The sequence below is a fragment of the Bos taurus genome, chromosome 8, assembly GCF_002263795.3.
Source record: "Bos taurus isolate L1 Dominette 01449 registration number 42190680 breed Hereford chromosome 8, ARS-UCD2.0, whole genome shotgun sequence".
Lineage (NCBI taxonomy): Eukaryota > Metazoa > Chordata > Mammalia > Artiodactyla > Bovidae > Bos > Bos taurus.
Window position 1 is genome coordinate 62,597,072 of NC_037335.1, and position 121,896 is coordinate 62,718,967.

A 121,896-nucleotide genomic window follows, 5' to 3' on the forward strand; every position below is an offset into this window, starting at 1 on the left:
CTTCCTACCCCTCTGGCCGTACTCACCTCTGCCTGCCATTCTCTGCCCTAGTGGTGCCTTTTCCCTATTGTCATCTGTGAAGTGAGTCGCTCAGTCATGTCTGACTCCTTGCGACCCCATGGACTATACAATCCATGGAATTCTCCAGGCCAGAATACTGGAGTGGGTAGCCTACCCCTTCTCCAGCAGATCTTCCCGACCCAGGAATTGAACTGGGGTCTCCTGCATTGCAGGCAGATTCTTTACCAACTGAGCTATCAGGGAAGCTCCATCTGGTCCCTACCAATTTCACCCCAGGGAGGTCTCTCAGACTCTCCTACCAAGTGACTCCTTCCTCACAGCTTCAATCCAGGCACTTGAAAGGCACTCTCCTTTCACATGTCCTTGGTTTCATGCTTTTGTCCATATCCCTCCAGACTGAGCTCCTGGCAGGCAGAGACCACTCAGTCATCTTCAGCATCATACCCGACCTACAGGGCACCTGGAGCAAGGTGAGTGACTGCTCGGTGATGAAGTCGGGGGAAACCCTTTCTTGATTTTGACCAGCTGGGTCTGGAGGCGAATGCTAGTCACAGGAGATCAAGTTAGCTCTGAGGCTGAGGGACAGCTAGAAGGACCTATGCATAACTCTTTCTGCCCCAGTTGCTCCCCGAAAAAGCTCAGTGGGCACCTCAGACATAGGAGGCTGCCTGACCCCTGGTGTCCAGAACCAGAACTGCAGCCCTAGGAAAGAACATAAAACCAAACAAGCATACTTAACTTGTGTGAACTTTCAAGGCAATGGCTCTTGAGTCCCAGATGAGCAAAGAAGCAGGACCTTCAGGCCCCAAGGGAAGCACCAGGGACCTTGGGAGCCTCACTAGCCACCCTCTCTGTCTATCCCATGTGTCCTCTTCACACATGAGACATCCTCGATTGGGCCAGAATGAGGCCCGCCCTCTTTCCAAGTGAGAGCCCCGAGGGTCCAAGAAAGACTAGTCCTGTCCCTGGGCACTGGACTTGGTTTGTGGTGCCTGTGCCTCTCTGACAAGGGGATATATGCCAGAGGAGAGACCTGTCTTGTCCAAGGTCACATAGCGATCCAATGGCAAAGCTCATACTTCAGCCAGGATTAGATTTGGCTATATACAGCAGCAAACCCAAAACAATGGCATAAACAAGGGAGAGAGATTTATATCTTTCTCATCTAAGAGAACCCTAGAGGCAGGCAGTCCGTATTCATCCTGGGCGGCTCTTCATGGAAGGTGATGGGTGATCTGTCCTGCTCCAGTACCGCAGCATGTGATTGTAAAAAATTTTTTCTGGTTAATCATAGACTTGCCTAAGAGTTGTGTGTGTGTGTTGTGGTTTAGTTGCTCAGTCATGTTTGACTCTTTTTCGACCCCACGGACTGTAGCCCCCAAGGTTTCTCTGTTCATGGAATTCTCCAGGCAAGAATACCTGAGTGGGTAGCCATTCCCTTCTCCAGGGGATCTTTACCACCCAGGGATCAAACCCAGGTCTCCTGCATTCCAGGCAGATTCTTTACCATCTCAGTCACCAAGGGAGGTGGCTTCCTAAGATTTTTGGTTGTATATTAAAACGTTGGGAGTTCCCTGGTGGCCTAGTGGTTAGGATTCCAGGATTTCACTGCTGTAGACCCGGTTCAATCCCTGATTGGGGAACCAAGATTCTACTTTCTATCATCAAAATGGTCTAAAGTGGCTGCTGGGGCTCCAGCCTGAACCCGCCACCATTGCTGCATTTCAGATACAGGAGGGCGAAGGCATGAAGGCAAAGGGGACTGGCTCACCCCTGGCAGCTCCATCTGACCACCTGACCTCCCCAGAGTCCCACACTTCTGCTCACATGTCATTGGCCTAAACTTTGGTCACTCTTAGCTGCAAGAGAGAATGGGAACTCTAGTCTTTTAATTTGGTGAATTGCTGCCTATAATCAAACGGTCTCTGTTTTTAAGCAAGGGGAGAATGAAAACTATGGAAACAACCAGCGCTCTCTCCCTACACAGAACTCCAAGATGAAGAGTAGGAGATGGGTTACTTTCGGAGGCACTGAGCATTTGTTCACCTACCACAGCCTGTCTTGTCTTGGTGGTTTTCATTCACAGACAGAACAAAAAGTCTTGGTTCCTAACCAGGATATATGAGTGGGACTCTTGCTTTTAGTTCCCAGAAAGGTTATCAAAATCACACTATTGGCTCGTCTGCTTCACTTATTTAGCTCTTCTTTGGTTTCTTTCATCAGAGTTGTTCAGTTTAGTCGCTCAGTCATGTCCAACTCTTTGCAACCCCATGGACTGCAGCATGCCAGGCCTCCCTGTCCATCACCAACTCCCAGAGTTTACTCAAACTCATGTCCATTGAGCTGGTGATGCCATCCAACCATCTCATCCTCTGTTGTCCCCTTCTCCTCCTGCCTTCAATCTTTCCCAGCATCAGAGTCTTTTCCAAGGAGTCAGTTCTTTGCTTCAGGCGGCCAAAGTATTGGAGTTTCAGCTTCAGCATCAGTCCTTCCAATGAATATTCAGGACTGATTTCCTTTAGGATGGACTGGTTGCAGTCCCTAGCAGGCCAAGGGACTCTCAAGAGTCTTCTCTGACACCACAGTTCAAAAGCATCAATTCTTCAGTGCTCAGCTTTCTTTATAGTCCAACTCTCACATCCATACATGACTACTGGAAAAACCTTAGCTTTGACTAGATGGACCTTTGTTGGCAAAGTAATGTCTCTGCTTTTGAATATGCTATCTAGGTTGGTCATAACTTTTCTTCCAAGGAGTAAGCGTCTTTTAATTTCATGGCTGCAGTCACCATCTGCAGTGATTTTGGAGCCCCCCAAAATAAAGTCTGACACTGTTTCCCCATCTATTTCCCATGAAGTGATGGGACTGGATGCCATGATCTTAGTTTCTGAATGTTGAGCTTTAAGCCAACTTTTTCACTCTCCTCTTTTACTTTCATCAAGAGGCTTTTCAGTTCCTCTTCACTTTCTGCCATAAGGGTGGTGTCATCTGCATTTCTGAGGTTATTGATATTTCTCCCAGCAATCTTGATTCCAGCTTGTGCTTCATTCATCCCAGCGTTTCTCATGATGTACTCTGCATATAAGTTAAATAAGCAGGGTGACAATATACAGCCTTGACATACTCCTTTTCCTATTTGGAACCAGTCTGTTGTTCCATGTCCAGTTCTAACTGTTGCTTCCTGACATGCATACAGATTCTCAAGAGGCAGGTCAGGTGGGTCAGATGGGTATTCCAATCTCTTTAAGAATTTTCCACATTTTGTTGTGATTCACGGAGTCAAAGGCTTTGGCATAGTCAATAAAGCAGAAATAGATGTCTTTCTGGAACTCTCTTGTTTTTCAATGAGCCAACAGATGTTGGCAATTTGATCTCTGGTTCCTCTGCCTTTTCTAAATCCAGCTTGAACATCTGGAAGTTCACGAGTTGTGGTTCTCCTCAAAACTATCTTATATGTATTTCTTAACTCTCTTTTTTCTTTGTAAGTCTTAGATGGCCACAGCAAGGTACTCTGCCTGGCTAATAGCATATACTGTGTGGTTAGTGCTATTTCTTGACCCACTCAATTCAACACATATTTCTTGGGCACCTGCAGCGTCCTAGCTATGAGTAGGTAGAGTAAAGTTGAGGCAGAAGTATCTCTAGCCACCACCCTTGAGAAACCTTCATCATGGAAGAAAAAAATACCACTTGCATAAGTTGTCATCATTACCTGTCCTGAGCCAACAGTTACTATGTCAAAGGCAGTAGTAACCTAGAGGAGGAAGTGATTATCCACACCCAGGGCAGAGTATGAAAGTTTGCCAGAGGAGTTGGTATTTGAACTGGGCATGGCACAGTGAGTAGGAGGTCAACAGGAATAAAGATAGTCCTGCCAGGCAGAAGAAAAAACATAAGCAAATGTTCTCAGACATGGGACTACATGGCCTTTGGATGAGGAGGTTAGAGGAGGGACTGCAGGAAGAGGTATGCAGGGCTGGGTTGTGAAAGTCCCTGAGTGACTACATCGACCTCTATCTGCAGACTGCCTCAGAGGTGAGCCAGTGTGGCATGGTGATCATGTGCAAGTTGGTATTGCCAGTAGAGCCTGGAGATACTGTAAGTGCTAGGCATTCTAAATTTATAACAATCTAGTTTGAATTGAGACTCACATAGCTTCAATAGTATACAAAACTCTGCTCCTTATATAGCTCCTTCTCTCCCCCCTCTCCTTTATGCTGTTGTCACAAATTTTGCCTTTTATATTATGTGCCCAGTAACATAGATTTATAATTATTTCTTGTGTTTGTATTTTAAATTATGTAAGAAAAAAGATTTACAAACCAAAAGTACAAAAATACTGCCTTTTATATTAACCTATGTAATTACCTTTACTGGCAATCTTTATTTTCCCATATGGCTTCAAGCGGGAGAAGGAAATGGCAACCCACTCCAGTATTCTTGCCTGGAGAATCCTGTGGACGGGGAGCCTGGTGGGCTGCTGTCCATGGGGTCACACAGAGTCAGACACGACTGAAGCGACTTAGCATGCATGCACGCGTGGCTTCAAGCTACCGTATTATGTTTATCCTACTACTTAAATGGATATAGACAGCATGTCCTTATGTCCCTTATACAACCCTGAAAAGCAAAATAAGTTTACAAAGTAAATTTATTACTTAATTCAACAAGTACTTATTATTTATGATGTGTTCTGTGTCCCAGGGATTCAGTGTTGTATAAGAAATAGACAAGTTTCTTCCCTCTCCTGATTTGTATTGGGGGTGGGGGAGGAGGAATGGGAGAATCAGTAAACAGGTAACTTTAGATGATACTATGCCCGTGAAAAACAACATGGAAAATGGGCCAGAGATTTACTAGATGTGTGTAGATACGATGATCCTCACAGAGCTGAGGTTGAGCCAGAAAATTGAACTACAGGGGTAATAGTTTGTTTAAACAAACAAACAAAAATCCCGACAAAGCAAGTAAACTGTCTGCATTTTCACTTATTGTTGGCCTAACTTGATTTTGATCTTAGCGAGCCATCGTTTGAGTTACTGTCATTACAACTTGCCTTATTTTCCACCTTGAACAATAAAAAGACCAATTAACCTTCTCAGATACATTGTAAGATCAGGACTGAGAGAGGATGATGACTTGAACTCATCCAGAGCCACGCTTTTCTCAGCTTTAGCATTATGGTTCCAAATAACTCCAAGGAAAGATCTTGACCAAGTAGTTGCTAATTCTGCTATTTAAAACATCCAGCCACTGTCTGACTAAGTTACAAATATCTTTTTAATGGGTCTTGTTTATTTGCAAGGAAATGACCAACTGGAATTTAAAATTTTGTCTGGGTGCTATGTTCAAGAAAGACATCATTTGATTGATTAAAGCTTGCTTAGAAGAGGAAAGTGTGCACATAGCCAAGATAAGACATAGGAAAGTTGTGACAGCATTCTCCAAATATCAGACAAGCCCTGTTCCTTAGGGAGGATTCTACTCTTTAGCCAGTAGGTGGAATTAGGGCCCATGGGTAGACACACTAGAGAGGGGTCTGTGAGATCAACATAGCATTTTAACCTTCAGAACTGCCTGCCCAATTAGGACAGGGCTTACACACAAGGGGAAGTTCCCCACTGACACAGAGGTGGTCCATACAGAGGTGTGACATATTGGAACTAGCCAAGAAGGGCTCGCAGTTGATTGACATGTTGATGTCAACAGGAGTCTGGAGAAAAAGTAGGTCTCAGTTCTCCAGCCTGTTCTCCATTATACCGCCCAAGACCCACCAGGCCTGGAGGTGAACAGAGAGTCTATCTAACTTCCCTAGGAAGGAAAGGGTGCAGAGAAGAAAATCAAAAGAGTGGGTTGGAAACTTTCTGAACTCTATCTGAAAAGAGATACTCTGTGGATAAAGAGTAACAAAGTAAAACTCAAGGCTCTTTCTGAACAATTTTCAGCCCAGAAATTGGTTTCTGGATTTGGTGCAAGCTATTTGCTAACCTATATTATACAGATCTATGGCTCCTTTTAGAGGTTTTGATAGGGGAAAAAGCTTTTTACTCTGTCTTTATGCTTTTTATACAATGTCTTTCATTTGCTTCTTAAATCCCTTATTTAATTCACCAGGTATACAAATAGGTGGCATGGCATTGTAGGAGGATAGACTTGACATTTGTTGAGTAAATATTTATTACAAGCAGATACATGCCAAGTACTGGAACACTGTGGTCACTATGACTAGGTGTGTATATATATATATATGCTTTGTAAATAGAGGTCCCATAATTACAGTGCTATTTACAAGTGGCTTATAGATCAACCTTCAAACACATTTTCAGCAACATGTACTGCACAAAGGGTGGGAAATGCCATGTTAATGCTAATATATTGCACTGCTCTCAGATTAAGTACAACTTTCCTAGAGGAAATCTCCTTTGGGGGTTTACTCTAGCCAGCAGTTTGCTAGCTCCTTTCTTAGCCGATAGCTGGTTCCCAGGACTATAAACTTCTAATTGCAAATATAAAACATCCTATTTTAAGGAAGTTGCTGCTGAGAGTGAGGACCCCAGTTTTAAACGAAAAAGACTTAAGTGTGAGGGGATGAGAAGACAGTTGGGCAGGAGACCACCTCCTGTACTTAGGGTGGGGAGATACGACTTAGTGCAGAGTGAACTCCAGGAAGAACTCCTCTAAGAGTGGTTTTAACTTCCTCAACTGATGGTGAGTGGTAGGGAATGTCAGGTGATTTTGTAGTGGGGACATGCAGAATCCTAAGCAATACATGTGTCCATCCCTGTGTCTGTGGAGTAAATAAAAATGTCTTGTTCAGCTTCTCTTTGGGTGGGATTGGCTGCTGGGGAGTTTCTAAAAGCAGAACCCAACCCTACATGACTCTTTTAAAACAAATATTTTGTAATTGCCTTCTTCTACTCCTCTGAAATGAAATTCACAGATAAAATAATCTAGAAAACCAGTTGTGTAGTGAAACTGTAAAAAAGCTACTTGTGTTTATATGTAAAGCAGAGCTTTTCTCCTCTACAGGAGTGACTGTCAAGACATTCACATGTTGACTAGGACAAAGACAAGGCTAGAGAAAACTTTTCTGATGTGGGGGACTCTTTTGTACACAGCAGGACAATTAGCATCCAGCTGGCCCACTAAATGCCCCTGATCATTGTGACAACCAAAAATAACCCTGTGAAAATCCAAAGTGCCCCTGAAGGGAGAAGTTGCTCCCATGGAGAACCACTGATGAATGGGAATTGACCAAACAGCCCCAAGAGAAGCTCTTTTGCTATTTATTGGGTTAACTTGGCCACTTAAGGGAATCTGCGGCTAGAACAAGACCAAAGGGCTCCTGATTTAACAAAAGATCAAGCCCCAGATGATTTATCCAAAGTCAGATAGCACAGGGACAAAGGTCCTCACTGAATAGTATACTTTTAATCTGAAGCCACACTTTGTGAATACTGTCTGCTTCTTTGATTTCAGGGTCAGCTAACTTGTACTTGAGCACCTCCTATGTGGTTTCTTCTCCCTGCTTCCTCTCTTCTTCCTCCCTAGCACCTAATACAGTATAATCTTTGTACCAACTGGTTTATGGACTGTTACAGAGTCAGTAATGTCGTAGTTAACTGCCTTGCTTACAGTATTTGTTACCCTGCCTTCGTGCCCTACCCCACAACTGGGCCCTTAACCTTTTGCTAACTCATACAGAATTCTAACTGTTGCTTCTTGACCCTCATAGAGGTTTCATCCTTGGAATCATCTTTACATATGGGCCTTGTCCAAGGCCAAGCTGTGTAAACGACCCACAGCTTGAGAAGGGATAGAGGCAACCTCTTAGAGAGCCATGACTCTCCCCTGTTGGTCTATGAATTTTCTCTATACAGTATGGCTTACAGCTTTCATTATCCCCTGTTTTCCAGTATTCGGTATTCGGTGCCTGTGTGGCCTCTACAGCTTTAGCTATCAGTCTCTTCTAGGGATTAGCCTCTTTCAGCTGACTCACCTTGGAGGCCTTTGTGGGCAGATTAGGGAGTTTTGCTTGATCAGCACATCCTTAGCTTTACCAGAGCCGGGATTTTAGCAGAGTTCCTGGAATCTGTCCCTTTTATTTTTTGTTTTGTTTTGTTTCTCCTTACTCAGTTAAAATGAATGCAGTTGTCTAGAAATTTCTCTGCATTTGTTCATGAAGCAATACCTGATGGGAGAGGGAATGATCATAATGTTAATGATTAACCAAAAATAGATCTGTCTAAAGATTCCTTTTGTCATGGATCTATTTTTCCTGACCTTTTATGAAAGCAAAAAGTACCCAGGAGATTGGGTTTCATCCATATACATACCTTTGAACACGTTGTTGTCTAGTTTCAAGAAGGAGTTAAAATTGTTATTACTAAAGATTATTTGCAGTTAAATAACTCAGGGGGGAAAGATGAATAAAATCTAAAGTCTTTTCAAGTTGTTTGTAAGGGAGATGAAACATGGAATCACTTCCTACATCCTTCTCCACAGTGAGCAGGTTTGAGGGATAAATAAGGGGCTCCAAGAGCTCAGCCACAGGAGGCATCATTTTCAGGTTGGGGCCTCAAGGAAGATTTCCTGGGAGAGTAATTACATAAGACACTGAATAATGTCACAGTCAAGTCCCTGGGGCTCATTTCGCGGTACATAAAGTGATAGATACATAGGCTTCAGCATTATGTGAACCAAGAACCTCCAGATGTCCATGCTGGGTTTATAAAAAGAAGAGGAACTAGAGATCAAATTGCCAACATTCACCAGGTTATAAAGAAAGGAAGGGAATTTCAGAAAAACACCTCTCTCTGTTTCATCAACTACGCTAAAGCTTTTGACTGTGGGGATCATGACAAACTGTGGAAAGCTCTTAGAGAGATGGGAATACCAGACCATCTTACCTGTCTCCTGAGAAACCTGTATGAGGGTCAAGAAGCAACAGTTAGAACCCTGTATGGAACAACTGATTGGTTCAAGATTAAGGAAGGAGTATGACAGGGCTGTCTGTTATCACCCTGTTTGTTTAACCTATACGCAGAGCACTTCATGAGAAAGGTCAGGCTGGATAAGTTATAAGCAAGATAAGTGGGAGAAACATCAACAACCTCAGATATGTGGATAGCACTTTATTGGCAGAAAACAAAGAGGAATTCAAGAGCCTCTTGATGAGGGTGAAGGAGGGGAGTCAAAGAGGTGGCTTAAGACTAAATATTAAAAAAAAAAAAAAAACTAAGATCACAGCATCCAACCCCATTAGTTAGTTTCAGTTCAGTCGCACAGTCGTGTCTGACTCTTTGGGACCCAATGAACCACAGCACGCCAGGCCTCCCTGTCCATCACCAACTCCCGGAGTTTACTGCATGGCAAATAGAAGGGGAAAAGGTGGAAGCAGTGACATATTTCCTCTTCTTGGGCTCCAAAATCACTGTGGACAGTAACTGCAGCCATGAAATCAGAAGACAGTTGCTTCCTGGCAGGAAAGTGATGACAAACCTAGACACTGTGCTGAAAATCAGAGACATTACTCTCCTGAAAAAGGTCCATCTAGTCAAGGCTGTGGTCTTCCCAGTGGTCATGTACGGTTGTGAGAGCGGGACTGTAAAGAAGGCAGAACACCAAAGAATTGATATCTTCAAACTGTGGTGCTGGAAAAGACTCCTGAAAGTCCCTTGGACAGCAAGGACATCAAACCAGTCAATTTTAAGGGAGATCAACCCTGAATATTCACTGGAAGGACTGATGCTGAAGCTGAAGCTCCAGTATTTTAGTCATCTGATGCGAACAGATGACTCATTGGAAAAGTCTCTGATTCTGGGAAAGATTGAGGGCAGAGGGAGAAGAGGGCCCCAGAGGATGAGATGGCTGAATGGCATCATTGATGCAATGAACATGAACTTGGGCAAACTCCAGGAGATGATGAAGGAAGAGAGGCCTGGCATGCTGCAGTCCATGGGGTTGCAAAGAGTCCAACACAACTGGGCAACTCAACAACAAAGTAATAGAAAAGAGAGTTTTGGTTTTGGTCTTCTTTTTGGAGACAGTATAGAGGAGAACCAGGTAAGTTCAGACGAGAAGTGAGATGAGGGCAACCAGGGGTATCTGAAGTCACCACTCTCAATTTTGGGCTGTATTGCAAACACCAAAACATCCATCAGGTGAAATAAAAACAAGGTGAGCTATTGGTGTATTCTTGGAACATTGTCACTGTCACTGTCAATTCAGCAAGGGTGCTTGCTGAACTGAGAAAAGGAAGAGATTCAACTCAACCGACAGCTTTAGTTCTGTCTTTTTCTGTTTTTTACAGGTATTTTGGTGTTTGTGTTCAATGTGGTGGCTCTTTCCAAATGAATAGGCTCCCCAAATAGAGATAAAAATGCTTGAAGGGGTTTAGATGAAGGTTTCACACTTGAGATATTTCCACCTTTCTCAGCCCAGGATAAACTGGCAACAAATCCATCTTCCTTCCTCATCCTTGGGCCTCTCACCTGGGCATACCCTTTCCATGATAATCTCTCTTGAAAAATATCTGGATGAGCCTGTCAGGCTGCTGCCTACTGTCCAGCTGTTTTTTTTTTTTTTTTTTAATATAAATTTATTTATTTTAATTGAAGGCTAATTACTTTACAATATTGTATTGGTTTTGCTATAGATCAAGATGAATCCACCACGGGTGTACACATGTTCCCCATCCTGAACCCCCCTCCCACCTCCCTTCCCATACCATCCCTCTGGGTCATCCCAGTTCACCAGCCCCGAGCATCCTGTATCATGCGTCGAACCTGAACTGGCGATTCGTTTCACATATGATCTTATACATGGTTCAATGCCATTCTCCCAAATCATCCCACCCTCGCCCTCTCCCACAGAGTCCAAAAGATTGTTCTATGCATCTGTGTCTCTTTTGCTGTCTCGCATACAGGGTTATCGTTACCATCTTTCTAAATTCCATATATATGCATTAGTATACTGTATTGATGTTTTTCTTTCTGACTTGCTTCACTCTGTATAATAGGCTCCAGTTTCATCCACCTCATTAGAACTGATTCAAATGTATTATTTTAAAGGCTGAGTAATACTCCATTGTGTATATGTGCCACAGCTTTCTTATCCATTTGTCTGCTGATGGACATCTAGGTTGCCTCCATGTCCTGGCTATTATAAACAGTGCTGCAATGTACATTGGGGTACATGTGTCTCTTTCAATTCTGGTTTCCTCAGTGTGTATGCCCAGCAGTGGGATTGCTGGGTCCTATGGCAGTTCTATTTCCAGTTTTTTAAGGAATCTCCACACTGTTCTCCATAGTGGCTGTACTAGTTTGCATTCCCACCAACAGTGTAAGAGGGTTCCCTTTTCTCCACACCCTCTCCAGCATTTATTGCTTATAGACTTTTGGATAGCAGCAATTCTGACTGGCGTGAAACGGTACCTCACTGTGGTTTTGATTTGCATTTCTCTGATAATAAGTGATGTTGAGCATCTTTTCATGTGTTCGTTAGCCATCTGTATGTCTTCTTTGGAGAAATATCTGTTTAGTTCTTTGGCCCATTTTTTGATTGGGTCGTTTATTTTTCTGGAATTGAGCTGCAGGAGTTGCTTGTATATTTTTGAGATTAATTCTTTGTCAGTTGCTTCATTTGCTATTATTTTCTCCCATTCTGAAGGCTGACTTTTCACTTTGCTTATAGTTTCCTTTGTTGTGCAGAAGCTTTTAATTTTAATTAGGTCCCATTTGTTTATTTATGCTTTTATTTCCAATATTCTGGGAGGGGGGTCATAGAGGATCCTGCTGTGATTTATGTCGGAAAGTGTTTTGCCTATGTTCTCCTCTAGGAGTTTTATAGTTTCTTGGCCAGCTGCTTTTGATCCTCCTACTATCCATCTTGCCTACCCTTGAAAGCCACCTGAGCAGATCACTAAGGACCTCTTGACAGCCCTTGGGAAGTGTGTCTGCCTTTCCTGAAAGAGTGACCCAGATGTTCCTGCCCCCAGCTCCTGTCTTCCAAGCTTGAGCTTGAGCTTTTGCTGAGAGAGAATGCCTTTGCAAGAGGCAGAAAATGGATGCCTGAGTCTTGTCCATTCTGAAAATTCTGCTTCACAGCCGCATAACATAGGCTTTCATCTAAGGAAGTTTTTAACACAAGTTCATAGTAGGGCTTCAAGAACTCTGAAACCTCTAAAATCATATGTCAAATTTTGTGTCTATATGTTGCTTTCACATATTGTGACCCCACCCCTCACAAAATGGTAAGAAACTTTGTTTAAAGAGTAATCAATTTGTGTTATCTCTGATGTCCCTTAATTCCCCTGAAATCCAATTATTATATTCAGGGCATGGAGGTTAATGTTTAAATTCCCTGGACCTTGGACCAGTCCCAAAGAAAATTAAAAGAAAACAAAAACACAGCTTCCTAGTCTGCCCTTGCTCTGCCAGCTATCCAAGGACTTCTGAAAACCTCCTGATATGTGTCAGCCAAAAATCTGTAGAATGGACACTTCACCCAAAAACATATCTAAAGGGGCAATAAGCAGATGAAAAGATACTCAGTGTCATTAGATATGCAAGCGTGCTAAATTGCTTCAGTCATGTCCAGCTCTTTGCGACCCTATGGACTGTAGCCTGTCAGGCTTCTCTGTCCATGGGATTCTCCAGGCAGGAATACTGGAGTGGGTTGCCCTGCCTATCTCCAAGGGATCTTCCTGACTGACCCAGGAATTGAACTGGCGTCTCTCATGTCTCCTGCAATGGTGGGCAGATTTTTTTACCACTAGCACCACCTGGGAAGCCCCATCATTAGTTATGGGAAAATGCAAATTAAAATCTCAATGTGATATCTTTATACATCCACTGAAACGGCTAAAATTAAAAAAACTGACAATTCCAAGTATTGGAGAGGATGTGGAATAACTGGAATTCTCATTCAAAGTTAGAAGAAGGGGAGCCCAAAATGATATAGTTACTTTAGAAAACAATTTGACAGTTCTTAAAAAGTCAGACATACACTTATCCTACAACTAGCAATTCTATTCCCAAGTCTTTATGCAGGAAAAGTACATGATCACACAAAGATCTGCATGTAATTGGTACAGCAGTTTTATTTACAGCAGCCACATACTGGAAAGAACACAATTGTATATCAAATGTAAATAGATAAAAACACTATGACACATCTATACATTTGACAACATAAAAAGGAAAAGACTACTGAGATATATTACAACCTGGTGATTCTCAAAAGCATTATGCCAAGGGAAAGAAGCCAAAAGGACTACAAATTGTGATTCTGTTTATATGACATTCTAGAAAAGGCAAAGCTGTAGTGAGAGAAATCATTATCAGTGGCTGCCAGGGCCTGGAGGTAGGAGAAAGAAATTAACTGTAAAGGGGCCACAAGGAATTTTTTTGGAATGATGAACTTGTTTGATAAATGATTGTGGTGGTAGACACATGATGAAATATATTTGTCAAAATTCATCAAACTAATTTAAAGTATTTATTATATGTAAACTATTCATCAACATGGCTGATGAGTTTTTTTTTTTTAACTAGCTGCTGAGCATTTACTTTATATATAGGACAGTTCAAACATGGGAATTCTTTTTTGCAAGGATAAAGGATCTCAGACTTGGGGTCAATGCACATCATTTTATGATTTATTTTACATATTGGACTCTGGAGTTTGTCCTAATTTCCTACTCCAACTGGCACTCTTTCAATTGGGAGCTGCTGTTTTCATCTTTCCCATCTTCAGGGTAGAGCCAGAAGGTGTTATGAGCACTGCAGAGTCCAAATTGTGTCTGGTTGTATATTACATCTATTAAATCCACTGCAGTGTTTGGAGCTGACTGAAGGGGAGAGAAGGAAGAGAGAGAGAGCTGAAATAGACTGAAATACAGCAGCAGGGATAGAAACAGGTGCCAGGGAGAGACATTTCAGCAGACTTTGTCCGGGACTAGATGTAGGAGTATAAAAGAGAGCAAGCATTGTTCAGAGGGGACTTTGAACAGTTCCTCGTTGCCTTTGAGAAGAAGCCCAAACTCCTGATCATAGGCTATCCGGCCTTCCATAATCTACTTTCTATCTCCCTCTTCATTGCCCACTAACCATTTTCACTAAAACAGAAGCTCCTCAAGCACAGGCCTGTGCCTTACAACAAGTAGTCCTCCATAAGCACTTATTACTTAACAGCAGTTGTTCAGTATAAACTGGTTGTATTATAGATATGTACAAATGTCCATTCACCTACTGATGGACATTTGTATTGTTTTCTTTTTTGGCTATTACAAAAAGAATATGTTTGTATGTTATGTATGTATGTTATGAATATTCTTGTCCAAGTCATTGTGTGAACATATGCTTTCATTTTCCTCAGATAAACCCTGGGAATGGAATTGCTGGGTCATACTGGCTCAGTTGGTGAAGAATCTGCCTGCAATGCAGGAGACCTGGTTTTGATCCCTGGGTCGAAAGGAAGATCCCCTAGAGAAGGGAATGGCAACCCACTCCAGTATTTTTGTCTGGAGAATTCCATGGACAGAGGAGCCTGGTGGGTTAACTGTCCATGGGATTACAAAGAGTCAAGACACAACTGAATGAGTAACACTAACACTCTGTTATGTTTAGTAGATCCACACAAGGGAATAAAAAGACATGAACTATTGGTGCACACAACATGGATGAATCTTAACAAGCTTATGCTGAGTGAAAGAAGCTGGATACTGCCCCACTCCACCCTCTGAAAAAGACCCCCACACACAGACTGTATGAGTCCATTCACATAAAATTCTAGCAAAAGCAAACTAATCTATAGCAACAGAAAGCAAACCAGCAGCTGGGAGGGCAAAGGACAGTGAGGCACATAGGTTGACAGTGATAAAAATACATGGGGAAACTCTTTGGGGGTCATGGATATGTTCATTATTGTTATGGAGTGATAGTATCACAGCTGTATACATATATCAAAACATGCCATATATTTTTAAACAAGTGCAGTTTATGTCAATTATTCCTCAATAAAGCTGTGAAAAATACTGTTTGAATAAAGAGCAGGCCCTCTGTAAATGCATATAGAATGAATGTGGAGAAATGTGCAATGTTGGTTTAAGGGACACAAACCAATATGCTCAATAATCGTTGGTAGAATTAATATATAGAAGAAACAAGTGAATAAATAGTAGGTGTTTAATAATTTTATAACGAATGAATGAATTTGACAAATGTTTAAATCAGCCTATTGTGTGCCAGGGATTAGGGAACAAAACAAAGATCCCAGAGCTCAGAGCTTTGTTTTGAAGAGGAGAGTAAAAAAACACACATTAGTGCGCTAGACAGTGCCAAGGAGAGAAAAAGCTGAGAAGGGCCACCAGGACTCTTAGAGAAGGAGACTGACATTTTTGAGAGTGTGGCCACCCTTCTCCCAGGATGACGCCTGAGAAAAGATCTAAAAGAAATGAATGAGCCAGGTGGGTGTCTAGGAGAAAAAAAAGTAACTGCTCTAGAATTGAAGAAAAGAATGAGCAATACTTAAATGAAACTTATAACGAGTGAATGCAATAGCCGGAGCGCGTAAATGCTAATAAGATTGGCTGGGTCCAAGGCCCTCCCGGCCAGTCAGTCCTTGCATGGTCCACGAGGAATGCCCCCCCCACCTCCGCCGTCTCCTTTCTCCGTCGGCCAGTGCGTGGGCACGCGCAAAAACCGCTAGACGGCGTCGGTTTCCCTTCCCACGCGCGGACGCCGGCGTGGGCTGACGCGGTCACGGCGCCCGCGCGTGCGCAGAGCCGAGGCCGGCGGCACTCGGGGAGGGGCGGAGCGGGGCGGGGCCGAGCAGGGCGGGGCGGGGCGGGGTCTTGAGGTGATTTCCCAAGCCGCGGCAGCGCCTCAGGCGGTGCGGGGAAACCGAAAGTGGGCGGCTGCTGCGGCTGTGGCCGTGAAGAAGAGGGCGGCGGGAGCCGGGCCCAGAGGCACTGGGACGGGCCGTGGGCCCTCAGGACGAGGTGAGCGCAGGTCCTGCTGGCTGCGGGAACGACAGGTGCCAGGCGAGGTCTGACGAGGTTTGGGGGGGGCGGGGGGCGCGGCACACCTGTGTTCCTAGCGGGACAGTACCCCGAAGGGGACTCCAGCGGGCTGGGGCCTCTTCCCTGTAGCCGCAGAGGATGCCCCGGTCCCCACTTCAGCAAAGCAAGCTGGGCGCCAGGGGAGTTGGAGTTCCAGAGCGTTGTGTTTTAAATCTCTGACGGGACCGTCTGGCTGTTCACCCCGGAGCCGGCGGACTCTGCCGCTTGGGAAGCTCAGTGCAGAGGGAAATACGGCGCGGTGGGTGTGGACAAGGGGCGGATGGTGCTGACCAGGAAGTGGTTCCCTGCACCGGGGCGACCGGCCTCAGCTGCCCGTCCGGAGCAAGGGATATCCGAGCCCCCTGGCTGTTTGAGCTCGCGTATTTTACACCGTCCACTTTAAGTTCCTCTTAGAGGAACTTAAGACTAGCCTCTGCAGGCCACTTAAGCAATGCAGGACACAAACACTATCCGTTTCTCTTAAACCGTGAGCACCCTGAACCCTGGGTGGGTACAGAGCTTCAAGTTAGGAGGGAAATATGACTCCATAGTGAATATCTCTTAACTTTCACCAAATCCCCCAACAGGATCAGGTTCTCAGTCTTCATTTAATGGGAAGGAACTTGAAGCCCACACAACTGTTCTGCTCCCATTTCCTTGAGGGGGTAGGTACATTGCCATACATAACCAAAGAGACCACTCCCTCCCAAACAATTTCAAAGAACCAGAAAGGGAAATACCTTTATTCGAAACAGCCTTGGCCGAATTCTGAAAGCCAACCTACAAAACAGAAACAATAACACCACTGACCTGGGTCATCCCTCCCTCCCTACCCGCCACCCCTTTCGTGCAGGTGGAAAGACTGCAGAAAAGTGCCCTGCCTAAGTGATATACAACAACTTAATGACAGAAGTGAAACAGACCAACTCCTGGCTGCTTTGATGTGGAGGTGTTGCATACTGCAAATAGCATGGACTTTGCAGATTCACGTTGGAATCTGGGTTTCTCCACGTACAAATTGTATGCTCTTGAACAAATCACACGCCTGTTTTGAGCCCGATTTTCTCTTTTAATCAATTGGAAATATTTAACTTACCCTGCAAGACTTTTCTTAGATAACTACTGCAACTCATTTGCCTCAGAATAACAGCCAAGAAGTGTTAACTCTTTTCCTTCCACCAAACTTCCTATATTTTACATAATTGGATTTCAGTTTTCTTGCATGCAGGGACACATTTTTAAGTTCTCTATATAATATAAAATGGCCCATAGTAGAGATTTTTGCAGTTCCACTCAACTAACCTTCATGGAGCGTCAGTTACATGCACAGTACCAGCTGGGGGAAGGAAATTGCTCTGGGGCCAGTTGGATTAGAACCCACATCTTTTGTGCAGGGCCCTTTGCCGGCCTACAGCCTGTCTGCTAGTTCAACACAGTGAGACTCTGAAGCAGCAGTTGGTGGTGCCTTTGAATTTCAGACCCTGTAGATTGGAAATGAAATGTAATCCCTGCTAATGCCCTTTTAAGTGTATTGGTTGAACATGACTGAATGAACTATTGTATTTTGTACCAAGAGATTTAAACTCCTTGAAGGACCTCTCTTTAAATTCTCTCTCTTTAAATTCTCTGTGCAGTATAATCTAGTTGGGGACTTAATATGAATGTAAGAAAAAAACAGTTTATAGTATTTTAAGTCTTAAGTGCCTACTCTGTGTTTGATCAGTTGCTGTTTGTAAGGTCTAAGATTTGACGTAGAGTGAGCACTTTGCTTCTGGACACTTTCAGGGTCAGCACATAAATACAGAAAGGACAGTTCCTTGGTGCTTGGAGTGCAGTCTAATTTCATATTTATATGAACTGATTTTTCTTTCTTTATGCAAAACCAACTTTCTCCTCCTGTTCCCACCTTTGTGCTTTGAAAAGCTTTGGTCTTTTCACTCTTTCCTCATTGGGCCAATTTTAAAAAAAATTTTGTCTTTCAAATAAACTATTTAAAAGTAATTGTCATTTTTAGCTAAAGGTGTGTGTTAGGATATATGTCAGTTAGAGCTTTTCAATGTGACTCCAACGCAAACTCAGTATTTTAGCTTTGTCCAGAGGAAGCAAACCCATTTTCATTAGATCTTTGGACCCTATTTCAGCACTTGAAGGACTCCAGGGAAGGTTGAGAACCATGGATCTTGCCCATCCTCCTTAGGTTTCTTATGAAAAAAACAACCTGAAGTGACTTCCTCAAAGGGTCATAGCTAATTAGAAGCAGAACTGGGATTAAGGCCCAAACTCCTAACTAAGCCACTTATGATCTCAGAGCTTTTTCTCCAGTATGTAGATTTATGGAGAGCTGTTATTTATTCATACTATGTAATTAGTAATGGATGTATAATTTGGAGGTTGAAATTACAGTAATAAAAAAGAAAACTGCTCTCTGAAGGAAGTATATCACCACCTGAGGGCATTAATTACTATCTTCAAAAAAAAAAAGTTGGTAAAGGAGTAACTCAGGTGGTAACAAATAGAATGTAATTGGAAATAAAAGATAACATGTAAACTGTTACTGGATGAGAAATTGCCTCCAAAGAGTCTTAGACAAAAACCTTCCTTCTTTTAGGCTCAGTTTATTGATGCATAATGAGGGGTTTGGGATAGACTAGATGATGCCTAAAGTCTTTTCAGCACACACATTCTGGATTTTAGGGGCCTGACTCATTGCTAAAGTAGTATCTTCATGGAGAAGGGCAGCCATTTACCAGAAGAATGTGCCCTAAGAAGACACTAAAAATTGAGTAGCTGACTAAAGAAGATAAGAGAGATTGTTTGGTGATTTCAGTTTACCCTAATAATTCTTTAGATTTATTTAAGGGTTGAGTGCCAGTCTTCTACTCAAATTTATGACACCAAAAAATGCAACAAGGTAAATGAATCAAATTGTATAGTTGGAAATAGTTGAGAAAAGAGAAACTGAGAGGAGAAAGCATAGATGGGAGCATGACCAGCTTGGCCAAAGGTCTTTGGGCAGCAGGAGTGAGGAAACTGAAGCTACGGAAAGCAGATCAGATGTGAAATGACTGAGCCAGGGAGGGCCAGCTAATGGTAAAGGCAGGTATCCAGAGGACACCAAAACCTGCTTCTTCAGAATTAGACTCTCCAGGGACCATTTTCAGGTGTATTAGAAAAACTGTGAATTTACAAAATATAATATTGAAAGTGAAAGTTATTTTAGGCTGTTTACATTGTTTAAACCTTGCTTTCCAAAAGATTGTCATTACTTTCGCCTACTCCCTGCTCTACTTGGTGCACATTGTTAGCATTTCAGGGTACTCATGATTAATTATGTAGCAAAATAGAAAAGGAATGATGTAAAAGGATTCAATTTTTACAGCAGTTGAAAAGTATTTTGGATTTGAGTGCCACACTCTTAAATCAGAATGTGACAGATCCCCATTTCATGCCACTTTAACAGCTAGTCACTAAATACGCCTCAGGGTTGCTCTCCATGTTCTCCAAGTCAAATTTACTTTCAGAAGCCAATGCTGTACATTTGGAGCAGCTGTCTGAAAGCAAGCCCTAAGTTTGGGAGCCAGACCTGGATTCTTGTTGTGGTTCTGGCCATAAAAATATGTGAGTCCTGGAATAATCACCTGGTACCTCAGTTTCCTCATTTTTAAACTAAGCAGTTTGGAGATGGTGAGAAGGTGCCCTCAAGCATTCCATGCTTCTCTCAGCTCCCAACTCTGAGGTCAGGCCACCACCCTGTGCTGCCATACAATGGTTCAGGGACATTGTATTGACAGAGCAGTCAAGTGACTTTTGTGTACGAATTAGGTGAGAAATCTTAGAGGAGATCTGGTGGTTTTACTAAGCTTGCCTGGTCAAGTGTGTTAATGAGGCAAGTAAGAAAAACTGGGAAACTTACAATGTTTCAGATTTGATGCTGTATTAAAATGTCTCCAGTATGCCAACGCCTGTATCTGTGCACTCTTAGCCATGTAATGCATATATTCATAGGTAGTTTCCCATACATACCAGGCTTCTAGGAAAATATAACCACCGAATGCCAAGTATTGTGCTAAGCACATATAACTCTATTTTTGACACTTATCATTCAGAAAGAGAGGCAAGGAAAGGAGGAGAAAGGGTGAGAGGAAGGCCATGAAAGTCAAGTGCAGTCTGTTGTGATCATTGTGGCTGGTTTCTTCCTCCTTGACTGAGGTCTTTGCTAGCTGACCTTGGTCAGTTTTTGAGATTAAAGTATTCTGATTAAATAATTCCCCAGATTCACCTCTACTTTACTCTGCTTAAGCAGGGGATTCTTACCCAGCTCAAGCAGCCCCTTTATTATCTAGGGAAACCCTTAAGAATTCTAACCTGAATTTTAAAAGATGACCAACCTTATTTCTCCCAGCCTAGCCTAACTTACCATCATCAGGGCTTGCATAACATTCTCAAAATAAATTGAATTCTCTTAAACTGTAAATTATATTTATCACAACACTTTTAGAGAGTAGAAATAAGGAGGAAGATTGAAAGAACAAAATGGCAGCTTAAGCAGTCTGGGAACCACTTTGGAGGGATTGCTGTTGAGGCTCTGCACTGAGTTGAAATTCCCATGGTAAGCTTTCTTCTACGCTTCTAGTGGATGACATCCAAGATAATAAACTTGATTTTTATAGTTAGAGGAAAGTCTCTTCTGTGTATACTTTTTATAAAAGTTCTTGAGAATAACTGCCATCTTCAGGAAAGCTGAGAAAATGCCATGATAACCAAGGAATTACCAAAATTTAGAGCATTCTACAGCAGTATAGTAGGTTAGAGAGTAACATTACGGTTTTTTGAGCTTTAGTTGTAACATTGTTTTTGTTCAGCGCCTGAACTGATACTGCTAATGTAGGAATTGCAAACTGGACAGACATGAGTCCTGAGAACAGAGACCTGAAGAGTAAGACATCCATCCAAACAAGATGCACAACCACATTCACCTTCCAGCTTTTATTACACTTCTCACCAGCTTTGAAATCCTCAGTCTTATAGTCCAATGGACTGCCCTTCCCTCCAAAAAATTGTTTGCTAATAGAGAATTATAGTATTCCAGAAAATAGCATGCCTAAAAAAGGGGAGGGAGAGAAATGCTTTCGATTTTAGTCATGTGGTCAAGTATTGCTTCCCAGTCTCCTCAAGTGTCAGGCACTTTTTTTAATTAAAAAAAAAAAAACTTCGTGAAACTTCACACATAAGTAGTTGTACTTCTAATATCCATTGGTTGACAAAATATATAACTACCAAAAGCTACTGAAAATTCATAGCTTTTGAACTGAATGAATTGAAACAAATGAATTTTCAATTCATTCACAAAGTTGTGTTTTTGAATCTCAACCATATCTGCATATTGTTTGAGGAATAGGAATACATGTTAGTATGAGACATTTACCAGTGTTCAAGCAATGCATGCTTACACATCAAGGTGTGTGAACTTCTTGCAGTAACTCTATGGCTCAGACCTGAGCCTGCTCACTGAGAACTTGGACTCAGAGTGGAAAGGCCCAGAAATAATCTATGTAATGGATCTCAATCACAGCTTGACATAATTAACTGTCTCAATCAGTTTACAACAGCCATTAAAATTTGAAAATAATTTTTTAATTAAATTGAGGATTATTCCTTTAATTGCCCACATACACTATGCTATTATTTTAGTGAGTAGGAGAGAAAAGGAATGGTGTTAGCTAGATGGAGAATTTTTCATTCATTCACTCAGGATTTACTGAGCTCCGGTTGTGGGCTAGGCACTAGGGATTCAGCAGTGAACAAAACCCATCCAAATCCCTGCTTCCATGAGCTTACATTCAAGTCAGGAAGTTGTTATTCAGTCCCCAAATCATGTCCAACTCTTCACCCACCATGGACTGCAGCATGCCAGTCTTCCCTGTCCCTCACCATCTCCTGAAGTTTGCCCAAGTTCATGTCCATTGAATTGGTGATGTCATCCAACCATCTCATCCTCTGTCATCCCCTTCTCTTCCTTTCCTCAGTCTTTCCCAGCATCGGGGTCTTTTCCAATGAGTCAGCTGTTCACATTAGGTTGCCAAAGTATTGGAGCTTCAGCTTCAGTATCAATCCTTCCAAAGAGTTTTCAGTGTTGATTTCGTTTAAGATTGACTGGTTTGATCTTGCTTTCCGGGGGTCTCTCAAATGTCTAATCCAGTACCATAGTTCAAAAGCATCAATTCTTTGGAGAAGGAAATGCTAACCCACTCCAGTATTCTTGCCTGGAAAATTCCATGGACAGGGGAACCTGACAGGCTACAGTCCATGGGATTGCAAAGAGTCAGACACAACTGAACAACGAACACTTAACACTTCTTTATTGTCTAGCTGTCATATCCGTACATGACTACTGGAAAGACCATACATTTGACTATATGGACCTTGGTCCACAAAGTGGTGTCTTTGGTTTTTAACACACTGTCTAGGTTTGTCATAACTTTCCTGCCAAGAAGCAATCGTCTTCTAATTTAATGGCTGCAGTTACCATCCACAGTGGATTTAGAGCCCAGGAAGAGGAAATCTGCCACTTATTCCACCTTTTCCCTTTTTATTTGCATGCAGTGATGGGACTGGCTTTTTCACTCTCCTCCTTTACCCTCTCAAGAGTCTTTTAGTTCCTCTTCACTTTTTGCCATGCAGTTCAGTTGCTCAGTCATGTCTGACTCTTTGCGACCCCATGAACCGCAGCATGCCAGGCCTCCCTGTCCATCACCAACTCCCGGAGTTTACCCAAACTCATGTCTTTTGAGTCAGTGATGCCATCCAACCATCTCATCCTCTGTTGTCCCCTTCTCCTCTTGCCTTCAATCTTTCCCAACATCAGGGTCTTTTCAAATGAGTCAGCTCTCACATCAGGTGGCGAAAATATTGGAGTTTCAGCTTCACTATCAGTTCTTCCAGTGAACACCCAGGACTGATTTCCTTTAGGATGGACTGGTTGAATCTCCTTGCAGTCCAAGGGACTCTCAAGAGTCTTCTCCAACACCACAGTTCAAAAGCATCAATTCTTTGGCGCTCAGCTTTCTTTATAGTCCAACTCTCACATCCATACATGACCACTGGAAAAACCATAGCCTTAACTAGACAGAGTCTAGTCATAAAGTCAGCCACTGTTTCTAATATTTACCCATCTATTTGCCATGAAGTGATGGGGCCAAATGCCATGATCTTCGTTTTTTGAATGTTGAGCTTTAAGCCAACTTTTCCACTCTCTTCTGTAACTTTCATTAAGAGGCTCTTCACTTTCTGCCCTAAGGATGGTGTCATCTGCATATCTGAGGTTATTGATATTTCTCCCGGCAATCTTGATTCCAGCTTGTGCTTCTTCCAGCCCAGCGTTTCTCATGATGTACTCTGCATATAAGTTAAATAAACAGGGTGACAATATACAGCCTTGACATACTCCTTTTCCTATTTGGAACCAGTCTGTTGTTCCATGTCCAGTTCTAACTGCTGCTTCCTGACCTGCATACAGGTTTCTCAAGAGGCAGGTCAGGTGGTCTGGTATTCCCGTCTCTTTCAGAATTTTCCACAGTTTATTGTGATCCACACAGTCAAAGGCTTTGGCATAGTCAATAAAGCAGAAATAGATGTTTTTCTGGAACTCTCTTGCTTTTTCCATGATCCAACGGATGTTGGCAATTTGATCTCTGGTTCCTCTGCCTTTTCTAAAACCAGCTTGAACATCAGGAAGTTCACAGTTCACGTATTGCTGAAGCCTGGCTTGGAGAATTTTGAGCATTACTTCACTAGCTTGTGAAATGAGTGCAATTGTGCGGTAGTTTGACCATTCTTTGGCATTGCCTGTCTTTGAGATTGGAATGAAAACTGACCTTTTCCATTGCTGTGGCCATTGCTGAGTTTTCCAAATTTGCTGGCATATTGAGTGCAGCACTTTCACAGCATCATCTTTCGGGATTTGAAATAGCTCAGCTGGAATTCCATCACCTTCACTAGCTTTGTTCATAGTGATGTTTCCTAAGGTCCACTTGACTGCACATTCCAGGATGTCTGGCTCTAGGTGAGTGATCACACCATTGTGATTATCTAGGTCATGAAGATCTTTTTTTGCCATTAGAGTGGTATCATCTGAATATCTGAGGTTGTTGATATTTATCCTGGCAATCTTGATTCCAATTTGTAACTCATTCAGCCCAGTATTTCACATGATGTGTTCTGCGTAAAAGTTAAATAAACAGGGTGACAAACAACAGCCCTGTCATACTCCTTTCTCAATCCTGAACCAGTCAGTTGTTGCATACAGGATTCTAACTGTTGCTTCTTGACCCGTTTCTCAGGAGATAGGTTTGTTATGATCCACATAGGCAAAGGCTTTAGTGTAGTCCCACCTTCTCCCCCTTGTCAAGCGTAAGTTCTGTTTTTCAGTACCAGTCAGGGTAAAACGATAGAAAGAATTTGGGCTTTGGCATCAAACAGACCAGGACTAAAATCCTGGCTTCCATATATCCTGTAATATCTTGATTACTTAATATCTCTGAATTTGGTTTTCTCATCTGCAGAATGAGGATACTTTCCTTGTGTAGTTATTATGGATATTAAATTTTCAGAAAATTGAATTTACACAAGAGAAAGAAAAATAGCTTTGCAGAGCAGCTTTATTTACTCTTTTACTGAACTGTAGCTGATTTACAATGTTGTTCTGTGTTGTTTTGCTGTACAGCAAAGTGACTCAGTTATACACATATATACATTCTTTTTTATATATTCTTTTTCATTACTGTTTATCTGAGGAGATTGCATATAGTTCCCTGTGTTATACAGCAGGACCTTATTGTTTATACATTCTAAACGTAATAGTTTGCATCTATTAATGCTAACCCCAAACTCCCAGTTCATTCCTCTCTCACCACTTCTCCCCCTTGGTAACCGTAAGTCTGTTCTGTATGTCTGTGAGTCTGTTTCTGTCTCATAGATTTGTTCATTTGTGCTATATTTTAGATTCCACATATAAGTGGTATCATATGATACTTGTCTTTCTCTTTCTGAGTTACTTCACTTAGTATGATAATTTCTACTTGTATCCATTGTTGCTGCAAATGGCATTATTTCATTGGTTTTTGTGGCTGAGCAGTATTCTGTAATATATACATACTACATCTTCTTTATCTGTTCATCTGTCTATGGATATTAAGGTTATTTCCATGTCTTGGCTATTGTGAATAATGCTGCTCTGAACATAGGGTGTAAGTATCTTTTTGAATTATAGTTTGTCCCAATATATGCCCAGGAATGGGATTGCTGGATCATATGATAACTCTATTTTTAGTTTTCTGAAGAAACTCTGTACTGTTTTGCATAGTGGAAAGCACCTGACCTTTTTAAAATTTTTATTTATTTATTTTTATTGGAGGCTCATTACTTTACAATATTAGAGTGGTTTTTGCCATAGACTGACTTGAATCAGCCATGGGTGTACATGTGTCCCCCATCCCAAAACCCCCTCCCACCTCCCTCCCCATCCTATCCCTCAGGGTTGTCCCAGTGCATTGGCTTTGAGTGCCCAGTTTCATGCATCAAACTTGGATTGGTGGTCTGTTTCACATATGGTAATATATATGTTTCAGTTCTATTCTCTCAAATCATCCCACCCTCGCCTTCTCCCACAGAGTCCAAAAGTCTGTTCTTTATATCTGTGTCTCTTTTGCTATCTGGCATATAGGGTCATCATTACTATCTTTCTAAATTCCATATATATGCATTAATATACTGTATTGGTGTTTTTCTTTCTGACTTACTTCACTCTGTATAATAGGCTCCAGTTTCCTCGACCTCATTAGAACTGATTCAAATGTGTTCTTTTTAATGGCTGAGTGATATTCCATTGTGTATATGTACCTCAGCTTTCTTATCCATTCGTCTGCCGATGGACATCTAGGTTGCTTCCATGTCCTAGCTATTGTAGACAGTGCAAGCAGCTGAACTTTTAATACTCCAAAATTGGGAAAAACCCACATGTCTATCAACATTTGAATGGATGAACAAATTGTGGTATATCCATACAGTGGAATACTACTCATCAATAAAAAGCAACAAACTCCTGGTAACTGTAGTAACATGGATGATACTCAAGAACACTAGTCAGTCCTAATCTGTACTGACAGCAGATCACTGGACAGATTGGAGCCAGGACAGTATATGTGTGATGGGGAGAAAGTTGACTGCAAAAGGGCACAGCTTGAAGGAACTTTTTGGGGGGTTTATTGAGATCTACTTTATGTAAAGTAAAAGTCACCACTTTTGGTTTATAGGTCTACAGGTGGTGGTGGTGTTCAGTTGCTCAGTCAATGTCTGACTCTTTGTGATCTGGTGGACTACAGCATGCCAGGTTTCCCTGTCCTTCACTATCTCCTGGAGTTTGCTCAAACTCATGTCCATTCAGTCAGTGATGCTGTGCAACCATCTCATCCTCTGTCATCCCCTTCTCCTTCCCTTAGTCTTTCCCAGCATCAGGGTCTTTTCCAGTGAGTCAGCTCTTCGTATCAGGTGGCCAAAGTATTGGAGTTTCAGCTTCAACGTCAGTCCTTCCAATGAATATTCATGGTTGATTTCCTTTAGGATTGACTGGTTTGATCTCTTTGCAGTCCAAGGGACTCTCAAGAGTCTTCTCCAACACCACAGTTTGAAAGCATCATTTCTTCTGTGCTCAGCCTTCTTTATGATCCAACTCTCACATCCATAAATGACTACTGGAAAAACCATAGCTTTGACTAGACGGACCTTTGTTGGCAAAGTAGTTTCTCTGCTTTTTAATATGCTGACTCAGTTTGTCATAGCTTTTCTTACAAGGAACAAGTGTCTTTTAATTTCATGGCTGCAGTCACCATCGTCAGTGATTTTGGAGCCCAAGAAAATAAAGTCTGTCATTGTTTCCATTGTTTCCCCATCTATATGCCATGAAGTGATAGGACCAGATGCCATGATCTTAGTTTTTCGAATGTTGAGTTTTAAGCCTGCTTTTTCACTCTCCTCTTTCACTTTCATCAAGAATCTCTTTAGTTCTTCACTTTCTGCCATAAGGGTGGTGTCATCTGGATATCTGAGGTCACTGATATTTTTCCCAGCAGTCTTGATTCCAGCTTATAATTCATCCAGCCTGGCGTTTCAAATGATGTACTCTGCATATAAGTTAAATAAGCAGGGTGACAGTATACAGCCTTGACATAATCCTTTCCTAGTTTGGAACCAGTCCATTGTTCCATGTCCGGTTCTGACTGTTGCTTCTTGACCTAGATACAGGTTTCTCCGGAGGCAGGTATGGTGGTCTGGTAGTCTCATTTCTTTAAGAGTTTTCCACATTTTGTTGTGATTCACACAAAGGCTTCAGTGTAGTCAGTGAAGCAGAAGTAGATGTTTTCCTGAAATTCTCTTGCTTTTTCTATGATCCAATGGATGGATGTTGGCAATTTGATCTCTTGTTCCACTGCTTTTTCTAAATCCAGCTTGTACATCTGGAAGTTCTTGGTTCTCATACTGTTGAAGCCTAGCTTGAAGGATTTTGAGCATTATCTTGGTATAACTAATATCACAGTCAAGATGCAGAATATCTCCATCACCCCCAAAATTGCCTTGTGCCCTAGCAACCCCAAGCCCTTGGCAACCATTGATGAAATTTTTCTGTGCCTGTGATTGTGCCTTTCCAAAATGTTAAATTAATAGAATGATACAATGTATAGCCTTTTTATCTGGATTTTTTCACTTAGCATGCTTGTGAGAGTCATTCATATGGTTTTATGTATCAACAGTCTTCTTTTTATTGTTGGGTATTATTCCATTGTCTCAAAGTATATTTACTTATCTCTTCACCTGTTGATAGACAATTGGATTGTTTAAAGTTTGGGATAATTATGACTAATGCTACTATGACATTGAAGTACAGGTTTTGACCTAAGAGTGGGTTTGCTTGATTATATGATAATTGTATGCTTTACTTCATAAGAAATTGCCAAACTATTTTTCAAAGTACTGTTTTGCATGCCCGCCCCCCAGAAATGTATGAGATGGCTCTGTATTCTCATCAGCACTTCATATTGTTAGTTTTAATAAATTTTATGCTATTGTAATGGATGTATACTAATACCTCATTGTGGATTGAATTTGCATTTTCCTAATGAGTAATGCTGTTGAGCATCTTTTAATATGTTTTTGGCTGTCTATATCTGTACTCTTGTGAAGTATGTATTCAGATGTTTTGCACATTTTTGTATTCTTTTTTTTTATTACTGAATTTTTGTATATTGTTTAAATGTGCTAGTTAAGAGACCTTTACCAGGTGTGTTATGAAAATCTTTTCTCTTAGTTTGTGGCTTGTCTTTTCATTTTCTTAATGGCCTTTAGAAGGGCAGAAACTTAAAATTTTAATAAGATCCAATTTGTCAGTTTTTGTCCTCATGGCTCTAAAAATTCTTTATCTATCCCGCAGTCACAATGACTTATTCCTGTTTTCTCTAGAAATTTTATAGTATTAACCTTGTCATGTAGGACCTAATGATTCACTTTGATTGAATTTTGTTATGAGGTTCATTTTTTTTGTATGTGGATGAATAGTGTTCTAGCACTGTTCATTGAACTTCCTCCATTGAATTTCCTTGCTATCTTTTGTCAAAAGTCAGTTGACCATTTATGTGTGGGTCCATTCTGTTCCATTGATGTGACTGTTCTTTAGTAGTACCCCACTATTTCAACTAATATGCTTTTATGGTAAGTGTTGAAATCAGCCTGACTGCACCAGCTAGGACCTCTAGTATGGTAATGAATAGGAGTGAAGAGAATAGACATTCTTGCCTTGTTCCCATTCTTGAGCAGAAAGTATTCATTTCACTATTACGTATGATGTTAGCTGAAGGTTTTTCACAGGTATTCTTTATCAGGTTAAGGAGGTTCCTGTCTATTCTTATTTTCTGAGAGTTATTTACATAAATGATTTTGAACTTGATCAAAAGTCTTTTCTTCATCTATTGATATTGTGATTTTTCTCCTTTGTTGTTATTGTCCAGTCACTAACTGGTGTCTGACTCTGAGACCTCATGGGCTGCAGCATGCCAGGCTCCTCTGTCCTCCACTGTCTCCTGGAGTTTTCTCAGATTCACGTCATTTGAGTCGGTGATTCCACCTAACCACCTCCACCTCTGGTGCACCTTCTCCTTTTGCCTTTACTGCATTTATAGTCACTTACATTGATTGACTTACAAATGTTGAATCAACCTTGCATTCCTAGAGTAAAACCATAATTAATCATGATGTCTTATTTCTCGTACATATTTTTATATTTGATTTATTAATATTTTGTTACGATTTTTTGCACTTTGTTTCATGAGGGATATTGATCTGTCTGTGCCTTTTCTTGTTATGTCCTTGGTTTTGGTATCAGTATAATGTTGGCCTCATAAAATGAATTCAGAAGTGTTCCATTTTGGAAAAGTTTGTATAGAAGTGGTATTAATTCCTTCTCAAGTGTTTGTTAGAGTTTGCTAGTAAAGCCATCTGGGTTTGAGTTTTCCTTGTGTGAAGGCTTCTAACTACAAATTTAAAATTCTCTAATAGACATAAGGATATTAAGGTTGTCTGTTTCTTCTTGAGTAAACTTTGGAAATTATGTTTTCAGTGAAATTCATCTGTTTCATCTTAGTTACTGGATTTATTGGCATAAATTGTTCATGATATGAACAACTTTTTTATGTCTATTTTTTAAATCTGCATTTATGGCCCCCTCTTTGATCATATTATTTGTAATTTGTGTCTTCTTTTTTTATCCCCTTGATTAATCTACCTGGAAGTTTACCAGCTTTATTGATATTTTCAAAAACTAGTTTTGGCTTCATGATTTTTTTTCTTTACTCTTTTTTTCTATTTCATTACTCATGTGTCAGTGTTGATTTTGCTCTCATCTTTATTAATTCCTTGTGTCTACTTTCTTTTGGTATAATTTGTTCTCTTTTTTCTCAAGGCCTTTTAATTTTTTTAATTAATTTATTTATTTTAATTGGAGGCTCATTACTTTACAATATTAGAGTGGTTTTTGCCATACATTGACATGAATCAGCTATGGGTGTACATGTGTCCCCCATCCCAAACCCCCTTCCCACCTCCATCCCCATCCCATGCCTCAGGGTTGTCCCAGTGCATTGGCTTTGAGTGCCCAGTTTCATGCATCAAACTTGGATTGGTGATCAATATATTTCACATATGGTAATATACATGTTTCAATGCTGTTCTCTCAAATTATCCCACTCTTGCCTTCTCCCACAGAGTCCAAAAGTCTGTTCTTTATATCTGTGTCTCTTTTGCTATCTTGCATATAGGGTCATCATTACTATCTTTCTAAATTCCATATATATGCGTTAATTTATTGTATTGGTGTTTTTCTTTCTGACTTGCTTCACTCTGTTATAATATGCTCCAGTTTCATCCACCTCATTAGAACTGATTCAAATGCATTCTTTTTAATAGCTGAGTAATATTCCATTGTGTATATGTACTACAGCTTTCTTATCCATTCATCTGCCAATGGACATCTAGGTTGCCTCCATGTCCTAGTTATTGTAAACAGTGCTGTGATGAACATTGGGGTACACGTATCTCTTTAAATTCTGGTTTCCTTGGTGTGTATGCCCAGCAGTGGGATTGCTGGGTCATATGGCAGTTCTATTTACAGTTTTTTAAGGAATTTTCACACTGTTCTCCATAGTGGCTGTACTAGTTTGCATTCCCACCAACAGTGTAAGAGGGTTCCTTTTTCTCCACACCCTCTCCAGCATTTATTGTTCGTAGACTTTTTGATAGCAGCCATTCTGACCAGCATGAGATGGTACCTCATTGTGGTTTTGATTTGAATTTCTCTGCAGTTTTAATATGGTACCAACTACTTTACCTTTCAAAGTAGGCTTCTCTTCTCTTCTGTAGCTCTTCTGAAGTAGGATGTGAACCCAATGTCTGTGGGATATCTTGACATTTATTTCTGGAAGTACCTTGCATACTGAGCTGAATGGCCCTGCGGAGATCGGCTTCTTCATCTTCCATGTCAGTTTCTAGGCGACTTAGTGCCAGAGCCCTCTGCAATTCCTCCTCATCCTCATCTAACATTCCTGTCCCATCATTTACTTCTAAGACGCGTTCTAGATCTGTTTTCTGGACTCTCTGTTCTTTAAGTTGTGCTAATTCTTCTCCAGTAAGTTTTGGTCGATGCATCTATTGGACCCTGATCATCTGTAGAAGTTGGTTAGCTTTGCAATCTGGCAGATCACCCTTAACAACAAATACAGAGTAACCTTCCTATTGTAACTGAGCCAAGAAAAGTGCAAGGTATGTGTCTTATATTAATTCTGGACCCGTCAAAAGAGAATTCAAGTTGAACCACTGTTTTCCTAATTTTCTAACTGTAAACCAGTGTTCTTTATAGTTGCATATAAATGATCTTTCATTTATGGGATTAATCCTGAGCCTCTGGTACTCTGGACTGTTAAACAGGATTAGTTCTAAACCCCAAACTTTCAAGGCATTGCTTGTAACTTGAATAGAGAAAAAGCCACTGTCATCCATATTTCCAGAAGGCTGCTGCAAAAATGTGCGATAGTCTTCACTAGTAACTCCTCCTTCTGCCATTCTCATCCTCTCTTCCTCATGTAGCTGATGTGCAATTGAAGATAATTCCACAGGGATGAAGTATTCTCCTTGCAGTAGGTTATTCAAGCAATGTTGAGCACAAAGTGAGCCTTCTTGTTTTTCGTGGAAGATAGACTCCATGTTTATTTGTCTGGAGCCAATGGCCCCCGCGCCGAACCACCAGAGAACCAATCAGAGAAATTTTTGATTTGAATTTCTGTATATTTTCTTTGGAGAAATATCTGTTTAGTTCTTTGGTCCATTTTTTGATTGGGTCATTTATTTTTCTGGTATTGAGCTGCATGAGCTGCTTGCATATTTTTGAGATGAATTCTTCTGTCAATTGCTTTGTTTGCTATTATTTTCTCCAATTCTGAAGGCTGTCTTTTCACCTTGCTTAGAGTTTCCTTCATTGCACAAAAGCTTTTAAGTTTAATTAGGTCCCATTTGTTTATTTTTGCTTTTATTTCCATTACTCTGGGAGGTGGGTCATAGAGGATCCTACTGTGATTTATGTTAGAGAGTGTTTTGCCTGTGCTTTCCTCTGGTTGTAGTTTCTGATCTTACATTTAGATCTTTTATCCATTTTGAGTTTATTTTTGTGTACAATGTTAGTAAGTGTTCTAGTTTTATTCTTTTACAGGTGGTTGACCAGTTTTCCCAGCACCACTTGTTAAAGAGATTGCCTTTTCTCCATTGTATATTCTTGCCTCCTTTGTCAAAGATAAGGTTCCATAGGTGCGTGGATTTATCTCTGGGCTTTCTATTTTGTTCCATTGATCTGTATTTCTGTCTTTGTGTCCCTACCATACTGTCTTGATGACTGTAGCTTTGTAGTATAGTCTGAAATCAGGCAGGTTGATTCCTCCAGTTCCATTCTTCTTTCTCAAGATTGCTTTGGCTATTTGAGGTTTTTTGTATTTCCATATAAATTTTGAAATTATTTGTTCTAGTTCTCTGAAAAACACCATTGGTAGCTTGATTGGGATTGCATTAAATCTATAGATTGCTTTGGGTAGTATACTCATTTTCACTATATTGATTATTCTGATCCATGAACATGGTATATTTCTCCATCTATTTGTGTCATTTTTTATTTCTTTCATCAGTGTTTTTTAGTTTTCTATATATAGGTCTTTTGTTTCTTTAGGTAGACTTATTCTTAAGTATTTTATTCTTTTCATCACAATGGTGAATGGAATTGTTTCCTTAATTTCTCTTTCTGTTTTCTCATGGTTAGTGTATAGGAATGCAAGGGATTTCTGTATGTTAATTTTATATCCTGCAACTTTATTCATTGATTAGCTCTAGTAATTTTCTGGTGGAGTCTTTAGGGTTTTCTATGTAGAGGATTATGTTATCTGCAAACAGTGAGAGTTTTACTTCTTCTTTTCCAATCTGGATTCCTTTTATTTCTTTTTCTGCTCTGATTGCTGTGGCCAGAACTTCCAAACTACTATTCAAACTGTGTTGAATAGTAGTGGTGAGAGTGGGCACTCTTGTCTTGTTCCTGACTTTAGCGGAAATGCTTTCAATTTTTCACCATTGAGGAAAATGTTTGCTGTGGGTTTATCATATATGGCTTTTATTATGTTGATGTATGTTCCTTCCATGTCTGCTTTCTAGAGGGTTTTTTTTTTTTTATCATAAATGGATATTGAATTTTGTCAAAGGCTTTCTCTGCATCTATTTAGATAATCATATGGTTTTTATCTTTTAATTTGTTAATGTGGTATATCACATTGATTGACTTGTGAATATTGAAGAATCCTTGCATCCCTGGTATAAAGCTCACTTGGTCATGATGTATGATCTTTTTAAAATGTTGTTGGATTCTGTTTGCTAGAATTTTGTTGAGGATTTTTGCATCTGTGTTCATCAGTGGTATTGGCCTGTAGTTTTCTTTTTGTGTGGCATCTTTGTCTGGTTTTGGTATTAAGGTGATGGTGGCCTCATAGAATGAGTTTGGCGGTTTACCTTCCTCTGCAATTTTCTGGAAGAGTTTGAGTAGGATACATGTTAGCTCTTCTCTAAATTTTTGGTGGAATTCACCTATGAAGCCATCTGGTCCTGGGCTTTTGTTTGTTGGAATATTTTTGATTACAGTTTCGGTTTCCGTGCTTGTGATAGGTTTGTTAAGATTTTCTGTTTCTTCCTGGTTCAGTTTTGGAAGGTTATACTTTTCTAACAATTTGTCTGTTTCTTCCAAGTTGTCCATTTTATTGTCATATAGTTGCTGATAGTAGTCTCTTATAATCCTTTGTATTTCTATGTTGTCTGTTGTGATTTCTGCATTTCATTTCAAATTTTGTTGATTTGATTCTTCTCCCTTTGTTTCTTGATGAGTCTGGCTAGTAGTTTGTCTGTTTTATTTATCTTCTCAAAGAACCAGCTTTTAGTTTTGTTGATTTTTGCTATAGTTTCCTTTGTTTCTTCTTCATTTATTTCTGCCCTAATTTTTATTATTTCTTTCCTTCTACTAACCCTGGGGTTCTTCATTTCTTCTTTTTCTAGTTGCTTTATGTATAAAGTTAGGTTATTTATTTGATTTTTCTCTTATTCTTGAGGTAAGCTTATATTGCTATGAACCTTCCCCTTAGCACTGCTTTTACTGAATCCCATAGGTTTTGTATTGTTGTGTTTTCATTTGTTTCTATGCATATTTTGATTTCTTTTTTTATTCTGTGATTTGTTGGTTATTCAGAAGTGTGCTGTTTAGCCTCCATGTGTTTATATTTTTAATAGCTTTTTTTCCTGTAGTTGATATCTAATCTTACCACATTGTGATCAGAAAAGATGCTTGAAATGATTTTAATTTTTTTGAATTTACCAAGGCTAGAGTTATGGCCCAGGATGTGATCTATCCTGGAGAATGTTCCGTGTGCACCTGAGAAAAAGGTGAAATTCATTGTTTTGGGGTGAAATGTCCTGTAGATATCAATTAGGTCTAACTGGTCCATTGTATCATTTAAAGTTTGTGATTCCTTGCTAATTTTCTGTTTGGTTGATCTATCCATAGGTGTGAGTGGGGTATTAAAGTCTCCCACTATTATTGTGTTTCTGTTAATTTCCCCTTTCATACTTGTCAGCATTTGCCTTACATGTTGTGCTGCTCCTATGTTGGGTGCATGTATATTTATAATTGTTACATCTTCTTCTTGGATTGATCCTTTGATCATTATGTAGTGTCCTTCTTTGTCTCTTTTCACGGCCTTTATTTCAAAGTCTATTTTATCTGATATGAGTATTGCTACTACGGCTTTCTTTTGGTCCCCGTTTGCATGAAATATCTTTTTCCAGCCCTTCACTTTCAGTCTGTATGTGTTCCTTGGTTTGAGGTGGGTCTCTTGTAGACAGCATATATAGGGGTCTTGTTTTTTTATCCATTCAGAAAGCCTTTGTCCTCTGGTTATGGCATTCAGCCCATTTACATTTAAGGTAATTATTGTTAAGTATGATCCTGTTCCCACTTACTTTGTTGTTTTGGGTTCAAGTTTATAAACCTTTTGTGTGTTTCCTGTCTAGAGAAGATCCTTTAGCATTTGTTGAAGAGCTGGTTTGGTGGTGCTGAATTCTCTCAGCTTTTGCTTGTCTGTAAAGCTTTTAATTTCTCCTTAATATTTGAATGAGATCCTTGCTGGGTATAGTAATCTGGTTGTAGGTTTTCTCTTTCATCACTTTAAGTATGTCCTGCCATTCCCTTCTGGCCTGAAGAGTTTCTATTGAAAGATCAGCTGTTATCCCTATGGAGATCCCCTTGTGTGTTATTTGTTGCTTTTCCCTTGCTGCTTTTAATATTTGCTTTTTATGTTTGATCTTCATTAATTTGACTAATATGTGTCTTGGAGTATTTCGCCTTGGGTTTATACTGTTTGGGACTCTCTGGGTATCTTGGACTTAGGTGGCTATTTCCTTCCCCATTTTAGGGAAGTTTTCAGCTGTTATCTCAAGTATTTTATCATGCCCTTTCTTTTTGTCTTCTTCTTCTGGGACTCCTATGATTCAAATGTTAGGGCATTTAACATTGTCCCAGAGCTCTCTGAGGTTGTCCGCATTTCTTTTAATTCTTTTTTCCTCTCTGCTTCATTCATTTCCACCGTTCTGTCTTCCACCTCACTTATCCTATCTTTTACCTAAGTTATTCACCTGTTGGTTCCCTCCAGAGTACTTTTGATCAGTTATTGCATTATTCATTATTGATTGACTATTTTATTTCTTCTCAGTTCAGTTCAGTCGCTCAGTCACGTCCTACTCTTTGCAACCCCATGAATCACAGCACGCCATGCCTCTTTGTCCATCACCAACTCCCAGAGTTCACTCAACTCATGTCCATCGAGTTGGTGATGCCATCCAGCCATCTCATCCTCTGTCATCCCCTTCTCCTCCTGCCCCCAATCCCTCCCAGCATCAGAGTCTTTTCCAGTGAGTCAGCTCTTCGCATGAGGTGGCCAGAGTATTGGAGTTTTAGCTTTAGCATCAGTCCTTCCAATAAACACCCAGGACTGATCTCCTTTAGAATGGACTGGTTGGATCTCCTTGCAGTCCAAGGGACTCTCAAGAGTCTTCTCCAACACCACAGTTCAAAAGCCTCAATTCTTCGGCACTCAGCTTTCTTCACAGTCCAGCTCTCACATCCACACATGACCACTGGAAAAACCATAGCCTTGACTAGACGGACCTTTGTTGGCCAAGTAATGTATCTGCTTTTCAATATGGTATCTAGGTTGGTCATAACTTTCCTTCCAAGGAGTAAGCGTCTTTTAATTTCATGGCTGCAGTCACCATCTGCAGTGATTTTGGAGCCCCAAAAAATAAAGTCTGTCACTGTTTCCACTGTTTCCCCATCTATTTCCCATGAAGTGATGGGACAAGATGCCATGATCTTAGTTCTCTGAATGTTGAGCTTTAAGCCAACTTTTTCACTCTCTTTCACTTTCATCAAGAGGCTCTTTAGTTCCTCTTCACTTTCTGCCATAAGGGTGGTGTTACATATCTGAGGTTAATGATATTTCTCCCAGCAATCTTGATTCCAGCTTGTGCTTCTTCCAGCCCAGCGTTTCTCATGATGTACTCTGCATATAAGTTAAATAAGCAGGGTGACAATATACAGCCTTGACATACTCCTTTTCCTATTTGGAACCAGTCTGTTGTTTCATGTCCAGTTCTAACTGTTGCTTCCTGACCTGCATACAGGTTTCTCAAGAGGCAGGTCAGGTGGTCTGGTATGTCCATCTCTTTCAGAATTTTCCACAGTTTATTGTGATCCACACAGTCAAAGGCTTTGGCATAGTCAATAAAGCAGAAATAGATGTTTTTCTGGAACTCTCTTGCTTTTTCCATGATCCAGCAGATGTTGGCAATTTGATCTCTGGTTCCTCTGCCTTTTCTAAAACCAGCTTGAACATCCAGAAGTTCATGGTTCACGTATTTCTGAAGCCTGGCTTGGAGAATTTTGAGCATTACTTTACAAGCGTGTGAGATGAGTGCAACTGTGCGGTAGTTTGAGCATTCTTTGGCATTGCCTTTCTTTGGGATTGGAATGAAAACTGACCTTTTCCAGTCCTGTGGCCACTGCTGAGTTTTCCAAATTTGCTGGCATATTGAGTGTAGCACTTTCACAGCATCATCTTTCAGGATTTGAAATAGCTGGAATTCCATCACCTCCACTAGCTTTGTTCATAGTGATGCTTTCTTTTTTTTTTTTTTTATTAGACATTATTTTAATACCATATCAAAACACCTTGACTAATGAAGAAAGCCTTTTCCCCCAGCTTTGAACATTTTTTTAAACATTTTATAAGGTTTTTTTTTGTTTGTTTTGGATTTTAATATATAAATACAGAAACCTATCTTGCCGGAACTGATGTCACGCGTGAACATCAACAGCTAAAATGTTCTCAAACAGAATACCTGAAAACAGGGGCAGCTGTACACATCCTTTTAGTCTTTTGTTTGTCTAAGTTTTTTGGAAAAAAGAAAAGAAAATACACAGGGGTCTAGGAAAAACGTTCAGGCATTTTTGCAGGACACTTGTGATTGTTAAATCCTCTGAACTGACCAGAACGAGGAGGGAAGTGGGAAGGAGAAATGGGAAGAAGGGGGAGAAGGTCCTGATGGGCTTGTTTTTGGCAACAAAGTCAAGATATCAGGGTCCCCAGGGGAGAAAAGTGCAAAATCAAGCCAGAAAAATGGGGGGGGGAATCAAACAAACAAAAAAACCAAGGCAGAGTGGTTGATGGAGAGGCCGCTGGATGCCAGGCATAGGAGGGCTGTGAGCTCGCTCCGCGCCCCTGGGACTTGAGTGGCAAGAACCCGGCTCTGTTCATTTGTCACTGAGTGGGTTCTGGCCAGGCAGCAGACAGCGATCTGTAAACATCACGAGGGAAAACACCAGTCGACACTAGACTTTTTGCTTTTTTTAGTGATGCTTTCTAAGGCCCACTTGACTTCACATTCCAGGTTGTCTGGCTCTAGGTGAATGATCACACCATCGTGATTATCTGGGTCCTGAAGACCTTTTTTGTACAGTTCTTCTGTGTATTCTTGCCACCTCTTCTTCATATCTTCTGCTTCTGTTAGGTCCATACCATTTCTGTCCTTTATCAAGCCCATCTTTGCATGAAATGTTGCCTTGGTATCTCTAATTTTCTTGAAGAGATCTCTAGTCTTTCTCATTCTGTTGTTTTCCTCTATTTCTTTGCCTTGATCGCTGAGGAAGGCTTTCTTATCTCCTTGCTATTCTTTGGAACTCTGCATTCAGATGCTTATATCTTTCCTTTTCTCCTTTGCTTTTCACTTCTCTTCTTTTCACAGCTATTTGTAAGGCCTTCTCAGACAGCCATTTTGCTTTTTTGCATTTCTTTTCCATGGGCATGGTCTTGATCCCTGTCTCCTGTACAGTGTCATGAACCTCCGTCCATAGTTCATCAGGCACTCTTATCAGATCTAGTCCCTTAAATCTATTTCTCAATTCCACTGTATAATCATAAGGAATTTGATTCAGGTCATACCTGAATGGTCTAGTGGTTTTCCCTACTTTCTTCAGTTTAAGTCTGAATTTGGCAATAATTTCTTCTGGTCCTTGTTAAACATTCCTTGCATCTTCTCAATCCTTGTCTCTAGTCTGTTTATCTGTAACTCCATTTTCTTTTCAAGATTTGGGATCATCTTTACTATCGTTATTGTGAATTCTTTGTCAGGTAGACTCCCTATCTCTTCCTCTTTTGTTTGGTTTGGTGGGCATTTATCATGTTCCCTTACCTGCTGAGCATTTCTCTGCCTTTTCATTTTGTTTAAATTGCTGTGTTTGGGGTGGCATATCTGTAGGCTGGAAGTTTGTGGTTCCTCTTTATTATGGAGCTTGCTCCCTGTGGGTGGGGTTGGACTAATGGCTTGTCAAGGTTTCCTGGTTAGGGGAGCTTGCGTCTGTTTTCTGGTGGGTGGAGCTGGATCTCTTTTCTCTGAAGTGCAATGAAGTGTGCAGTAATGAGTTTTTGGGTGTCTGTGGGTTTAGCATGGCTTTGGGAAGCCTGTATTTTAACTCTCAGGCTTGTGTTCCTGCATTGCTGGAGAATTAACGTGGTATGTCTTGCTCTGGAATTTGTTGGCTCTTGGGTGGAGCTTGGTTTCAGTGTAGGTAGGAAGGCTTTTGGATGAGTTCTTGTCTATTAACGTTCTCTGGAATGAGGAGTTCTCTGGTGTTCTCAAGTTTTGGATTTAAGCCTCCCGCCTCTGGCTTTTGGTCTTATTCTTACAGGAACCTCAAAACTTGTCCATCCATACAGCACAGATGAGAAAACATCTAGGTTAACGGTGAAAAAATTCTCCACAGTAAGGGACACCCAAAGAGGTTCACAGAGTTACATGGAGAAGAGACGAAGGAGGAGAGAGGGAGCGTAACCAGGAGGAGAAGAGGGAGTCAGAAGAGGAGAGACCAATCTAGTCAGTAATTATTTCCCTCAGTGTTCTCCACAGCCTGGTACACCCAGAGAGGAGGGAGGAGATAGAGGTGTCCTGGGGAAGAAAACTGAGAGTCAAAAGGGGAAAGAGCAATCTAGCCAGTAAGCACACCCCTAAGTGAAAATAGATACTAAACATTAGATTCTTAAAGGTACAAAATTGATAACAAATACAAAAAAGCAAAGTTTAACAATCTAGAGTAGAGGTTAGACTCTCAAAAATACAATATTAGAAATACAAAACAAAATCAAAAATTATAAAAAATATATATGAAATTTGTTTTAAAAACAGGGTCTTTTTTTTGCAAGGTAATAGTAGGTTATTAAAATGAAAATAAAAGGAGTAATAAAGAACTTAAAAATATTAAAAAATGATAATAGTAAAAATATATCTAGGAATTTCTCTGGAGCTTTTGTGGGCAGTGTGGGGTCAGTTCAGTTTCAGATAGTTCCTTGTTCCAGCTAGTACTTCTTCTCAAGATCTATAGGCCTCTTCCAGTGCTTAGTCAGTGTTAACTACAGGGTTTTAATCTGTTGCACCTGTCACTCCCAGAGCTTTTCCATCTTCTTAGTTTATTTTGGCTTCCTCTGCTTGCAGGTCTCTTCAGTATCTCATTTCCCCCCTGACACAAGGGGGTGAAGGTGGTCACTTACTTAGGCTCACTTGTTCAGTTGTGTTGTGGGGAGGGAGGAACACTGCAAACAGATATCAGTGGCGTGTGTGGGGAGTGCTCGCAGTGTATGGACCACACTGGGTTTGCCCCAGCTCAGGGCAGCGTGTGCTTTCTGGGTCTACACTGCTCAGATCCCAGGTTGCTCTGCAGGGTACTGTCCAATGCGGGCCCTGCATTTCATGCACTTCCCAGGTGTCAGCTGCTCAGGTTCAGGTTCTCGGGTACTCCGCAAGGGCACAGACTTGGTTGGGCATGCGTTTTGTGCCCTTTCCAGGTCCAAGCAGCTCAGGTGACCAGGTGCTTGGCGAGTGCACTGTCCTAGGTGGGCCGTGTGTCTTAGTCACCACCCTGGTCCTGGCCGCTCAGTTGACCGCTCGGTTTCCCAGGTGAGCCGCGAGAACATTGTCTCAGGTGTGCTATGTGTCTCCTCTGGGGAGCCGATCTCAGGCTGTGACCCTCCTGGCAGATGTCAACCGTTTAGGATCCCAGGAAGATGTGGTTAGCAGCTGGGAGCCTGCTCACAGTTCGGTGGAGGATGCCGGTCTCTGGGGCCGAGATTGTCCCTTGTCTTCCGGCTCTGGCTGTCACACACCTGCCTCTCTGCCTCTGGTGGTGGGGTGGGGCCTGTACGCAGCCAGCTAGCTCTCCTTTGGTGTTGGCTCAATCCTTTGTTCTGTGAGCGGGCCAAGCTGCGGGTTAGGTTAGAGCCTTTCGTGGGAAAGTTCTCTTTTTGTTTCTCTCTCTGGCTATCCCACAGTTTGAGTTGCTATCTCAGGTTAGCTCCTTCAGATTATTCTCAGGGCATTCAGGCCCTGTCCTTACCCTAAGCATGCAGCCCATGCCTCCCTGTCCAGCACAGACGTGAGCATCTGGGCTACTTCTCCACTGGGAGTTGTGGTTAGGTGTGTATTCTGTGGGTTTTTTTTTTTTCCCTCCCAGTTATGTTGCCCTCTGAGATTCCAAAACTCCCCACAGACCTGCTGGTTTCCTGCTGTTTGGAAACTTCTCTCCTTCATGACTCTCTCCCCAGGACAGGTCTCGGTCCCTAACTCTTTTGTCTCTCTTTTTATCTTTTATATTTTGTCCTACCTCCTTTCAAAGAGAACAGGCTGCCTTTCTGGGTGCCTGGTGTCCTCCACCAGCGTTCAGAAGTTGTTTTGTGGAAGTTTCTCAGCATTCAGGTGATCTTTTGATGAATTTGTGGGGGAGAAAATGGTCTCCCCATCCTCTTCCTCTGCCATCTTGGGACTGCCCCCTCTCAAGGCCTTTTATGGATACTTCCTTCTCTGCCCATCTCTTAAATGACAGCCTTCCACAGGAGTCCATCCTTAACCTTATTTTTGACTCCTTGAACACCAAATACCACATATATGCTGAAGACCAACAAATCTATAAGCAGCTCAGACTTGTAACCTGAGTTTCTAGTGAATATAACTACATGGCTGCCCTAAAGGCATCCCAACTTCTATATGTCCAAAATTATTTCACTCCCTTCCTCTCCTGCAGACTTGTCTCTTCCCATTACTATCCACCATGCTTCTAAGCTAGAAATTTGGAGGCTTCCCTTATAATTCAGTTAATCAGTTCCTGTTAATCCCACTTCCTGATTAGCTCTGATACTGATTTTTTCTATCAGCATTCCAAGGCCCTATTTTCAGATCTTCCATATCTTCAATTCTTACAACTCACTTATCTTTCGCCTTCTAGTTTATTTTCCTTGATACTAAAGAGTGATCTTAAAATGCAAAGTTGATCATTTTATTCTACTATTTAAAATCCCTCCAAGGGTCTCACGTTAATTTTGGCAAAAATGCAAACATGCTAGCATAATATAGTAAGTAGTCTCTTCTGGGTCTGCCTCTTCTCACTTCTCGCATTTCCATCTTTCAATCCTTAGCTTAGAGTCTTTATTCATTCATGTCCCACCACTCAACTGCCTAGAGTTCTCAGAACCAACCATGTACTTCTCTCACCTCTGTGCCTTTTAAATTTTCTCTTCCCTCTACTTGGGGGTGATACCTTTCCCCATCCCTGACCCCAGCCTCCACACATCCTTTTCTTCCTTGCCTGGCTGATTGCACCTTGTCCTTTAGAACTCCATCAGACCTCCTCTCATCTGGGAGACATTCCTTGATATCTTCCTTTCCCCAGGCTAGTCTTTATGCCTTTCTGACTTCCCTTGTTTTCTCATAGTATTCCATGCTTTTCTGTATCATAACAGTTATTTCCCTGTATTGTAATAGTACATAAAGTATTCAGTAGCAGTTTATGAAATATACAAACAAGTGAAAACTCTGAAAATACATTTGAATTCACAGCCTAATGCATCATTATAGTAACCTTTTACCATGTTCTCATAGGTGAAGATGCTGGAAGCAGATCTGGTTTCAAAAATGCTACGGGCTGTTCTGCAGTCTCATAAGAATGGAATAGCATTACCCCGGCTCCAAGGAGAGTATAGATCCCTAACTGGAGACTGGATCCCTTTCAAGCAATTGGGCTATCCTACACTAGAAGCCTATCTGAGAAGTGTGCCAGCAGTTGTCAGGATAGAGACTAGTAGGTCTGGAGAGGTAAGAAGGTAACTGTGTTTCAAAAGAGGCAAGCCAATTCTTAATTGCCTGTCTGGTACTTCCAGTCTCTTAGTTAGGATGGAAGTCAAAGTAAAAAGCACTAGCCAAGATTAGTGAAGAAGTGAAGTGACGTGAAAGACTCATGTCCAATTCTTTGCGACCCCCATGGACTATACAGTCCATAGAATTCTCTAGGCCAGAATACTGGAGTGGGTAGCCTATCCCTTCCCCAGCAGATCTTCCCAACCCAGGAATTGAACCGGGATCTCCTGCATTGCAGGCGAATTCTTTACCAACTGAGCTATCAGGGAAGCCAAGGTTAGTAGTGATAAAGAATTGCATCCAAAGCACAGCCTAGATTCTCATGTCTTTTATTTTACCCTCAAATTCTTTGTTATAAAAATAGGATTTTAACCATATTAAGTTAAAAATTTTCAAGTTTACTCAGTCTCAGTGTCCACACAAAATAACTGTATTAGAGACCTTAACTGCCTAAATATCATACCACTCATTATAGGCCTGCCACAGCTGTTTGGCCTAGGTTACTAGTGACCTCCTGATTACTGAATCCAATAGATACTTTAAACCTCTGATCATCTGACCTGACCCCTATCTGTTCCTACTGTCTTGATCCTAGTCAAGCCTCTACTTGATCATTCAGCACTTTTGGTTATTACAGGGCTTTCCCTACTGTTCTCCCTGTCTTTAGTCCCTTCTGTCCCTAGCCTGTTCTCACCTTTACTTTAGTAATAGTGATTATCCTACAATTTTAAATCTTCTAGTTCCTCTGGAATCATGTTTTATATGTAACATGGGCAATTGAGTGGTAGCAAGTAAAATTTTTTTATTACATATCCCCTATGACTCAGTAGTTTTGCTTCTTGTTGTCTGCCCAATATACAGTATGAAAGATTGGACAAACTACCACCCAAGACAGAAAGGTGTCCACCCCACCAAAATCAGTATATTTTGGGGGTATGTTTCATATGTAAATATGTAGGACAAGTCTGGGGTATTTCTCACAAAAAATTAGAATAGTTGTTCCTCTGGTGAGGGGGTGGGTCAGAGAGGCATTGGGTAGAGGAGAAAAGGGGCCCAGGGTTAGGAGAGCTGCCTTCCTTGGTGGCTCAGACAGTATAGAATCCACCTGCAATGCAGGAGACCTGGATTTGATCCCTGGATTAGGGGGATCCCCTGGAGGAAGGCACGGCAACCCACCCTAGTATTGTTTCCTGGAGAATCCCATGGACCGAGGAGCTTGGGAGGCTACAGCCCATGGGGTCACAAAGAGTTGGACATGACTGAAGCGACCAAACACAGCACAGCACACAGCAAAGGTTTACCTAATCTGTAATACAGTTTATATAAGGAAAAGGTATAAATTATCAAATATTACATTAATAGTAAAACTTTCTTCAGTGTCCCTGGTTATCCCAGAAAGATTTAAGCCCTCCTTTCTGTCTGCTTGGCCTCTTATAATACATTCAGTATAACGCTTGACATAATGTTTTCTGTTTAGTCTCTTTGCCTCTCTTTCCTTCATAAGTTTCTTATGGATAAGGGATTGGTTTTTTGTTTTGTTTTATTTTGTTGGCCCTGACTTTTGGTGCTTAATAAATATGTGTTGAATGTATAAATGATCAAATGTCTGAATGAATTAGTAATTTAATAGTGTTTCATATAGTTACTGTGCTATAAATTACTCAACTCTTTATTCTTCTTTTTGGGACATTTTTAATGTTTCCAGGTTTTGACTATTACAGTAACCCCTAATGCACATATTTAGGTAGGTAATTTTTCTTCTTTTGAATTGTATTCTTATATTTTCAGGAATAGAAATACCGGACCAAAGATTACGAGCATGTTTTGGCTGTGGAGTAAGGCCTCATTGCTTTCCTGTCTTAATTTCAATTTAAAATTAAAGCCCCACTAGATGGGGCTCTAGAGATCATCTAACCTTAGCAGTCTACATTCTGTTTTCAAATCCTTTTTCAAATATCCTGTATATCCTATCTCTTTTTTTAATATAAAAAGCTGAGCTACTGTATTTTAAGTAGATGCCAGAGGCTCCAGGGCCTTTGCTTGCCCTGTCTTGCCCTCACACCCCTGAGGCACCTCCATGGAATCCTATGACTCCACTGAACAGTTTGAAAACCTCAGATCTAAGCTATTCCCTGTTTTGTAACTGATAGTACTGGGGTTTTTGAAGTAAACTGATTTGCCCTAAGTCACTCAGGTAATCCATTTCATTGGCAAGACTAGAATTTAGTGGTCTCTTGGAGGTAGTACAAATAGCAGTTACAAGTATGTACTTTGAATTCAGAGAGATAGCCTCGCTGCATGGCTTGAGAAGTTTGCTTAACTTTCCTGATCCTGTTTTCCCATGTATAAAATGGGAATAAAATAAATCTCACAGAGTATATGAGATAATATATACAAATCACAGGTTTCTTTTGGTTCATTTGTTAAGCCTATATACCTAGCACATTTTTGATGCTTAATAAAAACATGTTTAAGAAATAAGTGAACTTTTCAGTTTAAGGAAAAATGATTATTCAGTGTGCTGGACTATGCTTGGTTTCTCTTGCAGAAAATATAATTTAGCTCTAACATTATGAAAGAGAGAGACATGAATATTTGCATACAGCTTGATTTGGGACATGTAAACTCACAAAGATACACTTTGAAAAGTCAGCCTCTGGTTACCAGTGAATCTGAGAAATGTTTCTCCTCTCCCTTACCTCTCATAATTAGGTAACCTGCTATGCCGTGGCCTGCACAGAAACTGCAAGAATTGCTCAGCTTGTGGCTCGACAGAGGAGTTCTAAAAGGAAAACTGGTCGGCAAGTTAATTGTCAGATGAGAGTAAAGAAAACCATGCCATTTTTTCTAGAAGGTAAGATCTTTTCACATGCTAAAATTGTAAAGCCAGTTTATGAATACATCGTCATATGAAAATATTGCTTGTATTTATGATAAACACGTATGTTTGTTAACATTCATATGTCAAGGGAGAAATCCTGAAGCTAGTCCATTTGAATTTAAGTGAACATGATAAGCATGACTTATTAAGTGAAGTAACTCAGCATAATTTCCTATGGCAAATTGTGGTTTTGCTCTTTTTTGAGGGGAAAGCCTCATATAGAATGTTGGATGAACCAACTGAGTTAATGTCTTATTTAGGAAATCATATCTTTTACTATAAATCCTCTGTTTTCAGAAAAACATGAATTATATAGTACATAAAGATGTAGGGAACTCAGCCTGTATTTACTGATCATTTATCTCAAGGAGCTTATAAAATAATCATTTCTAAAATTAAATTCTCAAGAAATAGTTTAATGATAGTATAAAAGAGTAGATGCTGAATACCACAATGAGCATTTTAGGCAAAAGCTCAATCCTTGTTGAGAATGGCAGTGGAGAGCTTCATGGCAAGGGGGAGACTTGAAACCAGACCCCTAACTATTGGAAGAATTCAAATTGGTGGAGAAGCAATGGGAGGACTAAGATACCGCTGAGTGTGCTGCATTTGTAAGAATGTGAGGTGACTGCCACCAAGTTAGTTGGTGAGTGGAGGAAAAGTAACAAGCTTGCCTAGCAGATGAAGCCACATTTCGAGAAGCTCATCTGCTAAATATACACCAATCTGCTCTTCCCCTGCTGACCGACCCTCTAATGGCCACCTCCTCATACTCTTACAAACTGTTCTGAGCATAGAGACCAACAGAAAACATCTGGGCAAGGGAGTGACATTATGAAACCAGGGTTTTAGAAAGCTAATTGATTGCATTATGTATGCCTGACTTCATAGGAAAACCAAAAGCAACCCTCAGACAACCAGGATTTTCTTCAGATTTTTCTGTCAGCAAAAAACCTAATTCAACACTATTAAGAAACAAAGGAATCTCTCTTGGAGTTAAATCTGATGCTGAAGTGCTGCCTTACACATTACAAACAACTATTGGAAATGAAGTATTCAAAGATGTTCCGGTGCAGAGTCATATGACCATGTCTACCAACAACAGGTATTTGGGCTTTGTCTAGCTAAAAGGAGAAGGGTAGTGAACCTAGGATAATAAGTCTTAAACATGTGTGTACAGGTGAAGAAGGAAATACTTTGTTCTGTGAACGTACACAGAGATGAGTAGAGAAATGCCTCATTACTAGTTACTCCACTTTTCTTGGCTGCCTAAACATCATTTTCTGAGTATCTCCATTTTGTATTTGTTGTGCGTCATTAGTAGTCTCTGCTTGTAACGTTCATTTTAGAAGATCTCACAAATTGTTCTGAGATGCTACTTCAGCATAACTTAGTTTGGCTGAAGATCTTTCTTCCAATTAATTTTGTAAGTTTTAAATAAAATCTCATTGATTTGTATGCTCTACTGTGTTCCAATAATCATATCCATAATACAGTAACATTACACATCCATGCATCACAATACTGAACTGGAAATAATACCACAGCCTTAAAGTTTTTGTTTGGATGCTGCCATTCATTGGCCAGGTGAAATAACTGAAATTATTTCATCTACTGGGGCTGTGGTATCCTCATTTGCCCAATAAAAATGTTAACTCGGTGATCTCAAAGTTCTTTTCTGGCTCTGAATTTTGTGGTTTCATGAGGTAATTCAGGTGAGCAAACTACAATATATGGACCAAATCTGGCCCATTGACTGTTTTTATAAATCAAGTTTTATTGGAACACAGCTACATTCCTATGTTTATATAGTCTCTGTGGTTGCTTTTATACAACTGCAGAGTTGAGTAGTTGTGCATAGACAGTATGGCCTGCAAAGCCTAAAATATATACTGTTAGACCCGTCACATCAAAAGCTTGCCATCTCCTGGTGTAGATGAGTCAGTGTCACATTCTTCCATCTTATTTGTACCTGTACAAAACAAATTTTTTTGTATCATTTTTCTTTAAATCAATGCTCAAAGATTCCATTTTGTATAAAAGATAGTTCCCCTCCCCCTAAGTTCTCTCCCCCACAGTAGAATATTTAGAAAGAAAGAATATTTTTAAGTAGGCAAAAGGGTACTAGTTTTTTATATTTTAGTATTTTTTAATAAAGCAACCTTTAAATATTTTTCATAATGGTATATATTTAATGTGTTTATGATTAGTTATTATAAATTTTGTTATAAAGTCTAGAAAATTGACTTGAATCTTGACCCAAAGCACAGTTGGTGACTTTGGTGACTGAGGTACCATTGTCTCTGCTGGTTCTAGGCCTAAATTTCAAGATTTTGAATTGAATTTATAAGATGACAGCAAAACCAGGCATCCTGGATTGTGGGCCCAGAGGAGCACTCTCTACCCCATGGTCTGGTATCCTACTTCTCATCTAGTGGCACTGTGTGGCCTAGATAAAAGCCTTCCATTCCTGCAGGTAGCACCAGCAGTGATTGAGTAGAGGACCTTGCCACACCAAGCAGCCCTTACAGAGGGCCCAAGTTAGTGCTGTCTGACCTGCTGCATATCATTTTCCCACCCTCCCACCTAGCAGCACTAGGCCTAGGGAAGTGTGTTCCTCTTCTATGGGCAGCACCTACAGAAATCAAACAGGAACTCCAGCAGTAAACAGGAGCTCCATCAGCAACAGGTGAGTGTACCAGACCAGAATGGTACCATAAGGGCTCTGAAAACTAAATTTTTATTGGAACCACAGCCTACAAAAGTGGGCCAGGAGGTATATGATGAACCTAAACAGAATAACTACCTGCTAAAATCAGACATTTAAATAGGATCCAGAGTCTCCTAATATGTGTTCAGATATCCAGGTTACAATGAAAAAAATCAATCATTATACAAAGAACCAGGGAAATGACAACTTGAATGAGAAAAAAACAATCAACAGACATCAGCATTATCTTGAATCAGAGGATGGAATTATCTGACAATGATTTTAAAGCAGCTGTTGTAAAAATGCTTTAATTTGCAATTGCAAATCTTTTTGGAAAAAAAAAACAACAGAAAATTCACCAAAGAAAGAGAACATACAAAAAAGAACCAAATATTCATGGTGCTTTTCAAGTCTACTATATCTTACTTTTCTGTATATTTTAAAAAATAATTTTATTTGTTTATTTTTGGCTGTGCAGGGTCTTCATTGCTGTGCAGGCTTTTTCTCTAGTTGCAGAGAACAGGGGCTACTCTCTAGTTGTGGTTTGCGGGCTTTTCATTGTAGAAACTTCTCTTGTTGTGGAGCATGGGCTCTAGGACTTACAGGCTTCCTTAGTTGCAGTACATGGACTCAGTAGTTGCTGCTCATGGGAGCTAGAGCACAGATTCAGTAGTTGTGGCACACGGGCTTAGTTGTTCCGTGGCACGTGGAATCTTCCCAGAACAGAGAAGGAAATCTGTGTCTTTTGCTTTGGCAGGCAGATTCTTTTCCCATTGAGCCACAAGGGAAGCCCCTACTTTTCTGCATATTCCTTCTATTAATTTTTGAGAGTTTGATATTGAAACTCCAACTAAAAATCTTAATTTATCTACTTAAAAATAATAGTAATATATAGTGGAATTATATATAACTTTGTTCTGTATTTTCCAAATCTCCTGTAAATGTGTTATCATACTTTCATAATTTAAAAATAAAAAAGAGGGGAAAAAAAGAACCAAATGGAATGACCAAAATAAAAATTCAGTATATGAGCTCAATGGCAGAATGAATATGACAGAGAACAGAATCAAAGAACTTGAAGCTAGAACGTAGAAATTACCCAATCTGGACAACAGAGTAAATAGACTTAAACAAAAGAAAACAAAATAACTAGTTGAGACTGAGAGTTCTGTGGGGGGAAAAAACAATCTAGCAGAGTCTTAGGGACCTGTAGGGAGAATAAGAAGAGATCTAGTATTTGATCCTTAAAACAAAGAGTGAGATTGAAGGTGTATTTGAAGGCATAATAGCTGAAACTTCTCAAATTTGGCTAAGGACATAAATCTGCAGGTTCAGGATGCTTAGGAAATCCCAGAGAGGATGAATTCAAAGAATCCCACACCAATAATGAAACTTATGAAAACTAAAGACAAAGAAAATATCTTATAAATAGCCAGAGAGAAATGATACATCACCCATAGGTGAATACCAGTTTTAATGACAGTGGTTTTTCATTCACAGTCATGGAGAAATCATGAAGGAAAGAAATGGCACATTTTTAGTGGTGAAGGAAAAAACCTGTCAATCAAAATTCTATATCCTCCAGAAATGAAAAGGAAATGAAGAAGATATTCTCAGATGAAATAAAACTAGGAGAATTTGTCATTAGCTGACTTACTCCTAAAGAGGGACTAAAGGAAGTTGTCTCAACAGAACAGAAATAATCTAAAATGGTTTGAAATTTCAGAAAGTACAGGCATAAGCCCTAATATAACAGTAATTACTTTAAATATAAAAACACATAAAAATATGTTCAGCTTCATTAGCTATTAGGAAAGTGTAAATTAAAGCTGCATTGAGATTCAGCTGGCCAGCTGGGGCCATGGGATTTCCATCCTAGAACCATGACCCAGTTTGTCCATAACCTCATAGAGAAGGTCCCAGCACTGCTGTGGCTTACTCAAAGCCTCGATTGGCCACCTTTTGGCACTATGCCAATGTTGATCTGGTTCCTCCAACTCTGCTGAGATCCTTACAGCTATTCAGAGCGGGGGAAAAAATATCAGTAGTGCTCAAACAAGTAGCTTCAAACAGCTCCCAATTAAGGAAACTCTACTGAATGGTGTGGTGACCACTGAGATGTGGATGTGGTTTTATGTTGGTGAGATTGTAGGCAACTGTGACATCATTGGCTATGATGTTTGAAGACCAATCTTTAATATATGATTATATTTGCTTTATTATTTGAGTGTTCTTGGATTATGTGTGAACAGGCTGTTAATTGCAGATGAGATAATAAGATAGTAATAAGATAATGTGTCAAAAAAACCCTATATTGAGACACACCTATCAGAATGGCTGAAATAAAAAATAGTGATACAGTAATAATAGGGGACCTTAATACCCATTGACATCAGTGGACAGGTCATCCAGACAAAATCAGTAAGGTAACAGAGGTCTTAACACAGCAGACCAAATGAGCCTAATAGATATCTTGTTCAGTTGCTAAGTTCTGTCCACCTTTTTGCAATCCCATGGACTGTAGCACGCCAGGCTTCTCTCTCCTCCACTGTCTCCCAGAGTTTGCTCAGATTCATGTCTATTGAGTTAGTGATGCTATCTAACCATCTCATCCTCTGCTGCCCTTTTCTCCTTTTGCCTTCAGTCTTCTGCAGCATCAGGGTCTTTTCCAGTGAGTCAGCTGTTTACATCAGGTGGCCAAAGTATTGGATCTTCAACTTCAACAACAGGCCTGCCAGTGAATATTCAGGGTTGATTTTCTTTAGGATAGACTGATTTGATCTCCTTGCTCTCCAAGGGACTCTCAAGAATTTTCTCTAGCACCACAATTTGAAACCATCGATTCTTCAGTGCTTAGCCTTCTTTATGGTCCAATCTCACATACACAACAACTGGAAAAACCATAGCTTTGACTGTGTGGACCTTTGTTGGCAAAGTGATGTCTCTCCTTTTTAATATGCCATCTAGGTTTGTCATAGTTTTCCTTCCGAAGGGCAAGCATCTTTTCATTTAATAGATATCTATAGGACATTAATCCCAAAGCAGCAGAATACACATTCTTTTCAAGTGCACATAGGACATTCTCCAGGATAGATCATATACTAGGTCACAAAACAAACTTCAACAAATTTAAGAGGAAGAATTTATATCAAGCATTTTTTCTGAGCACAGTGGTATGAAACTAGAAATCAACTACAGAAAGAAAAATGGGAAAAGAACAAACAGTGGCGAGTAAACAGCATGCTACTTAAAAAAAATGGTCAACAGTGAAATCAGAGGAAATCAGAAAATATCTCGAGACAAATGAAAATGGACATATAACTTTCCAAAGTTGGGATGAGTCAAAAACTGTTCTGAGAGGGAAGTTTATAGTGATATAGACTTGATGTCTATATTGATATATCACCAACTCAATGGACATGAGTTTGAGTAAACTCTGGGAGTTGGTGATGGACAGGGAAGACTGGCATGCTGCAGTCCATGGGTTCACAAAGAGTTGGACCTGACTGAATGACTGAACTGAAGTGAGACTTCTCACAAGAAACAATTAAAGAAAACCTCAAAAACCTAACCTATTGCCTAAAAGAATTAGAAAAAGAAGAGCAAACAAAGTCCAAAGTCAGCAGAAAAATGAAATAATAAAGATCAGAGAGGAAATAAAATAGAGATCATAAAAACAATAGAAAAGATCAATGAGACCAAGAGCTGGTTTTTAAAAAAGATTTAAAAATTGATAAACTTTTAGCCAGGCTCACCAAGAAGAAAAGAGGACCCAAGTAAGAATTGAAGAGGAGAAATAACAACTGATACTGCAGAGATACAAAACAATCATAGAGAATATTATGAACAGTTATGTGCCCATGAATTGGACAATCTAGAAGAGATGGACTTCCCTTATGAGGGAAGTCCATAGCTGAGTAATAAAGAATCATCCTGCAGTGCAGGAGACCTGGGTTCAATTCCTGGGTTGGGAATATCCCCTGGAGAAGGAAATGGCAGCCCACTCTGGTATTCTTGCCTGGAGAATCCCATGGACAGAGCAGCCTGGCAGGCTACAGTCCATGGGGTCACAAAAGTCAGATGCCACTTAGCAACTAAACCAGAAGAGATGGACAAATTTCTAGAAACATACAAACAGCCAAGACTGAAACAAACAAGCAGAAAAGACAGTTTGAACAGGCTGGTTACTAGAAGTGAAATTGAATTTGTAATAGAAAAGCTAGAAGTAAAGTCCAGGACTAGATGGCTTCAAAGGGGAGTCCTACCAAATAAGAACTAATATCTGTTCTACTCAAGCTATTCCAAAAAATTGAATAGGAGGGATCATTCCCACATTCATTCCATGGGCTACCATTATCTCAATACCCAAACCAGACAGAGATGCCAGAGAGAAAGAAAATCACAGACCAATATCTTTGATGAATATAGATGCAAAAATCTACAACAAAATATTAGCAAACCAAATCTGACTATATAAAAAGGGTCATATACCATGATCAAGTTGGATTTATTCCAGAGTCATAGGGATGGTTCAACATTTGCAGATCAATGTGATACACCACATTAACAAACGGAAGGCTCAGAATTACATGATCATCACAATAGACCCAGAAAAAACATTTGATAAAATTCTGTATCTACTCAGGATTAAAAGCTGTCATCAAAGTGGGTGTAGAGGGAACTTATCTCAGCATAATAAAGACTGTTTATGACAAATCCACAGCCCAAATCATACTCAGTGGTAAAACCCTTCCCACTAAATTGAAGAACAAGACAAGAATGCCTGCCCACTCTTTCCACTTCTGTTTAACATAATATTGGAAGTCTTAGCCACTGCAGAAAAGAAAAAGAAGTAGAAGGTATCCAAATTGGAAGGGAGGAAGTAAAACTGTCACTTCTTGCAGATAACATGATACTTTATAGAGAAAACCCAAAAGTCTCCACCCCAAAATTACTAGAAATAATAAATGAATTCAGCAAGGTTGCAGCGTACAAAATTAATAGACAGAAATCTGTTATATTTCTATATGCTAATAATGGAATTTCAGAGAATGAGAAAGCAATAGCATTTATAATGACATCAAAAATTAAAATAACTAGGAATAAACCTAGCTAAGGAAGTGAAATATCTATACTCTGAAAACTGTAAAACATTGATGATGAAAGTTGAAGATGATACAAAGATGGACAAAGTGCTCTTAGATTTGAAGAATTAATATTGTTAAACTAGCCGTACTGCCCAAAGCAATCTACAGATTTAATGCAATCCTTATCAAAATACCCAGAACATTTTTCACAGAACTAGAACAAATAATCCTAAAATTCATATTGAACCATAAAAGACTTTGAATTGCTGAAGCAATCTTGAGAAAAAAAGAGCAAAGCTGGAGTATAACCCTCCTAGACTTCAGACAATCCTACAAAGCTACAGTAATGAAAGCAGCATGCTACTGGCACAAAAACAGACACAGATCAATGTAACAGAATAGAGAGCCCAGAAATAAACCCACACCCCTATGATCAGTTAACCTATGACAGAGGAGGCAACTATATACAATGGAGAAAAGATTGGCTCTTTAACAAGTTGTTACTGGGAAAACTGGACAACTACATGTAAAATAAGATATTAGAGCATTCTCTCACACTGTGTACAAAAGTAAACTCAAAATGGTTTAAAGACCTAAATGTTAAGACCTGAAACTATAAAAGTCCTAGAAAAACATTGTATAGCACAGGGAATTATCTTATAGCACAGGGAATTATCTTATTAGCCATTATCTTGTAATAACTTACAATGGAGTATTATCTGCAAAAATATCAAATCACCATTCTGAAAGTAATACAGTTACAAATCAAATATACTTCAATTTAAAAATATAACACTGAATCTGGCAAGCATACAGAGAAAATGGATCACTCATAGCATTGTTTTTGGGAATGTAAAATTGTACAGCCATGTTAGAAGATAGTTGAGGAGAAGTTAGAAGTTAGATAGAGGATAAGTTAGAAATCCTTAAAAAAAAAAAAAAAAGCTAAACAGAAATTCCACTCCTAGACATTTATCCCAGAGATATGAAAACTTTAGTTTACACAAAAACCTGTACACAGGTGTCCTTAGTAACTTTATTCATAATAGACCCAAACTAGAAACAACCCAGGTGTCCTTGAGAAGTTGAAAGATTCAACAAACTTAATACATCCACACTACAGAATATACTTCTCAACGGTATAAAGGGATGAACTATGGACATACGCAACATCAGTGGATCTCAAGGGAATTGTACTGAGTTGAAGGCAATCTCAAAAAGTTACATACTGTATGACTCTATACAACATCCTTGAAATGACAAAATTTTAGAGATAGAGAACAGAGAAGTGATTGCCAAGATCAAGGGTTGGAGAAAGGGGAAGGATGTGGCAATGCAAGAGGGAGCCTTGTAGTGATGGGGTAGTTCTGCATGTTGATTGTAGTGCTGGCTACATGCACCTGTGTGTGTGGTAGAATTATACACACATACATGTAAGTGAAAGTTGAGTATGCTCTGGATTATACCAGTGTCAGCTGCTTGGTTTTGATATTGTACTATGCAAGGTATTGCCATTGGGGGAAATTGGGTGAAGGGTACATGAGGCTTCTATATACATTTTTTTGAAGATTCCCATGAATTTATAAATATTTCTTTTTTGTTTGTTTGTTTTTTAATTTAATTTAATTTTTTTAACTTTACAATATTGTATTGGTTTTGCCATATTTCAAAACAAAAGATTAAAATTGATAGCAAATGCTTTCTATATAGTTTTAGTTTTGAGAATTAATATAGTATATGCTTTTGTTTTTTACGTTTCACTGTAAGAATTTTGAATTCCATATAGTGTAGAATGTCTTCTGGGCTTCCCAGGTGGCTCAGTGGGTGAAGAATCTACCTGCAGTGCAGGAGACACTGGTTTGATCCCTGTGTTGGGAGGATCTCCAGGAGGATCTCCTGGAGGAGGCCATGGCAGCCCACTCCAGTGTTCTTGCCTGGAGAATCCCAGGGTCACAGGAGCCTGGTGGGCTGCAGTCCATAGTGTTGCACAAAGGCAAACATGACTGAAGCGACTGAGCGTGCATGCACAGAATGTCTTCATTCTTGTACAGTGATTTCTAGAACTGCATACCTGCCTTCAGTTGTCTGTCTTTGCATGGATGTATTTCAGACTATTTTAATTAAAGCTATTAAAGTTGTTGTAAAACATCTTCATCAAACCTTTTTTAAAAGAATATAATACAAATTGAAAGTTACCTAAGAGAAATCTAAATACCATCTGGTGGCAGAGGGTATGGGCTGCCTTTCAAACTATAAAATCAAAGAAGTTGCTCTTACCAAAATAGAATAATAGCAAAAGATTTTATTTCTAAACTTATGAAATATTAAGGAGTAATCTTAAGTAGTATAAACTATTATGAGTTTAAACTTTTTAAAGTCACCATATCTTTTGAGAAGCTAATGAAAGCTATGTGATCTTCCCAGAAAAATTAATTGGTACACATATGCATGCATGTTCGTCTACTAATGCAGGAAATATATGGACCCCAGAAGCCCATTCTCAAAAATTATGCTTAAAGAACTCATATCTGCCAGTTAACAAACTGGAAGATTCTAGAAAAATAATGTAACTGATATTCTCTAGCACTGTAGGTATCAATCTAAATTTACTATGGTCCAAAATCACTGCAGATGGTGACTGCAGCCATGAAATTAAAAGACGCTTACTCCTTGGAAGGAAAGTTATGACCAACCTAGATAGCATATTCAAAAGCAGAGACATTACTTTGCCAACAAAGGTCCATGTAGTCGAGGCTATGGTTTTTCCTGTGGTCATGTATGGATGTGACAGTTGGACTGTGAAGAAGGCTGAGCACCGAAGAATTGATGCTTTTGAACTGTGGTGTTGGAGAAGACTCTTGAGAGTCCCTTGGACTGCAAGGAGATCCAACCAGTCCATTCTGAAGGAGATCAGCCCTGGGATTTCTTTGGAAGGAATGATGCTAAAGCTGAAACTCCAGTACTTTGGCCACCTCATGCGAAGAGTTGACTCATTGGAAAAGATTCTGATGCTGGGAGGAATTGGGGGCAGGAGGAGAAGGGGACGACAGAGGATGAGATGGCTGGATGGCATCACTGACTCGATGGACGTGAGCCTGAGTGAACTCCGGGAGTTGGTGATGGACAGGGAGGCCTGGCGTGCTGCGATTCATGGGGTTGCAAAGAGTCGGACACGACTGAGCGACTGAACTGAACTGAACAGTGAAATAGAAAGAGGAGTCAAAAGTGAGGACATATGATTGATTTGTGGTTTCTCTGGGAAATGTTTATTACTAAAGAAATATAATTCACAACCATTGTATTTTGTTAAAATGATGATTATTAAAATGGGATGTTTAAATATATGTATGCATGAAACATAGGTGAATATGGTGCTGAAGATCAGGGTTTCATTAGGCCTAGAATGAGACAAGAAATCACTGTATGTATATCATAGTAAGATCATGGACTTTGAATATAAATAAAGGACTGTTTGGCATTAGCCAATGGGAACCATGATTGTAAAGGTATCTTGCAAGTATTAAGCTAAAGTAAATGAATGTATGTTTCTGAGATCTTGTAGGCTTTAAAAGTCATATACTAAATAATTATAGGCAACATTTTCTAAAATACATTTATTGTTGTGATTACAGAAGTATTAATGTGTATTGTATGGAAAATTTGCAAAGTATAAGCAAGTAAAAGAGAAAAAAATCACCTCTAATCTAAACATAAATGTAAACATTAAAAAATATCTTTCTATATTATTTATAAAAGTTTTAAAAATACAAATTGGGTCATGATGTATATTACTGTTTTTTAACCTGTTTTAAAAGACAATATACTAACATTTTCTGTTGTTAAATACACATCTACAGTATCATTTTTAGTGTCAGGCTAGTTCATAGTCTAGACATTTATTGTTATATATAAATGATTTTCACTATTGCAAGCAATTCTACAATGAACATATATGTAGAATAATCCTTGCCAGTATTCACAACTAGTTATTTAGAATAAATTAGTGGAAGTAGACTCTCTGGGTAAGAGGGTATACACACTAATGCTTTATTAATTTGTACTCTAAACAATGATACCAGATAGAGTTTGCTAGAAACACATGGGAATGATAGTTTACCTGGGCACTTGCCAACACTGGGCATCAGTTTTTTATTTGGTGTTCTAAAATGTAGAAAAAAATGTTCCTGTGCTTTAATTTCTATGTTTTTGATTTTGATTCTTAAGGAGGTTATGTTTTTATATGTTTATTAGCCCATTTGGGGATCTTTTATAACTTACATATTTTGTCATTTGTTGGTTTTTCTTTCTAATTTATAAAAGTGATTTATAAATTACGATGTTGACCTTTTCATCCTGTAATATGTTGGCAATGTTTCCTCAGTTTCTTTCTTTCTTTTTATTTATTTATTTATTAAGGCTGTGCTGGGTCTTCATTGCTGTGCAGGCTTTTTTCTAGTTTCAAGAGTGGAGCTACTCTAGTTGCAGTGCACAGGTTTCTCGTTGCAGTGGCTTCTCTTGGCTCTAGGGCACTCACGCTTCAGTAGTTGTAGCATGTGAGTTCAGTAATTACGGCACATAGGCTCAGTGGTTGCAGCTCCCAGGCTCTAGAACACAGGCTCAGTAGTTGTGGCACACAAACTTACTTGCTCCACAGTGTGTGGAATCTTCCCGGATCAGGGATTGAACCTGTGTCTTCTGCATTGGCAGGCGAACTGTTTACTACTGAGAGCCATCAGGAAAGCCCCTCCCTTGTTTATTTAATTATGATATTTTGGGTATACAAAAACTTTAAAATTTTCTAGTTACATCTATTAATCTCTTCCTTTATGGCTTTTGCCTTTAGGTGTTATGCCTGAAAAAGCATTTCTACCCCCAATTTATGTAGTATGTCTTCTGTTTACTTTTAGAATTTTGATGGTTTTATTTTTTCCATTTAAACCTTTAATTCACCTAGAATTTATTTTATTGTGTAGTGTGAGAGATGACTCAGTGGGTAAAGAATCCACCTGAAATGCAGGAGACGCCGGTTCGATCCCTGGGTTGAGAAGATCCCCTGGAGGAGGAAATGGCAACCTACTCCAGTATTCTTGCCTGAAAAATCCCATGGACAGAGGAGCCTAGGGGGCTACAGTCATGGGGTTACAAAGAACCAGACACAACTGAGCAACTGAGCATGCACATTGAAATTGCGTGAGAGTAGGAATCTTTCCTGTTATGATGTCCTAATATCAGTTATGACATAATACTTTCTTTTCCTGATGGTTTGAAATGCTGTCTCTACCAATACTAAATTGTTATATGATTCAATTTCTGGGCTTTCCGTTTAGAATCATTGACTATACCTATCTCTTCTTTCACAGTGCCAAACTACTCAGGTTATTATAAATTTATAATAAGTGTTCATAACCTTTACTTTCTACTTGCTCCTCTCTGTACCTCCTAATTTGGTTTGTTGCTTTTGTCATGTGCTTTTATTACACCTACTCCCCCTATTACAGCACTTAGTAGACTTTGTTCTTATATATATATATTCAGTCAATGCATTAATTATCTATTATGTAACAGATGACCACAAATTTAGCAGTTTACAGCACATGCTTATTATCCCATAGCTTCTGTGGATTAGGAATCTAAGAACCACTCAGCTAGGTTTCCTGTTTCAGAGTTTCTCATGCAACTGCAATCACACTGTCAGCTGTGGATGGGGTCAGCTGAGACGAATCCCCTTCCAGGCTCACTTACATGGTTGTTGGTACAATCTATTCCTTTTGAGTTTTGCCTTAGATTCATCTGGCTGGCCAAAGACCAACTTCAATTTCGTGCTATGTAGGCCTCCCTAACGCGGCCATTCACCTCATCAGAGCTAGCAAAGAGAGATTATGCTAGCAAAGTGGGAATTAGAATCTTCTGTAGTCTAATTATGTATAATCCCCTCAACCTTAAAGTATCCTATTGATTAGAAGCAAGTTACTCAAAGGGAGGGGATTACACAAGGCTGTGGTGCCAGAGGCAGGAAGCATTGGGAGGCCATTTACTAGCTGCTTGCCATAGTTTTCTCAGCTGTATGTGTAGTCCATGAGACTAATGGTATCTTTCTCTTGTGTATCATTGATCATTACGCTCTGACACAGTGCCTGGCACGTAATAGTAGGTCCTTAAATATTAGTGGGATAATAGTGTGTCTCTAATAAATGGCGTATGTTTAAATGTGGCTTTTTTGGGGAGGGGACAGCCTAAATATTTGTCTTTTAAGAAACAAAGTAATAAGTCTTTTATACTTACTGTTATAGAACTGGTTGGACCTCTGTTATCTTATTGTGTTTGTTTTTCATGGGCCCCTGTGGTTTTCCTTGACTATTTTTCTTTTGCTGTGTTAACTCTTTTCTTTCCTGTGCATTAGACCCACCAAGGCTTGAACCAAAGCAGCCCCTACCATATCCTTGCTGTGCTTTCTTTCATTCTTTGTTCATAACCCCCTGCTTCCTGCTCAAGTCCTCACTGCTGACTCAAAGCAGGCGAAGATTACAGTTTACATTTCTTAGGGTTCTGAATCAAGGGAAAGGATGGCTGTCTCCCTGCCAGTTCTGCATAAGTAGGAATTGGATATGTTTTTGGCATCTTCTGTATTATCCAGATGCATTAATACACGAATGTGATGCTCTTATAATTGCAGAGTATCATATACTAAATAAACGTTTGCTTGTAGCCTACAGTCTAATCATTTCTTTTAGAATATAAGAGATGTGCTTCATTTCTTTTTTTTTTTCCTCCCAGTTATGTTGTCCCCTGAGATTCCAAAACTCCCCACAAACCCGCCTTGTGGAAACCTCTCCTCTTTCATGACTCCTTCCCCGGGCGGGTCTCCATCCCTAAATCTTTTGTCTCTGCTTTTGTCTTTTATATTTTGTCCTGCTGCTGCTGCTACTGCTAAGCCCTTCAGTCATGTCCGACTCTGTGCGACCCCATAGACGGCAGCCCACCAGGCTCCCCGTCCCTGGGATTCTCCAGGCAAGAACACTGGAGTGGGTTGCCATTTCCTTCTCCAATGCATGAAAGTGAAAAGTGAAAGTGAAGTAGCTCAGTCGTGTCCGACTCTTAGCGACCCCATGGACTGCAGCCCACCAGGCTCCTCCGTCCATGGGATTTTCCAGGCAAGAGTACTGGAGTGGGGTGCCATTACCTTTTCCATATTTTGTCCTACCTACTTTAAAGAGATTGGGCTTCCTTTTTGGGTGCCTGGCGTCCTCTGCCAGTGTTGAGAAGTTGTTTTGTGGAAGTTGCTCAACATTCAAATGATCTTTTGATGAATTTGTGGGGGAGAAAGTGGTCTCCCCATCCTGTTCCTCCACCGTCTTGGGACCGCCTCCGATGTGCTTCATTTCAGAGAATTGATCTAATTTTTAGAATATTGCATATTGTTGAAAAGTTGTGAAATAGGTGTACTGTGTCACAATCACCTCTACTCCCATACCCACTGCTGGGAAGTCTTTGATTTATTCAATCATCCTATTCCTTCTTACTGCATTCACTCCTCCTTGCATGTACCAAGCACTGCCTTAGGTACTAGAAACACAAGTAATTAGAAGCTAGAAACACAAATAATTAGTGCCCTAGGCAGTAGAAACTCAGGTAATAGACATTTGGAGTCTAGTGAGACAGGCAGACATGAACACAAATTATTTCTGTTTGTGGGTGGGGGGTGGTATTTCTTTGTCCTTATGTTTAGAAAAATTTTCTACATATTTCCAATACAATTCACACAAAAATTATTTTGGTGAGGGTATGAGGTGGGAAATCTACCTTTCTTTCCTAAGTCATGAATGGAGCATCCCCTCTCTGGTTTGAAATACCACTTTTATCTTGTGCTGAGATATTAATATAATGTAAATTGAGTATTTATAAGCACTCTACTATTTTACTTATCTTGTCCAACTATGTTGTACCTGTATAACACATTTCAGTACCTGGTAATGCAAGTCTTCCATTTTTTAGTTACATTCAAAAATATTCTTTATGTTCAACTGTTTATTCTTCACATAGCTTTCTTTGTTTTGTATTGCTAGTTTCTTAATGCGTCTGTGTGCTCAGTTGTGTCTGACTCTTTGCAACCCCATGAACTGTAGCCCACCAGGCTCCTCTGTGCAATTTTCCAGGCAAGAATACAGCAGTAGGTTGTCATTTCCTTCTCCAGGTTATCTTCCGGACCCAGGGATTGAACCTGAGTCTCCTGCATCTCCTGCATTGCAGGTGGATTCTTTACCCACTGAGCCATTGGGGAAATGTGACTTCCAAGTTTTTTTTAAATTACTAGTTTAAATTCAACCTTTAATATACTTTCCTTCAGTGAATATGAAAGCTGATACAAGGTATCATTTTAATTTTCCCCTTTTGAAATACTTTAGTGACTTATTTTGCTGCTCAATGCCACAGAAACTTTAAATGGAAAGTATAGCGTTTGAAACTTGGTACTGACTTTGCCCTTTGAATTTTAATTTACCTTTGTTTTATACCTTAGGTTTAGCCCAAAGGCATCCCTTCCGCCACGTTTTCAGATGCATCTGTCAAGAACCTGTACTAAGGAAATGAGTGGTATGTTTTCTAAACATTATTTTTATGATACATTATGGCTTCTGGAGCCTCAGAACCCTAAGAAGAGTGTCTAGTGGTGGCTTTTGACATTGGTTCTCACCTTCTCCCACTTGTAATATATCTCTCCTCCTCTCTTTTCTGATTTCTTTAAGTTATGAATTGTAGTGATCTAAAGACAAAGTAATACCTCCAAGGGTATCATTATTGTTCTTACTTGAGGCTTTCCTCGTACCAGACCTGTTCTGTCACTTCCGCTTGTTACCTACAGAGATCCTTGTGTCCCTTGTCACTCTCACTCATTAGAGAGTAAGATTTAAAGCACATAAATAGGGGACTTAACTGAAAAAATAGTTTCAGTTACTCATAAAATACTTTCACATACTTAACACTAAGTGAAAACTGGGCTCATAAACTGTGTGCAGTGACCGTAAGCATCTAAATATGAATATATACAATCCAAAAGGACAATAAAAGACAGAATAAAGTTGAAGAATCTGAAGATCAGAAGTGCACACACTTGTCTTCTCCAACTAAAGTGTAAATCCCTTGCTGTTAGACCCACCGGAGGAATACATGGTTTTCAGAATTAGTACTTATACTGCATGAAATTCATGTAGTTTTAAATGATTTGCTGCTTTACATGTGATTCTTACTGAGTTGAAATCATTTTTTCCATAGGAATGTATCTCCAGTATTTCTCATGAAAATTGATGGAACAGTTTGATTTTTTTCTTTATCAATTATATTTACATATGCATTTTCTGAAAAATGACCACTTGGTAAAGCCACATACCCTTTAGAGGTTGTAAATCCTTTTAAATTAGAATAAGCTTTTTCTGCAGAACCAAGAGGACTTGTTTCAGGAGGATTACGATTCACCCAGGGGCTCGTTGAATAACCTCATACACATAACCTCTTCTAATTGCTGGCAGCCTAGATTACTTCCTTGATTTGTTGAACAAAAGGCACAGAAACTTAAATAACTCCAGTAGCCCCATGGAGCAGGTGCATTTGCAGACTCCAACTACGTGCCAACTGCTGACTCTCTCTTTAAGGGAGGGACTGGCCAGTTCCAAGAAACTCATCTTTTCCTTCTTCCTGGTTCTTTTATATACATTATTTGGGAAGAACTTTATAAATTAACTGTGCCTTTGATAGGAAACATGTGGAAATCCTGGACCTTCTATTGGCTGAGCCAAGCTAAGTCTCAGCAAAGGGCAGTTCTCATGCCAGGTGGGTAAGGCAGAGTCAGCATCCAGCCATCCTCAAGGAATCTCCCTCTCTTCTGTTTCCTAGCATCCTCAGAGGCCAGCATCCCCAAACCAGCCTAAGTGTCTCTACAAGCCAGTTTTTAAAATAAGATAAAGTAAAAAAGTAAAAATTGAATCCCACCAGAAATACTGTATGATTAAGATATGAACATATTTTGTTTATAGATAGTAATTTTTTATATACTCTGGTCTGTATCCCAGTAAAATTTTAAAAAGGTGTGGAATGAATTTCGTAGTTCTTCCAGAAATGTCAGCTATTGTGGACACTTAAATTAAGATATTAACTCAGGTATTCTAAGTTTTAAATAAAAAATAAATGTAAGAGAGCTAGCCAAAGCTCTGTAATATTCACTTACGTAAAATAAATGACTTGTTTTGGGGAAATAAAAGCAAATCATTAATAGTTATCTGTGGGCACCAGATGTTCTATTTATGTTCGTAAACTGAGGCTAGGATGTTTATTACACATGCATCAATTTTTGAACTTTTGCTTAGTGCTGAATTATTTTTTCTTATTAATAAAGGACATATTCATCATGTCTTAAAACCTGGAGAGTTGTTTATTTTTTATAAAGTGTTTCTTTGATCTTACTATTAAGGCATTATCCTTACACTTTGTAAAATACAGCTTTAAATTTAGCATTACACGACTGAGCGACTGAACTGAACTCAACTGATATACTATTATTGTCTAAAGTTTAACCTTTCTTGGTTGCAATTGGAAAATAATTGGTTAAATAATTTCATTATTCATTATGGAGCAAACATCATCCTGATGTTTAAATTAAACTGTGACATATCCTTGCTAAATAAAGGGGCTAGGTTCCCTCTCTGAGTGGCCACTGACCTTCCTGATTATTTCAGGATTAAAACTCAGAATGAAGTTGTTATGGTCCTGCTCTCCTAATCCTGTTCCCTTTGAAGTCCCTTAACCCCCACAAGCCTGAAGTACAACAAAGCCTAAAGACACAAATACTAGATAATAGGGATAATCTGAAATGTTAAGCATTCTGGTTAATTCTATCATTTTTTTAATTTAAAGATAATTTAAATCAGGCTGTTGAAAAACCAAATGTCACGCCTCCTGCCTCTTACACTTATAAAATGGATGAGGTTCAAAACCGCATAAAGGAAATACTAAACAAGCATAGCAATGGCATTTGGATATCTAAGCTTCCACATTTTTACAAAGAATTATATAAAGAAGAACTAAATCAAGGAATTTTACAACAATTTGAACACTGGCCTCATATTTGCACGGTACGTTTCTTCTTATTCTTCCCTCTTGATGCCTCCTCCCTGCCCCACTTTCAGATTTTAAGTTATTAGTCATATCATCTTTTATTTGGGGAGCACGAAGTACTTTACATAATATTGCTTCATTAATCTTTTATCACTAAGATTAACACATATGAGTTCTTATTTATATGAGAAATACATCTAGGTTGAGAGCTGTGTGTGTGTTGTTATTGCTGTGTATTTAATATATGATCATATATATATACACACATAAATATATATACACACCGTTTAGTATTGAACTGTTACCAGTAGATACTGATGGCTTTGTCATTTTAATAATTTGAACTTAACTGCTAATAGAACATTTTTTGTTGGCCTCAAATTTTATATGCTTGTTCCTGAGCATTTTTAAAGACATTCAGCTGAACAGATTTTAGTTATTTTGGCTAATTATTTATAGAATACCTTTAAAAAATTAATGTAGAATTCAGATTTTAAATTTTTAAAAGCTCCTTTGAAGAAAAAAATTGAAAAGTGAACTAACATCAATTTTCATGCCTGTTCCTACTTGAGAGTCTATTATAATAAAATGATGGATCAGAGTAGTTTATCAGAAATCTTAGTTCAGCCAGAGAGAGAGAAAACTAGCTTCCTAAAGGTAAATAACTAATCTTGAGATATTTCTCTTTTTTAATATAATTATTTATTTTTGGCTGCACTGGGTCTTCGTTGCTGCTCGCAGGCTTTTCTCTGGTTGTGGCGATTGGGGTCTGCCCTCTAGTTGCAGTGCACAGGCTTCTCATTGCTATGGCTTCTCTTGTTGGGAGCACGGGCTTTAGGCGCCTGGGCTCAGTAGTTGTGGTACATGTGCTTACCCCACAGCAGTGGAATCTTCCCAGGGCAGGGATCAAACCCACGTCCCCAGTATTGACAGGCAAATTCCCAAACACTAGACCACCAAAGAAGTCCCTCGATGTTTCTTAATGCTATTTACATAGACTATATTCAACAAAATAACTTCTAAATAGTAGCATTAGCTTTACTTGGTGCTTCCAAGCTTATAGAATTAAATATGCATGACAATTATTATTTGACACAGGGCTTTCATTTCTTTAACTTAATACATATTTTGGTTCCCAACGCTGGGTGCAGTATGGGCCACTCCCTCTTATAAGCACCTGGCCTAAAGACAGCATGTATTTTTATAACCACTGCTTCCTCTAGGGCACTAACACCTGCTCCGGTCCCGTGGGCTTTCCAGACAAGGGTTATGTGTCCATCCATCCATCCATCCATCTATCCATCTTGTTTGTTCTTACATCATTCACTCTACAGCTGCAGGTACCAGGCAGTGCCTTAGGTACTGAGACCACCTTAGGGCAATGTAATATGCTGATGAATACACAGTGTAAAGTGAGAAAACAAGAAATACCAAACTCTGGAAATATAGCTATTTCCCTCCCTATAAAGTCAAGAATGATCATAAGAATGTTATCCTTGATTTATGTTGAATATGGGGTTTGTTCTTGTAGTAGGAATTTCTAAGGTCGCTATTCAATTTATTCCATTTTTATTCTTTTCTGGGAAAAATATTCTTACTGGATGAAGGCTGAGCAGCATTGAGGAACCTCTCAGGTTTCCATAATCTAAAGGAGACTTTTGAGGATTTACCAGGCTGCTCCATCTGAAGGTTCAGGGCCTGGAGCTTCTTCTTGAAATGCATATGGTTCTTTTATTTTTTAAATCCATAGATATTCATGAACTTATGTTTTCAGTGAACTTTAAGTCCTCTTATTGTGAAGATACACGTATAACTCACTATTAAGTTTCCGAAAAGAAGTTATCTTTGGAGTAAAAGAACTTTAAACTAACTTCACAGATTCTTCTTAATGTAGTATATTTCTGGTTGATGGTTCCCTAGTAGCTCAGACAGCAAAGAGTCTGCCTGCAGTGCAGGAGACCCGGGGTTTGATCCCTGGGTTGGGAAGATCCTCTGGAGAAGGGGATGGCAACCCACTCCAGTGTTTTTGTCTGGGAAATCCCATGGACAGAGGAACCTGGTGGACTACAGTCCATGGGGTCGCTAAGAGTCGGGCACGACTGAGCGACTTCACTTTCACTTTTCACTTTCATGCATTGGAGAAGGAAATGGCAACCCACTCCATGTTCTTGCCTGGAGAATCCCAGGGACGGGGAGCCTGGTGGGCTGCCGTCTATGGGGTCGCACAGAGTCGGAGACGACTGAAGCGACTTAGCAGCAGCAGACATATAAAGTAGTAAGGATGAGAATTTCTCTCCCAAAGCCATAAATTTAGCTACACAAATACTAGTTAGTATCATGCAGTTTAAAACAAACTAATCAAAAAAGTGAAGAAAGTGTTAGTTGCTCAATAGTGTACTACTCCTTGCAACCCCCATGGACTGTAGCCCACCAGGTTCCTCTGTCCATGGGATTTCCCAGACAAAAACACTGGAGTGGGTTGCCATCCCCTTCTCCAGAGGATCTTCCCAAAAGTCTACAGACCCTCAAAATTTCTTTTGCCAGGATTGCAGGTGACAGAATACCTGTCTCTTTGATGTTAAAACTTTACCTAAAATAGGTGGTTTCCTACTAAATTTCAGGTGCTAAAATAATTTTTAATTTTTTGGTTGCTCAAATGCATCTTTGTTGCATGATTATTTCTGTCTAGGCAATGAGGGTGGAACATGAAGCAGAAATAAAATTTTATCTTTCTTATCTCCATGCTGCTTCTCTCAATTTTAATAGGACTGTTTAGATGTAATCACTATCAGTTGTCAGGTGTGAGAAATTGATTAGTGAATTGTGTCAAGAATGACAAAACTGCCAGTTTTAATGAGACCTATCAGTACTTTTCAAAATGGTCTTTTTAGTAGCCTGATTTTTTTTTAACAGACTGCTGGTAAATAGTTTGAAAATGTTATACCATGGTCAGTTTTAGACAGTTTTAAATAGCTACACCATGATTATTTTCCCTTTCTTCTGACTTCTTGCTTTTCACCTTGCTGGAAAGCAAGAACACTGATAGAATGCCCACGGCTGATTCTACTGCAAATAGGTCAGACAGGTTAGAACACACTACAGTGCAGAAATTTTAGGGTGAGAAAGACTTAGTGATATGTATCTTCATATGGCTTGTTGTGTAACTGAAGAAGAAATCTGAGTGCACTGTATTTCTTTCTTTTTTTTAAAAGTGCTTTCTCTCCCAGTCATATAAAATATTCCATATAAAAGTAGTGAAAAATAAAGTTATAAAATAAATAAATAAATATTGGGTCCAATACTAACAATAAACCAGACACACCTGAGCTTTGCCCTTCTGGAACTTAAGGAACTTTTCCCTGCCCAACAGGGAAAATAAGCAATGAGCAAATAAGGGTAAGCCTGCAACTGTTATGAAGGAGAAATGTAGGGTGCTAAGGAAACATGTAAACAGGAGGGTGCGGCATTGTCAGCCAAGTCAAGAAAAGCTTCCCAGAGGAGGTAGCTGTTACACAAAAATTTCAAATCTTTTGACAATGATTGTTGAATACCAGAGATTTTGTTGAAATCCTACATTTTCTGAAACATGGGTGGCAAGAGAAACCTCTCCATTCCTGCATGACATGGAGTATCTGTCTTCAGTGCCTTGCCTGAAGCTATGTGGAGAGCTAGGGGGTGGGTGGGGACTGCTTTAGAGCCAGACAGGAACAGATGCATTTAGCTGAGAAGACTCTGCTGGTTCTTCAAAGGCCTATCAGAGGAGCACTGGGGGTAGCTTCAAGATAGTGGGAAGCATTCTGAGTTCAGCTAGAAGCACATCAAGCCTTGATCACAGAACATAACATTAGTGAATAATAACATGATATGAATGAGAAAAATACCTAATGATGCTAATTATTCATGCTTTTACAAAAAGGTTTTACTGTTAGTCTGTATTTTATATGTCATTTTTTGTTTGTTAGAAATCACTGAGCTTTAAGTCATTTAGTCCTTCTAATACCTCAGACTTAAAAATTTCTGAAGTTCTGGATTGCAATTTCTGTAATATCAAAGGTGGCAACAGCAGTTGTGCCACTTACATACTTCTGTACGTTCAGGAATTTGTCTCAACTTTAATTATGATAATTAATTACATAAAATAAAGCACCCGTCAGCCCATGCAAAATGAATTGCCTCTTTTTTAAAAGCCTGGATATGTCTGTGTAAAAAATACCTTGAATTCTAAGGAAGTGAACATAAATGAAACAGCAGTGATGTATCCTCAGCTTTAACAGTATTGATACAATCTATATGGCCATTCCAGCAGAAGCAGCACTGAGAAGTAAAGCCAGGACTTGAAAGTACAGCCATAATAGCGAATTGGAATCCAGTATCTTTTCTGACTTTTCATCAGTAAAAAGAAACACACAATGGAGACATTGGAACAGTTTTAAAATTTAAATTCAGTGACCATCTGAGTAGGAGAAAGATAAAATTGCACTGCAGTGAAATCAGAATAGGACACTTGGGGAGTAATGTGATGTTGCTGTTCCAGAACTTGAAACAGAAAACTACCCATAGGCCCAATAATACAATAGAGTTTGGTCTTTGGAGTTTGGTTTTTGCCTTGACCATTTCTTAGTGGTATTACTTTCAGCGTACAGATCAGGGCCTCAGTCTGCTCTAAAATATGACTGTTCTTCCATCTCTTAGAGTTGTTAGAATTAAATTACACAAACTTTATTATAAAAGAGCAGCTGCCAGTACAGTATAGAAACATAGCAGGTATATAGGAAAAGACAGATGTTCTTTTTCCAGGGGCTGCTGCTGCTAAGTTGCTTCAGTCGTATCCAACTCTGTGCCCAGCTTAAATGAAAGCAGGTTAAAACCCACTGGTAAAGCAGAGGCATTACCAGAAAATACTACAAAGGAGCTTCTGTCAATGAAAACAGAGGTAACAAGAAAAAGGACAGAACAAAGCTTAAATTGAAAAATTAGGAGCAGTGGATAAAGAAAATGACATTCTTAGATGAAGTGAATTTCTCCCTTCCTAAAGGAAGGGGGATCCTTTAGGATCCTGCTTCCTGCTCCAGATCCTGCTCCCCCTAGAGTTAATGAGAAGCATATCTAGTACCTGCTTGGCTTAGAATACACAGTGAAAGCCAGAGCTGCCACCCAAGATCATCCCCCAAAGATCTGCACACATTTAACCAGGATAATATTTTCCTGGGGAGACCTGTGAACAAGTGCTGAGCCTCGGGCCATGCTAAAGGAAAACAGCTTGAAATTGATCCAAATACAAATGATTGTAGTCAACATCAGTGTGAAGTCCTTAGTAGGAAAGGGGTGAGAGTGAAAGAGTATTGACCTTGAAATATATAATGTCTATAAAACTACTCACCCTAGGTGGTGGAAAAAGAGTTTTTCTGGGTAGATGGTCTGTGAACAGATAGGGCAGTCTTTTACCTTTTACCTTTCCCTTTGATTAACTCTGTGGAATATACCACAAACACCTGTACTTTCTTAAACAGAAGTGACTAAAAATTAACATTTTCTGAACTATCCTGGGCAGAGTGTGAGCCTCTACAGGGGAGGGTGGCAGAATGGTAGGGGTAGGCTCTACCCCTGTAGAGCCTCTACAGGGGTGGGTGGTCTGGAATGGTAAGTTGGGTATTAACTCATCTCCGTGTATTATACAGTGTGAAGTATAAGCCCCACCCACTGCCCTTAGAGGCTTCAGATCTTAACCTATCAGTTTTTTCTTCACTGGGGACCATTTCCTCATCTCTTTCTCAATTGACCAACCTTTCCAGAACTTCTCAGCTTTAACACAAAAAGCCTGAGCTCTGTAGGAGGTCATCAACCAGTCTGTCTTTCTGTGAACTGGCTAATCATAGGTGCAGGCTTCTTGTCAAGGACTCTTTGATGTTTTAGTTATTGCTAGGTACCCAGGGGTCTTTACTCCCTGCTGAAATTGAATTTTTTAATTGGTTTGCTTTTGAATTACAAGCCATTGCTAATACTTGGGATGCTGGAAGGCAGGTCTCCAGGTGAATGTGATTTATCATCAGTTGAGTTCAGTCGCTCAGTCATGTCTGACTCTTTGCGACCCCATGGAATGCAGCACGCCGGGCTTCCCTGTCCATCACCAACTCCCAGAGCTTGCTCAAACTCATAACCATTGAGTCGGTGATGCCATCCAACCATCTCATCCTCTGTCATCCCCTTCTCCTCCTGCCTTCAGTCTTTCCCAGAATCAGGGTCTCTTCCAGTGAGTCAGTTCTTCGCATCAGATGGCCAAAGTATTGGAGTTTCAGCTTCAGCATCAGTCCTTCCAATGAGTATTCAGGACTGATTTCCTTTAGAATTGACTGGTTTGATCTCCTTGCAGTTCAAGGGACTCTCAAGAGTCTTCTCCAACACCACAGTTCAAAAGCATCAATTCTTCGGCACTCAGCTTTGTTTATAGTCCAACTCTCATATCCATACATGACTACTGGAAAAACCATAGCTTTGACTAGATGGACCTTTGTTGGCAAAGTAATGTCTCTGCTTTTTAGTATGCTGTCTGGGTTGGTCACAGCTTTTCTTCCAAGGAGCAAGTAAGTGCCTTTTGATTTCATGGCTTCAGTCACCATCTGCAGTGATTTTGGAGCCTCGCCTCCCACCCAAAAAAAGTATGTCACTGTTTCCATTTTTTCTCCATCTATTTGCCATGAAGTGGTGGGACTTGATGCCATGATCTTAGTTTTCTGAATGTTGAGTTTTAAGCCAACTTTTTTACTCTCCTCTTTCACTTTCATCAAGAGGCTGTTTAGTTCCTCTTCGTTTTCTGCCGTAAGAGTGGTGTCATCTGCATATCTGAGGTTATTAGTATTTCTCCCAGAAATCTTGATTCCAGCTTATGCTTCATCCAGCCTGGCATTTCACATGATGTTCTCTGCATATAATAAGCAAGGTGACAATATCCAGCCTTGATGTACTCCTTTCCCTATTTGGAACCAGTCTGTTGTTCCATGTCCAGTTCTAACTGTTGCTTCTTGACGTGCATACAGATTTCTCAGGAGGCAGGTAAGTTGGTCTGGTGTTCCTGTCTCTTTAAGAGTTTTCCACAGTTTGTGATGATCCACACAGTCAAAGGCTTTGGCGTAGTCAGTAAAGCAGAAGTAGATGTTTTTCTGGAACTTCTTGCTTTTTCTGTGATCCAAAGGATGTTGGCAATTTGATCTCTGGTTCCCCTGCCTTTTCTAAACCCAGCTTGAACATCTGGAAGTTCTCAGTTCACACACTGTTGAAGCCTGGCTTGGAGAATTTTTTTTAATATATAAATTTATTTATTTTAATTGGAGGTTACTTACTTTACAATATTGTATTGGGAGAATTTTGAGCATTACTTTGCTAGCCTGTGAGATGAGTGCAGTTGTGTGGTAGTTAGAACATTCTTTGGCATTGCCTTTCTTTGGGATTGGAATGAAAACTGACCTTTTCCAGTCCAGTGGCCACTGTTGAGTTTTCCAAATTTGCTGGCATATTGAGTGCAGCACTTTAACAGCATCATCTTTTAGGATTTGAAATAGCTCCTTTTTCCTATTTATTGGATAGTGATTTATCATACTGTCTCAGGTTTGTATTGAGTGGTACCCATATAAAGTGAAATTTAGAACATAATTTAAAATCTTCAACACAAAGAAACCACTACCCAATGGAAACAAAGCTGTGGTTGAATAAGACCCATACAACTGCTTTGAAAACTTTGATTTAAGTGAACAGTACCAACTCTGTTACAGAATCCCAAAGAAAATTCTAATTCCATTTGAAACAGTAAATTTACCTTAGCAACCCATGCTGCAGAGTTAGCAGGTGAATCTTCATAGACTCAAAGGAGTTTGGCTTCAAGAACTTTACAGCACAGGTAAATTAGGAAGAAGTGAAGACTTCTTAGTATTAAGAGATAATTTCTAGGCATATAGGATGAAAGCTTTTGTGTTTTGAATGTGCAGAGCTTCTGAAGAAGTTGAAGTTTTAAATCCTTGGGTCTCATACCTACCAAACCTAATCTGTCAACTCCAAACTTACAGAAACTCAGGGATGTGAGAGAAGTATCTCATTCAAGTTGTGATTCCAAATGAGACAGAAATCAAATAAATACAATGGACTTGTGGAAACAAAATGTTTAAGACATGTTAGATTCTAGAATATTCTAATGATCACCAGAGGAGATCATGTCAGTTCCCAGTAATGGGACTCGTGATATTTGGAGTGGATATCCAAAACCAAAGAAAGAATGTAGGGCCCAAAACAAAGAAAATGTAGAGGAGAATGGCAGGATTATGGTCCTGAGTATTTAGAACAGGAGGCATTTTGAGCCCCTCCTCAGGTATGTACCTGAATCAAGTAGACTAAAGGAACTAGAAGTTGTAAAAGCACCCTCTTGAGAGATCCAGTGGGAATGTTTAGCAGCTGGTTATCACACTAAGGAAATAATAACAGCCGTGTTTCAAGTAGCAGTTGACTTACCTTGGTCATTTGTGAAGGCCAGAAGACAGCTATTCTATTTGTTTACAATAGAACATGTAAATCTGGTAAGATGTACCCAAGCACAGTGAAGAGTGGACACCATACTGTAACCACATTCCCACAATTTCTTGCCTTTGGAGAGATTCTCATAGGCTGGGGACAGGTAATAGGTGTATTTTCTAAGGCAGTTGACTAGCAAATTAAAAAAAGACACATGCTTTGGAGGACAGATGGTGATCACATTGGAATTCCTGAGAAAAACAAATTTTCACTTCTATAAAAAATTTAAGACTTTAAGTTGGAAAAATTATATTTGTCTTAAATTACATATATTTTTAAAAATATGAGTTTCATGATTTTTTTCCTTTGAGTGATCTTTCAGCCATTCCCCAAAGATTGGCTAATGAAGTATGTGGACAGGGAATATTTTCCATGTCACTAAATTATCCATGAATATTTGTCTAACGTGTTGAAGGACCTCTGAATCAACTCCAGTTAAGTGTCAGGTTCAGTTCCTAAAGTCAGGCCTATGTTTAACCTTAGTAAATGCTAATTTGAATTTAGGGAGGCCAAGTCACTAGCCAACAAAGTGGATTTAGGCATATAACCAACCTTCTAGAGATCAAAAAGAAGTCAGTAAGAACTGGAAAGTGCCTGCAATTCAAGGAACTAGTCGTTTTGGGGATTGGCAGTGGTGGGATAGAGTATCTACCTTAAACAATGAAAATAAAACTGCTGAGGAAACAAGTATACCTTCTAGATTAGATGATTCTTTGGCTATTTGTATTTTGGATAAACTCAGGCTTATTGGTCAAAAATCTCTTTGATGGGCTGACTGGCAAAGCTTAATATAAATGCTCCAGATGGAGCCCTGGAAGCTTCCTACTTAAAGGTGATTTTTAAACATTAGTCTTGAATAAAGACCAGAAAAATGTGACTTCTCCTCTTGCCCTGAACAAATTCACATCAAGTGGACCAAATATTCATAACTTCTGTTAAGACAGTAAGCCCTAGTTGGAAGAACTCAGTGTATTGGTCATGTTTAGAGGTCATGCTTAGAGCTTTGACAAAATACATTGTTAGGTAATTGGTTCTGATTACATCTGGAGCACAGATGGGAATGGAAGCTTTGGGACCAAGAGTGAGGAAGGCTAGTAAACAAACATTGAAGTAACTCATATTCCCAGTTAACTCATTGGAAACAAAAGGATCATAAAGCTAAAGACCTATTATCCTCATTTGGATCAGAAGAAGCTATATCAACAGTTGGTCATGGGGCTAGTGAGAGTTAGTTTAGAAATGTAAGATGGGCTATATTCCACTGAAATTAGCCTCTCCATCTGGCGAGAGAGTTCCAGAAAAATATCTACTTCTGCTTTATTGACTACATCAAAGCCTTTGACTGTGTGGATCACAACAAACTGTGGAAAATTCTTCAAGAGAATACCAGACCACCTGACCTGCCTCCTGGGAAATCTGTATGCAGATCAAGAAGCAACAGTTAGAACTGGACATGGAACAACAGACTGGTTCCAAATCAGGAAAGGAGTACGTCAAGGCTGTATATGTCACCCTGCTTATTTAACTTATATGCAGAATACATCATGAGAAATGCTGGACTGGATGAAGCACAAGCTGGAATCAAGATTGCTGGGAGAAATATCAATAACCTCAGATATGCAGATGACACCACCCTTATGGCAGAAAGCAAAGAGGAACTGTAGAGCCTCTTAATGGAAGTGAAAGAGAAGAGTGAAAAAGCTGGCTTAAAACTCAACATTCAAAAAATGAAGATCATGGCATCCAGTCCCATCAGTTCAGTTCAGTCGCTCAGTCGTGTCTGACTGTGTGACCCCATGAATCGCAGCACGCCAGGCCTCCCTGTCCATCACCAACTCCCAGAGTTCATCCAGACTCACGTCCATCGAGTCAGTGATGCCATCCAGCCATCTCATCCTCTGACCCTCCCAGCATCAGAGTCTTTTCCAGTGAGTCAGCTCTTCGCATGAGGTGGCCAAAGTACTGGAGTTTCAGCTTTAGCATCATTCCTTCCAAAGAAATCCCAGGACTGATCTCCTTCAGAATGGACTGGTTGGATCTCCTTGCAGTCCAAGGACTCTCAAGAGTCTTCTCCAACACCACAGTTCAAAAGCATCAATTCTTCAGTACTCAGCCTTCTTCACAGTCCAACTGTCACATCCATACATGACCACAGGAAAAACCATAGCCTTGACTAGACGGACCTTTGTTGGCAAAGTAATGCTTCTATTTTTAATAAGCTGTCTAGGTTGGTCATGACTTTTCTTCCAAGGAGCAAGTGTCTTTTGATTTCATGGCTTCAGTTACCATCTGCAGTGATTTTGGAGTCCAAGAAAATAAAGTCTGTCACTGCAAGGAGATCCAACCAGTCCATCCTAAAGGAGATCAGTCCTGAATACTCACTGTAAGGACTCATGTTGAAGCTGAAACTCCAATACTTTGGCCACCTGATGCGAAGAACTGACTCATTTGAAAAAACCCTGATGCTGGGAAAGATTGAAGGCACAAGGAGAAGGGGATGACAGAGGATGAGGTGGTTGGATGGCATCACCGACTCAATGGACACGAGTTTGAGTAAACTCTGGGAGTTGGTGATGGACAGGGAGGCCTGGCATGCTGCATTCCATGGGGTCCCAAAGAGTCAGACACGACTAAGTGGCTGAACTGAACTGATCCACTTTAGTGAAGTTGTTGCAGAGAGTTGAGAAGACGCTGCTAGGTGAAGACTGGAGAAGGGTTTTAAGATGGACCCAGAAGGCTCAAGTGACTTTGGATAATGGAGGATTGCCATGTCTAACTCTAAAATTATACAAACTGGGATTCTGCATGATAAGTGAATAACTCATATAAAAACAGAATTCTGGTTTATTTTTTGCCTTTTCTCAAAAAGTATGTTTTTCAAACTTTCTCTGGATACCCGATCTGTGTTCATGTATCTTAAGTGTCTTAAAGCACAATGAAGATTGGCATTTTAAGGTACCATATGTTAAAACATGAGTCTCTAGAGAGGTGGGCTAACCATTGAGAGCAAGATGAGGAGTGTCCCAGATATTTGTGTTTCTGGCCTTAACATTAGGGACACATCTAGAGTGTCTAGAGTACCATCTAGAGTGTCTCATAGTGTCAGCAGGAGTCCACCAGTGATGACAGGGAATGCCTACAGATGCTGAACACAGACTATATTACTTCTGCTTTCATTGATGTTTCAAGTTTGTCAGGCATGTACCTTTCCCAAATCTTAAGCACACATGGGCAGAAGAATGAGGAGGAAAACCTAACATTTTACATGTATATTAGCATTCTTAAGATCTCCTCTTAGGTGTTATCTAGAATATAACAAGATTAAAAGGAATCTAATTTAATATTAAATTGACTTATGTCTTTTGACTTACTAAAACTCTTCTCTGGTAATAAGAAGATACCTTCTTTATGCATACATACAATTGACCCTTGAACAACATGGGGGTTAGGGGCACCAACCATATGTACAGTTGAAAACCCTTGTATAGCCTTACATCCCTCCATATCCACACTTGCCACATGTATTAGGCAGCGTTTGCCCCTGAATTTTCACAATGGAGATGCCATTCACACACCATCGAATGCATTTAAATTTATTTTATTTATTTATCTTTGGCTGTGCTAGATCTACACGATTGCTACGGATTGTGTAGTACTCTAATGCATATTTAGTGAAAGAAATCTGCATGTAAGTGGACCTGTGAAGTTCAAACCTGTGTTATTCAGGGGCAAACTGTATTTATGGTCTCTCTTCCTAAGTATTATATAGAAAATTAGTAAATGAAGTCAATGTTATTTACTGACAAGCTACCTACCCAGCATACTTTAATAGTCTGTTCTTTTGGGAGAAGAGGGTATTTCTCATAAGCTTCCATTATCACCTTAGTGGTCTGGGTAGCCTCCTAAGGGCTTAAATTTCAGCTAAGGAATAGGTAAATAGGATCTGACAAAATAGAAAATTTTCAAAGGGCTGTGCATACTAATTTCTGTGTAATCAGAAGTTGAGAAACTTTCTGTTAAGGACCAAGTCGTAAGTATTTTAGGTTTTGCAGGCCATGAGCTATGTGACTGTCACCCACAGTCTGGCACAACTATTTGACTCTGCCATTGGAGTGCAAGAGCAGCCATGTGCACTACATAGAGCCTGGCTGGGTGCCAATAAAACTTTGTTGATGTACACTGAATTTCACTTTCATGTCACAAAGTAATTCTTTTCATTTTTTCCAGCAATTTAAAAATGGAGGGACTTCGCTAGCAGTCCAGTGGTTACAACTCTGTGCTTCCACTGCAGGGGGTGTGGGTTCGATCCCTGTTTGGGGAACTAAGATCCCACATGCCATACAGTGAGGCCAAAATAAATAAATAAATAAAAGAAACACCTTTAAAAAAGTAGAAAAGGCATTCTTAGGTCACAGACTAGGCAAGAACAGGTGGCTTGATGCATTGGGCTGTAGCCTATAGTGTGTGACCCCTGGTCTAGAAGTAGACAGGCTTAGAACTTGGGGAAATGGTACCATGCATGTTTTTCTTCTCCTCCTTCTCTTACATTAGGAGATGCCATCATGCCATGCCTCTCTGGAATGTTGCAAAAAGAATATTAGATACAAATGCTGGGCATTTTTAAGTCTTGTTCATTAGAGGGGCAATACTTTTAGTTCTTTCTAGTGTGGTGGTTGGAAAAAGTATTCCTTACCTCTAGAGTGACCTTTTTCTACAAAATGAAAAGCTGAGGGTTTTCTCAGGATATTGCAGGAAGGAGAGAGCTAGCACTTCATTTTTGCCTGAATATTTCCAGCTTTCTTCCCAGTGGTTTATTCCTGACAGTCCTGATATCTTTCCATGGTTTCATTCCTCCTCATATTCTGTCAATTTTCTAAGCTGTTGCTTTGGATTTGTCAGAGGGAATGAGGTGAGATGTGGTGTACAAGGCAGAAGCACCTGTGGTTTCCTAGGGTTGTTGGAAGTCAGATGCTTCACAGGGAGATCCATATTATTTAATTTCCTTGCCTCTTTCTGAAATGCGGTGGACAATCATGTTCACAAGTAAAGGCAGTGATTGAGAAGAGTAAAATGTACACTTTTGTGTTCTCTTCATTAATTTGAAAAGTGTTTTTCTCAAAGTTAAAATGCATTCATGTGTTTTCACATTGTTTATAGCCATTAAAATATCTGTAATTTGCTTTATTTTAAAATTTCAGGTGGAAAAACCTTGCAGTGGTGGTCAGGATTTACTTCTTTATCCAGCTAAGAGAAAGCAGCTTTTGAGAAGTGAACTAAACACTGAAAAAGTGCCTCCATCCCCACTACCTGCTCCAAAACAAATACCACCACTCAAAGGGTGTCCAGCAGTTATGCCAGGAGACTTTAAAGAGAAAGTTGCAGAGCTGTTGGTGAAATACTCAAGTGGTCTTTGGGCCAGTGCACTCCCGAAAACATTTGAGGACATGTACAAAGTGAAATTACCCGAGGATGCCTTAAAAAATCTTGACTTGCTTTCTGACGTATGCACCGTAGACTACATTTCTGGAAATCCCCAGAAGGCCATTCTCTATGCTAAACTTCCATCGCCCGCTGACAAAATCCTAAAGGATGCAGAGCAAGCACATGGCAATTATGATATCAAGTCTACGGTTGAACAAGAATATTTGCAGATAGAAGAAAACATTGCTGAAAGTACGGACACCTTTATGGAGACTGTGACAATTCCTCCGTTAATCATTCCAACTGAGACATCACCATCAGTCTTGGTGGTTGAACTGAGCAACACAAATGAAGTGGTTATCAGGCAAGTTTATTTTCTAATTCTTTAGAATCCTGGTAAAGATCTCCAGGAGAAGGAAATAGCAACTCACTCCAGTATTCTTGCTTTGGAGAATTCCATGGACAGAGGAGCCTGGCAGGCTACAGTTCATGGGGTTGCAAAGAGGCACACACGGCTGAGCAGCTAACACTTTCACTGTCACTACTCTTGCTACTTGGCTTTTCTTCACATGGGTGCTGGTTGAGGAAAAATAATATATTTTAGTTATAAATAGTTATAATGATTCTTAATATTTGTTAAATGTTCAAAATAACTATTTTGGAAGAAGAGATTTCTAACAGTTTTAAAAATTGGAATGATGATATGGTCTGAACCTGAAAAAAAAATCTATGTCAAAAGCTTAACAGTAACTATATATTAATATGTCAAAAGCAATACCTATCCATAGTAAAAGCAACCACCCACTATGTAGGAAATACTGTTTAATCTGGAATTATGTAGCATTTATGAAAAGTCAGAATAGCCAATCACCACCTTCCTAGTGTAATATCAGATTAGCCCTCTGGTTTCTTGAGCCTTTTGTATTGCCTGGGAGAAGGAATTATTGCTTAAGTGGCTAATGATTATTGAAATTATAAACAGTCCAGTTCCAAGTACTTGATGTGGACTTTGGAGAAAATGTAGACTCAGTTCAGTTCAGTTGCTCAGTTGTATCTGACTCCTTGCAACCCCATGGAATGCAGCACGCCAGGGTTCCCTGTCCATCACCAACTCCAGAGCTTGCTCAAACTCATATCCATTGAGTCGGTGAAAAATATGAACCAACCATCTCATCCTTCTCCTCCCACCTTCAGTCTTTCCCAGCATCAGGGTCTTTTCCAATGAGTCAGTTCTTCACATCAGGTGGCCAAAGTACTGGAGTTTCAGCTTCAGCATCAGTCCTTCCAATGAGTGTTCAGGACTGATCTCCTTTAGGATGGACTGGTTGGATCCCCTTGCTATCCAAGGGACTCTCAAGAGTCTTCTCCAACACCACAGTTCAAAAGCATCAATTCTTCAGTGCTCAGCTTTCTTTATAGTCCAACTCTCAAGTCCATACATGACTACTGGAAAAATCATAGCTTTGACTAGATGGACCTTTGTTGGCAAAGTAATGTCTCTGCTTTTTAATATGCTGTCTAGGTTGGTTATAACTTTTCTTCCAAGGAGCCAAGCGTCTTTTGATTTCATGGCTTCAGTCACCATCTGCAGTGATTTTGGAGTCCAAGAAGATAAAGTCTGTCACTGTTTCCATTGTTTCTCCATCTATTTGCCATGAAGGGATGGGTCTGGATGCCATGATCTTCCTTTTTGAATGTTGAGTTTTAAGCCAGCTTTTTCACTCTCTTCTTTCACTTTCATCAAGAGGCTCTTCAGTTCCTCTTCGCTTTGTGCCATAAGGATAGTGTCACCTGCGTATCTGAGGTTATCGATATTTCTCCCTGCAATCTTGATTTCAACTTATGTTCATAGCTCAGTTGGTAAAGAATCTGCCTGCAATGCAGGAGAGATCCTGGTTTGATCCCTGGGTTGGGAAGATCTGTTGGAGAAGGGAAAGGCTACCCACTCCAGTATTCTGGCCTGGAGAATTCCACAGACTGTGTAGTCCATGGGGTTGCAAAGAGTCGGACATGACTGAGCGACTTGCACTTTTTTATCCAGCCCAGCATTTCGCATGATGTACTCTGCATATAAGTTAAATAAGCAAGGTGACAGCATACAGCTTTGATGTACTCCATTCCCAATTTGGAACAGTCCATTGTTCCATGTCTGATTCTAACTGTTGCTTCTTGACCTGCATACAATTTTCTCAGGAGGCAGGTGAGGTGGTCTGGTATTCTAATCTCTTTAACAATTTTCCACAGTTTGTTGTGATCTACACAGTCAAAGGCTTTAGTGTAGTCAATGAAGCAGAAATGGATGTTCTTCTGGAAATCTGCTTTTTTCTGTGATCCAGTGGATGTTGGCAATTTGATCTCTGGTTCCTCTACCTTTTCTAAATCCAGCTTGAGCATCTGGAAGTTCACGGTTCGTGTACTGTTGAAACCTAGCTTGGAGAATTTTGAGCATTACTTTGCTTCTGTTTGAGATGAGTGCAATTGTGCAGTAGTTTGGATGTTTTTTGGCATTGCCTTTCTTTGGGATTGGAATGAAAACTGACCTTTTCCAGTCCTATGGCCACTGTTGAGTTTTCCAAATTTGCTGGCATATCGAGTGGAACACTTTCACAGTGTCCTCTTTTAGGATTTGAAATAGCTTAGCTGGAATTCCATCACCTCCACTAACTTTGTTCGTAGTGATGCTTCCTAAGGCCCAGTTGACTTTGCACTCAAGGATGTCTGGCTCTAGGTGAGTGATCACACCATCGTGGTTATCTAGGTCATGAAGATCTTTTTTGTATAGTCCTTCTGGGTATTCTTGCCACCTCTTTTTAATATCTTCTGCTTATTTTAAATCCATACCATTTCTGTCCTTTATTGTGCCCATCTTTGCTTGAAATGTTCCATTGGTATCTCTAATTTTCTTGAAAGATTTCTAAGCTTTCCCATTCTATTGTTTTCCTCTATTTCTTTGCATTGATCACCTAGGGAGGCTTTCTTATCTTTCCTTGCTGTTCTTTGGAACTCTGCATTCAGATGGATATATCTCTTCTACTTTGCCTTTTTCTTCTCTTCTTTTCTCTGCTATTTGCAAGGCCTCCTCAGGCAACCATTTTGCCTTTTTGCATTTCTTCTTCTTGGGGATGGTTTTGATCACCGCCTCCTCTATAATGTTATGAATCTCAGTCCCTGGCTCTTTAGGCATTATATCTGTTAGATCTAATCCCTTGAATCTATTTGTCACTTCCACTGTATAATCATAAGAGATTTGATTTAAGTCGTACCTGAATGGTCTAGTGGTTTTCCCTACTTTGTTCAATTTAAGTCTGAATTTTGCAATAAGGAGTTTATGATCTGAGCCACAGTCAGATTCTGGTCTTGTTTTTTATGACTGTACAGAGCTTCTCAATCCAGCTGCAAAGAATATAATCAGTCTGATTTTGGTATTGACCATGTGGTGATGTCCATGTGTAGAATTGTCTCCTGTGTTGTTGGAAGAGGTTGTGTGCTATGACCAGTGCGTTCTCTTAGAAAAATGCTGTTAGCCTTTGCCCTGCTTCATTTTGTTCTCCAAGGCCAAGTTTGCTTGTTACTCCAGGTGACTCTTGACCTCCTACTTTTGCATTCTAGTCCTCTGTCATGAAAAGGACATCTTTTTTTGGTGTTAGTTCTAGCAGGTCTTGTAGGTCTTCATAGAACTGTTCAACTTCTTCAGCATTACTGATTGGGGCATAGACTTAGAATACTGTGATATTGAATGATTTACCTTGGAAATGAACAGAGATCATTCTCTATGTTCCTTGAGCCTTTTGATATCATTGCCTTGGAGAAGGAATTATTGCCTAAGTGGCTAATGATTACTGAAATTATAAAAAAAACAGTCCAGCTCCAGGCACTTGATGTGGACTTTCGGAGAAAATGTATACTATATAGGAAATGAAAGACAGTAATTTTCCCTTTCTGACTTGGGATAAACAATAGGAACCAGTAGAGCTGGATCTCCAGAAGGAACAGCCCAAGGTGTGGCTGTGGATAGACAGACTGGGCAAAGGCTGAAGCAGAACAGGGTCCAGGCTCCTTCAACCAAAATGTCCCTTATGGTGTGGGCTCTCACTCCTCCTCAGGGTCATAGCTGAGCTGGGAAGACCCAAAGAGAGGCCACAAAGAATTGTGGCCAAGTTCTTTAATAAAATATTGCAGCAAAACTATTAAAGCTCTTCTATCTGAACAAACAAAGTCTGATAAAGAAGTGAGAATCAAGTATCTTTGAATGTTAAAACTCAAACATGCTGAAGCTTTGTTGAGGTCTGTTTTATATAGGGGTGGTAAATGTATGGAGCTTTTATTTGAAAGGTGAAGTATGGCCTGAGGATAGAAAGAGCTTGCTGAGGGTTTGGCTTCCCACTGTGGGTCAGTGATAAATTGAGGTAAAGGAAGGATGTTGAGGAGCATATTGCTAACATTTACCGTGTAACATTATAAAGGAAAAAGTCTAAATCTGCTTCCTTGGAAGGATCCTTGGGTTTGTGTTACCAATAGTCATTGGGGCTACTTTCAGAGACCAGTCACCCAGCTCTGGACTGGATCAATCATGTGATTTCTTACATTCTTCCCAAGAGTTGGCAGGAATCTGGATCAGTTCCAAGACTTCAGTAGGAGGGTTCCAGTCTATTCCAGGATGATTAGGTCCAGGGTCCTCTGGTTACCTGAATCTGCTTTTTCAGTATGAATTAGAATCCCAGTGTCAGCATTCTGTGTGTTCAGCAGGGTGGCAGGCAACCAGCAAGCATGGTAGGTGATATCTACCCTCGGTTATTGGTATCCCCCAGCTACCCTGAAGACTTAGCAGATCCAGCAGGCTGAGCCTTCTTCTGTACCCATAGCTTTGCCCAGGCAGGCAATAGACTCTGGAAACTGGTAGGCTTATAACTCTCAAAGTTACACAGACGTGCTGTGGCGGGACCCTTAGGTCAAGTATGGGAATCTGTTGTCACCAAGCTCAGAAATTAACTTTGTATAACCTATATTTGTGGCCCACCTAAGTTGGCCTACGTAATCTGGGGTAATGACCTCATTCTTGCCACCACCCACTATTAAACCAGCTGTAACATTACCTCCCTACCCCGCCCAAGGCATGTACCTAGCATCATTCTCTGCTGGTGGCTGCAGAGAGCAAAAGCTGCCTGTGGAGCCCATGCTGCTTCTCACCACCTTCCTCCTTCCTGGCAGGATCCCATGCTAGGCAAACTACCAAACTACCGCTGGAGCCTAGGCCTCTGCCAGTGGAGCATCCAGGACTCCATTGCTACCAGGAGTCCCCATGAGACTCCAAGTCCCAGGAATTGGGCACTCAGGCAGAGATGAAGATGTCCTAGGAGACCCCAGAGCCAAGAGTGCAGCCAGTACCTTAATATTTGTAGAACTCAATAAACAAATGATAGAGTGTGGAGTGAATAATACGCATGTCATATATGGGTTTAAAACAGCCTTTGCCTTCAAAAGAGGCATTATTCCCATTCTGTGTGGGGCTTTTAAAAGCTTCTTTTCTGCTAGTAACAAATAGGTTGACTCTGGTGTTTTCTGCCCTGCTAGTAGTTACCAAGAATATAGGAAGACACTCCTAAAGGAATAGTTTGTTAAAGCTCTAGTAGGACTGTTTGGGCCCCAAGTAGAAGCTGGAACAGTTCAGAAAGCCCTGTTCTTGTGGCATATCCCCCGTCTCCCTGGCCAGGTGACTCTAGTGCTGGTACAGCATAGCTTAAGACTCAAAAGGCTTCATCCCATGGCTGAGATAGCTCCTGTTATAGGAGCCACACTTGATTTGCCAGGTTTTCCATTCTGGAAGGAGGCCTTTGTTGGAATTGTCTCTGAGGACTTAAAGCCAAGGAAACAACAGCCTATTTATGGCAGAAAGGAAAATAGTGAACTGGAACAAGGTGATTGCAGTTGTCAACAGCGGAAAATTATAGAAGGAGGTAGAAGAGTATCCTGAAAAAAATTTTTCTTTAGCAAGCGTACAATTTGAAGAGACATTTATCTAAAACATGTCATCTCTTTAAGGGTATCAGAACTCAGCATTTTGTTGTGATTTGTTAGTAAGTTGGAGGGAGGGGTTGTCACATGATTTTGTTTATTTTCTAGGGTTTGTTTTTCTCTTGGAGAAGTTAAGTTTCATTGGTTTTTCAGAGCTTGAGGTCCATATGCACCTTAGTTAAGGCAGAACTATTAACTAGATTCTCTTCTAAGTAATCCACACAGATCTCCAGCAGCCCGAGTCAGAATCTCAGGTTGATTCCTACTCATCTGGCCTCCTCTGGTGTCTTCCTTTCTACTTTCTCTCTTCCCTTACCTTGAGTCTTCTCTCAGCCTAGACCTCCTCTAAAACTCCTTGACTGTTCACTGTTACATCCACGAGGTCACTGTGTTGTTGTTGAACATTTGCTCTGCTTTGTGATGTGTTGGACTTTGGTCTTGTTTTATGAGCCGCAGTATTGCATTCTCCTTTTTCAAGATATAAATGTTTACTAAATCCACATTCTCCTCCCTGTTGATGTAAGCAAATCTGAGCCTGGCCCCAAAGATAACAGTAGAAAAACAGAGTAATATTAGTGAATTCCTGTAGCTTTCCTTCTTCCAGTTTGCTTTATCTGTGTTCTTTTCCTTTAATTCAGGTACGTGGGCAAAGACTACTCTGCTGCTCAAGAATTAATGGAAGATGAGATGAAGGAGTACTACAGTAAGAATTCTAAGGTCACCCCAGTCCAGACTGTGCAGATTGGCCAGCTGCTGGCTGTAAATGCTGAAGAGGATGCTTGGTTACGAGCACAGGTCATTTCAATGGAAGAGGGCAAGATAAAGGCAAGTATTATGAAGACAAACACATTATTTGTCAAATGAAAATATTGCTTCTAATATGGTATCCTCTAACTGTATTTAGCTTCCTCTGGTAGTTAAAAAGATAATATATGTATATGTCAAAAATAATAATAATTATCCCTGTCAGCTTTTAAGTCAGTGATAGTTACATTATCTTAGAGTTTTAGTTTAAACAAAGAAAAAAATTCTCCTCCATTGGAATACCATAACCCATGATATAATTAATCAGGAAAAAAAACAAACCTGTATTCCTATTCCTCAGGGTTACCTAATGAATACTGATCAGAGCTCTGGGGGCTTCTTATCAAGGTCAATACTTGGAAATGAGGGAAATCATACAGATTGGAAGAGATGACATTCTCTCCTGTCTTGCACAGCCAGCTGAGGGGAACCCCAAATAAGACTTGACCATGCCCCAAGTCTTGCCCTCATGGTCATCTCGGAAAGGTCAGAGGGCTCTCTCACTAGTCTCTTCCATCAGAGGCTCCAGTACTTCCAGACTTGGCCACATTCATGGTGACCAGCCCCTGCCCTGCTGCCTTTTCCTTCCTTCACCTTATAGACCCAGAATGAGAACTTGCTCATCAAGGCACAGTTTTGTCTAAACTTTGAAAATCAGGGTTAGCACATCTCAGAACGCGTAGCACTGCAGGGGGTGGGCAGTCCAGATGATTAGGACCCCAGTCAGTATGTAGCCCGGTCACTAGTGTGTGTTCAGTGAGAAACCCGAGTGATCTCTGGATGATGGGGAATAACTGTCCTAGATGTTAGCTCAGCCTCAGTCCACTTCCTGACTGTTTCCCTGCCCTTAGGAAGTTCAAAACTTAGCTGCTTGAATGCACAGGGATTGCTTATGAAGAGAAGAACCGTACAAACCCTGATGATATGTTTAGTGTGTTAGGGTTTATAGTAAACACTGCGAACCCTCCACAAGGACATCCCCCCGTCTGAGATCTATAGGGCAAAAATCGCTTGGGCCTCCCTTCCTTCCTTACCTCTGCTTTGGGAATTTAAACTCTGGAGTCAGTTAGACCTGAGTTTGAGTCCCAACTCTGCCACTTCTAGCTGTGTGACCTTGGGACTTCTCTGATTCCTTACCTATAAAATCAGACACTATCATCATGCTGGTATCTGCCTGTTATACTTGTCATTCATTGTTTTCCATTGTCTTAGGGAAAGAGACAAGACTGACAAGGCTTGTCCTCGAGAAGCTTTTATGCCAGTAAAAGAAGACAGATAATGAACAAGTATACAGTAAATGAAAAGGCAGGGGAAAGCAGTGAAGGAAATAACCAGAGTGCTGCAATAGAAAATAACTGAAAGAAGGGATAGCAGGGAGATGTTATCTGGTTTATTTGTTTCAAAGGTTGTTCCAGTGCCTATGTGGGGCATAGGTTGTAGTGCAGGGCAAAGATCAAAAGTAAGACCAGTTAGTTGGCTGTTGTAGTAACCAGCAGTTGCAACCTGAATTAGGGTGGAAACAGTGGAGACAGAGGTAACAAGACAGACTCAGGATGTGTTTGGAGGTGGAACTGACAGGACACTAATTCATTGGATGTGGAAGAGAAGAAAGGAGAAGGTTCAGGATGGCTGATGAATTCAAGGCTTGAGCAGCTGGGTGGATGGTCATGCCATTTATTGAAAAGAATCAATATATAGGAAAATAAAGAATTTTGTAGGACTATTCATGCATTGGAGAAGGAAATGGCAACCCACTCCAGTGTTCTTGCCTGGAGAATCCCAGGGACGGGAGAGCCTGGTGGGCTGCCGTCTATGGGGTTGCACAGAGTCGGACACGACTGAAGCGACTTAGCAGCAGCAGCAGCATTAGGTTTGAGAATAGCTGTCTGATTTCCTGGATGAGCCTGGAGCTCAGGGAGAAGTCAGGACCAGGGGTGGGGACATCGGCATGTAAGTGCCACTTGAAGCCCTGGGACTGGGTCAGGTCACCTAGAGGAAGAATCACTCATAGAGCAGAGAAGAGTACCCAGAACCAGGCTCTGAAACACCTCAGCATTTAGATGGAGGGCATGAGAGGAGCAAAGGAGACTGTGAGAATGGCCAAAGAATGAGGAAAACCAAGACGACCATGTCATGGGAACCAGAACAGGAAAGTGCCTCTTGGAAGACAGAACAGGAAGCAACCGGCTGTGTCATTGCTTCTGAGAGCTGTGGGCTGGTGTTAGGAATAAAAGGAGTAGCTTGGTGTGTTGTAGATAGTAAGCTCTTTAAGACAGCAATAGTTGTGGCAATCCTGGCCTTATCTTGTTCCCATATCCCCGTGAACCAGACAGAGATGAATTTTACCCCTTACTAGGAGAAGGAAATGGCAACCCACTGCAGTACTCTTGCCTGGAGAATCCCAGGGACAGAGGAGCCTCGTGGGCTGCCGTCTATGGGGTCGCACCGAGTCGGACACCACTGAAGCGACTTAGCAGCAGCAGCAGGAGAAACACTAGCTACTCGACAAGTCTTGTTTCTCTTGAATTTTGCTATCCCTGACAGCAAGTATCCATCCCCTCCTTGATTTCCACAGATTTTGGTGAACATGAGAAACAGGAGCTGGCGATCACTCCTCAGGTTGGTGCCAGTTTTACCTGGTCCAGACCCACGTCCCAGAGGTGTCTGCTGGTTATTACTCAGAAGGCACTGTGAGACCTGTGGCCACTTGAGGGAGCCAGAGAGCCGGGAATGCACTGGGGCCCAGCGCGAGGCTAGGGCGCCTGCGTGTGCTAATCCCGGGGCTGGAGGGCAGAGGGCTGTGAGAGTCTAGCCGGACATCCACGGGCAAACGTTTTATGAACTGCAGCTGACGTGCGAACACATGGTATCGTGATTCCAAAGAATAAAGAAAGAAAAGAAAAGCTTCAGAGTTATAGAAACCCTTTGAAGATTTAGAACAGTATTCTTTTGTCTCTTGCTGCTGGGATTACATTCTGAATTGCCCGGGAATCATGATTTCACATATTATGTTCTATTCTCAGAACATGTTGTCTCCATTTTAGGCCTAGGAAGAGCAGAATCCAAGTTGTGGGTGGTGATTACTATTAAAGGAAACAAAAGCTGTGTGGATCCTGAGGTTTTGGGGAAGGAAATGCAGGTGCTAATTTGGGGTTGAAGAAATTGCTGGCTGCAGTGTGGGGACCCTGCCAGGGATTGAGGCCTCAGGGAGCACTGAGTCAAGATGTGAGCTCTAACAGATGATCCTTTTCAACCTGGAATACACAAGCCCCACAGCCCCAGTGATCAGGTGGCCAGGGAAAGACTAGTTGTCTCTCTGTGCTTTTCTTCCTTAGATTCTCTGATGGGGGAGAGTTTTTGTTTTGTATACTTAATACCAGAATCTCAGTACTCAGAAGCTGTGGACTTTATTTTACTGCAGAAAGTAAAACTCTTTGGTATTTCTTTGCCATGCCTTTGCCCTGCTTTGTTTTCTCTTGTTTTTGTAATAACTATCATCTGCTTTAATTAGAGAAGCATGCTAAATTTTCAGCACTTTCCCTCCTATTCCTAGGTGTCATTCTAAATCAAAGCTTAAGGTCTCTAGATTTTATTTTTCTCCAAAAGGAAAAAGGCTTTGGTTATATAGTCCTTTTCAAATAAAGTTTTATTAATACACTAAACATACTTTCCAGGCTCTCAAGTGATCTGTGTTGGTGATGAGAAAGCATCATGCAGGTTTCTGTAAACACAGAACTCTGTCCAGCAGACTTGGAATCTTTTCCTGAGCTGGATGAAAGCCTAACCCAGCTTCCCAGCCCTGAGAAAAAACGGAATTATCTACTTTTACAGTGTAGGATTTCATGTTATCCAGCTGCAACATAATTGCTGTCATAGACACAGTCTCAGTCCCTGAAAACATGACAGCTGAGAGCAGGCCATCGTAAGTGCTGCTTTGAGGGTATAGAATCTGACAAATACCCCAGTGTGTGCCTCCTCTAGAAACAAATAATGGAGGGGTGTAAATCAGAAAAGAAGGAGGTGATGTAGGCATTATGATAGTAGGGCAAGAGTGGAGCAGCCAGGGATGGCAGATCAGATATGTGTGCTGCTGACAAGCTAACAGAAGGCATCGGAGCTCCACAGTCTTCCCTCTGCTCCCTGTTGGTAAAGGAGTAAACTGAAGCCAATTAAATGCATCGTGAGTTTTTTTTTTAAGAAGTAAGGATAAAGAATTTTATTTGAACCTAAACATTGTTTCTGTTATCATTAGGTATGCTATGTTGACTATGGTTTTAGTGAAAATGTTGAAAAGAGCAAAGCATACAGATTGAACCCGAAGTTCTGTTCACTCTCATTCCAAGCTACAAAGTGTAAGCTTGCAGGTAAAAAGAAACTTTTTTAAAAAGCTCTCCACTTTGGTGTGTATTATCATTGTACTTTGGGGTAGTTAAATCCTAAAGCATACTAAGTATTTCCAGGTGTTAAATGTGTTATTTCTTGAAAGGTATAAGTAAATTCATGTTTAATGTTCTCTCCATAGGATATGATCATTATAAAAATGTTATAATGTTTTTATATATTTTTTGTTGCATTATACATAACATATGGGCTTCCTTTGTAGCTCAGTTGGTAAAGAATCTGCCTGCAATGAAGGAGACCCGGGTTCAATTCCTGGGTTGGGAAGATCCCCTGGAGAAGGAAGTGGCAACCCACTCCAGTATTCTTGCCCAGAGAATCCCATGGACAGAGGAGCCTGGCAGGCTATAGTCCATGGGGTCACAAAGGGTCGGACACGACTTAGCGACTAAACCACCATTCAGACCACCACCATACATAACAGATAGCATATTTAGTGTTATTATTCGGAAATCTACTGGACATCTGAGAGGGTTTGGTGGTTGTTGCCCTAACTGCCCTAGCAGCAGCTACTCGAGGCCCTGTATTGTGGGATTTGGTCAGTTTAAATTGTGTCATTCAACCTGCTGTGAAGTGACTCCCAGCTTTCCTACTGAGATAGACTCTGTTCAGTTCAGTTCAGTTCAGTCACTCAGTCGTGTCCGACTCTTTGCGACCCCATGAATCGCAGCATGCCAGGCCTCCCTGTCTATCACCAACTCCCAGAGTTCACTCAGACACGTCCATCGAATCAGTGATGCCATCCAGCCATCTCATCCTCTGTCGTCCCCTTCTCCTCCTGCCCCCAATCCCTCCCAGCATCAGAGTCTTTTCCAGTGAGTCAACTCTTCACATGAGGTGGCCAAAGTAGTGGAGTTTTAGCTTTAGCATCATTCCTTCCAAAGAACACCCAGGACCGATCTCCTTTAGAATGGACTGGTTGGATCTCCTTCCTGTCCAAGGGACTCTCAAGACTGGAAAAGGTCAGTTTTCATTCCAATCCCAAAGAAAGGCAATGCCAAAGAATGCTCAAACTACCACACAATTGCACTCATCTCACACGCTAGGAAAGTAATGCTCAAAATTCTCCAAGCCAGGCTTCAGCAATACGTGAACCATGAACTTCTGGATGTTCAAGCTGGTTTTAGAAAAGGCAGAGGAACCAGAGATCAAATTGCCAACATCCGTTGGATCATGGAAAAAGCAAGAGAGTTCCAGAAAAACATCTATTTCTGCTTTATTGACTATGCCAAAGCCTTTGACTGTGTGGATCACAATAAACTGTGGAAAATTCTGAAAGAGATGGGAATACCAGACCACCTGACCTGCCTCTTGAGAAACCTATGTGCAGGTCAGGAAGCAACAGTTAGAACTGGACATGGAACAACAGACTGGTTCCAAATAGGAAAAGGAGTACATCAAGGCTGTATATTGTCACCCTGCTTACTTAACTTATATGCAGAGTACATCATGAGAAACACTGGTCTGGAAGAAGCACAAGCTGGAGTCAAGATTGCTGGGAGAAATATCAATAACGTCAAATATGCAGAAAGACTCTGTAGGTACTGCTTATTACCATGGAGCACCCTCTCATGCACTCAAGCACAAGCCTGGCTGTAGGTCACGGTCAGTCTCTGGCACTGTCAAGTATTACTGTTTTTTCTTTTTTCCTCCTCGAGGAGGCATAGAGAAATGCATGTGTGTGAGGATAACGTGTCGGGATGGCCTAAAAGTCTGAGAGACAAATGTTAATGTTGTGGAAAGGCATGGAAATATGTGTGCATCATGCAGGATAGCTGGATTTAGATTCAGAAAATGATATAAATTGTTTTCATGAAAATTAGACCTGTGAAGAAATACCTCCTCCCAGCAGGGCTAAGTCTCTGCGTCAGAGGAGCTAGATTCGGCTCTGTCTGTGAGATATATCCTGAGTAACTTTAAAATCTTGTGACAAACTTGTGGAAGTTGGTTTTGAAAAGAACATACCAGGAGTACAGGTAAAGATTTGGGATGCTGAAATGAAAGGTTTAATAGAAGCTTAACTATGGAGAAGGCAGTGGCACCCCACTCCAGTACTCTTGCCTGGAAAATCCTATGGACAGAGGAGCCTGGTAGCCTGAAGTCCATGGGGTCACTAAGAGTCGGACACAACTGAGCGACTTCACTTTCACTTTTCACTGTCACACACTGGAGAAGGAAATGGCAACCCACTCCATTGTTCTTGCCTGGAGAATCCTGGGGACGGGGGAGCCTAGTGGGCTGTCGTCTATGGGGTCGCACAGAGTCAGACACGACTGAAGCGACTTAGCAGCAGCAGCAGCAGCTATGGAAAACAGGATAAGAACAAGAGAAAGGTATGTCATAAGCAATCTGTGAACTTTTGCTTATGGATTTAAAGGGGGAAAACATAGAAATAGACACTGTAGTACCATTGGAGAAGTGATGCCCTAGTTTAATTAGTTTTTTAATAGATTAACTTAAACTCCAGAACTTTGGCCACCTCATGCGAAGAGTTGACTCATTGGAAAAGACTCTGATGCTGGGAGGGATTGGGGGCAGGAGGAGAAGGGGACGACAGAGGATGAGATGGCTGCATGGCATCACTGACTCGATGGACGTGAGTCTCAGTGAATACCGGGAGTTGGTGATGGACAGGGAGGCCTGGCGTGCTTCGATTCATGGGGTCGCAAAGAGTTGGACACGACTGAGCGACTGATCTGATCTGATCTGATATATGATCTATGAAATTACAATTTTCTAAGAATAAAGAATAATTAGACTATGATAAAATTCACCTAATACCCATATTACATTAAACAATATTTAATCTTTCTTTCATAAATCAAAAAGTCCTTTGGTATTCTCAGTGCCATCATGGTGTACTTGAAAATAAAGGGAGAGGGGAGGCTATCTAAATTTTCAATAAATGCATGTTTGTGAAAGAAATAATTGTGTATACTTACTTAGAAACTGAAAAAAAAAACACCAAGGTTATACTTTTAGGAAGAATGTTATAAACCCATGACTATAAGACATAATTGGTTGCTAATTTTTTATATGCATTAGTCTCTTTGTTTTAAATATGTGCTTGTAAATAAAGTGAAGGCTATTTCTCCTAAGGTAGAAATTCAGATTGATCATCAACTTCTCTTCGTGCTGTAAGATTGCCTGCAGCTAGTGTAATCATTCAAAAAGACTTTCACATTATAGTGAATATTTTTAAACCTAAGGCTGGATACTACAAAGAAGTTTGTAAAACAAAGCTTCCCTATAAAGTTTAAGAATTTTGTAGTAGATTCATAATTGTAGTAAGTAGACAGAATGAATTCAATCAGTGTTTCTTAAAATGTTTCTTCTAATTAAATAGAAATTTAAATATTCAATATTTTTCAGGGTTGGAAGTTCTAAGTGATGATCCTGACTTAGTGAAAGTGGTGGAATCTTTAACTTGTGGGAAGATCTTTGCAGTGGAAATACTTGAAAAAACGGACATTCCACTGGTTGTTCTGTATGATACCTCAGGAGAAGATGACATCAACATCAATGCCACCTGCTTAAAGGCCATATGTGACAAGTCACTAGAGGTTCACCTTCAGGTACCGCCATGACCCCTGCTGTCTGTTCACACATATCACAGGAAAGAAATTCACCAGAATAGAATGTGGTACATTTTAGGTTAACATTAGATACAGACAGAATACATATGTATTGAGAAAAAAAGATAGAGGGGAGTTAAAAGTAGGGGGAAATGCCAAACCATAAAGAGTAATTGTTAAGAATTGGATTTTTATTTTATTTCTGAGTTCCTACAAAGAGCATATATTAATTTTATATGAAATTATTTTGCAAATATAAGGGAAGATAATTCAAAAGAAGGGAAAATTAGATCAGTGAAGATGTTCATTGAATTGCTAGCTTTAGCATTTTTAAAATGTGAAGAACATAAATTTCTGCAGGAAAGGACACTTTTAAATAAATTATGGAGCAGCCACTCTAAAGAATAGGATTAGGTGTTAAAAATGATTATTTTAGAAACTTCATAACAACATTGGTAAAGTATTGTTTTAATTATCAATAGAACAACAGTGAATTTCCTTCATACTTCATATTATGATTTGACTAAAAGTGGCTAAAATTAAACCTTTTCTGTTTGTTTAAAGTTACTGAAATTCACGTGGGCCATTGGCAAGGATTAGAAAGTAGACTAATAATGGGATTGATCTTTTGAGAGTTGTTTATTTTCATTTCTGTTAATATTGCAAAAATATTTATATAATAATTCTTTTTCTAAATTAATGGGACTAAGATCTTAGTATCTGGTCCCTTCCATGGCAAATAGATGGGGAAAAAGTGAAAACAGTGACAGACATTATTTTCTTGAGCTCCAAAATCACTGCAAATGGCAACCACAGCCACAATATTAAAGACGCTTGCTCCACGGAAGAAAAGCCGTGACAAAGCTAGTGTTAGTTGCTCAGTCATGTCTGACTCTTTGCGACCTCAAGGACTATAGCCCACCATGCTTCTCTGTCCATGGGATTCTCCAGGCAAGAATACTGGAGTGGGTTGCCATTCCCTTCTCCAGGGGATCTTCCTGACCCAGAGATTGAACCTGGGTCTCCCTCATTGCAGCTAGATACTTTACTGTCTGAGCCACCAGGGTAGTCTCAAATCTAGACAGCATGTTGAAAAACAGACATCGCTTTGCTGACAAAGCTCTGTATAGTCAAAGCTGTGGTATTTTTCAGTAATCATGTACAGATGTGAGAGTTGGACCATAAAGAAGGCTGAAACTGAAAGTGAAAATCGCTCAGTCGTGTCTGACTCTTTGCAACCCCATGGACTATACAGTCCATGGATTTCTCTAGGCCAGAATACTGGAGTGGGTAGCCTTTCCCTTCTCCAGGGGATCTTCCCAACTTAGAGATCAAACCCAGGTCTCCCACATTGCAGGCAGATTCTTTACCAGCTGAGCCACAAGGGAAGCCCAAAGAAGGCTGAGTGCCAAAATATTGATGCTTTTGAATTGTGGTGCCAGAGAGGACTTTCAAGAGTCCGTTGGACAGTAAGGAGTTCAGACCAATCAATCATAAAGGAAATCAACTCTGAATATTCACTGGAAGGACTGATGAAACTCCAATACTTTGGCCACCTGCTGCAAAGAGCTGACTCATTAGAAAAGACCCTGATGCTGGGAAAGATTGTGGGCAGGAGGAGAAGGGGATTACAGGGGATGAGATAGTTGGATGGCATCATTAACTCAATGGACATGAGTTTGAGCAAACTCCAGGAGATGGTGAAGGACAGGGAAGCTTAGCATGCTGCAGTGCATGGGGTCACAAAGAGTCAGATACGACTTAGCAGCTGAACAACAACAAAATTAATGGGGAGAAGATAAACCAGAGTTAAAGATATTCTTAGCCTATTAGGGGAAAGTGGTAATAATATAATATATACAAAATGTCTACTCTGTGCCTGATACAACTGAGAGCAGATACTCCTTTTGAAAGAGAGATAGCCAAACTAGTTTTTCCCATTTGCATTATGAATTTCATTCTATCCTATCTGTCCTCCTGCTTGCTTTGAAAATTGTAAAATGCAGAGAGACTTTCAGTGAACTACCTCTTCGGTAGGTAAGAGCTGCACTCTGTTCTCAAGCATGCTTGGTGTGTCCTTTGTTCCAGGTTGATGCCATGTACACTAATGTCAGAGTGACTAACATTTGCTCCGATGGCACACTCTACTGCCAGGTGCCTTGTAAGGGTCTGAACAAGCTCAACGACCTTCTGCATAAGATAGAGGAATACTTCCACTGTAAGGTATGGCTGAGCAGCATCTGTTTCCAAGATGAGTCCTAGCGTTGCAAACAAGAGGAGTCACTAAATTGTACTCTTGTAGTAAGTTTTGAACAGTTTAAGGTAGAATCTCTAAAATAGAGGGTAAGATCCCCAGACTTCAGAATTTGAAACAGAACCCCTCCCTGGTTTCTGCAGGGTAGAATGAGGATAATAAGAGTGAGTATCCACAGGGCCTGGCTCATAGAAAGTGCTCAATGACGGGTCAAGGTGCAGTTGAGGAGCCTACAGTGCAGCTGCCTGTGACTGTCGTCTTGTGCAGCTGGCTCCTCTGCCTGAACAAAGACAGAACCATGGAATTTACAAGGAGAATAAAACTTACAAGGAATCATTCCCCAAGCTCTTTATGGTCCCTGAGAGAACCTGTACCCTGGTAAATGTGGTTCTACAGTTATACTTATTAATAATCTCTTACCACCTGTAATGCAGGAGACTTGGGTTCGATCCCTGGGTTGGGAAGATCCCCTGGAGAAGGGAAAGGCTACCCACTCCAGTATTCTGGCCTAGAGAATTCCGTGGACTGTATAGTCCATGGGGTCGCAAAGAGTCGGACATGCCTGAGCCACTTTCACTTTCACTCTTAGATTGCCCTTTAATTCTAGTATCATTTTCTCTGAATCAAGATCTATAGAGGTTTTCTTTTAAGTTCCTAAAGGGATTTCCTTACCTCCATTAGGACATTGTAGTCGTAATCCACAATATGCTGTGGTTTCCAAATGACTAAACTCCTGTGCCCTTTCAACTCTGACCCCCTTACTCTGGAAGTGAACGCTTCTCTCTAACCTACAGAGCACCCCAAGGGCCTCACAGCATTTGTACGCAGCATTGTTTCAGCTGTTTGGACGTTTATTTGCTTTACTAGAGTGTAGGCTTCCTGAGGGCAGAGACTGAACCTCCCCAGGTTCTGGTAAGTACCTAATTCATTTAGGTACTGTAGTATGTTATCTAGTGTCTTACATAAAATCAGTATTCCAAAATATTTTCTGAATTGGAATAAACTTGTGTTCAGACTACAGCCTAGAATCAAGACATTAGATCTGTAACTTTACCTCTTTCTCCATTGCAGATGTCTTATAGGTATCCCAGGAGCATTACTTAAGTTTGATTTGCTAATCTATCCTGGAGAAATCTGAGACACCCAGAAGGTGGACTGTAGTTATTCATTTACATGCGTGTGCTTATTATCTATAGTGATGAAAAGCACCCTTGATAGTTCTTAGTGCCCTGGGAACTCAAGTGGAGGGAGACATTGCCTTTGGGGAGAGTAGAAACATTTACCCTGAAGGAAAGAACCAATGGCAGGTCCCCAGCTTCAAGCTACAGAGAGGAGGAGGATGAAGATACTGAACTGCCACTGATATCCACATTTGTGTTGATAACATTTCTTTTGTTTTGGAATTAAATCTTTTCTTTGAATCTGAATGTTAACAGAAGAGAAGAGGAGGCCTAATGGACAGCTAATCTAACCACCTCCCTCTCATCCAGGCTGTTCTTTTTATCAGATTCATCCTCCTCCTTTGTGTTTAACTGATGGTGCCAGAGCCTGGATGAATCATCCTGACCTCCATGCTATCATTTTTAGACGTGTTAACAGGGCTGATTTATGATCCATGTGCAAGGAAGGAGAGTAGAAACATTCACTGTAAAGGAAAGAGTAGACGGCTGCCACCAACAAGCACAGGAGGAAAAAGGCCGGAGCCCTACAAGCCAGTACACATGGCTGTGTCCGCTGCAGTGCAGGCCTCACTGGAAGTCTGACCGTGGACAGGGAGGCAGTCGACCTGCACCACAGCAGTGGTGTGGCAACGTTGCTGTGAGTAATAAGTGTGTCATGTGTTTGTGTTTTGCAGCACATGACTTCTGAGTACTTCGTTTCATTACCCTTCTGTGGGAAAGTCTGCCTCTTCCACTGCAAAGGAAAATGGCTACGAGTAGAGGTAAAATTAGTCACTTGACTGTTTTTTAAATTTAAGATGAACTATTTCAGATGTACAAACAAGATTTTTTTGTTGTTGTTCAAAAAAAAATCACCAGTTTAAGAAATGAAACATAACTATTACAGTTGACCCTGCCTGTCGGCAGCCCTTGTTTTTACTTCCTCCCCTGGGCATACCAGCTGAGTGTGGTGTTTCTCATTCCTCTTCACTGCTTTATACTTTTACTATATTTGTGTCTATACAAACACACTTTTACTATCTGTGTGTTTCAAAATAGAAATAATCAAAATACAGAAATGAATAGTATGTATAATGTTGTTCAGTTGCCCAGTCATATCTGACTCCTTGTAAACCCATGGACTGCAGCATGCCAGCCTCCCTGACCCTCACTATCTCCCAAGTTTGCCCAAGTTCATGTCCATTGCATCAGTGATGCCATCCAGCCATCTCATCCTCTGACGCCCTCATACTTACAGTAATACTTACAGTAAAAACATAAATACTTAAAGTAAAAACGTGAATAAAGTATAACTGAATGAATGTTTTAAAATTTTATATAAATCGTAAAATGTATTTTACGAAAAACAAAAGAAATGCAAAAAAGCAAAATGGCTGTCTGAGGAGGCCTTACAAATAGCTGTGAAAAGAAGAGAAGTGAAAAGCAAAGGAGAAAAGGAAAGACATACCCATTTGAATGCAGAGTTCCAAAGAATAGCAAGGAGGAATAAGAAAGCCTTCCTCGGTGATCAATGCAAAGAAATAGAGGAAAACAATAGAATGGGAAAGACTAGAGATCTCTTCAAGAAAATTAGATATACCAAGGAAACATTTCATGCAAAAATGGGCTCGATAAAGGACAGAAATGGTATGGACCTAACAGAAGCAGAAGATATTAAGAAGAGGTGGTAAGAATACATAGAAGAAGTGTACAAAAAAGACCTTCATGACCCAGATAATCTCGATGGTGTGATCACTCACCTATAGCCAGACATCCTGGAATGTGAAGTCAAGTGGGCCTTAGGAAGCATCACTACAAACAAAGCTAGTGGAGGTGATGGAATTCTAGTTGAGCTATTTCAAATCCTGAAAGATGATGCTGTGAAAGTGCTGCACTCAATATGCCAGCAAATATGGAAAACGCAGCAGTAGCCACAGGACTGGAAAAGGTCAGTTTTCATTCCAATCCCAAAGAAAGGTAATGCCAAAGAATGCTCAAACTACCACACAATTGCACTCATCTCACACGCTAGGAAAGTAATGCTCAAAATTCTCCAAGCCAAGCTTCCGCAGTATGTGAACCATGAACTTCCAGATGTTCAAGCTGGTTTTAGAAAAGGCAGAGGAACCAGAGATCGAATTGCCAACATCTGCTGGATCATGGAAAAAGCAAGAGAGTTCCAGAAAAACATCTATTTCTGCTTTATTGACTATGCCAAAGCCTTTGACTGTGTGGATCACAGTAAACTGTGGAAAATTCTGAAAGAGATGGGAATACCAGACCACCTGACCTGCCTCTTGAGAAACCTATATGCAGGTCAGGAAGCAACTGTTCGAACTGGACATGGAACAACAGACTGGTTCCAAATAGGAAAAGGAGTTCGTCAAGGCTGTATATTGTCTCCCTGCTTACTTAACTTATATGCAGAGTACATCATGAGAAACTCTGGGCTGGAAGAAGCACAAGCTGGAATCAAGATTGCCGGGAGAAATATCAATAACCTCAGATATGCGGATGACACCACCCTTATGGCAGAAAGTTAAGAAGAACTAAAGAGCCTCTTGATGAAAGTGAAAGAGGAGAGTGAAAAAGTTGGCTTAAAGTTCAACATTCAGAAGACGAAGATCATGGCATCCGGTCCCATCACTTCATGGCAAATAGATGGGGAAACAGTGGAAACAGTGACACACTTTATTTTGGGGGACTCAAAAATCACTGCAGATGGTGACTGCAGCCATGAAATTAAAAGACGCTTACTCCTTGGAAGGAAAGTTATGACCAACCTAGATAGCATATTGAAAAGCAGACATTACTTTGCCAACAAAGGTCCATCTAGTCAAGGCTGTGGTTTTTCCAGTGGTCATGTATGGATGTGAGAGTTGGACTGTGAAGAAAGCTGAGCACCAAAGAATTGATGCTTTTGAACTGTGGTGTTGGGGAAGATGCTTGAGAGTCCCTTGGACTGCAAGGAGATCCAACCAGTCTGTCCTAAAGGAGATCAGTCCTAGGTATCCATTGGAAGAACTGATGTTGAAGCTGAAACTCCCAATACTTTGGCCACCTGATACGAAGAGCTGACTCATTGGAAAAGCCCCTAATGCTGGGAGGGATTGAGGGCAGGAGGAGAAGGGGAACACAGAGGATGAGATGGTTGGATGGCATCATCGACTTGATGGACATGGGTTTGAGTGAACTCCGGGAGTTGGTGATGGATGGGGAGGCCTGGCGTGCTGCAGTTCATGGGGTTGCAAAGAGTCGGACACGACTGAGTGACTGAATTGAACTGAACCTAGGTCCAAAGACCTCTACTTACAGGGAGTGCCTGAACCCATCTACCATAATCATATGCATATTGTGCGTGTGTATGTGTATGTGTGTATGATGTATTTTGGAGGGAAAGTATTCATAATTTTCATAAGATTCTGAAAGAAGCCAACCCTAAGAAGGTAAGAATCATTGCTTTATCGAATTTTAATACAACATAGCAACATTTTGATAACTTAATTGTACTGATTTTCCCTTTTAGTAAATCTTAATCATGACCACTTCAATAAAAGCATCAGTTTTGAAATAATTATTGTCATTAATGTGAATGTGTCTTAGAAAGTCGAGATCTGGGTATATGACTAAAAGTTATGTGCTTAGCTATAAACTTTAAAGCGTGACTTGTTAAAAAGAACACAACATTATTTGAATTTTAAAGCTCTGTGCTGTCTAGTGTATAATATAGAAATGCATAAATGCTTAATTTTTAAGCCTTTTATTTTGAAATAATTTTAGACTTTTAAAAAGTTGCAAAAATATTTCAAAGAGTTCCCATATACCTTTTCCTTTTACCCACCATCGCCAGTTGATAACATCTTGTATAACCATTATCAAAACCAGGAAATTAACACTGGTACAACATTATTAACTAATCTGCAGAACATACTGACGTTCCCAGATTGTCTTCCAAATGTCCTTTTTCTGGTCCTCCAAGTTGTATTTAGTTGTCCTATCTTAGTTTCCTCTAACCTGACAGTTGCTCAGTCCTTGTTGTTTGTGGCCTTTTGAAGAATAGCAATATTTTGTAGAGTATCTCTCAACTTTAGTTTCTCCGTGTCCATTAGAACTGGACATGGAACAACAGACTGGTTCCAAATAGGAAAAGGAGTACGTCAAGGCTATATACTGTCACCCTGCTTATTTAACTTATATGCAGAGTACATCATAAGAAACGCTGGGCTGGAAGAAGCACAAGCTGGAATCAAGATTGCTGGGAGAAATATCAGTAACCTCAGATATGCAGATGACACCACCCTTATGGCAGAAAGTGAAGAGGAACTAAAAAGCCTCTTGATGAAAGTGAAAGAGGAGAGTGAAAAAGTTGGCTTAAAGCTCAGAGTTCAGAAAACTAAGATCATGGCATCTGGTCCTTCACTTCATGGAAAATAGATGGGGAAACAGTGGAAACAGTGTCAGATTTTATTTTGGGGGGCTCCAAAATCACTGCAGATAGTAATTGCAGCCATGAAATTAAAAGATGCTTACTCCTTGGAAGGAGTGTTATGACCAACCTAGATAGCATATTCAAAAGCAGAGACATTACTTTGCCAACAAAGGTCCGTCTAGTCAAGGCTGTGGTTTTTCCAGTGGTCATGTATGGATGTGAGAGTTGGACTGTGAAGAAAGCTGGGCGCCAAAGAATTGATGCTTTTGAACTGTGGTGTTGGAGAAGACTCTTGAGAGTCCCTTGGGCTGCAAGGAGATCCAACCAGTCCATTCTAAAGGAGATCAGTCCTGGGTGTTCATTGGAAGGACCGAGGCTAAAGCTGAAACTCCAGTACTTTGGCCACCTCATGAGAAGAGTTGACTCATTGGAAAAGACTCTGATGCTGGGAGGAATTGGGGGCAGGAGGAGAAGGGGACGACAGAGGATGAGATGGCTGAATGGGATCACCGACTCAATGGACATGAGTTTGAGTAAACTCCAGGAGTTGGTGATGGACAGGGAGGCCTAGGGTGCTGTGATTCATGGGGTCTCAAAGAGTCGGACGCAACTGAGCAGCTGAACTGAACTGAACTGATAATCAGGTTATACCTTTTTGGCAAATACTTTCTCATTGCATGCTCAAATACTTTAGATAAATATCTAGTATTACTTTTATTGCTATCAAATTGTGATTATCTACCTTTAGGGTAGCAGAGGTATTCATTCTCTTAATGATGCATGGAAAGGGAAAGAAAAATGATTAGTGAAAAGCAGATCCTGTGTTTAAGTGATGTATTTGCTCTTGACATTTTAACTTGTTTAACTTTAGCACATACATATTCTGAACTTATTCCATAAATCCAGCCAACTTTATTCAATGCAGAGGCCATTGCTCTCCATTTCCCTGTAGAAGTGATCAGCCTTCACTCTGTACCATCTTCCAGTCAATTTTCAGAACTGACACTTGACTTCTGCCCACACTCCATCAGAGAGCCTGTTCTTGTGAAAGCATCTTTATTATGCAGTCAAATTAGTATCTTCCAGGTCTTGTCTTTCCAAACCTCTTTGCATCAAATAGTGGTGAAACTTGAAATTCTCTTCTCACTAAAGTACCATATTATCAAATGCTAATCTTCCTTGTGATAGTCTAATGATTCTTTCTCTTATTTTTCACCCAAAACCTCCCTCCATCCCCACTTCTGAAATGTCAGTGTCAGTGTCCCCAAGTCCTGTCTTGGCTTATCAGTCTTCTTGGCCTCTTTATCCTTCTGGGTAATCCTATCTCATAGTTTCAGGTACCATTTCAGCCCTAATGACTTCCAAATTAATTTCCAGCCCCTGGTGAACTGTAGATTTAAGCAAAAAGCCAGCCCAGTTGTTCATTTCACAAACTAAGTTCTGTGTGTCTGAATCCTTACCTTTCTCCCATGTCTCTGTTTTAGTGGCACCTCCCTTTGTGCAGCCATTCAGGCTGTTTCTTAAGAGTTATCTTTGAATCCTACATCTTCCTCAGCCCTGCAATGTAACTTATCACCAAATGCTGCTGATTTTACATCTTTGTCAATTCTTGCCCAGATCACTGCAGTACCACACCGTTTCCTCTGCCTTCACCATTGTCTTCCTCAAGTCAAGCTCTGTACCACTAAGAGTGAGCAACCCAAAATGCAAATAGTAACACGTCCAGCTTATGATGAGATTTACTGTTTCCACAGCACTACTTGTTTGGTAAACTGATCTCATTTAATGTTTGCAAAACCCTATTATCCCTGTTTGTACTGATGAGGAAAGTAACTCAGCTAATAAGTAGGGTAATTGACATGTAACTGTCTGAGCCACCAGGGAAGCCCAAAACAAAATCTATCAGATCCCAAAGCCCTGGTTAGCAATTTTATAAAGTTGACCACCTCATTCTTCTACTTAAGGCTTGACATTGGCTTCTAATCTGCAGGGTGAAGTCTCAGTTCTTGAAGACATGTCTGGCTCTGCTGACCTTCCCTTTGCCTGTCTCCCAGCCTCACCTCTTGCCTTGGCTGGTCTCTCACTTGATGCTCGTATGTAACCACAATGCTTATAGTCACCACATGTGAGAAATATGTGTGTGCCTTTGCCTATCCTCTCCCCTCTATTTGAAATGTCGCAGTTAGCCTCTAACTAGACTCCTACCAATCAATCTGGTTTACTCCCATTCATCATTTAAGGTCCAGCTCTGAAAGGACATAAATTTGTGAAATTTACGAAACCAGTTTGTGAAAAAGGAAATACACGTGACTAATAAATATGATTATTTCTTTAAGTGACAAAAATTTACACAACTTAAATTATCCAAAGTGATTTGTTAGATAAGTCACAATGGATAGACTTAGGTAAAATTACATAGAAAACAAATGACATGAAATATTTTTATGAGACATTGTGTGGAAAGCAGTGAACTATGAAATAGTATCTACAAACATGTTGTAATTTTTGTAAATCTAATTTTTTGTGAGTCATAGATAAAAGACTAGACAGATAACTGTAACCTATAGTAGATGAAGAGTAATTTTTATATCATTCTTTTTAAGTATCTAAATGTTCTGTAGTGTAGGCATTTTACTGAAATAAGAAAAGTAAATTTTGGGAAAAAAAGTACCAATTCTAGGCTTTCCTTCCTACTGAAAGCTAGCTCTAACACCTGCCTCCTGCTGGGTCAGTTAACCACCCTGTGTGTTCTCATCATACCCCACGCATATCTTCATTATCACCCTTACTACAGTATAGTATGGCATGTATTTGTCTCCTCTCTCACAGCACTAGGAGCTCTTTGAAAAGGGGTGGTATATCTCTGTAGCCCAGTTATGCCTGGATATGGCAAGCATCCATACCAATGTATATATTCGGTATGTGTGCATGAATAAATGAATAGATTTTAAAATATTGTTCCATGGGACTGTTTGTGTTTATCATGTCTTAAGAGGTTTAGAAATTTATGCTATTAATCAGGCATTACCTGGGACGGTAGAAAAAGGCTTCACTTTTGGTGAATATGACTTCAGGCTGAGAGTGACCCAGTTCTTGACAGTCATCGTATTGAAAACACCACCACCATGCTTAGGTAGCAGTTGGTGCAGTTGTAGATGTGAAATCTTAGTCCAGATAACCACCCCAGTGGGGTTGTATTTGGCCAGTGTAAATGAAGAGAAAGCCTTTCAGCAGGTAAAGAATCCACCTGCAATGCAAGAGACACAGCAGACACAGATTCAATCCCTGGTTCAGGAAGATCCCCTGGAGGTGGGCATGACAACCTACTCCAGTATTCTTGTCTAGAGAATCCCATGGACTGAGGAGCCTGGCAGGCTCCAGTCCCAAGAATCATGAAGAGTTGGACAGCTGAGCAACTAAGCACAAACACACACAAATATTTAACAGTGGTAAATACCACAGTGGTATTTTAGGGGCGTATTAGGGAAAACTGGACTTCCCTGGTGGCTCAGATAGTAAAGTGTCTGCCTACAATACGGGAGACCCAGGTTCAATCCCTGGATTGGGAAGATCTCCTGGAGAAGGAAATGGCAACCCCACTCCAGTATTCTTGCCTGGAAAATCCCATGGATGGACAAGCCTGATAGGCTACAGTCCATGGGGTCACAAAGAGTCGGACACGACTGAGCGACTTCACTTTAGGGGAAACTGGGCATTTAAAGATACATCCAGAATCTTATATTGTAATGTTGCCATTTGACCACAGGTAGGTAATTATTCAGTATTCTTGGGCTTTCCTGGTGTCTCAGATGGTAAAGAATCCGCCTGCAATGAGGGAGACCTGGGTTTGATCCCTGAGTTAGGGAGATCCCCTGGAGGAGGGCATGGCAACCCACTCTAGTATTCTTGGGCTTCCCTGGTAGCTCAGCTGGTAAAGAACCCATCTGCAATGCAGGAGACCTCTGTTCAATTCCTGGGTGGGGAAGATCCCCTGGAGAAAGGATAGGCTACCCACTGCAGTATTCTGGGACTTCCCTAGTGGCTAGATGGTAAAGAATCCACCTGCAACGTGGGAGACCTGACTTTCTTAGTTCCAATTTTTAGTTAGGCCAAATGATACACATTATCATTGGGCTTTCTGACTAGGCAACAAAATAGCAAAATATGTTTTAAAAATATATAGTATTTACTTACTACAAGTGAAATTCTGTCTCTGAATTCTATTAATTTCCTGATTACTGAGACACAATAGTTTTTCTCTCCCTCATTTGCTAATATTTTGGAGAACTGAATCTTATACTCAACAACATATAATGATACACACCAAATTGTTTTATAATCAGTAGTGTCCTAGAGTTGCAAACATGGTAATTATTACTATATTTATGAATTAACAGCAAGATGTCAATTCTACTGTAAAAGAATATCTATTTGGGAAACAAGTACATTTTAAAATAAGAGAAAATTTAACCAGCATATAGTCTTTGTTGTTTATTATAATGCATTTTAGAGTTGTATGGAATGAAATTGAACAGAACTATTTTGGCCTGTTGGATATGCTAATAAATCAGCCAACACTTGTCTCTTCACAGATCACAAATGTGCACAGCAGCCGGGCCCTTGACGTTCAGTTCCTGGATGCTGGCACTGTGACGTCTGTGAAAGTGTCCGAGCTCAGGGAAATCCCCCCACGGTTTCTCCAAGAAATGATCTCAGTGCCACCTCAGGTACTGTATGTCCAGCCTGGGAGACTAACTGGAGGGAATTTGAACGCATTCATAATCACATTGTGAGATGCTCTCTCAGGTTTTGATAATGATTGAGCTTACAGCAAAACTGGAAATGATCCAAATGTGGAGTGGCTGACTGGGTTTCAGATGTAAAATTTTGCTTAAACAGGAAGGGCAGTCAGACTTAGAGAATGTTGTTTGATAAATGTTTTTTCAAGCATGTCGAGTCATCAGGCTATATTGTCCAGTTAGAGATTCTATTTTAATAATTAGATGACTGTGCTGGCTTCTACAGTTTCAGGATATTATATGTCAATATTTACTTCCAGAGTTCTTAATTAAGTAACCTGTCTTGGATATGTTTATATTTAATCTTTTCTGCATAGATTTAGAGGGCTTGCCTGATAGCTCAGTTGATAAAGAATCCACCTGCAATGCAGGAGACCCTGGTTTGATTCCTGGGTTGGGAAGATCCACTGGAGAAGGGATAGGCTACTCACTCCAGTATTCTTGGGTTTCCCTTGTGGCTCTACTGGGAAAGAATCCGCCTGCAATGCAGGAGACCTGGGTTTTATCACTGGGTTGGGAAGATTCCCTGGAGAAGTATTCTGGCCTGGAGAATTCCATGAACTGTATAGTCCACAGGGTCACAAAGAGTCGGACGTTACTGAGCGACCTTCACTTCACTTCCATAGGTTTCAGTGAAAAGATTAACCGTAGTCTATCATTCCTCTTTTGATAGAAATCCAGATGATAAGAAGTTTGAACACCTCTGGCCTCTGTACCCCTTGTTAGAACACCCATCCAGGGCCAGCCTTACCTAGAAAAGGTTCCCGGGGCTGGAGGGGAAGGGGGTCTGTCCTACTGCTTCTGAGTGTCTGAAGGTTATACAAAGTGTACCTTCTTGGTAAAAGCCACTATAATTTGTTCTATTAACCTTACGGGATTTGTTATTTGATAATTGTGAAGTTGGGAGAACCCTTATAACCAGCTAGGCCAAGCCTCTGGCTAACAGCATCTCCCTAAGAGGTTGAGAATAGCAAACAGATGGCCTTTGGCCAAGGCTGACCCATGAATATTGGATCTGAGCTGTTGGCTCGTATGGTGTTTTAAAATGTGAGTTAGTCATTTGCTTCTATCTTCTGAATCTAGAAAATGTGACTCTATTGAGCACTCCCTTTTATAGGACAGCTCTCTAAGGGAGCTTGGGAGTGCCATTCTCTGTAGGGGAGAGAGTGAGCTCTCCAGTGCCCAGGCCTCAACCGGCCTGCCTCACTCCCCCATGCACACCAGGTAGCATCTGCTCTCAGTGACCTTGCCACGCAGAAAGGAGCCTCATCCAAGGGGCACAGTGGGAGACTGGGGGCCCTCAAGGGTGAAGAGAGGTGTGACAGTGAGGGTGGGGCTCAGAGAGGAAAGGAGGAATGTAAGAATCCTGGAAGTATTCTTCACAAAATGGCCTCCATCAATTCAAAGGCTCCCATGAGACTGGAGGGAGTCCCTGGGGTTATCTTTTCCTCCCTGAGGTAGACATTCTCCAGAAGCTTGTGCAGTGATGGTGGGAGGTAGAAAGCATCAGGGAAAATGAGGCTTTTAGGTATCAGTGGGTTTCAGTTTTTCTTAGCCTGCTTAATTCTCATAACAACCTCCTTCAAAAGTGAAAGTGGCTCAGTCGTGTCTGACTCTTTGTGTCCCTATGGGTCCGTGGAATTCTCCAGGCCAGAATACTGAAGTGGGTAGCTTTTCCCTTCTCCAGGGGAATCTTCCCAACCCAGGGATAGAACCTAGGTCTCCCACATTGCAGGTGGATTCTTTACCAGCTGAGCCACAAGGGAAGCCCTCTTTCAAAAAAGTGAGCACAAGTGCCTGGGGTACTCTAGAAATGCTTCATTCAACAGTAAATCTCCACAAAGAGTTCTACAGTGAGTCAGGTTTCCTCCAAATGACACTTCATTTTTTTTTTTAAGTTGGACTTAGAGGGAAGACTTCAATGTAAGTCCTAATCTTGTCTTCATGACTTTGTGACCTTACTTACACAGGTTAGTATGTCAGTCTGTTTCACCGTCTGTAAAATCAGATGGCAACACTAGCCTGCCAGTATTGTAGTATTGTATTGTAGGGTGAGAAGTCCGTACCATGCCTTTATAACCCTGGCTCATAGGAATAAAGATAATGGTAGTAATATAAATAGGAACACAGACACTCCAGCCCAAGAGCTGTGATTGTCACTATTAGCTGTTGCTTGCTTTCTATCTTGGAAACATTTGACTTGTATGAAAATAATATTGACATTACTCTTAAGTACCTATTTTAAGATGGTGTGCCCTCTTTTCCATTGTGTTTTATTTTCAGGCTATCAAGTGCTGTTTAGCAGATCTTCCACAATCTATTGGCATGTGGACCCCTGATGCTGTGCTTTGGCTAAGAGATTCTGTTTTGAATTGCTCAGACTGTAGCATTAAGGTTAGTTATCTTAATGGTCTTGATAAACGGGAGCTTGTCAGCCAAAAGGACTCATTTGGTTTTTGTGAAAGAATTTTATCTTTCTGTAAACTGATGCTTTCACATCTGACACACTTTTGTAGTTAGGAGATTGATTACATGTGTAGCTATGACACATTTCATGGTTTAATTTTTATTTAAGAATTTATCCTGTATCTGCAGTATTATGTTTAAACCTTTTATATAATTTTTTGATTATTAATAAAGTAGCAGATAGTTTTCAGCTCTTAATTTGCTCCATGATAAGGAATTAAGTGCCCAACAAAGGACCACATATCTCTCTCTTTTTTTTTCTTTAAGATTTATTTATTTGTGTTTATTTTTTTGGCTGTGTTGCATCTTTGTGCCGCACGAGCTTTTCTGTAGTGGAGGAGAGCAGGGGCTACTTCCTTGTTGCGGAGCAAGCACTCTAGTGCGCTGGCGCAGGAGTTGTGGCACGTGAACTTAGTTGCTCTACAGCATGTGGGGTCTTCCCAGACCAGGGATCGAACTGATGTCCCTTGCATTGCAAGGTGGGTTCTTAATCGGACCACCAGGGAAGCCCTGGACCATATATTTCTTGATAAATGTTTCTAAAGCCCATTTAAGTAAGTCCTGTATGTCTTTTTTTTCCTAAAGTAAAATGAATTATAAACAAATTTTGCTTATAATCTTGGTTTTCTGTCTCTTTTCCTAAAACTTATATAAACTGCTTTCTTTCTTTCACTATTGTGTTTCTTTTTCACACTCTTCAGTCTGTATATCAAAAACACTGCTCATATTTCCAAGAATAGAAATGTAACATTAAAAAAAAGAAATGTAAGATAGTATTTCTCTATTTTAACTAATGTAAATAGTGTTATAATTTTATATAAGCATGTAACAGTTAACAGTGAAATGTCCTTGAGAAATTTCTTCATGAAGATCTCTCAGTTATTCTAGCCCACACTGATTTTCCTGTCTTCATTCTCCTCTAGGGCTTATCATGTACAGTCACACAGTTATGTACCATTTTGTATTCTTCAGTTGCCACACAAATATTGTTTTCTCAGCTAAATTTTCAGCTCCTAAAGCCAGGGTATTGGTCAATAAAAACATTTTTAGAGGTTGATGTTTGAAATAGTGTTTCTGTACCACTAATATCAAAATGAATTAACAGTCAGTACTTCATAAACCCTCAAAAGGATGAATTTAAATTGACTCCTCTTGCTACAAGGAAAACTTTTAAAGTAAATGACTTTAGAAGGATTGCCATGTTGGTGTTTCCTTGTCTTCACGTTTGTGTTCCTGCCTTAAATTTCTTAGCCCAGTTTGATAAAAGATAGAAGTATCTCATTTTTGTTGTTCCTAAGATAAACCAGAGGAGCTGGTGAGAAGAATTAACAGACACCCAGCCCTTGGGGGCACACAGCAGCCTAGTCCCAGGTACCAGCATGTGGGGCTTCTGTACAGACTCTCCCACTGCCAACAGAAGAATGTAGACAGGTCATCGGAGGTCTCCTGGGCAAAAGGTGCAAAATGGTGACTAATTTTGGCCTATTCAATGGAGCTTTCTTCCTCTTTTTCTCCCAAGGCCCCTCTCCTCTTATGTAACTAGGGAAGAGGAAGAGGGGTGAGAGCAGATATTAGGACCAAATAAGGAATTTGGACCCAGGGTCCCAAAAGATATGGTGAAAGGCAAAGCTTTTTCCTTCCCCTCCCTGTCTGAGGTGCACCAGCACTAAGCAGAATGCTTATAGGATGTTTTGCTATTTTTATTGTTTTTATTGTTGAAGTTGGATGATGAGCACATGGGGATTCATCATGATATTCTTTCTACTTGGAGTGTTTTAACGTATCATTAATTTTAAAAAAATTAGTCATGGTAATCAGACTCAAACCTTTAGCAAGTCATAGGTATTTTCAGTTTTTAGAGGTTAGTAAATTTTCCATTTCTACAAGGTGTTACTGGTTTCTAGACTGCTTGGACCTACGAGCTTATTCTTTGCTCCATCTGTGGTAGACAACTCATCTGACCTTAAATAAACTGATTTTTAGCAAGTTGGGTTTTTTGCAGAGTACTGTTTTTTAATATTTAAAGTTAACATAATGATCTCTAGGAATCCAGCATGAACTTGGATTTCTTAAATTGGTGTTTTGTGTTTTCCAAAGGTTACAAAAGTGGATGAAACCAGAGGTATTGCACATATTTATTTATTCACCCCCAAGAACTTCCCCGATCCTCACCGCAGTATCAATCGCCAGATTACAAATGCAGACTTATGGAAACATCAGAAGGATGTGTTTCTGAGTGCCATATCCAGTGGAGCCAGCTCCCCCAACACCAAAAGTGCGAACACCCCCATTTTGGGCAACACTGGAGAGACTTTCAGAAAGAGCCTCACAGATGTCCTCAAGAAGTCTGTGGTCAACCACCCCAGCTCTTTCTTTACAAAGGAACTGCCACCTCCTGTCCACTTATCCAAGCCAGGGGAACACATGGATGTGTACGTGCCTGTGGCCTGTCACCCTGGCTACTTTGTCATCCAGCCATGGCAGGAGATACACAAGCTGGAAGTTCTGATGGAAGAGATGATTCTGTATTACAGTGTGTCTGAGGAGCGCCATGTGGCAGTGGAGAAAGACCAAGTGTATGCTGCCAAAGTGGAAAATAAGTAGGTCCTTAGACAGAGCCTTTTATTCTCCTCCTAAGAAAAATCTGTAGAATGATACCAAGAGTCCTTAATCCCTGCAGGGGGACTTGTGTTAGTCTCCCATTCGTGCCTGACTCTTTGGGATCCCGTGGACTGCAGCCCACCAGGCTCCTCACTCCATGGGATTTTCCAGGCAAGGATACTGGAGTGCCATTTGGAACTACACAAATGGGAATTCTGAATGTGAAACGAGACCAGTGAATTATGTGATTTTCTAATATTTAAAATGATGTCGTTTAGCTGAAAATCTAATAACCATATTCCTGTTAAAGCCTAATTATATCAGAAGTGAAGGTTTAAACATTTTTTCTACTTTACTGTGAGAAAAAATATTTAGTATTCATATTTATTATTTAGGAAATAATGTTTTTTTATGGATGACTTTTAAATCTTAAAAATAAGATACTTACTGGAGAAAATTTAGAAAATCCAAAAAAGTATAAGAAAACAAGGTCAGCCAACCAACATAACCCGTTAAACTACTTATGTATTTCTTCTAGGTTTTTCTCGTATACATATTTCTACAATTAGTATGTTACTATATATAATTTCGGAGAAGGCAATGGCACCCCACTCCAGTACTCTTGCCTGGGAAATCCCATGGATGGAGGAGCCTAGTAGGCTGCAGTCCATGGGGTCGTGAAGAGTCAGACAGGACTGAGCGACTTCACTTTCACTTTTCACTTTCAGGCATTGGAGAAGGAAATGGCAACCCACTCCAGTGTTCTTGCCTGGAGAATCCCAGGGACGGGGGAGCCTGGTGGGCTGCTGTCTGTGGGGTCGCTCAGAGTCGGACACGACTGAAGCGACTTAGCAGCATATGTAATTTCATACCTACTTTTTTCACTTTAATATAATTCTGTGAACCGTTTTTCATGTGATATCATTTCTTCATAAACATTTTTAATGGCTAAATATTCTATCATAAAGAGAAATCACAATTTACGTACCATTTTCTTTTTTATAGGTTTTTTTTTCCTCCCAGACTTTTCACTGTTGTAAATAATGTTGAACTGAAATCTTTGTTCAACTCTCTGATTATTTATGGGATAGATTCCTAGAAGAGAAATCACTTGTTTAAAGATTACAGGATTTCTGATATAGGCAGTTGGTTGCTTCCTAGAGAGCTTTTGCCACCTTTATAAGGTACTGCTGCTGCCACTGCTGCTAAGTCGCTTCAGTCGTGTCCGACTCTGTGCGACCCCACAGACGGCAGCCCACCAGGCTCCTCCGTCCCTGGGATTCTCCAGGCAAGAACATTGGAGTGGGTTGCCATTTCCTTCTCCAATGCATGAAAGGGAAAAGGGAAAGTGACACGACTCTTAGCGACCCCATAGACTGCAGCCTACTAGACTCCTCTGTCCATGGGATTTTCCAGGCAAGAGTACTGGAGTGGGGTGCCAGTGCCTTCTCCGTTTATAAGTTACAACAATGCATACTTCACTGCTCTTTAGCTGTTGTATTTCCCTGGTGGCTCAGACGGTAAAGGGTCTACCTACAAAGTGGGAGACCCGGGTTCAGTCCCTGGGTCAGAAAGATCTCCTGGAGAAGGAAATGGGAACCCATCCCAGTATCCTTGCCTGGAAAATCCCATGGATGGAGGAGCCTGGTAGGCTACAGTCCATGGGGTCCCAAAGAGTCGGACACGACTGAGCAACTTCACTTTCTTTCTTAGCCATTGGACAGTGAGGCTTTGTTTAACACTTTCAGTCTGTTTTCTCATGTTTGCACTTTTGGATCCACACAAAGAACTGTCTCTCTCCCTACCCTTCCTGACCCAGCATACACACAGGCACATACCCCTAAACTCAGTTTAAAAGATCAACTACTTATTTTTTCTAGAAAGTACTTTCATTCATTCTTACAATAAATACCTTAACCATAGGTATTTATAGAATTTTGTTATTTTTGTGGGAGGAAAAAAATTTTTTAACTCAAAAGTGAAAAGTATAATAGTCTCATTCTGAAAAGCATTCAAGTTATATGTCACAGCTTTTCATCTTTAAAAAAATATTTTTACTATGTCATGTTATTTACAGTCATAAGCATAAATGGGTTTCAATACAGGAACATAGTATAAATTTACCCTTCAGAATTGCTGTTGGATAATTTAATCACAGTTAAAGCCAAATTGATGCTCACTGTTATCTGAGGAGCAGATTAATGGTGACTAGCGGTGGGTAGGTCCCATTGGAGGGAAGGGTCCTGTGAAGAGAACCCAAACACTGGAGACTGTATTCAGGACTTCAGACTCCACCCCGACACCTCCATGGGTCTGACAGCTCTTCTGAGTCAGGACTCTTGGGTTAGATCAGTTAACTTGTCTTAGATAACCAAGGGATACCTTATCTATAGGAAGAGATTGTCTAATATTTTTTGAAACTTTACAAACTGAATCCATTTAAAGTGCTTAGAGCTTGTATCTTGCTTACAACCCAGGACTATTTACTAAACTTTGCTCTCAGGTCTGGCAAGTTAAGACTTAGGAATTTCACATATACTTTTGATTACAGTGGTTTCCACAGTTACCACAATAGAGGAATAACCTAGGCAACTTATTAAAGTGCAGGCTCCCCTTCCTCACCCCTGGACTGCTGAGTCAGAATCTCTGACAGTGGAACCCCAGAATCTGTTTTAAGTAAACTCTCCAGGTGATCCACTTGCAGTCTTGTACTAAAATTGGTAATGTAGTCAAAACTGAAGCCTTATTTAAGCTGTTAGTTTTAAAAGTTGAAAGCTAAATAGAAAAGCAACATGTAGGGTTTTCTGATGGTCTCTCCTCACTGCTCTGTACCTCTTTTTTATAGACTGAAAGCACAGACCACTGTCAGTCATTTCCCTGGTACGGTTTAAAGACAGTGATATTGGTGGAAGCCAAATGATTTCATCTCCTTTTATACTTACACAAATTAGCAGCCTGCACCAAACTGGCATTTCCACAAATGGAAATTTCTCTTCAGATTAATCTAAGTCTTATTTGCACAGCTTATCTTCATTTGAATAATACTTATGATAATAGCTACCATTTGCCAAGTGCCTGTTATATGCCAAGTGAATGTCTTAGGTACTTAAAATGTATTATTTCTGCAAGTAAATTAAAACTAAACATTACGCATGAGGTAATGAGGTGACTGAGGCACAGAGAGGTTAAATGAAGAGCCCAGAGTGACATGATGGGAAAATGGCCCAGATGGGACACCAGCTCAGGTCTGTTTGGCCCCCAAAGCTCATGTACTTTTTATGATACCTTTTTGTGTCCCTGTGGTCTCTGTGGTTCACGGATTATTGCTTGCTGCACTTTGGGCTGATCTGAAGGCTTCTGGAGTTCGTCCCAGAAACTCGATCACATAGAATGTTTGAAGTCAGTCTCTAGCTTTCTTACTGGCGTTGGTGCTACAGCATCTCTGTGTGGGTTCCTGTACCTGTTTTTGCCCAGTGTGCCCTGGCTGGAGAATCGGCGGCTCCAGCCAGCCCCAGCCCAGCGTGTGGTGCAGTGATGAGGCTGCTGTTCCACTGGGCTTGTGGCTGATGATCTTGTTTCAGGGGGTGGCTGGGTCTGCTGCCCAAGGCAGAGTCTGACCCACACCTTTCGGGAGCAGAGACACTTTCATTTTAGGCATTATCGACAGTCATCCTTTTCTTAGTATAATAATACTCTTTAATCATGTGATCAAGATATAGGACTTTAAAATGGTCCTTCATACCTAAACTTTGAAGTCTAGGTTTTTCTCATTTTGATTGAGATGATGTAGGTCCAGAGGAGGAGCATATATTCATGTGAATTTCTTTCTCACATCTTGAACTTGAGGTCTGAAATCATACTCTTCTTCCTCCCTCCCCCGACCCCCACACACGCTGTGCTCTCCTGTCCTTTATAGGTTCTTTATTTTAGGTGGTGGATTAAACTTTGTGTTTCATGTTATCTCAGGTTTGTAATTCCTTACTTGGCAAAATTAAAATGATCAATCAGTGTTCAAAACTTCTTGTCCTCTTTTCCCAGCCTGGCTTCCCAGTCTGACTGTCTCTTCCATCCCTCCACACTCTACTTTCCAGCTGCACAGTAGCCACCTCACTGCTCCACCCTGCCCCACACAGTCTTCTTTGTTTGTTTGTTTGTTTGTTTCTCTTGCATGTCCTCAGCCAGCCCTGGCTTGCTTTCCTCTTTCTATCTTTCACACATGGCATCACGAAGTTGCATCCAACTCTTTGCAACCTATGAACTGTAGCCCACCAGACTCATCTGTGCCTGGGATGTTTCAAGCAAGAATACTGGAGTGGGTTGCCATTTCCTCCCCCAGGGGATCTTCCCCATCCAGGGATTGAACCTGCATCTCCAGTGTCTCCTGTACTGGCAGGTGGGTTCTCTACCACTGAGCCACCTGGAAAGCCCACCACATGTGGACCTTGTTCCAAACGTGTGGCCATCTCCTGTCTCCCTGTCAGAGTGAAGGGATCCATTAGCCTTGCCCTGGTCATCCTCCATGCCACTGTTTCCTCCTGCTTAGAGGTGGTTCTCCTTTATCAGCTCCATGAGGCTTGTAAAAGGGTATTGAGTGAACAAATTCCATCAAATGAGCCAGTGGCAAAACAGAGAATAGTAACCTCTGGAAAAAGAAGAAGCAGTCTCCTAAAAACTTCTATAACAATACAGTTTTATATTTTGATGAATGACATTTATATTAATTTTTCTTTTTATAAAAAAAAAATGTTGCCCTTAAAGCAAGTGTTGACTTTGTTTTTCTTCTCTTTTAATCCAATGCACATCTAGGTGGCACAGGGTGCTTTTAAAAGGAATCCTGACCAATGGCCTGGTGTCCGTGTACGAGCTGGACTATGGCAAGCATGAATTAGTCAACATGAGAAAAGTGCAGCCCCTGGCGGACATGTTCCGCAAGCTGCCGTTCCAAGCGGTCACTGCTCAGTTAGCAGGTAAGTTCTGGGGAGTCTGAATGTCATTGTTTTCCAGTGTATTGTTGAACATTTGGGTTGTTTATGCTTTTATCGTAGTGTTAAGAAAAAGCCCACAGCTACATATACTAGCCAAAGTAAACAAATGGAAACAATGAAACAACCAACAGGAGGAGAACATTGCATGATTAATATTTCATAATTTATTGCATAAATTATAATGCATTTACAAAGTGGACTTTCACAATTATGAAACATTCCTGGCTTGTAGAATATGACCATTTTCATGGCCAACATTTGCATTGCAACTAACAGCACAGAAGTGTGTGATTTTAGCACACTGACACCAGCCCCTTGACTGTCATAAAATCTGAGGAGCTAAACTAATAGGCATAGAGTGGTGCTTCTTTATGATAGTATCTGATGAGATTCGTTTTATCTTCTGTGAAAGCAGTGCAAGTGTCGGTGGCCCCTCCATGTGCCCTCTACCAGTAGTTAACATGGGTGCCTAGCTGAAGCTCTACCCAGACAGCTGGCAGCATTAGCAGAGGGTGTGGAGATCCAGAGGGCTGAGGGGTGCTGACATCTCCAAGCATCTGGGCTGTGTGTCCTGCTGTGCTGGGATATGGGGGAGTTATGACCACATGTGCCACCGTCATTCTTTGCCCCTCACTCACCCCATATACTTAGTAGTGGCAGAACTAACTTGATCTCAGAAATGAGAGCAATTGTGTGTATAAATTCTTATTGACAGCTTTTATTAAAGAGATAGGGATAGATAGATAGAGATGGTCTTATTTGCCAGTTTCTTTGTCTCCTCCTAGACTTCAAAGGAAACTCTCATGGTAGGCAGATGTGAACCAAAACTGGCATCTTATGCATGGCATGGCTACCATTGATCTGCTCTGAACTCAAAGTTCTAAATAATGAATGGTTACATTTTTCATTTTCCCTTTTTAATGTTCAGGTTTTGCTGTCAACCCCTGTTGTTAAACATGACAGTCAAACCTCCCAGTGAAGGTGTCCCTGTGAGTGAGGGGTGCACGGCGCCATCATCCCCACCCCTGGCTTCATGGTCACAGTCACTGGTGTTCCTTGTGCAGGGGACTTTACAGCCACTTCTTGTTGCTGAATTCGAACCATGCTGGGAGGTTTAGGCTCTGTTACCATCACTGAAGCAATAGTTTACAGACTATTCTAGGCTTCCCTCATCAGAAGTTCTTAATAATCCAAGAGTTTAGCCCACTCACTGATAGGTCTTTAAAATTATATATGAAACTCCCATACCTTCATCACTATGGGGCATAATTTATAGTTTATCTAATCTAGTATAAGTGAACTTAATTTTTATTAGCTTAATAGTATTTCTTGAAAAATACATAATTCTTGTCTCAGTTTTGTTTTAAAACCTAATTCAGAATTCTCTAACTTGAGCTCTCAAGTTTAAAAGTTATGAGGATTTATTAATAGATATGCATGAGATTTTAAATTCATCTGGTCCAACAACTTTATTTTGTGAGAAGTAAACTGAGGCCTGAAGGATTACCTGGTTTCCCCAAGATCATACCATTTCATAGAGGAAGGGCTGGGAATAGTAACTGAATCTCTAGACTTTGATTCCAGTGCTTTTACCATGATGATGTATGTGACTTTAAACACTGGAAGTGTATTGATTCTTCTTCTTCTTTTTTTTTTTTTTTACTCTATCTGGTTCATCAGAAAAAAATATGTGACTAAGAGAAATGTCATTGATATTGATATTTTTCTCATCATCAGTCTGTTATCTACATATACTTTAGGAAAATGGGCAGCCTTTATTATAACTTCATTTTATAACATTCGAATGAAATTTGTGTCTGTAATTGAAGGTTTACAGGAGTAACCCCATTCAGAATAGAAAAACTGTAAGCAAGACTATTTGGAGATTGCTTGGCATCTCTGTTTTCAGTTGGGCAAGTCTAACCTGGTATGCTTAAGCTACTTTGCAACTGACTAAATAGTTTTCCATTATAACAGATCAAAGAAAGGCTCGTTTGACCCTTCATTGATCTTTGAATCCTTGTCTTTCTCTTAGGAGTGAAGTGTAACCAGTGGTCTGAGGAGGCTTCGATGGTGTTTCGAAATCATGTGGAGAAGAAACCTCTGGTGGCACTGGTGCAGACAGTTATAGAAAACACTAACCCTTGGGACCGGAAAGTAGTGGTCTATTTAGTGGACACATCGTTGCCAGACACAGATATCTGGATTCATGATTTTATGTCAGAGTATCTGGTAGAGCTTTCAAAGGTCAATTAATCACTGATTCTGAGACCTTGACAACTAATTCAGATTTTTTAGCAATAACAAAAATGTAGTAGGCTTTTAAAAAAAAATTACCTCTGCTACATGGCTTTGACTGCTGTGGGAAGTTGAAAAGAATATGCTTTTTTTTTTTTTTTAAGCTTATGTTTGATGAAAGATATTTAACAAGTTTTGTCTTAACAGAGTTGACTTTCAAAGAGAATTGCACTTGAATTACTACTATAATATTAGAATTAAAATGTTTATCAATACAAAAACTGATTATCTTATAATTTCTTGGCTTTATGATCTTAAAGACCCCTTTCCCTTTCCTGTTCATGTTTTCTTCCTTGTTGTGCTCAGTTCTTCTCAAGTTAGCTTGAGAATTTCATGATTTAACCCTGCCTTAGTCTAGTGGTGGGTCCCAAAGCAGGTGGTCACCACACCATGTGAAGTCTCTCCCAAGTCTTCAGCACATCAGCATTACTACTGGTGGTGCTGCTGGAGGAACAGCCCAGGCAAACCAGCACATCCCTCACCCCAGATCATCCCAAATCTCGAGTAACTTCTCATTGCCCAGAGAGTGTGGACTGAGAACCATCTCCCTGCCCAACCGCACTGTCCACTGCTTCTCCCTGCACCAGTCACACTAAACCTTCATCTGGTTCCCAAACCCCATGCGTGCTCATCCAGAACTGCTGATGTTCTAAAGCAAGTCTTCCTCCCCTCCAGACCACTCTTGCTGTCTTCCCTCAGCCTGCAGCTCATTTTGTCTCCACCAGTCTTGTCTGTCGGTATCCTCCCTGACTTCCCAGGCTTATCTGGTTCCACTCCCCGATTCCCCTCCTACTGCATTGTACTTCCAACTCCGCCTCTCATAGTGCCCAGACCTCACTGAGCTTCCTACCATATCAATAGTTGTCTGCACCAATCACTCCAAATAGATTGTGAGCACCTTGAGGGAGGGAGGGAGGGAAGGAGGTATCTTAGCCATCTGTCCAGTCATATCCTGGTAAATATTTGACAACTGGTTCTGCTGGGTATGTGTGGGGATGGGGGCAGTGAGCCTTGATTTGTAGTATCTGATGACCCCCGTGTTATAAATATTCCTACTGTTGTTGAGTTCCAGGTAACAATGTGAGTTGGAAAAAGATGCACCCAAGTGGCTCTTATGAATTCTAGGATGGTGAGCTCAGTTTGACTGGGAAGCTTAAAATTATCATTTTGAACATATACTAAGTTTAGGCTAGTTGACCTCTGTGTGAAGATATGCTTAAATAATTAGAAATATTGAGTGGATTTCAGGGCCAGAGATAAAAATTCTTAAAGTCATTTGCTTATTTTTATTTGTGAACATCTAGGAAAGGTAAGAACAGAAAGAGATGTTTTAAATTTTTCATGTAAAATGTGTTGAAATTATCTTTCTAGCTTTTTAAAATTTACATGTAGTATTTATAATTAAAGTGATTCAAAATTCAGAAATGATTATCCCAGTGATTTAAATAATCATTTATGATAAAACAAAAACATTCCAATACATAAATATTTAAGTAAAATAAAGCAGTATAAACTTTTTTTTAAATAATGGTTTCTTTCCCTAACAACAACCAAAGAAAAACCCACAAATATCTTCAAATTGTCTACAGATAAGAAAACGGTGGTTTCTACTACTTCACTAACTTTAGGAATGTTTCTGTTACTTTTTAAAATAAAACAATTGTTGATATAACGGAAAAGTTAACCTAGTGCTGAAACAGTTTGACAGACAAATGAGACGTGCCCCATACCTCATAGCATATTCAAAAGTCCATTCCAGGTAGACTGAAAGCCTGAGAGTGAAAGGCTACTGTAGGAAGATGACACCTTTATAATCCAGGGGCAGGAAGGACGCCTTAGACTGGATGCACAGGTTGCTAACAAAGGAAAAGACTGACCCTTGAACATGGTGAGGGGAGGGCGTTTAGTGGTGCCAACCCTCCCTGCTGTGGGGAATTCCTGTGTGACTTCACGGTTGGACGTCCTCATATATGTGGTTCCTCCGTGTCTGTGGTTCCACATCTTCAGGTTCACCTGTCCAGAGATGATGCAGTACTATAGTATTTTCTGTTGAAGAAAGTCCATCTGTATATGGGCTTGCACAGTCAAACCTGTGTTGTTCAAGGGTCACCTGTACTAGACAACATTAAAATGAACATCTGTGCATTGAACACATTATTATGAAGGTGAAAAGGCAAAGCACAGATTGGAGGATATATACATACACACACACACATGAAAAATAGATCACGTGTATTCAGTAAATTATCCAAAAGCAAAATGGGCAATACATCTGAACAAACACTTCTCAAAAGAGGAACTCCAGCTGGGCCGTAAACATGAAAGATGCTCAACCCATAGGACACAGGGAAATGCAAATTCAAACCTCAATGAGATACCACTGCTCAAGTGCCAGAATGGGGGAAATGTTTCTATTTCTGTTAATTCCAAGTGTGTTGAAGATGTGTGCACTTGTGCAGGGAGATGCTGGTAAAGAAAGTTCACAGCTAAACATCTGTAATATCTAAAACCCAGAAATAACCTACGTGTCCATTAATAGTAAAATGGATCTTTTTAAAAACTGATAACATTCATTCAATGGAAACCTCTGCAGCAATGAGAGTAAACAAACTACAGTCATGTGAACCAACATGGATTAATGTTAAAACGCAGAGTTGAGCAAATGAATATAAACTGTGGGGGAAAGAGGCAAGTAAGGAAGTGATTACCATACGAGTAAAGAAAGTGGGAAATTTAGGAGGGCGTGGTGACCCAGAAGAGCACAGGTTGACTTTTGCTGCCAGTGTTGCCTGCAACAGGTGTTTGAATGATAAAAATTTTGGACTTTCTTGGTGGTCTGTGGTTAAGAATCCACCTGCCAATGCAGGGGAAATGGGTGTGATCCCTGGTCTGGAAAGATCCCACGTGCCACGGGGCAACTAAACCTGTGTGCCGCAACTACTGAAGCCTGCCCACTGTAGAGCCCGTGCACCTTAACAAGAGAAACCACACAAGGAGAAGCCCACACACCCCAACTAGAGTTGCCCCTGCTCACTGCAACCAGAGAAAGCCTGCGTGAAGCAACAAAGACCCAGTGCAGCCAAGAAAAAGAAAAATTTGAACCAGCACACTTACATTGTATGCCCTTTTCTCAAATGTTCAATTCCACCAAAAAGATTTAAAATTTTAAATCTGAAATATTAAAGCATTGCATTGTTTAAAAATATAGGGTACGTGCCCCTTGACAAGAGAATTTTCTTATAGCCTTGAGGGTTTTGCAATGTAGGAATACATTTCATGGAAGCATGAGTTGTCAAAGGTGTTTCTCATTAGTGATCTGTACACCAATATTAAGAAGTTTATATTAACAGGCTCTACCCCACCAGA

At 40.4% G+C, this 121,896-nt stretch overlaps 1 protein-coding gene and 2 pseudogenes across 4 annotated transcripts; 2 read left to right on the plus strand and 1 right to left on the minus strand.

The window, feature by feature from the left end:
* The first annotated feature begins 15,910 nt into the window (after window positions 1-15,910).
* Window positions 15,911-119,955, plus strand: TDRD7 (tudor domain containing 7). 4 transcript variants are annotated; one of them, XM_015472543.3, is made up of 18 exons: window positions 15,911-16,024; window positions 16,938-17,104; window positions 42,737-42,949; window positions 45,704-45,845; window positions 46,764-46,977; window positions 62,185-62,258; window positions 64,572-64,789; window positions 78,527-79,113; window positions 85,400-85,586; window positions 89,818-89,929; window positions 93,336-93,538; window positions 95,627-95,761; window positions 97,648-97,734; window positions 105,974-106,108; window positions 108,464-108,574; window positions 110,744-111,246; window positions 116,054-116,214; window positions 118,268-119,955. In XM_015472543.3, exons 3-18 carry the CDS (start codon window positions 42,743-42,745, stop codon window positions 118,486-118,488), a joined length of 3,297 nt encoding a protein of 1,098 aa, XP_015328029.1. In that variant the 5' UTR covers window positions 15,911-16,024; window positions 16,938-17,104; window positions 42,737-42,742; the 3' UTR covers window positions 118,489-119,955. The 4 variants fall into 4 exon arrangements, with proteins under 4 accessions (XP_015328029.1, XP_059744965.1, XP_059744964.1 ...); XM_059888982.1 differs by lacking the exon at window positions 42,737-42,949; NM_001100309.1 differs by lacking the exon at window positions 16,938-17,104 and having other exon boundaries at window positions 15,927-16,024; window positions 118,268-118,751.
* Window positions 30,659-32,547, minus strand: LOC785115 (ataxin-3-like; annotated as a pseudogene).
* On the plus strand, window positions 46,984-62,178 carry LOC101905141 (ATP synthase subunit g, mitochondrial-like; annotated as a pseudogene).
* Window positions 119,956-121,896: the final 1,941 nt, after the last annotated feature.

Excerpts from the sequence above, each read along its gene's own strand:
- TDRD7 (XM_015472543.3), top strand. The coding sequence starts at position 42,743 with ATGCTGGAAGCAGATCTGGTTTCAAAAATGCTACGGGCTGTTCTGCAG. Across the intron at positions 62,259-64,571 it reads CTGTACTAAGGAAATGAGTG|ATAATTTAAATCAGGCTGTT; the intron begins GTATGTTTTCTA and ends TTTAATTTAAAG. Across the intron at positions 79,114-85,399 it reads ACAAATGAAGTGGTTATCAG|GTACGTGGGCAAAGACTACT; the intron begins GCAAGTTTATTT and ends CCTTTAATTCAG.